A 144179-nucleotide genomic window follows, 5' to 3' on the forward strand; every position below is an offset into this window, starting at 1 on the left:
GCAAATTTGCTTTTTTTTGACATACCAGTGAGGCAAGGATCTCCAAGAAACGGGTCTAAACTCTGGTTCTTTGTTTTGTGTTGCTTCAGCCAAATGATCTGGTGAGTCAGTCATCAAGCTTTTCCCTCTGGATTCAATGTTATTTTCCATTGTGTCCTTAAACCCAACTTCGTGGCCACTTAGTTGGGTCTCTTCACCAGACTCTCTGGGCCCCGTTAATTCCAACCTCAGAAATCGTGTTCCTGCTGAGATACCCTCTACTTACTTCTCTCCCTACGCCTGTTCCTCTACTCAACCCAGTCTTCAAGGTAGCATGGATCTCAGGTCAGTCAAATCATCCTTGACTACTCGTCTAATACCCTAGGATTTCTCCCGTCTCTGAAGTCCCGTTGGGATCATGGTCAATAACAATCTTTGCACTTGATCTCTGATGATGTCCTACAGTTGTTCAGATTTCTCTTGGGGGAAAAGACCATGTCTTATGCTTTTCCTATATTTTCCAATAAGCCTGGCCCATGCCGGGCATTCCTCAAGCAATACTCAAGTGGTTGAGAAGTCCTAATTAGGCCTACAGTTTATGTACAGGCCATACATCTATGAACATGGAGCTTCCCTTTATCTTTGTGGTGTTTGACCAGAGTTTGCCCCCAGCCTTACCCAATTACAGGAAAAATAATGTTCCAAGCAGGAACCTAGTTCTGTGAATCCACATTTCCTTTGTTGGGAAATGATCTAGCTGCATGTGGCATGGCTTTTGCTGACACATAGTGTAGTCATTCTTTTCTTTTTTTTGTGTCAGAAAAAGACTATTTCCATTCAAGTCACAAGTGTTAAAGGGTGGTAGTGGTTTCTCTGTGACCTTAGGCGAGTCATTTCACCACCTTCAGTCGTAGTTTCCTCTTCTATAACTTTTCCAACGCCAATATTCAGTGATTCTATGGTTTTGTGGCTGCTCAGCTCTTCTCGCATCTCATCAAACAGATTTGTTTATATGACAAAGGGAAGGATTCCCTAAGTTCCCTCTTCATTCTCTGCTCTGGATTTGATGTTGATGGATGGAGCTAGTGTGGTTAATAATCAGTCACCTGGCTGTGCCTCCTTTCTACAGTGACTGCAGTTCCTTATACCCCACTAGATGAGGCTCAGACCCCACCTTGAGGCTGTGGCATTAACTTGTCCACCCAGGGACACCTAGACATTCTGGTTTGGGGAAAATGAGTCTACTAATCTTTCTCCCTATCACTGTGTATATCCTTGGTAACGCAGAATCTTCTGCCTGTGGTTTTGCAACATGGGCCAAGTCAATTCTTCTGTTAGAGCCTTTGGAAAATTCAAGACATGTACCAGCGACTAATAAAGCGACTAATAAAGGCTTTATTAGACGCCTTTTCTCTTTCTTTTATGTGGTTGATGGCAACAACAAGACTGTCTACCATTGTTAGCCGTAATTTTATGAGTTGTTGCTTTTGGTGACTTATGTTTCTTCCGTATCATTTTAGGTGTCACATCTTGAGGACAGATGTCTTGGGTAAGACAGGAGTTCATTTTCACTCATCAAAAGTTGGCCCTTATGCTAGAGAGGGAGTAAAGGAAACCACTCTGTTATTAGGCTTTCAAATGAATGTTTACGTCGCTATAAAGCTAGCCTGCTTTCTGCCGGGATTGAAGAGAGATCTAAAGTTAGATCTAATTAAGAAATATCTATTGTCTAATGGCTGCTATGTTTAATAAGCTATTTAAGGCAGATAAATTATTGTGTGGAATTTTTAAAGTCATTTGATTGGATGTGTTTTGGTCTTCTAAAGGATTTGCAGCATTTTCCCTAAGAAGGCACTGTTCAGTGCAAATGACAGCTGGGTTATTCCTCCTGGTTAAGTAAATTCCACGTGTGATTTATGTGCTTATATTTCCATGCACACTCAACGGCGCAATTCTCCTTTGAAACTTACAAAATAATGATGCCAAAAGAAAATAAATAAATAAAGGGAAATCAGAGTTTCAGAAGAAAGAAAGTTTTTTGGATGAGAACTGAAACCATGTGGGGCCCAGAAATCTTGTAATATTCTGCCCCTTAAAAGTTCTTCTTCAAATAAATACGCACATAACAGAAGAAAGGGAGAAAAAAAAGCCATCCGTTTGGATTCAACAGCGTGTCACCCTAATTATATTAGATGATGGTGAGCTCAATAATTCCACTTTTGAGCCATTACTGTGTGAAGTTCATTACTATCTGTTTCGAATTATTGTTCATTTCAAGAGCCATACAGTGAAAAAGCATGTAAAGACTTTGAAAGAACACTTGGTACCTTCCCCGAAAGCTTTGTGAAACAGTTCTTTGGAAACATTTCTGCTGAGGCCGTGTGTTGGTTGTGAGTGGGTGTAGGGGATGGGTGTCTTGTGCTTCCCCTTTTCAAATTTGTTTACCTTAAATACATCTCTATGGAAACAAGCCCTCCTTCTGAGCTCACTTTAGGGTTGTCCATAAAACAAATGAACAGAAAAATATAGATAGCTAAAATTCTCATATAATCCAAAAATGGTCAGTCAAGGCAAGGGAAATTAAGGTTCATGGAGCCCCTCTTTATGACTGATGATTTAAAAAAGGTTTTCTGATTTAGCACTGACAGCTAGATGGTATTATCTCTGTTTTCCAGATGAGGAGCTTGAACTTCTGAACATTTACTCAAAGAGTAAGTAACAAACCCAGATTTGAACCCAGGCCTGTCTGATTCTGATACCCACGCTCTTTCTATAAAACCACATCGCCAATAGTGTCAACCTTTCCTCCCACCTGCCTCAAGTATTTTCCAGAACTATATAAAAATGGGCCATGCTTGATATTACCTTCTTTTGGGTAAATAAAGTGCTTATGAGGAAACATACTGGGAAGAAAGAAAAATAAGTGGCCTGGGTAATCCAAGCATGAAATCAGTAGCAGCACCAGCATCAACAGTGGCCTAAAATATTTCCCGAATCCTAGGCTGGTCCCAGAAAACCTCATTTAACTAACAACATCTCGAGTAGGAAGGCCTCCATTTATGCTCCACTTTGAAGGGAAGACAAGATGATGGATTGGAAAGAGTCCTGCAGATCTGGGTTCAAATCTTTACACCCTACTGTGGGAACCTGTGCAAGACCTTGAGTAACTCCTCTGAGCCTCTGATGTAAACAGAGTGTCTTGATGGGGCAAGATCTGGCCCCAGGTGTTTCGGCCAGTGGCGATAGGCAACATCCTTCCCACATCCGTTTACATCCACGGTCTCTATCTCAGATATACGCAAAACTCAGTTTGTAGGGAGGGTCAGCAAGGGCTAGGGAGGAACTCACACTGAGGGAAGTGGTCTCATGTGGAGACATGAGCCCAGCAACCAGGCCTGAATGTTGGAGAAGAAGTGTGGCCCCAGCACTGTATTGTGGCTGATAGTTGAACTCAGCCCCAGCCAGCAATTAAAAAACCTTGACATAAATGCCACAGCACTAGAACTCGAGCAGGTGATTGTGGGACCCCCTAACAAAAGCAGCATTCTCCTACTTATTTCAGGAGTGACAAGATCTCTGGCCTGGAGGGACAGGTATTTTCAGCTCTAATGGTCCCCAAGCAGTGGAGACAGAGATGGGACAGTGAGGACCTGAGGCCAAAAATCCTAGCTCTGAGAGCTGCTGAGGTAAGTAGACAACCAAGTGGATCCATGAGCCTATCTAAGCAGCCTTGAGTTTTTCCAGACATATGCGAGGAGAGCAACCCATTAGATATTGCACTTCCTGTCGCAGAAGAAGTAGGGCTTTGGAGCCATTGGCATTTAGATGGAGATGATGATAAGACTGGACTACACTCACCGCAGAAGTTACCTTTTAGGTTATTGGGATGAAAAAGTGCAGTTTCTAGCACATAGTAGGCCTTTAATAAGTGTTCATTATCTTGATCTGCCTGGAGCATGAGCAGGCATTGGCAGAGTGAGCAAGTCTAGGATGACGAGCAGAATTCTGCAATTAAGGGGCGTTAAGCCAAAGAGATCAGCTATCGGGGTGCAGTCTGACACAGGAAAAGGAGAGAAGGTGTAAATCCAGAGATTAGCTGGGAGGATCTGGAACCAGAGAGGCCAAGCCATGAGGCCTCCAACTGGAAGGGCTGGAGCAGGCAGGAACAAATCCAGAGGGGACAGAGATCTAAGCAAAGCTGCTCACTCAGGGCCAAGCAGGGACTGGAGCCTAATGGCTCTCTTCTCCTAACTTTTTCATTTGGATATAATTTCAGGCTCACAGAAAAGTTACAGGAATAGTATGAAGAATCCCCATATACCTTTAACCCAGATTTCCCAAATGTTAACATTTTACCACTTTGCTTTATCCTCTGTCTCTATCTCTATATGCTCATCCACACTATATTTTTTCTGAACTGTTTGGAATAAAGTTTCACATACTGCAGTGTGTATTTCCTAAAAATAAGAACACTCTCTTTATTAACTGTAGAATAATGATCAAATTCAGGAAATTAATTGTCACACAATATCATTATCTAATGGACAGACCTTATCCAGATTCCACCAACTGTCCTAATAATATCCTTTAAAGCAAAAGAATATTCCAGATCATATGTTACATTCAGTTGTTATATCTCTTTGGTCTCCTTTAACCTGTGACAGTTTCTTAGTCTTTGTCTTTCATGATACTGATATTTTTGAAGAATACAGGTCAGCTATTTTATAGAATGCTTTCCAATTGTGGTTTGTCTGATGTTTCCTCATGAGTAGATTCAGTTATACATTTTTAGCAGGAATAACACAAATGTGTTGTTGTCTTCTTCCCAGCGCATCACATCAGGAGGCACAGGAGGTCGATTTTTCTCATGGTTCAGAACGTTAACTTTGCCCTCTTAGTTGAGGTGGTGCCTATCGGGTTTCTTCACTGTGGGGTTGCTATTTTTGCTTTGTCGTTAATAAGAATATAGAGGGCAGATACTTTGAGACTATGCAAATATTCTGTTATTTCTCACATTTACCCACCATTCTTTCCATCTGGTGATGTTTTCACCCAAATCAATTATCATTATGTTGATTGCCAAATGATAGAACCCAGTCTCTTGACTTCTCTATTTCAGTTTAATGAGCAAGGACTGCACCTGCACTTCACATACCCTGCATGCCCTCCATGCCTTAGCTTATGTGCTTCCTCTTTCCTGAAATGCCCTCCTACCCCTCGTCCCTCAATATTTGCCAACAATTTCTTTCAAGACCCAACTCAAGGTTCATCTTCAAGGGCTTTTTCCATGATTCACTGCACCCTCCAGTGACCTTGCTTTCATTTGCGCTCCTGTGTTTAGATGTTTCTTAGTTTCTGGGGCCAGCCCAGTGCCCTAGTTGTTAAGATCGTGTGCTCTGCTTCAGCAGCTCAGGGTTCACAGGTTCAGGTCCCAAGTGCGGACCTACACATGGCATCAAGCCATGCTGTGGTAGTGTCTCACATACAAAATAGAGGATGATTGGCAGAGATGTTACAGTGGTAATCTTTCTCAAGCAAAAAGAGGAAGACTGGCTACAGATGTTAGCTCAGGGCCAATATTCTTTAGACACACACAAAAGAAGTAAAAGATGTTTCTTAGTTTCTAGGTATTTCTTGAAGTCTTGGCTTTTCCTCACAACATGACTGGGGCAATGTCATCTTTTCTAACGTTTTACAACCATTTATGGTGAAGGACCAGTTTTTTAAAATTTCCAAAATATTGAGGAAGATTTTGTGGTGCTACTGTATGTGACTCGTCACCTGAGTTCAACAGCACCCAAATGGGTCCCTACTGCCTGGTTCACTGTGACAGGCCCATTGACCATGTACTTGGATGTTGTGGCAAAGGCAAATTGCTCTAAAAGTTTCTAGACTTAAGAGGAGCCAGTAACAATTTGTACTTAACATTTCTGTACTTCACATGAGCTGGTAATATTTTGAGGAGCATCTTTTAGGGCATGTCCTCCCCTTCCCCACACCCACTTCCCGTCCCAGACCAAAGAGAAGTGTTTAATGGTAATCAGGTGAGAGATAGAATCTTGGGCCCCTAATTGCCTTCACTCCGTCTGATTTCACCAAGATTCCTCTTTGTGACATAATTACCATCCAAGAGACCTGAGATTTCGTGGGTGAAGAAATGATGAACAGTGAGTGGCTCCTAAAGAAGAAGGAGCTTGAGGGAGTGTGAAGGGAACATTAAGACTAAAGGAAGTTACTCCCATCCGTGTATTTTAAAGGAATAGGCAAATCTTCCTTTGTCATTGGAATAATTCTGTCTACAACAGTCAAATCAATGAAATAACTAACTCTCCTACTCTATTTCTCTTGGTAAAAACAGAGCTCTGCATCTGAGATCCCCAATGTTAATATAAGAATGCTATTTTGAAAAAGTGTTCATTGATTGTCTACTGGATGTCAATCAGGAACTGGGGTTGGCAGGTGCTGGGAAAAGGGAGGGAGACAAAATACAGTCCCTGCCCTCAGGAAGCTGATATTCCCCACAGGAGGCAGTGACGAGGCTTACAGGGGAGAAAAACAAGGAGCCCTGAGATCACAGGAGCTAGTTGGGGGTCAAAGACAACCTCTCCAGGGAAGCGACACTGGAAGTGAGAGGGAAGGGGAGCAGAGGTGGGAGAGGGGGACAGGAGGACGTGCTCTCCCAGCAGAGACGTCAGCATGTGTACAGGAGGGTGGGGGACTGCCTGAGGAGTGGTGTGACTGGGCACAGAGAGAGGGCAGAAAGAGCCCGATGCGCTGCACGATCAGCAGGAGCCAGATGCACGGTTCTTGTGGGCTGGTAAGGATCCCGGTCTTAGAGCCATGGGAAGCTTTGAGAGTTTTTGACCTGGAGAGTGACAGGCCTGATTGCATTTAGGGGGACATCTCTCTGTTGCAGAGAGACTGTGCTGGAGGGTTGGGCGGGCTCAGTGGGATGAGTTAGAGGGCAATGGCCGCAGTGACGCTGGCTTGGATCAGCCAGTGGAATCTCTCGCTCTTTTCATCTTTGGGGGACCTGCCAACAATTGAACTAATTGAATCCTTGGAGGGATGAGGGAGCAGATTCCCATTTTTCAGATGGGGTGACCATTAGAAGGGGCCCTAATCAAGGTGTTTCTGTTCCCCACGGATAGTGAAGAGAAACAACTTGGAAAGGCAGAGATGACAGGCGACGTGAAGCCCTGGATTGTAGGCTGCTGAAGGATTGTTTCAGCACTGACTACTCCCCTTGGCAATGCCCAAGAAAGCATTTCTAGCTCCTTCTGCTCCACCACTGATGTGGTTTTCACTCAGCAGATCTTGAGAACGACAGGTCTCTAATAGGAAATTAAAACCAAGTTCTGGCGTAGAATCTATGAGCAATCCAGTTCTTAACTGGGAGCAGAGGGGAGGGCTGGTGAATTAGATCAAATTTTGATTTAAAGTATGTTTTAAAAGAAACAGTGTGATGACTTTCAAGGATAAAGGTAGGTCAGTTAGGAATCGTGTGTACAAAATGCTTTTCCTTTCTCTAATATACCAATTTACAACCCAGTGTCATTACACTCTGGCACAGCTATGAGGAATGTTTCTAAAAGAATAAGAACAGATTAATAATAATGTAGTCATCATCTATTGAGGATTTACCACGTACCAGGCACATAGCCAAGCATTAAGTTTGCATAATCGGATCCAATCCTAACAACAAACCCTCCATGGTAGGAGTTCTATTATCATATCCATTCTGCACATAATAAAGCTAAGACTCAGGAGGTTAAGCACCTCACTCAAGGCCACTCAGCCTACAAGAGAGGGAGTTGGCGTGGGACCTGAGATCGTCTGACATTCAAGTTTGTAATCTACTCCTAGCAACGGGGAAGGCATCAAGGGCTCCCTGTGATTTACCTTCTTTCATAAATTAGTGGAGCTCATGGTCCTACTTCTGTGAATGTCACTCTCAAGCACAGGTGCTGGGGCTGGCCCAGTGGTGCAGTGGTTGAGTTTGCACATTCTGCTTCTTGGCGGCCCAGGGTTCACCAGTTTGGATCCTGGGTGCGGACATGACACCGCTTGGCAAAAGCCATGCTGTGGTAGGCATCCCACGTAAAAAGTAGAGGAAGATGGGCACGAATGTTAGCTCAGGGCCAGTCTTCCTCAGCAAAAAGAGGAGGATTGGCAGCAGATATTAGCTCAGGGCTAATCTTCCTCAAAAAAAAAAAAAAAAAGCACAGGTGCTGGCAGCTCCAGGAAATGTGTAGAACCCTGGGTATATCAAGGACATGGGTCTGGCTGGTGAAGGTCAAGCACCTTCTATGTCTCATCAGGAAAAAGGTTTGAGAACTGATGGCCTAATAAAGAGATAACTAAGACTGATCCTGGGGAAGCGATGTCAGGGGCTGTCCTGGCTCACTCTCCTTCTGTTTTCAGCCTTTCTTCTCTTCTATTCTGTGTCCCAGAGGCCTTCTGCGACTGTGTGGCTCTGTGGACTCCCTGTCTCTGGAAATGCCCTGGGGACATAATCTGAATCCTAGGAACAACCGTCTGCTCTGGGATTTCAGGCAATGAGGCTTGTTGGGACCCAGAAGCTTCCTCTTCTAGACCTGAGCAACCCCTAACTCCATCTCCTTTGATCCGGTCTTCCCAAGAGCAGCTGGAGGGAAGTTTCTGGAGGTGAGGCTGACATGGCACTCACCTCGAGATCCTCAGTGCTTCCCCTTATCCTTGGCACATAATGACAATGCCTCTTGGATCTGCCCTCCTCTTAATCTCCAGCCCTGGCTCTGACCAGTGGCCCTCACTCTGCCCTCTGGCTATATTCGGCTACTGGCAGCTCCCAAAATGCCCCTGTGGACCCTCTCACCTCCTCAACTTTACATGAGCTGAACCCACTGCCTGAAATACTCTCTCTTCCCGTTCTTTTCTTTACCTGGCCAACTCTTCCTCATCGTTAGACTCATCTCTGGGATAAGCTTTTAGGGGCACTTTTCCTTACTTCCATCCCCACCTCTGCTGAGTTCCTGCCTTCTTCTCTCTACTGTGGGCATATTTCTATCATAGAACTTCTCACATTGTGTTATGTGTGTGTGGGGTGTGTGTGTGTGTGTGTGTGTGTGTTTTCTGCTGGTCTCCTCAGTCTCAGTGAGGCCCTGGTGAATCACGTCACATCGACATCTGAGAAGCGCTGGTCTAGCTCTTTGCCCCCCAAACAAAGGGACTGGGTTGGGTGATCAGCTTGCCAGTCCCTGCCAGGTTTGTTCAGTGTTGTGCCCAAGGTGAGTGACAGAGCCTGCCCTTGAAGCCGTGTCTTCTGATTGCAAGCCTGCCTTTGTCCCTATCTCAGCTGCCTCAGAGAGGTTAGGTATGTGGACTCTGAATTGAGACAAACCTAAGTCCCCACCCAGTCTACCACCTGCTACCTGTGGGGCTTTGGGCAAGTTGGTTGACCTCTCTGAGCTTCAGTTTCTTATCTGTGGGGTGGAGATAATTAACAGGAAAATTAAACGAGATGATGCAAAGAAAATACTTCATGCACAGTGCATGGCAAGTGCTCAGTAAATGTCAGGTACGGGTGAGGCACAGAAGACAAAGGCTTTGATCGGGCACAGACATTTCATTTCCCCGAAGCAGCTATTCCATTGCATCCGTATTAATCAAGTGCCTTTATTATTCAGGGTGTGTGCCAGATGCTGCAAAGAGAAAAAGACTCAACTCTTCCTAAAGAGTCCACAAAAAATTGGGGGAATAACACATCAGATGACTCAATTTCATAGAATGGAACCCACTCACCCCCGAAAGTAAGGACTTTGAGCTTTGAAAGAAGGAAAAGCTCATATCCTGTTGAGTGATTAGGGAAGGTTTTATGAGGTTGTTGGTATTGGAGAGGGCCTCGAAGTGAGGATAGAATTTCACAGGTCTGGGGGTAGTGAGGGCACTCTTAGCAAAAGAGGGGAAACAGTCTGAGAAAAAGCCTGGAGGTTATTCATAAAATAGCAAGTTTCTGGGTGACTTTTCATATAGGCTAGGTTTGTGGGAATCTTGGGACATTAGCCTGGAAATATAGGTTGACAGTAGAATTTATATTTAATCTAGGAGGTAAATGGGGACCCACTGGACACCAATTCTTACCCTACTAATGGCAATATTTTCTGTGCTTCTAAAATGCATTTATGCTGGCAGGGAAAGGGGCAATGAATCCTATTAGTGCCTTCCTGGTCACTTGTGGTAGCTGCTCTTGGTGCCCCATCCAAATCCCCTTGACTGGGCTGCTGCGCCCATCCCTCAGCTGCTGTGAGCGCTGGATGTTAACAGCTCACAGCTGCCCCCTTCTCCAGCAATTACCCTTGACCAAGCCAACAGGGGCTGCCTAGCCCAGAAGGTTAACTCTCCCCTTCTAGGGGTAGCCCACTGCCAATGACTGATTGCACCGAGGTATAAAAGGCCAGTCGCTCGCCCCAAGGGAGGACTCACTCTCTGTTGGAACTCACACTCCAGAGCTGCCCACAGTACCAGGCTGAACAAGACTCCAGCTGACACCACATCCTTGTTGAGCTCCTCCTTCTGCCCTCTCCAGCCTCCCTCACGCCCCTTCTCTCCTGAGAGTGCTCCCTCAGTTAATCATGTGCACCTGAATCCTCATCTCAGCTGTGCTCCTAGGGAATCTGCCCAAAGACATCGACTCTCTGATGAGAGCTTTCCCTCTTTTTCCCTCAATACCCTCTTTTGTTGACCTGTGACTCTGGGCCCATGATAACAACTTCTTTCCACTTTTCTGGGATTTAACCAGCAAGTGATTGCTGAAAATGTCAGTGACATGGTCCTGGCATGTGGATGATGGACTTCAAAGCGGTTGGAGTGGTTTGGGGAAAAGGGGGTTAATAAGAGCATGGCTTAGTCATAGCACTTGGGCCTGCTGAGGATAAAACCAGGAGAACTTATGGTTTCTTATTTACTCGTGAATCTTTCCATTGCAGGCATCTAATACTCAGCCAGTTCCAACAGAACAATGGTAACATGGTGGTCAGTAGGGCTGTCCCTTCTGGGAACATGGCAGGACTGCCCTTCCCTCTCCTTTGAAGCTAGGTGTGGCCATGTGACTTGGTTTGGCCAATGAAATGTGAGTGGAAGTGACATGTACCCCTCCTGGGAAGAAGCTTTAAGAGGTAGTGTATTCTTTTTTGTGTTCTGTTTTCCTTTGTCACCATGAGCAGCAATGTCAGAGATGGCAGCTGCTCTGTCTGCTCGGATTCCTGAGTAACTTTGATAAGCACAGTGCCTGCTGGTCCACAGTGGACCTGTAGTATGTGCAAAAAAAAAAAAAAAATTTTTAAGACACTAAGACTTTGGGGATGTTTGTTATCTCAGCATACTAACTGATACAAATTATTTTTTAAAATAGCAACTAATATGCTACCTGTATGCCAGGCACTGTTCTAACTTCTTCTCATATGTTAACTTATTTAATCTTCTTGTCAATCCTATGAGATAGGTGCCATTATTATCCCATTTTATAGATGAGAATATTGGGCCCAGAAAGGTTATGTTTTTGCCCAAGGTTATACAATAAGTTAGTGGCAGAGCCAAGATTCAAACCTAGGCAGCCTGGTTCTCAATCACTAAATGTGTATCACACACAGAGAAAAGATCATTTAATGCCTCCATTTAATCCAGGTGTAAACTGCTTCAGGCACAGCTGGTTCCAGATGCTCAAAAGGTGTCTTTCTTTGTGTTCTGCTTTCATTCTTGGATGCTCTTCCAATGAAGAGGCCTCCTCATCTCCAGGCTTACATTCCGATGCAAGGCAACTACGGAGGAAAGAAAAATCCCTCTCCCAAAATTCTAGCAAAAGGTCTTTAGAGAACCATCCCTCCCCAACCTTCAGTCCATATCATTTAGTGTGACTTTCCCTGAAAAGGAGCAAATGGTGCTGGGCAGGCAATGGCAACATGTCCCTGCACATGTGGAATGACAGAGGCCGTGGATAACTGAGAACTTCTGTGAAGCTGACAAAGAGCCTGAGAACTCTAAAATCTGCAGTTGCCAGAGTGGTAAAAATAAACAACAACCCCCAAAATGAATACCAGATCTGTTGTCAAACATCATCATGGAATCGAAGGTGGCAAAGTTCCAGATGGAAATCCTTGGGCTTGCACGAGTGTTGGAAGGATTTCTTAGTTGTATTTCCTTTTTGTCCTCGCTCTTCCTTGCCTGAGTTCCTCTTACTGTCCATTCCTCAGCTGTGCTGCATGCTGAGTTTCATGCGCAGATGCATTTTCCCCAGACCCGCAGACACCAGACACACACACACTCTTTGCTTTTGTCTTCCGAGTGGTGGTAAAGGGAGCTCTGGCTTAGGGGTCAGGAGCCCTGGCCTCTCATTCAGCTCTGCTCCCCGTGAACTTCAGAGCACCACCACATTGCTTTGGATCTGTGTCCCCATCTGAAAAACGTGGCCTTGGACCAGATAATTCCAGACACTCTTCCTACTTTCACACTGTTCTTGGTTCCAGCTCCCCTCTCCCACAAGGCTCCAGCTTCCTCTCTTAACTCCACCCTCTGGCCCAGAACCCTGGACCCTTCCCTGAGCTCAGCACGGCCCCAGCCCCAGCCCCACAGTGTACCCCCTCCCCGTGGCTCCCCGGTGCTCCGAGCAGCTGCTCCCCTGCATTCCACCAGCAGCACCTGCAAATTCTCAGGCCTGTCCTTAAAACAGGCAATATCTTCCAGCCATTCATTCATGCCTCATGCCTCAAATGGGATCCTTTAAAGGCAAAAATGCAGAAACTTATATAAATACTCACTCAAATAAAACAAGAGCACACAAGACACCGTGGCATGTTGCCAAGAAAATACCCAAGTCGGCCTTGAGGCCTTATTTCGCACAGCTCGCTGCCTTCATGGCAGAGTGGTTCAGTGGGTGAGAGACACATCTGGAGTCTGACAGGGCCAGGCTCGCCACCAGGGTTGGTCTGCCACTTGGCTGCCAGGTCACCTTGCACGAGGTTCTTAATCTCGCAATGCGCCTCAGTTCCTTATAGTAAAACGGTGGTGGTAACCACAGCCGCTGGTTTCCCTCCTGGGGCTGTGAGGGTGAGAGGAGATCATGCGTGTAAGGCACGTGCATGGGGCTGGCCCCCAGCAGGCTCGTTGATCACTGGACATTATTATCTTCTGCAACAAGAAGCTCTATGGAATATTACAGAGCTTTTAAAGAAAGCGAGCTCAGGCCGTGCTCAACAATAAAAGCAAGGTGAAGAACAGCCTGCATTGTTGGATATCTTTTGTTTTTAAAAAAAGAGGGAAAATAAGAACTCAGTTTGCGTAAATGTAAATAAATATAAATACACAACACATACATACACACACTCAAGTTACACAGGGAACGAACAGGTATGGCGATCTGAAGGAAACTGAGCAACTGGGGCCCAGGAGGGTTTCATGGACACCTCTTCATAGATTTCAGAAGTTTGCCCCACGCAAATATATAACCTATTCAAAAAGTTGAATTTAAAAATGTTAGAAATAAACTAACAGACATGTCTGTTTATTTGCTGAAAGTTGTGAGATCTGGGCCTGGAGGGAGAGGGAACTCTGAAGAGGGTTTCATTTTTCACTCTGAAAGAAAGTTCACCCAACTGAGGAAACGTCACTTCCAGCCACCTTGGAAAGTTACCAGGTAAAGACTTAAAATCTATGGGGGAACCCAGTCTCCGCTCAGAGATTCCTATGAGGGAGGTGGAGCAAGTAAATTAGCTTATGAGTCATTGTTTTCATCATCACCACCAGCAAGGGGATCAAATGGAACATTTGTATGATGCTTTTAAATTTACACAGTGGTTTCACACATATTACCTCATTGAGTTTTCCAGCCCTACGCTGAAGTTAGCATTCAAGTTTTTATTATTCCTCTTATCTCCTTTTATAGTCTGTAGCAGACACTGTCATTGCCCCTCCTTTATGCCCTGAGCACTCACCATCCTGCTGCCTTCTTACTATAAGCACCCGGGGTCCCTTCCTGAGGGCTTTCTCTGGGCACAGGCACTAGCTCAGCCTGTGCTCAGGGCAGGCCAGAAGTGTCCAGAATTATGACCTCCCAGAGCAGCTCTTGACCAGTGTCTGATGGAAGCTGATGGTTAAACACCCCTTGGGGAGGACGTCTCCGAGGCGAGTGCTACACAGTCTCCCCAGGGTCCCAGCTGGGATTAATCCTCTGTTCCCCCTCCTCCTTAGAGCATCCTGGGGTGGTTTCCTTCCCTCACTTCCTCACATCTCTCTTCCCTTCCTGGTGTTTCCTGCTGCCCCCAAGCAGGTGAATTATGTGCTTTCACACCTTTGTCTCAAGTTCACCCTCTTGGGGAATGCCGCCCAAGTCAAGGCACGTCCCTAGTGAGCAAAGGAGCAGGGCCCTGACTGGGAGCTGGCTGTGAAACCCATGCTTTCTCCACTCCTCTGCTCTGCCTCCCTCAAAATCACTCATGAAAGACAAAAGACCAAGAGGGCAAACTTTCCCTTCAAACTATGGCCGAAGAAAGCTACCAAATCAAGCAGAATGACCTCAGAGCATCCCAGTATTCAAAATAAAGGGAAGGGCCAGCCCCAGAGGCCTAGTGGTTAAGTTTGTTGCACTCTGCTTCAGCAGCCTCCGTCTGGTTCCCAGGCGTGGACCTATACCACTGGTCTGTCAGTGGCCATGCTGTGGCAGCGGCTCACATACCAAAAAAAGGAGAAGATTGGAGGTGGATGTTAGCTCAGGGAGAATCTTCCTCAGCAAAAAAAGAAAACAAAGAGAAACATGACACCTGTTAATGAGGACAAGGATTTAAACTTGTCTTTCAGAGCAACATTTAAAAAATTGCCATGATTTTTTTCTTCTTTACCCATTCATTCCATGTTTCGAAAAAAACTAAATATTCAAGAAGACTTTTCCACAAACGTGCCACTTTGATTTTTTTAATGCCTTACTTTGATGTCCAAATTGTCTGTCATTTTCTTATCAAAGCTGACCATGTCTTGAAGGGAGTTCTGTGTCAAGAACAGCCCGGATGCAATAGCGGGAGCTTTTGACCGGAGCCAGTATGTGGGCTGAGAGCCTGCAGGACTAGTGGGGGCGTCCAGCAGGCAGGAAGTTGACAGAGGGTTTTCCAGGCTCAAGCACTGGCCTGTGTGTGTGCACGGAGGCCAGGAACATGTTTCCTGAGGACAGGGCTTCAGCCCAACAGGATCGGGTAGAATAAATTGTGAGTGAACAGGTGTGCATACCACACTCTCCCTCCCAGAAGCGGTAAAGGAAAAAAAAAAGAAGCGGCGGATGGCGAAACTTGCCTGGTTTCCTCCAGACCAAGACTGGGGCCCTAAGGGCCAGCCTGTCCTGGCACAGCACTGAGTAAGGCTTTGTGTCACATGCTGGAGTCATGAGGAGTGCCCAGGATGGTGACCGTCCATAACGTCATGGCATTAGAAGTGTTGTTCAAGACCCAGCCTCCTTCCCTAAGACACAACCTAGTGAGGTGGAGGCCCAGGGAGGCCCTTTACCAGGTCAGGGGGTCCATCCAGGGAACAGGAAGGCTGGCCAGGAGGGTGTGCGGTGTTTGTGGCTGGCTTGTGTGCTCACACATTTCAAATGATAGAGATGCACAGTTGAACAGCTTCAAGCCTGCTGCTCTGGTGCAGCTCTAACCACTTGTGTTACAACTGGGCGGGGGGGGGGCGGGGGTGGTCTCCAGGGACACGGGTTCCTGCAAGTTGGGCGGTGTCTCCAGGGACACGGGTTCCTGCAAGCCAGAGAGAGTGTTCCACGCATTTTATAAGGTCTATTACCCACCAGTGTGCCAGGCATGCAGTAGGAGCTCAACCAACGGGTGTTAAACAGACTGTATATGGGAGCATTCTGAGTTTCAGCATCTTCCCCGAGAGTTGCTTAGGATCAGGGAAAGGGAAAAGATGGTTTCCTACTTCAGTCGTCGCAGACGAGTTGGACCGACTGGTGACCCTGTGATGACTCTCTGAGGGAGCTCCTGCAGCTCTCTGTCTCGTGCTGATGCCTTGACACATGGACAGCGCCCGCAGTGGTTCATATCGACTGTGACTGCACAGGATCCGCCTTGCTCAGCTCAGATGCTACAGCTGCGAGCTGATCACTGAGTGTCTGAAGGGTCCTCGCTCAGTGATGGATTTTCCTCAACATTGTCATCATCCCTGAGACACAGGGAAGCTGCCTTAGTGCCCTTCCCTGTGGTGTGGGCTTCTGACTGGGTATCCTAGCATGGCCAGGATTAGTCTAGAATTTTGAGTAAGAGGGAGTGAAAATACTGGAGCATAACTTTGGGGTGGAAAATGTGCTCATGGAGTGATAAGAACGCGAACACGATGAACAAGGCTTTCCCTCTCACTCTCCTGCCCTGAGCCCCTCTCCCTGCCTGTCCCCTTCCTCGTCTAAGCTCGCTTTATCCTTCCTCTGACAAGTCTGCTTTTCTTCCCTGTAAGTCTCCAAAGTGATGTCGCATTTCAGGAGCACAGTCTGCTATCTGGGTTCGAATCCTTGCTCTTGCAAGCTGAGCAATTGTGGGCCAGTTGCTTAACCTCCTCGTGCCTCAGTTTCTTCATCTGAGCTGTGGGGGATGATAATGATAGCATCTGCCCCACAGGGCCTTTTAAGGATTAAATAAATTAATCACTGTAAAAGGCTTAGGAAACTGTCTAGCACGTGTTAAGAGCTATGTAAGGGTTAGTTAATGCTATTCCCTGGCAGAGTTAGTTCAGGCAGAAGATAGGAAGAAAAAATACATTTTGTGATGATCAAATGCTGCCCTTGAAAGGATACCGAAGCTCCTGGGGGTTTCCAGAGAGAAGGAAGGTCATCTGGGAAACAAGATGGTCTCGTGTTGGGAGATGGCCTCGGAGCCGCTAACTTCATGTTCTGACTTAGACAGAGCTTGGCCTTGCTGTCTGACCTTGAGCAAACTGATTAATCTCCCTGGGCCTTAATTATTTTATCAGCTAAAAAAGAGGAAGAGAGAGGAGAAAAAAAAGTAAAAGAAAATAATACAGTCTTATTTCACAGAACGTCTTGGTTTCTAAGAAGGACTGGAGAGTCTAAACAATATTGGGTGATGTTTTAAGTTGACACTGGATGACAGCGGCTTATCTGTTATCTTTCAAGCTCCTGAGTGCCGGGAGTGAGCTCGTTGCTAGAGATAGAAGTGAGCTTTCTCAGGTTATGCTGCCAATTAATGTGAATTAATTTCAGTTAAAAATAGAAAAGTATTTCCTGGAAATCATGGTTGATCAACGTTTTCCTTATCACTTCTCTGACCACAGAGGAAGAGACGACTGATCTGAGGCTCAGAACTCGCCGGGCTGTGTCTCGCTCACAGCTCTGAGGAGCACCACTTTTTACCTAGAGTGGGGCACAGGGTTGACCAAAGGGTTACTTCTCATTTGTGAAGATATTTGAAAAAGGAATAAAAATCAAGTTACATTTGGATATTTATATTTTTTATTTTATTTATGTTACGGACTATTTATGTTAAAGACTATTTTTTTCAGAGCAATTTTAGGTTCCCAACAAATTTGAGGAGAAGATAGAGATTTCCCACAGACCCCTCGTCCCAGCATATGCATGGTCGCCCTCATCATCAACATCTCCCACTAGAGTGGTAATCTGTCACAATTGATGAACCTACATCGATGCATAATCACCCCAAGTCCATAGCTCACCTTAGGGTTCACTCTTGGCGTTATACATTCTATGGATTTGGACAAATGTATAATGACATATATCCATCATTCTAACATCACACAGAGTATTTTCTGGCTCTAAAAATCCTCTGTGTTCTACCTATTCATGCCTCCCTCCCCTCTCATGCCTAACAACCACTGATCTTTTTACGTTTTCCCATAGTTTTGCCCTTTTTAGAATGTCATATAGTTGGGATCATAGAGTCTGAAGCCTTTTCAGATTGGCTTCTTCATTTAGTAACATGCGTTCAGAGTTCCTCCATGTCTTTTTGTGGCTTGTTAGCTCGTTTCTTTTTAGGGCTAAATAATATTCCATTGTCTGGATGCAACACAGTTTAACCATTCATCTACTGAAGAATGCCTTGGTCACTTCTAAGTTTTGGCAATTACGAGAAACGCTGCTATAAACACCTGTGTGCAGTTTTTTGCGTGGACATAAGTTTTCAACTCCTTTGAGTAAATACCAGGAAGCATAATTGCTGGATTGTATGATAAGAGTACGTTTAGTTTTCTAAGAACTGCCAAATTATCTTCCAAAGTTGCCAGCCCATTTTGCATTCCCACCAGCAGTGAACGTGAGTTCCTGCTGCTCTGCATCCTCACCAGCACTTGGTGGTGTTAGTGCTCTGGAGGTTGGCCATTCTAATAGGTGTGTAGTGGTATCTCATTATTGTTTTAATTTGCATTTCCCTGGTGACATATGGTGTGGAGCATCTTTGCAGATGCTTATTTGCCATCTGTATATCTTCTTTGGTGGAGTGTCTGTTAAGGTTTTCAGTCCATTTTTTTAATTGAGTTGTTTGTTTTCTTATTGTTGTGTTTTAAGAGTTCTTTGTAAATGTTGGATAACAATCCTTTTCAGATGTGGCCTTTGAAAATATTTTCTCCCAGTCTATGGCTTCTCTTCTCACTCTCTTCCCAGTGTCTTTCATAGAGCAGAAGTTTTAAGTGTAAGAAGTTCAGCTTACCAATTATTTCTTTCATGAAGTGTCCCTTTGGTGTTGTAGCTAAAAACTCATCCTCATGCATTTGGTAATAGTTCTAGAAAAACAACAACAGAAATATGCAATTGGGGCTGCCCTGGACAATCTGAGATGAAGTGCAGGAGACAATTTTTGGCCTCATCAGCATGTCTGTCACTTTCCAGGAAGCCCTGGTGTCCATTTGTGGGCCCCGCGGCTCTACAGTCCTGCTGCCTTCAGAGGGAGCGTGTGATCCAGCCGAAGCTGATCAATGGGCCCGGGCTTTGGCCACAGTGAACGGTTCAGTGTTGAGCAAATAGCCAAAATCAGTGCCAGCAAGGGGAAGTTTGGGGCTTTTATTCAGAAACTTGGGACAAGGCATGCTCTCCCTTCTTCAGAGGCAGTGTGTTTTGTGGATGTGAGGAGTGGAGTTGTTGAAGCCGTTTTTGCTACCTGAAAGGTAGTCATTCTGAAAACAATCCACATACGGAAGAGATCAGTACCTAGGAAATGTTGGAAAACAGCACGGGCCCTAATAAGATTCAGACCCTCTGGAACAAATTGTGCCTGAAGACAGCTCTCGATCTGGACTTTTGGGTTACATGATCTAAGGAATTTACTCTACTAGTTGGGGTCTGGTCAGGAAAAGAGAAACCACACGAGCTATTTCAAAACACAGTGACTTAATAAGAGAGTTTGTTACACAAGTGAGAGATCAGAAAGAGGATGCTGAGGTAACCCAGAGATTAATAACTCCTGAGGCCAGCAGAAAAAGGAGGAGAGGGTGCTTACCAGAGCTTAGGACCTTGGAGGGGGATCTCATGAGATGGGTGCTGGGCTCCTGGGGGAAGCTGCATCACTTGTGTGTAGTCCCCCTTGAAGCCCTCAGACTACTGAGGACGGGGGTAAGATTTGATGGGTGCTCACACCCCAAGGAGATCGCCCGGATGTCTCAGAGCACATGCCCAGTGGATGAGGAAGCATGTGCGGCTGGTCCTCCACCTCCCAAGGGGCCATGGCTGATGGCAGGCTCTAGTCCCTCTGCAGGGGCATAGGGGGAGGGTGATGGCAGCGCTGAAAGGAGCTGAGAAGTGGAGCCACTGTTCACCCCCGCTGGAGAGACACCACCAGGAACTGAAAGACAGAAAAGAAGTCCTTTTCCTCTTCTCCGGCTTCTCAAGCTCCCTTTAGTGCCTCCTATTGGCAGAACCTCACAGAGAGCCAGCTGGCATGAGAGTGTGTGAAATGGGGCTTGCAGAGTACCATTCTCGCATCAAAGAGCAAAAGGATGAGCTGAGAGCTGAGACATGGGAGGTAAAGAGCAGGCATGATGGTATAGCCAATCTGAACTAGGCCTTTCTGTTACCTGCATCTTATTGATAGACCTGGTTATCATAACTACCATAATTATAGCCTCATCCCATTTTCCCTTGGGCTATACTCGGGAAACCATCTTGGTCATCCTAAATTCTATTATTTACTTTTAAATCCTTTGTTCGTTGCTGAGGTGTTCATCTTCCACTCTTTTTGATGAGGAGAACAAGACGGAGGGCCAGATACCAGGTTCACTCCAAGCTGACCACTTTTCTTTTGGAAGAGCTCCTACAGGGTTGAAACTTTGGGATCCATTGCAAGAAGAAAACCTGAGGTATCTTGTTTGGGGTGGGAATTGGACTAGGATGTTTTTGGCCACAAGAAACAGAAACCCTGCCTCAACTGGAGCAATGAGAAAATATATTATTTCACACAAGTGGAACTTCAGGGGTAGGCAGCTTTGAGGAAGGGTAATTTATCAGCTTAACTGTACTATCAAGGACACAGGTTCTTTCCATCTTTTTTCTTGGTCTTGGTCTTCAGGTTGTTTCTTCAGATAACACCCCAGTGCGGTTACAATGGCTGACTCAGTTCCAACCGTGATATCCACATACAATGCCCAGTAGGAGAAGAGCACCGTCTTTGTTTCCTTTTCAGATAAAGAGCATCTTTGCCAGAAGCCCCCTACTGGAGTTCTCATCACTGGCTAGAACCGGGTCACATGCCCACACCTAAACCCTTTACCAGCAAGGGGACTGGGAGCACCAGGATAGGCTCAGACCAACCAGAAGTCACTCCTAAGCTGGGGATATGGTATCTGCATCAGTCAGGATTCAATCAGAGCTGTGGAACCCTTAGAATGTGGTTCTCCATAGAAATATGCAACGAATTTGTTTCAGGGATTTGACCTTCTGCCATGTGCGAGCTGGTGAAACCATCTCTACAGGGCTCTTGTCTTTGCTTCTGATGCTGTGGCTTCAAAGTGAGCAGGAAACTGGGCAGGAAATGGGGAAGGGGAGATAGTTGTTCAAGGGGAGAGAGAAAGGACAAGCTGGACCCCACAAGGATGGACTGGCAACTGGGTCAGTACTCATGCCCCCTGACCTCAATATCCTGCAGGTGACGCTGGTGACCTTTGCTGCTGAGATCCGGCCAAGGCGTTGGAGAAGCCAAAGGAGGATCCAAAGGTGAAGCTGTTGCAGGCCGGGCCACACTCACTGACAGTGAGGTGGGCCTGGGGCACCCCCCCCCCCCAATACCAGCCTTCCGAGCTCGACGTCTGCCCTCCAAATCTCAGGCAAAGATGACTCTCATGGCCCAACTGGAAACATGCAGGAAGGGGGATTCTGGGAAACAAACTTCAGGCTAGCCCCCTGATATACTACGAAGCCGCCGTAGTAACAGTCCCTGAGGAAGGGATTTTGAACAAAATCAGGGTGCTATAAGCAGGGAAGGAGGAGGAAAAAGCCCTGCAGGAGTCAGCCAGAAGTGTCTGTGCTCCCAGGCGAGCAGTTTTTCAGCTGCCTCGTGCTGGGATCCAATGTCAGGAGCGGTCTGTGTGTGTAAACGTGGGAAGGTGGCACTGCATAAACAGAAGGCTGCCTCTCTCTCTCTCACTCTCTCTCTCCTTCTCTGGGCTTATCAGGGGCCAAGCCCTGGCAGAAAACACTGCAGAAAAATAAACTCACGCCTTCAGCACTTAGTGGAGCGCCTGCCCTCCCTCTGAGTCACCACCGCACTGTTTGTTCACTTCCCCTGCCTGGAGCTCCTCTCTCCACTTCCTGTTCTCATTCAGCAAGCACGCATTGAGCACCTACTGTGTGCTGGGAGGAGGGAATACAAGAGAAGAAGGAAGTGAACCTGAGCTCCCATTCTAGGGGGGACCTTCCTTCCCCTCCCCTAAATCTCCCCCTTCCAGAAACTTCCCAGATGTCCTCCCAAGCGCTCCAGTGAAATCCCGCAGCCCCTGCCTGAGTCCGCGCGGCTGTAAGTGATTATCTGCAAGTATGTGTGTATATGGACATGTCGTATTTGTTTTTAATGAATGCTTTATTTTTGTTGGTCCCATCTTCCCCCTGGAGCACATAAGAACTTTGAAGATCGGGTTTCTGTTTCCTTCCTTGCTCATAACTATGTGCAATGTGCGGGGCGGCTGTGCTCAAAAGGGAGAACTCCAATCAGACTTTCCAAAGACAACAAGTAGCATTTCCATGGGCCTTGGAAGATGCAAAACGGGCTCCTCACGCACAGTCTGAGTGGTCCTTGACACCCCTATTGTTATCAGTCCTGCTATTGTCCTATTCTACTGTGAGGACGCTAAGGCTCTGGGTGGCTGTGTGACTTACCTAAGGGCCCACAGTTGGAAAGTCCCAGAAGCAAAGCACCAGCCTCCTGGGGTCTACACTCAGATTAAAGGTGCCACTGACCTCAGAGGTGTGCGTGTGGGTGTGGCTGCATTGTTACACATTCAGTGGGGGCCTGTTCTGGGGTGGCCCCTGGGCTAAGGCTTGCCACATCCCGCTGGTAGATGTTACTCCTATCCCCACTTTTAGTGGGAAATCTGAGGCTTAAGGAGTTGATGTAACTTGTAGGTGGCAGAGCTGGAGGTCGTATCTGGGTCTTTCTAATACCATCACGCATGTTTTCAACTGCTATGCCCTCCTGCCACTACTGCGATCTAAAATGATGTAAGTGGACTTCTAGAATTCACTTTTCCACACCTATGTAACTGGGCTCTGGAAATAGACCACCAGGGTGTAAACCCCAGCTCTGCGGCCCTGGGCAAGACGCTTCACCTCTCTGGACCCATTCCTTTCTCTGTACATACAGCGAAGGTTAAGCAAAGAAACAAAAAAATAGTACCAACCTCATAGGCTTGTTTGAGGATTAAATGAAAGAAAAAAATATCCGTGTATGCTTTCCACAACGCCTGGCAGGAGAGAAGCAAACATAAATGTTAGGTTTTATTCTTATAACAGCAATAATTTTTATTATTGGCCTCGTTCAATGAGTCTGGCCAACAGCTCCCACAGCAAAGCCATCTTTTTCAGGGCATTGTTAGCACAGAAAGGCCTGAATTCCAGGGTTCCTCGAGTTCCCCCAGAAGCTGGTACCAGAACCATCCCTGCAGCTGCCCAGGAAAACCGGTGTGTGCAGCCGGGCTGCAAAACCCAGGCCTTATTGATGTCCTGTCTTAGCCGGCCCCACTCAGCTGCTCCACACATGTTCCATAAATGGGAGTCATTAGCGGCGAGCCCCATAAACACTCCCGCCTAACCAGGCTGTGCCACGTGTGCTGGCTGTGTGGTAACCGCTCCATCAAGCCCATCAGCCCAAATATGAAACAGCTATCAGCACGCGTACAAAACAGCATGCCCCGAAAAGAGCCTTCCCGGGGCCAAGCGGGCTCTCTGCTTTCACTCATCTCCCCGTAAAGGGCCGGTGAGTTCCGATGAATAATCCCGGGAGTCTGGCTCAGACCTCTCCACCAGGACGTTTGAAAGTGATGATCTTCTTTGCATTTAATAAAACTTCTTTATTAGGTTCCCCATACCCCGAGTTAATCGAAGGAGCAGATTTGTTGCAAAGGGGGCCGACGGTCTTGGGTTTGCAAAGCTGAAACAAGACCACGGCCGGCACATACGAGGAAAGCTCGAGGAGCTGGGACCTGGGTCATAACACAATCTTGCTCCCTCTCAATGGGTTCTGCTGGAGACTGGGACATGGAAAGAGCCACGGCATGCACGTAACTTATGCTAAATTGGGGTGAGGGAGGGGCGGTGGAAGCATAAGGAAGTTGGGTGTCTCAATGAGAGGATGCGGAGGTGGGTGGATCAGAGAACTAACGGTAAATAACCCTGATGCAGCCGTGTGGACCAGTTCTCTCCTAAGAGAAGGAGTTAGCTGCATTTAGCAAGCGATTCCTTATTAGGTCCACCTATGGCAGCAGAAGCTCCAGAGAGCAGGTAAATTCATCTCTGAGTCTCAGTTTCTCCACTTGCAAAATGGAAATAAATACAGATCAGGTGTCAGGGGAAGCAGTGTGTCTGGGCTGAGGTTGTCCTTGAGGCTGGCACAAAGAAAGACACAGTTATTGTCCCGCCCACCCCTGAGTGCCTGTGAGGGAGTTTTGGGGGAAAAGCCCCAGGTGCGGAGTGTGGTGAGGGGCCTTTGGGGAAACTACTTAGGAAGCCAGTCTCCAGCTTGAGGCCACCGAGGCCAACTCCCAATGACTCCCCGGCCCTCTGCCAAAGGGAGTGGGAAGGAGAGGGGGAATCTGAAGTTCAGAGGGGCAGAAAGAGGAAGAGAAAGAGAGGGGGCGAGGAGAAGGCGGAACAGAGAGGAGGCAACGGGCCAGCTGGGGAGGGGAGGCGGCCAGCGGCCAGGCCGGCAGGAGAGTCCACAGGGCAGCTTCCTCAGCAGCAGGAGCCATGGGGCCCTTGGGTCCAGCCCAGCCCCTCAGGGAGGGGATGGGTGGGCACTCCTGGTTCTCCTGAGGCTCATGGGAGATTTAAGGCTCTTTCTGCCTGTCACTTACATGGCTGGTGCAGGGTAATTGAGCACCAGCCCCATCAGAACATCCCAGAACCTCAGGCAGACACACTAATTAAGGCTGGGTTGCCGTCCCCCAAGAGCTGGTTATCAGATTAGGCAGAACTGGGGACATGGCAGCCTTCGGAGGATAGCATATGTCTCAGGATTTCAGTGACTGCAGAAGGCGTTCTATTCCTCCCTTTTCCTGCCCATCCTCCACATCTTCAATCCCCCAGCGAAACAACCGCTGTTTTTCCTCTCAGGCCTGTGTCAAAATGCAGCTTCCTGCCTCTTCTCAATCCCTTCCCGGGAGTCCTGGTGGGTGAGAGAGGGAAATAAGGTAAAGGGCCTTGAGGAGGAAAGTGGATGCTACAGAGAAAAAACAGGAGTGGGGTGTGGGGCACCACCATCATTATTTTGCCAACTCTGGAGCCAAGAAGGCTAATGACAGACACCTCAGACAAGCAGTCCAAGATGGACTTATACTGGGGACAGGTGGGTCCCAGTAACAGGGGTTAGAGCAGTAGCCGACTAAGGCACAGGTCCGGGTCCCTGAGTACTACCCCTGAGCCCCCCACAGTGCTTCCCCTGGCTGCCCGTGGAGCTGCCACCAGGGCCAGCACTGAGGATCCAGAACACCCACCCCTCTGCTCCTTCCGCCTCCTGCCCGTATTCAGAAAGCTTCCTAGTCTGACAATGACCCAAACCAGAATGATGTCTCTCTTCGCAGAGGGAACCCCTTGTATGACCTCCATCCCCTTTAAGAACTGTGTGTATTTCTCCGCCCAGAGGACACCTCGCTCTAGCTTTCAGGTGGAAAACTTTTTTGCAAATTCCTGACAACGCCGTTTCCTATTTTCCCATCTTCTGCTCCCTTAATATTTCAGGCTGCCGAAATGTATCTAAAAGGATTTGTCGCTCTTCCTGAGCCTTTTATTATTTTGCTCTTTCTGTCTGCCCTGCTGCCCTCGTCCTGTGTTAAATGTTAATAACTTCAGAAACAAATCTAAGAGGTCATGGGGAAGTGCTGGGCTGTCACCTCCTGAGGATGCATTTGCGGTTTCCCCTCCCTGCTCCTCCAACCTGCACCCCCCTGACATTTCTAAAGTTTGTTTCACTCCCTTCATCACACCACTCACTCCTCTGGCTTTAAGTTTTGTTTATGATCCCTCTAAATTACACACCCTCTCAACAGAGAAAAAGAGAGTTAGACAAGGAGAACAAAGAAACTTAAGGCCTTTTAAAGTACTTTTATGGAGGCTGTTCATGAACTTTACAAACGGAGTAAAAAACAAGTGTGAAAGGATTTTTCAAGGAAGGAACATGCTTTTGCAATTTGCTGGAAGTTTTCCCTTGTGTTCCAGAAAAGCAGCCTCCCCATTACTCACCAGGGAGGCACGCAGGCCAGGGAGGAAGGGGGCTCAGCGAATAAAAACAGGCCTTCCCCCTGTCCATGTGCAAACAGCACTTAATAATCAAATTGAAAAAACACACAAATGAAATTAAAACGTTTTCCAAATGGGCTGCAGCCCTGAGGCCAGACTTCATGGGGCCATGGCCGGGCGAATTTGTATCTTTGCCTTAATTGGGCTCCAGGCAAAGCAGCTGTTGGGAAGCCAGATTTTGGTGTCAACAGGAGGGTAGTGCACAGCCACTGGAGGCAGGGAGGCTGGGGGGGAAACAGCACCCCAGCCTCTCTGCTGTCTCCTTTCCCTGGGGTATAATCCATCTCCTGGGACCTAGTTGATTAACCTGTCCACATGTCTCCCCTGTGGCAAGAACCTTCTCTTGACCCCTAGGTTACTAACTCTCTTGTTCACTCACTCAGTCCATCAGCATATGGACTGACTATCTTTTCTCCAATCTTAAAGCAAAAACAGAAAAAAACCCAAAAAGCCCAAACTTCTTTTGACTCCACTTCCCCTTTGGCGGTGACACCATCTCTGCTCCCATTTTGGTTGTCTGTACTCACGGTGTCCAGTTACTCCTACCTAATCTCTCCTGCACCCCTTCTGCGCTCGCATTTGCCCATCTCACTCCAGGGAAACTGCCCTGCCAAGGTCAAGGTCGACAGTGCCTCTGTGAGGATAAACTCAGGTCCCCAGCCTCGCCTTTGACCCACCAGCAGCAGGAAACCAGCACGTCCTCCAGGAGACATTGTTTCACTTGGCTTCACCCCACCACTTTCTCTGGGTTCTCCTCCTCTGCACTGGCCAGCCCTTCAGAATCACCTTGGCTGGGCCCTCCTTTTCTCCTGACCTCTTACCTTGGAGTGTCCCAGGGTGTACTCCTTGGACCTGCTTTTTATACTCTGTCCCTTGGTGATCTCATTCAGTCTCATGGCTTTGGAATCATCTAATATGCTGATGACTCTCAAATTTTTATCTCCTCTCCTAGCTTCTCCCCCGAATTTCAGACTTGTGTACCCAACCACCTAGTCAACATCTCCACTTGGATATCAAATAGACAATTCAAACTTAACATGTTGAAAATTGAGTCGAGTCTAAAGTCTTTATAATGACTTTATAGATTCTACCCTCCTTGCAACTTTCTCGCCTCCTCCAGCCATACTGGACTCCTTGCTGTTCCTCGAAAAGGCCAGGCAGGGTCCCTGCCTGGGGCCTTTGCACTGTTGATTCTCTCTCCTTGGAAAGCTCTTCTTCCAGAAACCCATACAGCTAACTTTAGAGTTTTGGGAAATTTTTTCCTGAACCAGAATCCAATCAAATGCATTGTTGGGGTTGAGTCTCTTTAGCCTCTTTTAATCTAGAACTTCCTCACTACTTTCGAAAAAAATAGTATTTTCTTTTTCAAGAAATCATCCTGATTGTTTTGTAGAGTGTCCCATCCTCTGCCATGGCCTGACCATCTCCACTTTGTGTCATTTAATTTGTTCCTCTATCCCCCATATGGTCTCTAAACATGGCCCTTTTTATACAATGTCTCTTAGTAGCGTTGACATTCCTTCCTGTCGTCTTAAGCTCTCTGCTGGCTCCTTGCCTGTGCCATTGGCAGCTGCTTCCCAGCCAGCCTCCTTTAGGGTTCTTATCCTTCCTCACTCATGTGGTCACCTGAAATGTCATTGTTCCCCAAGGTTTCACCCCTGGCCACCATTTCTTCTCACTATATACAAACTCGTTTACTTCCATTTCTTCATCTACCTTCTTTATGCTAATGGCCCCAAATTTATAGCTCAAACTCTCTGCTAGCATTTCCAGTTGGATGATATTCATTCTTCTATGCCTCTCTTTCTCTTAACCACTCTCTCTAGAACAAATTATATGACAGGCATTGTAGATGAAGTCAAGAACAAGACAGACATGTTCCCTGCCCTCATGTAGCTCACTATCTATCAGGAAAACTAGACTGCAAACAAATAGACTGGAGAGTGAGCAGGGGTAGCGCATGCAAAGAATCGTAGGTCTCATTGAGGACTTTCGACTATAGCTAAGAGGACAGAGAAAACCCTGGTCAGACCTGATCAGTCTGCCCTCAAAGCAATCACTCAGAATACAATGCAGAAAACAGACCTAAGAGAACAAAAGCAGAGGGGCCCACCCAGGTAAGGAACAGGTAAGAGTCGTTGGTGCCATTCCAAACTCAATATAGCCCAAAATGGTCAGTATCTTTTCCTACAACCTGCTCTAGTTTTCTCACCCAACCACCCAATTATCTAGGCCTGAAGCCAAGAGCCACTGCCTTATTCAGGGCCTCATAGCGGCAGCCGTGGTCGCCTACGTGACTGGTCTCCCTCTGCTCCCTCCACCGGTCTCCTTTTCTCTTCGTTGTAGAGGATGTGGGCTTTTCTTCTCCTCTCACTTCTCCTCTCCTGACTTTCTGGAGTGGTTGCCTCCAAGGCTGAGGGAATTGAACACTGTTGTAATATAACTCAAGAAGACCCTCTCTGCCATGCTTAGGTGCTGAAACTCTGCCAGCCAATTTACTTACATACCTGGAATGTTTTAAAGACATTCCAATATCAGAACAGATGCCCATCTTAAATTTTTATTCCTCCTCCTCCGCCTGTAAGACCTCAAGTCTCTTCTGTCCCCCCTCTGGCAGTTGGACTGATAAAGTAGACAGTCACTGACACCTAAGGAGGGACACATTGTGGAGTGGGAAGGGCAGGAAGAGGAAACTAAAAGCTTATAGGGCTAGGAAGGAGTTGAGATAGTGCCCAAGGAACTGCTTCTCAGATACTCTTTTCTGGCTGAAGGGTGGCTGTGGGTTAGCCCCAATATTTAAGAGGTTAATATGACATGGGGAGGAGTTGTTATTCAAGGAGCCCACTCAAAACTCCTCAACCCACTCCAGACTTGAGTGGGCTGGATTATAGCACTTGAACTTTATTAGGAAGTGAAGGAACTTTCTCCAAAGGTGTATACACACATGTGCATGTGCTTCCCTGGTAAAGGGAGGGAGCACACCCGTACCATTCTCTCCTCTCAAATGTGAGCCAATACCTGAATTCCTCCAGTGTGGAGGACAGAATGCTAAGGAAGTGAATGAATGGATGGACACATGAATGCCACGCATTGTGATGTGTTGGACACATCATCATCCAAGACGCATGAGGTGATTTCTCCCTTCTGAGAGTCAAGATCATAGGCAAGGACAAAGGCCAAGTGTGCCTACTAGAACATTTGGGAAGGAAAGGTAGAGTTGGTGGGGAGGGAGCAGAGCCAGGAAGAGGGGGAAGTGGAGGAGGTGGGGTGCTGAGACCCATCTTCAAGTTTCCCACGCCTCCCCCACGATCACTAAATTCTTTGCCTGTGGAAAAGCGGTCCTTCAAAGAACTGCCAAAAATGCTTTTTAATTCTGAAATTGAGAGTTCATTCCAGCTCTAAAACTCTCTATTCCCCAAGTCCTCAACCTTGGGCACAAGTAAGAAGATATGAGTTGGCCGGGTTGCAGTGTAAAGGAAAATTCAGCTGGCGAACCTTCCTATTAGGGCTATGTAGGCGGATGAGTAACAGGTCAAAAGCGGTTATATTTCAGAGTGTTTAACCACGGGGAGTCACCTCCTCAGAGACCCCAAGGACATAAGGACCCTGTGGCAGCCAGAAAGTACTTTTAAAATCAGATTGGCATTTGTTTTTTTTTGTTTTTTTTTTTGAGGAAGATTAGCCCTGAGCTAACATCTGCTGCCAATCCTCCTCTTTTTGCTGAGGAAGACTGGCCCTGAGCTAACATCTGTGCCTGTCTTCCTCTACTTTATATGTGGGATGCCTACCACAGCATGGCTTGACAATCGGTGTGTGGGTCCACACCTGGGATCCGAACTGGCAAACCCGGGCTGCCAAAGTGGAATGTGTGAACTTAACTGCTGTGCCACCAGGCCGGCCCCCAAATTGGTGTGTTTTTAAAGTCATATTTTTGTACGTTTAAAATCACATCTTTCCCTGAAGCAAATGGACAATAAAAGTCAACACTAATAATCTTTGAGTTCCCCCAGAGGGTGGGCCTGAAGAAGCCAGAGGCAGTCCTTAAAATATTTGTTCTCAAATATTTACATAGCTCTGACAGTGGGCTAGGCATATCTGGAGGAGAAAGATGACCAAGGTAAGCTCTCTTTTTACTAAATTACTATTCAATAAGGCAAGAAGACAATGACACAAATGTTGTGTGATTCTGTGAAGGAAGAACTATAAGAGCATAGCATGTGGGGCTGAGGGAGCGCGGCAGAGGGTATGGCCACCTCTCCTTGATTAAGTCAGGAGAGGAACTTTTGAAATGGGTCTTGATGGATGAATAGGAGTTCTTCAGAAAGAGGGGTGGAAGATGCCTCTGGGCTGACTCTCCAGCTGGAAGGAACATGTAATATAAAAAGATATGGGGAGAAAAAGGACTGAAAGCAGAAACTTGAGCAGATATTTGTACCCCAATGTTCCTAGCAGCATTGTTCACAATAGCTAGAAGATGGACACAACTCAATGTCCATTGATGAATGGGTAAAAAAAAGGTGGTATATGTATACAATAGAATGTTATTCAACCTTAAAAAGGAATGAAATTCTAACACATGTTATGACATGGATGAAACTTGAAGACATTATGCTAAGTGAAAAAAGCCAGACACAAAAAGACAAATGCTGTATGGGTCCATTTATATAAGGTATGTAGGGTAGTGAAATTCACAGAGACGGAAAGTAGAATGGAGGTTACCAGAGGCTGGGGAAGGTGGGGGTGGGGAGATACTGTTTAATGGGTTCAGAGTTTCAGTTTGGAATGATGAAAAAGTTCTGAAGTTGGATGGTGGTGATGATTGTACAACAATGTGAATGTACTTAATGTTACTAAACTGTACACCTAAAAATGGCAAAAGTGGTAAATTTTATGTTATGTCTATTTTACCACAATTTTAAAATGTTAACAAGAAAAAAAGATGTGGGGAGATGAATGATTGTGGTGTATTTGGAGAAAGGTGAATGCATACGTGTGGCTAAAACTTCAGGTGTGGGTGAAAAACGGGCTAAACTTAGTCCAGGTAATGAAAAGTTTTGTACCCAAGGAAGTGGGACTTCACGTTAGGGGAATGGAAAGTTAGCAGAGGTTTGAAGCAGGGAAATACCATGGTGTTTTAGGAAAGTTTTAGCCTTCAGAGAAGAAAGACAGAGGTGAAAAGTTAACGAAGAGGCAGCTGCAGGGGTCTGTGTAAGAGCTGATGAGAGCTGGAACTTGCCACGGAGAGGAAGAGGAGGTAAGAGCATGAAGAGATGAAGTCGAATTGACAAGAATGTACATCTACGGAACTGAGTGTGAAGCTGAGGGAGCATGGGAAGCTGAGGATGTGTCTGAGGCTTCTGGTTTGGGTCACTAAGAGGAGAGTGGGATCAGCCGCTAACAAGGATTTCAGGCAGAAGAGTATGCTTTGTGGGGAAGAATACAAATTTGATTTGAGGCATGTGTAAGCTTAAAATGCACTTGTATTTAGTGCCATGGGATTATGTAAAGTCTTTAACTTGTCTCCATTTCTTTCACTATGTTGTTCTTGTTTCTAAAGCTAGTTTTCTTTTAAGCACACAGATATGGCACATTCATTCATTCATTCATTCATTCGACAAGCCTTTATTGAATACATTCGCATTGTTGGTGACACGTATTTAATCTTCAACTTTATCCCACCCCTATACCAAGAAGAAGCAGTATATCGGGGCATAGAATACAGGCTTTCTGCTATCAGGTCTTTTCACTCTGCGACAGCTTCCTTTCATCTAAAGCAAGCAAGCAAGGTGTCTAGCAAGCCTCTCTCTGTACTTGAATAGCACTTAAATTTTCATAACAACCCTACGAGACAATACTGTTATTATTTTTCAGGGAGGGAAAGATTATAAAGGGACAACAGGACACTTTTGAGGATGATGGGTATTTGCATTATGATTCTGAGAATTGTTCGACAGCTAAATACGTAAGTCAAAAGTTATCAAATTACACATTTTAGATTTGTGCAGTTTGTTGCATGATAATTAAACATCAATAGAACTGTTTCATAAAATTTTTGGTCAATAACAGCAAAGTGACTTCTGATAAGGTGTCCTTTGCCAAAGAGAAACCAGTAATTTAGTTAGGAAAAACAAACAAAAATCTGTCTTTCTGTATTTCCCTTCATTTCTTTTCTTACCTCTTCAACCTCTGCTTCCCATTTTTTTGGTGACTACATTTTTTCCCCTACCTTCTCCAGAATTGCTTTGGTTCAAATAGAGGTGAGTTTTTGCCTGTTTGTTTCAGGAATAATTTACATAGGTCGAATTTATCCCTTTTAGTGCACAGTCTTGTGTGTTTTGACAAACACAGACATACGTGTAACCACTGCCACAATCAAGATAGAGAACATTTCCATTCTCCTCCAAATTCCCTTGTGCCCCTCGGAAGTCAATCCCCTCCCCTCGGCCCCAGCTGCTGGCAACCACCCATGTATTTTCTTTCCCTATGGCTTTGCCTTTTCCAGAATGTCGTATAAATGGAATTAGACGGTATGTAGCCTTTGGAGTCTGCTTCTTTCACTTGGCATGGGGTTTCTCAATCTCAACACTGTTGACATTGGGGGCAGATCATTGTTTGTTGTGGGGGCTGTCCTGCGCATGGTAGGATGTTTAGTAACATCCCTGGCCCCCACCCGCTAGATTCCAGGAGCGTCTCCCTCCCCAGTTGTCACAACCAAAACTGTCTTCAGACATTGCCAAATGCCTCCTGAAGGGCAAAATCGCCCCTGGTTGAGGCCCACTGCCCTACAGAAATGCATTTGAGATCCCGCATGTTGGTGTCTGTATCAGCTTGGTCCTTTTCACTTACACAATTGTATCTACTACTGCATGCAGTCTGGGCAAAACATGGCAATGCAGAATAAACCCCAAAGAACCGAATGGACATAGACCCAAAACACTGTTGGACTAGGTCTCTCTGGGATGAGAGATGAGCTGGTATGAAGATGGCAGGTTCATTTTCCTCTGAAAGCGTTTCTTCCTCTAGACAGAGACTTGAATTATGGAGTAAACTGCCCTCAATCCGAATAAGAGATGTGGGCCCAAATATCTACTGCTACTGAACCTCCCACAAACTAGTTACACTCAGGTGTCAACAACCGAGAAGGTGGCAGGATGTCAGTGACCGTGAAGGGCAGTGCGCCTCACTCATGGGCGGGGTGAGCTGCTCAGTCTATCTCTTGTTGTCTCCTGTGTAAAACCTGGATTATAACACCCGCCAGCAGGGCAGTTAGTGCTGCTGTGAGGAAGTGCTAGGAAATGAAGAAAGAAAGCGAGGTCACCCTTCTGTGAGCGGCTGGGGCAGGCACAGCCATCTCACTGCTCCGGTTTCTACTGTTTGCTTGTTGGCTCATTTGTGCATATTTCATGCCGTCTGTCCACTAATGGCTTGCACTCACTTAATTGCGTGTGACCACACATCTGCTGTGTGGTGAACAGCCGTCGACACACTTAAGGGGTGGGGGAGGGCGCATGGCAGGGAAATGCTCTCCAAAATTCTGGAGCAGGGAATGGGGAGCTAAAAATGCCCTGCACTTGGCCAGACACAGCACATTTGTGATTTGTGCCGATTGGATGAGGGCATTGAAGGTTCTCTTTGGAACAAAAACACTTCTAGGGACAGCATTACAGGAACCAGCCTTTGCATTTTTTTTTTTTTTTGGAGAAACACTGTTTATAATCATAACAATCACATGAGTTTGCAAAGCAGGATTTGTTGACTGATTAAGTAAATAAGTGAATAAATTTAGTATACAGCTGGCTCAAGGCAAAACTGGGAAAAAGATAAAGATTGGTCATGGGTGCTTCCAGACTCTATTTTCAGGAACCCTTTTCTTGCTTTGTAACAAATTCAACAGATATTTAATGAGCAACTCCTGTGTTGCAGGCCCTGTGCTGGGTGGTGAGAGAGCAGGAATGGGGTAAGCATATCAGATCATCATATGATACAATTTAAATATATTACAATTTTATTTGTCAATTACACTTCGATGAAGTTGGAAAAAAGTAAGGTACAGAAATGATAAAACACAGACTTTACCCTCAAGTAGCTCATAGTTGTGTCATGTGGACTGATGAAGACAGCTGGATTTCCTTGTGATGAATGAACAGCAGAGGCACAGAAGCAGCCCACGCTCTTCGTCGTCAGGCTCTGCTTTCTCATGTAACACGGGCAAGACTTTTAACTCTCAGATGCTGGGTCTCAGATTAATTCATTCAACAAACATTATGTGTCCAAGACTGTTCTACGCCCTGGGTGGAACAGTGGACAAAGATAAAAATCTCTGTCCTCAGGGGTCTTATGGCTAGTGGGGAGAAACCACAATACGAAAATGACTAAGTAAATTACATGGTGGATCCTACGGAGAGACGTAAGGAAGCAAGAGAAGCAGGCAGTACAAGGCGTGGGGCTGACTTTTCACTGGGGTAGTCAGGGAAGGCCTCGTGTTCGAACAAATACCCGAAAGAGTTGGCAGGTCAGATATCTCTCAAGTTGGAAGGTCAGATGTCAAGGTCCAGGTGTCGGGTGCAGGTGTGGCGGGCCTTGCAGGCTGTAGTGAGGACGCTGGTTTCATTCTGTGTGTGATGGCGTGTGTTATAGTCTGAATGTTTGTGTCCCCCCAAAATTCATCTGTTGAAACCCTAATGCCCAATATGATGGTATTAGGAGGTGGGCCTTTGGGAGGTAATTAGGACACGAGGGTGGAGCCCTCATGAATGGGATTAGTGCCCTCATAAAAGAGACCCCAGAGAGCTCCCTTGCCCCTTCTACTGTGTGAAGATACAACAAGAAATTTGTGACCCAGAAAAAGGCCCTCACTTGACCATGCTGGCACCCTGATCTTCAACTTCCAGCCTTCAGAGCTGTGAGAGAGAAATTTCTGGCATTTATAAGCCACCTAGTCTGTAGTGTTCTTACAGCAGCTTGAACCGACTAGGACAGTATGCTATTGGAACATTTGGAGAGGAGAAGTGACGTGCTATGACTTATGTTAACAGGAGCTCACTCTGGCTGCTGCACTGAGAGTAAACTGTAGGGGGCAAAGCTAGATGAAATTAGGATGCTCTTAAAGTGATTCAGGTGCGATAAAATGGTAGCTTTGACCAGTGAAGGAGACTAGAAGTGACTGGGTTTATTTTTAGGTAGTGCTGTTGAATTTGTTGACAGATTGAATGTAGAGTGGAAAAGAAAGAGAAGAATCAAAGATGATGCCAAGATCTTTGGTCGGAGCAACTGGAAAGATAGAATTTTCATTTGCTGAGACAGGGAAGACTATGGGAGGTTAGAGGGGAGTGTCAGGAGTTTCATTTTTGGACACACTAAGGTTGTTGTCCTTATTAGTGATCCAAGGGTGATGTCGAGTGGGCACTTGGTTATGAGTCTGCAGTTCAGATGAAAGGTCTGCACTGTAGACGTAGAATTGAGAGTCCTTGGGGCACATGGATAGCAGGTTCGTGGAGGAGACTGCAAGGGAATAAGGACAGAGGAAGGACAAGCTCTGTGGACTTGGCTCCAGAGCATGCCAACATCTGGAGTTTGAGGAAACTGAGCAGGAGCGCTTGGGGATGTAAGAGGAATTCTCCTGGAACTCAAGAGAAGAAAGGGATTCAAGAAAGAGGGAGTGAACAACGATGTCAAATGCTGTTGGTAGGTCAAGAAAGAGGAGTTCTGGAAACTGATTACTGGATTTAGCATCATTAAGGTCATTGCTGCCTTGAGAAGAGCCATTTGTGGAGTGATGGGGACAAAAGCCTGAGTGGAGTGGGTTCAAGGAGAAGAATGTGAGACGCCGAGTGGGGGACAGACGACAATTAAGGGAAGTTCTGCTGTGAGAGGAAGGAGAGACATGGGGTGCAGGGCAGAAGGAGATGGATGGAAAGAGAGAGTTTTGTTTAAAATACGGAAAAATTCCTGCATGTGTGTATGCTTGTAAGATAGCCCACGGAGGAGGAACATTGATAATGCAGGAAGAGAATTTGTGAAGCCCTGACTTCAAGACTATGCAATGAGGTAATGCAAAATGATTATGTAGATTGGCTAGCAACACAGAAATACAAATGGTATAATGTGGCAAAAACAACAACAGAATAGATGAAATGGAATGGACATATAAATGCAAATGAGTAAAATTTTATAAGCATTTGAGCAAAGAGGTGAGAGAAACATGCAGCATGATCACAGTTGCTTTGAAAGTAACAATTATGGGTAATTTTTTCCTCCTTTAATTTGTAATGATTCTGTAATATTGTTTTCTTAATATTATAAAAATATTTTTTAAATGAAATTAATCAACGTTTGTAACCTTGTACTGTACAAACACGGTAGTGGAAAGTAAGACTGTGCAGATGGAATTTATAATGGATTTTTAAGTTGATCTGTTTGATTTGTTCATTCATCCAAAACAGTGAGTGTTTATTGAGCACCTACTACGTGTAAGCACCGGGATAAAGTGGTGAATGAGGCAGCTTGAGGTCCCAGTCCTCAGGACCAAACTCCAGTTATCAGAGCACAGTGGGCAACCCAGTCAGACTTGAAAGATAGAGACTGGGAGAGCCAGATGACATTCATTCTCTGGAAAAAGCATTCCTTATTTCCAACAGCTGTGCTGCTCACACCTGCCCTTTATGTACGTGAAACCTTGATCCAGGCCTGGGTGGTCACCACCTATTACCTTCACCGGGACCTTTGCAATCTCTGGTCTGCCTGCCTTCCCGGCCCCTCCCTACTCTCCAGATCCATATTGCTGCTAAGATTCTACAAGGTTGGCCTGCCTTGGCTATGAGTCTTGTGTTGGCATCACCCACACTCCCAGCTACAATGCAGCCTTGTGTGCACATGGAAAATTCCTTTCCCAAGGCTGTGTCCAGTGCCAAAGTTTGTGTTCTCAACCACACTAAATCACCTCCAGATCCCTGAGCTCTATCATCTCCAGGGGCTGCCAGTATGCCCATCTTACACCAACGACAACAGTCCTTGGAAAACAACATGGGAGCATGAAATAGCACAGTGGTTGTGATGATTTTTAGATACTCCCTAAACTCAATCTTGGGACCACTCAACAGGAGATGGCAGTCTTTGGTACTCAAAGGTACCAGAAACTTCAGAAATAATCACTTGTTCAAGTCTCTTAGGGAAAATAAGAAATAGTGCCAAGACATGAATAAAATGCCATTCATATATGTTGAGAGGCAACATAGTAGGAGAAGGGCAAGGATTTTGATGTTAGATAGACTTAACTTCTTGACTTAATTGCTGATTTGCTGTGCATGCTAGGGCCAGAAACAAAACCTCTGTGCTCCTCAGTTTTCTCACTTGTAAATGAGAGTAATGCCATTGTCATCAGGAGAAGAGGAATTAAGCATAAAGTACATAACACAGTGGAGGTGCTTAATCAAGGATAATTTTATTATTTCTTCTGCGCTCTTACAGAAGATGTGGTAGTAACAGTGTGAGCACATGCTTGTGCATATGTGCGTGAGCATGTGGTCCCAGCTTGAACCCATCTGAGAATCATCCACGTCTGGTAAAGGGTGAACCTCCAGGAGCGAGCTTGCAGGAAGGTGTTCTAGTGGAAGGAGGATGCATGGACAGTTTGGTCAGATGCTCCTAGATGGGGAAAGAGGGAGTCAGCCTTGGACACTGGTCCCTGACCTGCTCCCATCCCTGGTCCCAGAGATGTGAGTTGGAGGAGGGACTGCAGGAAGACACCAAAAAAGTTATTTTTATGAAGTGCTGTGTGGTAGAGAGAAGTGCAGAATGGAGAAGGCATCTCCTACTTCTGAGAGGCTATCAAGGTGCTAGTTCAGGGGGCATTGGGAGTGTGCAACGCCACATTACACATCAAGTCTTCGTAGCCTTGCGGTGGCAGAAGGCAGCAGCTTGGGCAAGGCAGCGTTCTCAGGAAGGGAGGTGCCATTCTCAATGGCTTTTGAACATCAAAGAAGAGGGTTGGACAGTTTTTCTTGAGCTCACCTGGGATATCCCCAGGGATGCAGAGACATTACTGATGGGACTTTGAGGGGAACAGGAGTCTTGCTTTACCAAGTAGGGATGATCTGTAGCTTATTGCTGTAAATGTGCTCCATGAGCTGGTCCTGGGCCTCTTTGCACTGGATTCATTCCTTGCCTTTCCGCCACTCTGCTCTGTGTTACAGGGGGCTGCCCTTGCAGGCTGTGTTTCAGAGGTCCCTTTTTAAGGACTGAAAGTTTGTGTCTCCCTCAAATTGAGATCCTAACCCCCAATATAATGGTATTTGGAGGTGGGGTCTTTGGGAGGTGATTAGGTCATAACAGTGGAGCCCACATGAATGGAAGTAGTGCCCTTGTAAAAGAGACCCAGAGAGCTCCCTTACCCCTTCCACCGTGTGAGGATACAGAGAAAAGAGGACCATCTCTGAACCAGGAAGTGGGCTCTCACCAGACACTGAATCTGCTGGCGCCTTGATCTTGGATTTCCCAGGCTCCAGAACTGTGAGAAATAAACGGTTGCTGTTCAAGCCTCCTGGTCTATGGTATTTTTGTTATAGCAGCCTGAACTGACTAAGAACCCCTGTAGCACTGGGCTTCTGGCCAAGTTCAGCCAATGAGAGGCTCTAGCAGGAGATGGGGGGTTGAGAGGAAGGAAGAAGCCGGTGTCTGGATAGCTCTTCCCGCATTGACTCTGTCTTTTCCCTGGCTCCAGCTCACCAACAAACAATCCCATCACATGTCTGGCTTGTTACAGGTCACCCTGGTCCTTGGCTCTGTGACTTGGCCTCTCCTCTTGCTCTCCAGCCTCAAGACAGTAGTGACCCCTGGCTGATGCTCATCCCCGGATTGCCTCACTGTCTCCCATTTGGCTTTCTGCTCCTCCATCACCAGTATGACCAGTTTCCTGTGTCATAGAAACTGGAAATGGCATCTGCTTTCCTAGTTAGACTCTATGGCTACAGCATCTTCTTTCCCATGGGCCTGAGGAATCTCAGGTTCTCTCTATTTTGATATACAGATAAATATGGAAGAAGAGAATGATATAAATTTTATGAGATGCTAAAAATGACTCCCACTTGAGTTATTCAAGTCTTACTAATCCAAGCATCTCCCTACCTCCAACATCCCCAGGAAATAGCAGGCTTGTTCCAAAAACCCAAAAAGTTGATTCTCTGGTCTCTCTTCCCTCAGCTTGAGTTCATATGGACTCTGACTCGCACCATTCGCATCCCACTGAGGTTAGGGCATTTGATTCCATTTCAAATTTACTTCCTTCTTGTGGGTAGACAGTTACAGTAATGGCTCCCAATGGAACCAGGGCTCCCTCTCCATACCCTGGGACGGTCCCCTCCCACATTGACTCGGAGCTCAGCTATGCAACTTGCTTTTGCTAATGGGACAGCAAATATAACACAAGCAGAGACTGGAAAAATAATTGTGAGTTGAGCCTTTCCTTCTGTCTTGTTGCTTTTGGATCCCAGCCACGATGTGAAGAAGCTGAGGCCAGTCTCTGGAGAGGCACGGCCCAGCTAATGGCCAGCATCAATTGCTAGAAAAGTGAGTAAGGTCATCTCAGATGACCCAACTACATTTTGAGGTGTTGACTCAATGCAGTCAGATGACCCAGGTGAGATGAGCAGAAGAACCACCCAGCTGAGCTCAGACCGAACTGCTGACCCTCAGAAGCATGAGGAAATAAAATGGTGGTTGTTTTCAGCCACTGAGTTTTGGGGTGGTATGTTATGCAGCAAAGGATAACTCACACAATTCTCTTTCTACTTTTTTGCCTTTTTTTTTTTTTTTTTTACCAATGACTAGCACTATCATCCTGTTAACCGCCTCTGGAGGACAGAGCCCTCTGCCCCTCACAGCCACCTCAGCTGACCTTTTACTACAGGGAACCTCATCCTCCACCCAGAAGCATGGGTTCCATCGGCAAAGACGCAATGGCTATCCCTGTACTGCTTCCCCTCAAGAGTTAAGCCCTGACTTCATTGTATCCTAAGTTTCCTTTAAAAATTTTTTTTGGAAAAAAATGTGGTTTTGCTTCCAAATGATGTTCCAAAGCTCTCTGGCTCACCAAGGAGTAATCCCTCAGCTGGAAAACGCAGCAACGCTGCTATTTTAGTATGGCACCGGGCCTCCGGCTTCTTGGTTCTGCCAGGGCTGCCGATGCTTCCTTATGGAAAACTAAATCAACTGCCTAAGATATAGAGACTCATCCCAAAGGGATAGTTCAGAAACGAGAGGCCCTCTGCCTTCTTTCCATTCTGCCTCTTTCTGCCCAACCCCTCGCTCCTGCAGCCAAAGATGGGTTTTCTTCCTCTGGAGCCATGAACTTCTAACCTGTCTAAGTGGAGGCCCATCTGTTGTCCCTGACCCTTTAGCCTCTCCCCACACTCGTCCTAATTGTTCTCTGATGAAGGCTGAACGTAAGCCTATGTAACACTCCAAAAATGCACGGCTGGCCGACCAAACATTAACAAGAGAGACAGCTATGAGAAAACAATATGCCTGTTTGCTCAACCTCCCTTTCTGCCGGCAGACTAATGCTGGAAACCTTCCCACTCTCCGAGGGAAGAGGTGCTTTGCAAATCCTGCCAAGTGTCAAAATGGATGGTGTTTGAACAGCTTCCTCCGGCTTGTGCTGTTTTTCAGACTGTCCCTTGGTAGAAACTCCCGTGGATTCTGTGTATAAAACATCTCCCCTGGACCCAGTAAAGGGAGTGGTTTGAGGATGGATAGCTTGCTCAAGCACTGCCCTTCCCTGACAGAAGATCAGTGGGCAAAGGTCACCAAGCAGAAGAGGCCGTCTCAGGTCCTGGAGACAACTCGTCACCACAGGGAAAGGCACTGGGGCTGGAGGGAGACCAACAGGTTCGGGGCCCGGGCCAGTGGTCTAAATGTCAGCTGTGACCACCTCTCAGGAAATGCATTCGGGATCCAAGATTCCTAGGCCTCCCCAAAGTGGGTCAAAGAATGCTCATGCTGGCAGTAATGGACCTGGCACCACTTGCCTCTCTCCCTCCACCCAAAGTTCCAGGAGCATTCCCTTCGGGTCTCGTGTCTTCAGGGAAGCCTTCCTTGTCCCACTACCAGTCAGCTCATCCCTGGAATCTGTTCATCTCTGTCTCCCTCTTTTGCGGCCCCCGCTATATCCTGGACATTCTCCCATGAGGAAGTCTACACTTGATTACACTTACTGGTTTGCAGGTTCGTCTCCTTTGAGTGGACTGTGCCTCCGACAGAGAGGGGACATATTGTATTTACTCCATATCCCTGGCTACCCACTCAATGCATGTCCTTGGTAGGTACTCAGTAATGTTTCCCGAGTAGATGAATGATCCACCACATTTTCCATTTAACTCAGAGAAGATAGCGTGCCCAAGGTCACCCAGCAGGTGAGAGCCCGAGCCTGGATTCGGATCCAGGTTTGTCCAAATCTAAAACCTGAGCCATTCCAATACTCCACCTGGCCTCCCCAGTTAGCGACCCCTGCCTACCACACACATGCACATGCGCACACACGCCTGTACGCACACTTACAAACCACAGGAGAGCATGGGTCGAATTAGAGAACATCAGAGATGGAAAAGATCTAAGACACCACAGAAACCAATTCAGTTATTTAACAAATTAGGAAACTGAGGCCAAAGGGATTAATCATTTGTGTGAGTCAACGTGCTTTGGACCTACTTTAAAATTTGGTCTAGGGCTCTTCCTGTTGATAATCCTATTCAATTTGATTTAACCCGTAGCCCCGTGGAAGACACACATCTGAGTGAGAGGCAGTTCCTGCCTTCAGAGAGATTGCAGTGTAGTTGGGAGAGAAACACAAACACAGCTATAAATCCAGGGCAGGATGGGAGGGATCCAAAGTGGTTCAGGCCCTCAGAGGAGACAGAGATCGCATTCCACTTAGAAGAGCCAGGAAAGGCTTCACACAGGAGATGACACTGAGATGAGCCTTAGAAAAGGGCTCTATGAGGAAAGTTCAGGCGGAGGGCACAGCACAAGCAATGGTGGGGAGGTGGGGAAGAGCGTCCTGAGTACCAGAGGAATGGAACATGGAAGTCTGCCCAAGGCAAGCGCTTTACCTGAAGGGGCAGGACTGGAGGTGAGGCTGACGGTGGTGGGGGGGGGGGGGGGGGGGGGGGGGGGGGGGTACTGGGGCGTGCTTCAGGATGATGAGAGTGGGTAGGACACCGACACGTCTCCACCTGGTATCTCAGAGGAGAGATGCTGCTGACAAGCCCCTTTGGGGAAGTGAGCAAAAGGGACGGAGACCTGGGGTTACAGAGCAGTAAGAGAAAAAGAAAAGCTAAGGGATTTGGATGGATGTGAACAGAGTTCTTTAGGCTGCAAGAGAGGGCAAGGGGGATCCCATAAGGCACTAATATGCTTTCTCGTCTGTTTCCCACTCTCCAGGATTCACCCTAGATGTCCACCTGCCTGTAGGAGGAGGGATGACTGTGTGCCCTGAGGAGGGGCAGGAGAAAGGGGGGGAGGGGAAGCTGTGTGTGCTGATTCGTATTAGGTACGGAAGGGATTCTGTGAGAAGGACCCAGGCAACGGCAGCTTCAAAATAGGATTATACAGAAAGTTCCAGCCTTAGGAGCCAGAGCATTGTCTTGAGAAGGGATTTTCCAAATTCTTCTTCCTCCTCCCACAGTGCATCAAGACCAAGCCTAAAGCTTGGAGTTCTTCCATAAACAGAGGAAGACACCAAAGCCAGTCATTTAGGGGTCACGTGGGTCAGAAAGGAGGAAATGAGAAGCGCAGGACAAGCCCACCCTCTTTCTGTACCTGAGAATCTTAAAAAAAGAGGAGGAAGTGGACACATCGAGAATAGCCAGGCAATCAGCAGAACTGCCCTTTGGTCCCCAACTCCGGGCCTGCAGAGGGAGGGTGTTAGACAAGTGAATGTCACCCTTGGGACACTGGGAGGAAGTCACATCACCAGCCACCCTGTTAGAACCCAGGGCACAGCCACAGAAAAGCAACTCCGAGGGGTCAGCCTGGGGGAGGCCTGGAGGTCAGCTTCCCTGGGCACCCTCCGTCCCATGGGGTGCAGGTGAAGAGTTGGGAGCCAGTGGGCTCACCAAGGGGCCTGCTATTTTGAGACAAGCTGCCCTTCCAGCTTACAGACTGGAGAGCCAACGGGAAGGGCTTTAGGGCTGCGGGCCTGCTGAGGCCGAGACACCAAACCGTCACCAGGAGCATTGTCTGGGCTGGAAGAATGGGCCACACTTTCATTACTGGAGGCTGGGAGCTCAAGTACGACCCAGGCAAAAAAAGCGCATCTCCCCAAGACCAGTGGACAGCACACATCACTGCCCCAGGGCCGTGAGGGGAGAAAGTCCCGCTCGCTCCACACCACTGGGCCTCTAGGGTGGGGACAGAGGAAGCAGAGTCCCTCAGAGACAGTGTTTTTTCCTGAAGCATGAACATTATCTGAAGGGTTTTAAATACCACACAAAGTTAAACTGGGTTGGACGGTTAGTCTATCCTCCCCATCCCACTAACTAGTGGGTGGGGCTCAGAGCAGAAAGACCGGATTCGTTCTAAGCAAAATGATGATACTCTATTTTCCCTCCACATCCGATATGCGATGTGAGTTATATCTGTGCAACTGGCTACTCTGAGTTCCTGGGACATCAGAGCCAGCTGTAAGCTAGACTCCTACAGCCTCGAGAGGGACCCCAGCGGGCCTGTGAGGAAGGGTTCCCAGCTGCCCTTACAGGGTGGGTTCCATGTGGGAGCCTTCCTGGCGGAGCTGCGGGACTCACGTCCTACAGAGTGGCCTTGTGCAGAGGGGCCTGAGCAAGAGGTGGGGTCTCTCTCTGCTCCATGGGTGGGAGCCAGGAGTCGGGCTGGCCAGGGGTGCGGAAGGAGGGAGTTCTGCCGTAGTGGGAGCTAAGAAGAAGAAGAAGAAAAAGGAAGGCATGTAAGATGTCAGAAAGGGACTTAAGAAGATGAGAGGTGCAGGCTTGATGTCCAGGAGAGGACCCCAGCCTGGGCAAGGGTCTTTGTCCAGAGTGTGGAAAACAGCGCACAGTGGTGAAGGGAAGCAGAATGCCCAGTGGGGATACGCTGAAAACTTGTGGGGGAAAAATTTGTGGATAGAAGAGGGCAAAGAGAAAGAAAGGGGGAGATGGAGGGGAAAGTGAACAATAATGACGCCATGTATTTATTGCTAATGACTCCTGCAGCGCTCGCCCAGCGCAGACATTTAGGCGTTTGGCTGGGGGAGTTTGTTTGCAAGGGTGTGAGGCCACGAGGAACGCCCCCCGGGCCTCACGGGGCAACAGCGAATGCAGCAGGCCTGCTCGGATGGTTGGGAGGGGACACTCACCGCGGCAGGGCTTCCCCAGCCTGTCCCCTGGTCCCCACCGTCCCCGGGCAGCAGCAGGGCCCCTCGGCAGCCGGCGTTCCGCGGGGCGCTGCTGCCCCCTCCCGGGAGAGACTCGCAGCCCTTCTTGTTTCCGCGCCGCTGTGCCGGCCCCCTCGCCCTCCCGGCTGCGGCGCGGGCTGCCAGCCAGCTGTAGGGCCACCCCCTCAGGTGTCCGACCCTGCCCCTCCCACCCAGCCCCTCTTCTGCACCTGCCTTTCAAATCGCTTCAGTCCATCCTCTCTCTCCGAGCCGCATCCCCGTGTCGTCTCCGGTAGTTCCACTCTCTCGTCCCCCACACTGTGGAGCTTGGTGATTAAGGGTGCCACCGTGGGCTCAGACGGCGGGTTAGGGCCCCCGCTCTGCCAGATTCTGGCCGGGTTTCTAAGCTCCCTGGGTCTCAGGCTCACTGGCGGAATAGGGTTGCAGTAAAGATGCTTGTCAAGCCGCGGCTCCATGCGTGGCACAGGATGAGCACTCAGGAAACGGGGTCATTATTGTTCACCGTCCTCTCCAACTCCCTCCCTCTTTCTGCCCTCTTCTGTCCATAGAAGCTCAGACTGGGATTTTCCCCACAATTTTTCAGCCTATCCCCACTAGGCATTCGGCTTCCCTACACCACTGTGGATCATTTTCTAAGCTCTGGACACGTGGCAGAAACTGAGGCTCAGCTTTGGGGCCTCTCATGGGCATCAAGCCCGCACCTCTCATCTTCCTACGTCCCCTTCTAGCATCTTACTTGCCTTGCGTTTTCTTCTCCTTGTTAGCTCCCACTGCTGCAGAACTCCCTTCTCTCCGTCACACAGACCTTCTCTCCTGATCCTTAATTCTCCTTTACTTCTGTACTGACCTCTCTGTCTTCCTGCCCCATCAGCCCCCTGAGCCTGCTCTGGCCACGTCCCCAGTAACCTCTTTGCCCTTCAACCCAATACCCGCTTCTCGGACCTTATTTGATGGCTCTGCAGCATCCATGCTACTGACGGTTCTTTCTGTAAATCCTCTCTTGAATTTTCTGGGACACTCCCTGTGCTTTCCCTGTGACCTTGAACCCAGTCCTCATCGGTTTCCTCGCTGGCTCCCTTTTGTCCACCAGCACCAGCCACAGGACTCCCTCCTAGCCTTCTCTTTTCATTCTACACACCCACCTGAGGGGTGTGATTCCAGCCCCCGACACACACACACACACCTGGGGCTCCATCTGCTCACCAGTCTGTCTCCAGCTCAGATCCTCGCCAGCCTCCATACCCATCCATGCAGGCGAACACTGGTCATCTCCATGTGGATGGCAAGAGATGCCACCAACTCTACAGGTCCCAAACTGTATTTCTCCCCCAAATGGTTCAAATTGGCTCCAAATCTGGGAGATATTTTTAACTACATTCCTCTCTCTTACTCATCCCTCTTACCATCCAACCCAACTCCACATTCTTTTTTTTTAGGAAGATTAGCCCTGAGCTAACATCTGCCACCAATCCTCCTCTTTTTGCTGAGGAAGATTGGCCCTGAGCTAACATCTGTGCCCATCTTCCTCCACTTTATATGTGGGATGCCTGCCACAGCCTGGCTTGATAAGCGGTGTGTAGGTCTGCCCCCGGGATCCAAACTGGCAAACTCCGGGCCACCAAAGCAGAGCATGTGAACTTAACCGCTGTGCCATTGGGCCGGCCCGAGCTCCACATTCTATTGATTCCATCTTATTCTACCTTATTGCCTAGAATCCGCCTTTCACTGCTGTGGACTCAACAACAATTTCGTGGGTGCTTGTTATGTGCCAGGTACAGCTCTGACCATTCTGCACGCACGGCCTCATTGACTTCTCGTACTAATCTCGTGGAGATGGGAAGGAATCAAGGCATGGAGAAGTCATTTGCTCAGGGTCATATAGATAATAAGTGGCAAAGCCCAGATGGGGCCCAGGTCTTGCAGACAGCAAAGCCCTTGTTTTTTAGCACGGTTATGCAGATTACATCAGCATCTTATCATTCCTTGCATAGATTGTCCCATCTCTTTCTTACTAGTTTTCCTGACTTCAGTCTTCCCATCCCTTCAGTGTAGCTGTCAACAAGGTGACTTCCACTCTGTTGCTTCCTAAAACTAAACCTCAATCCTGAGACTCTCCTCAAAGCCCTTCAGTGGGCTCTGCTGCTCTTAAGCTAAAATCCACACTCTGGAATTTCTTCCTACCCTTGTACCCAACTTATTTCCTACTTATCTTTCATAATCTGCAGAGAATTGTCTCTGGATTCCCAAGATGGATCAGGTGATTTATCAGTTAGCACTAGATTCAACTACATGGCACAGAAACTCCAATTAACAGTGGCTTAAATAAGATAGTTAATGCCTCCCTCTTAAAGAGTTTGTAGCAGGCAATTCAGGATTGGTATGGTGGCTCCACTTTATCACCAATGACCCAGGATCCTTTTGTCTTTCTGCTCCACCATTCCTAACATGGGTTCTGTCTTTAATGTCTCCTCTTGGCTGCAAGATGACTGCTGCAGCTCTAGCTATCACAACGACATTCCTAGGAGCAGGAAGAAGGAAGGGTCAAGGGCCAAAGTGTGTGCCTCCCAGCTGGTTCGGCTGCTTTAATAAGCTTTCCCAGAAGTTCCAACTTCTGCTTATATATCTTTGGTCTCTCAAAGAGAGAAATTTCCCAAAAGAGAAGTTGGAGAAAATTTTTGAGTTGGGTCCATTGGAAACCCCAATGGATATGGGATAGACAACTAGATGTCTCTGCCCAATTTCCTTCCTTTACATCCCCTTGGCACTCCTGCTTACATCTGCCATTGCTCTTTCCAGACATGTCAATGTAAATACCTGCCTATCGAGTTCTCTCTCATACCAGTCTGAAGACAGTGCACAGGACAGCACCTTGCACACAGTAGGTGCTCAGTATAGCTTTGCTGCTGAAGGTCCTCTGCATTTAAAGAGGTCACAGAACTCTGGATCGCAGACCTGGTCCTGAATCTGATCATTGTGCCACGGTCACGTAAGAGAATGTCCTCGTTCTTAGGAGATATATGCTCTAGTGGCTGAGGATGGAGGTCGTGATGTCTGTAACTTACTCTTAAAGGTTCAGCAATAATAAGATGTATTATATTTAGATATAGATGCTTTATATGTATATATAGGATATTGATTAATAGGTAGGTAGATAGATGATAGAGAAAGCAAATATGGCAAAATTTTAACAATTGGAGAATCTTAGTGGAGATTTATGGAAGTTCATTATTCTATTCTTGCAACTTTTCTGGAGAATTCTTTTTACAAAAGTGAGAAGTTAAAAGTGTCACAAAGACTGCACTTTCGGGCCTCATTTCTATATTTTGTTACTAGAGAAGTTTCTCTGAACTTGTAGAGAACCACCCAGTGTTATCTTGCAAAGAAAAAAAGAGGATTACAGACTCCAGAAATTGAGACTTAAAAAGAGGGCCTTGTAAATTGGCTATTCTGTTCTCTCTGGGAGGCGGCAGGTCTTTCCCAAGGCACGGCTGCCCTGGTCTTCTTCAGCCATAATAACAGTTTAGCTTCTTACAGACGCCCACAATCCGTTCTCCACAATCCCCGTTCCCTCAGCTTGGAATGTTCATCCTTCCCCCTGTCGCCTAATTCTTCCTGTTCATCCTTCAGATCAAGGGCCGCTTCCTCAGGGAAGCCCTCTCTGACTCTCCTGATTGGACAACATAACATCGAGTATTTCTCTTCATTGCCTCAGCACAGCTGCTTTTCCACATTGGTTTACATGATTGATGCTGTCTCCACCACTGCAGTGACCATGAGTGACAGCTCACCCTTATGCAGGGCTTCCTAGGTACCAGGCTCCATTCTCCATACATGAGGTTAACACCCACGGCAAGTCCCAAGTCCACATGTCCGGGTGGTCACATCTCTCCTGACCTGGGCGTCATACCGTAAGTCAGTGCTGTCCACTTGGATGCCATACAGGCATCTAAAGCTCAGCACATTCAACCTGAGCTCCTCATCTTTCCTCAGGGGACTTCTCCTCCTCCTCCTCCTCTTCTGCTTCCTGTTGCAAGAAATGGCAGCACCATCCACCCACTGCCCCCACCCCACCCTGGGCACATCTTAAACCCTCCCCTTCCCTCTGCCATCAAAGCCACTCTCTCACCAAGTTCTGTTCCTTCCACCTCTAAAGTGTCTCAGTCCATCCACTTCTCTCCTTCTCCACTCCTATTCCTCTCATTCAGGCTGCCATTGATGATCTCTGCAGTTGAATTCCATCAGATCTTCCTGCCTCTGTTTTACCCCACACCTTAAATGCATTCTCCACACTGCAGCCAGAGTTACCTTCTTAATCGGCACGTTCTCCAGGCTGCTCCCCTGCTGAGAACCGGCCCAGCACCTTGGTGGGCTAAACTAACTTGGAAACCCCCACAGTATAAGGCCCTAGAAATTTAAATACATAGCTGAGTTTGGAAGAAACAAAGATAAATGCTCTCACGTCAAAAACAAAGAAAACACTGAAAGCGAGAGTGGTTAGCACATGAGTGGATGCAGTGGCAGTCCTGGGAGTGGTCATCAGACCTTGAATGGGCTGTAATGGTGGGGGGTTGGACTCTATCAAGGGATGGAACAAAGTAACTTGGCCTCCATATTTGGCCAATATCTGCTCTTCAGCTCCAGCTATACCCTTTGGAAATGCAAATATTCAAATGCCTGCTTCAACAGCATCCTGGTATCCTTGAATGTGTGCGTCATCAATAATCATGTGATTATATCCTCCAATTTATTCACTGATTTCTGCAGTTTTTCCATGTACATCCTTTCTCTTTCCCAAGGTCCAATCCTGGATACCATATTGCATTGGACTTATTCCACTTTTAGCTACGTATTCTTTAATCACCTCTTCATATGCTGATTTTGCAATATCATTTTCTACAGACAGAATAGAAAGATAATACAGTTTCACTCTAACATAGTTATTCAAACTTCTTTTCTATTATTGACAACTTAATTTCTTTCTTTTAGCTTTGTTTTTCGGTAATGGCACATAAATGTTTAGAATTGTTGTCAACTTTGGGAATACCTCTGTGAAATTTCTTTCACATATGAACTGCAAATTCATAGCGTGTTTATAATTGTATGCACCACATACTCAAATATATTCTTGATGGAAAAAGATTTCTGTTTGGACCAGGCATTGAATAAGAAGCACCCTCCCCTGGTGGTTTGACGTTTCTGATATTAGAGGAATTTTCCACAGACCAGAAAGTTATGGATGGCTCTATACATCTTAAACTTTGTTTCTCTCCCATCCACATATTTTTGGTGCTGGACATTGCAGAATTTTTTGCATCTCCATCCAACCTCTGACGCTGTGTGCCAGGCAAGGCAGCATGTGGATAGTAGGAGTATTTCTGGAAGCCATTCCAAAATTTGTACTCCAGTAATGACTAACTATACATAGAAATGACTAAAACCCACCTAACATATCCCGTGAAACCCAAAGTAAGCGTAGGCCAACTCATCTTCCTCCTCAGCAAATCCCCACAAGGCCCACGGTCATTCCAATGCCACCAAGATGAGGAGAAGTTGGAAAAAATTATAGTTAATTAATAAAAACTGTTATTTTTCTGGATTTTATAATGTTTGTTTTGTCAGCCTTCTAAAATTTGTTGAGATTTTTTTCATTGTCAATATTTACTTTCATTCTTAATTTTGTGTTCATAGTTCGTATTGTCTTTCCTAATGATGGTCCAAAATTGCATAAGCTTTGGGGCCCAAGAAAACGGGACCCGCCCTTGACTGAGAGAGTTGGCCTCTCACAGACATCAGTGCAAAGCTACTGAAAGATGACCTTCAGGAAGAAGAAAGTTGAACTCAGAAGGAAGAGGTGGGATTCAAGAGGCAATGAAACAAATAAATAAATGTCAATTAGATAATAGTGATAATGATAATAAGCCGTTCCTCATTGCCCTGGGATACTACGTAAACACTGCAATGTGTCTGAAGAGGTCCTCTGTGGTCTAGTCTCTGTTGACCTCCAGCTTTATCAGGCACCACTCCGACACCACCTACGACTCTGTACATCTGCACTGAGGCCTCCAGGCATTCTCACATTCTGTTCCTTCTCTCTGGAACACTCTTCCCTCCTTTCTTAAGGACAGGGCACCCGACCCTATCTGCCTAGATGAGGGGCCCCTCCTGCCTGCTCTGAGGTGGCCCGTGCTGTCACTCTCCCTTGTTACCTCTTTACTGATCTACCTCCCCTGCTAGACTGTGGTGTCGTGAGGCACCGACAGAGCCTGGTTCCTTCCCGGCTGGACCCCAGCACCCAGTGCAGAGCCTGAAGCAGGTAGGCAATCTGTAAATATTTGCTAAATAAATGGATAAACAGCAAACTGAGAGTTGAACTGAAACCTTTTGCTTTTCAGCCCTTGTTTCACCGAGTACTAAGAGGTATTAATCTTAGTCACGTCTCTGCCTTAGTAAACACAGTCGAGTGAAGCCAGTCCAGTCTCTTTCTGATGACTGTGCCCTTCCTTATGTCATCTTCGGATACAGCAGACACTGTAGACCTGGTTGATGCCCCTCCCCAACAGGACTGAGCTCCAGGTTCCCAGAGCCACTTCCCCTCTCCCTCATGCATCCCCTGGGCTCACCTCCCAACTAAACTACTTGCACCCAGTCCTCGTCTCAGGGTCTACGACACAGGACCGTTGTTCCAACGCCACCCGTCACAGCCGAGCCGTGTAGCTGTTGCAGGTGCAGGGGGCTGGGCAGGATTTTGTTTGACTCCAGGATATAGTTCTGGAAGACAGTGAAATTCCTGAAATGTGTAAATTTTGATAGAATAAATCTTTCTCCTAAAAGCTTCAGGAGGCTTGAAACTTCAAAATGAAAGAGGAGAGTCTTAAAAGTGGGACAGTTTAGAGACCCATTCAGAGGGAGAGGAGCGTTGAGAAACAGAGGCTCAGTCAACAGACGTTTCAGTGGAGTGGCTCATGTGTGAAGGTTCTTCTCCGGTCAGCGCGCCGGCCATCCCCCTTCATGGAACACAGCAACTGAGCAGGGGAGACTGTCCGACTCAGGCCGGAACTCGCATCTTAGGAAACCTGCTCCTGCTGCCTACATAAATCCTTGGTATTTGAAAAGAACAGGACCATTCCGGGCTCTCTCCATCCTCTGACTCTTCGAGAAGAGGCAGGGCTACTGGAGAGATGCCTCCAGGAAGGGAGGCTGAAGTGGTCTTTGCGTTGCCTGGTTTGCATCTTGCTTGCCTAGGAGGGGAAAGGCGACTGCCCAGCCCCTCCCAAGGCCCTTCTGAATACCCTAGATGTGGGGTCAACTGGCCGAGAGCAAACTGTCCCCGTGGGGGTTGCTCCCCTTCGGCAGAGGAGCTGAGCCAGTGGCCTGGCAGGCTCCCTGCTTGTAAATATCTCTGCGTTTCACAGGAGGCTTCCCACTCCAAACCACGGCAATGAGAGAGGAGTCTCGAAAGCTGAAGAGTTTATAGACAGATACAGAGAGACTGGAAGGGAGACGCCATCTCTGGACTCGGTTGTCTGGAGAGAGGGAGGCCGACTCATGGGGAGGTTTCCAGAGAGGACCGAAGTGCGCAGATGGTAAAGCCATCAAGGGGTGCCAGGGCCTGAGATCCGCACAATGGGTGCCCTTGTGTGCCGTTGGAGGACCTTCATGTTTGTGTGTTTGTGATCTCTGTCCCCCCTGCAACCCCAAGCTGGGGTCTGCTAAGAAAAATAACCTGGCTCGCAAAAAGGCATTCTTCCAGCTCCACTTGAAAGTTTGAAAAACGCTTGGATAGGAAAATAAGCTCAGGGAGCCAAGGCTTTCTGTGCTTGGCGATGCCCTAGACCCAAAATACACATAAGAACACTTTGCTTTGAAAGGCCTGCAGTATTCCTATCTGAGTCATCTGAAAACAAATAAAAAGAGACCTAAACAAACAAACCTAATTGTGCACGGAAACACGGCCAGGTTTCCAGCCTGGCTTCCCCTCTGTTTTCATTAGTCAGAAGCCAATACATGCAGCTTTCATGGTATCCAGAACAAGCGAAATATTAAAAACAAATTGCCGAGGTTTCTCCTCCTTCCCGCCTTCCTTCATGGTGCGCTGCACAGGCCAAGCTGCTGACTTCTCTCTGCCTTGGTTTCAAACCTCTTTCCTTCAGTCTTGATGGACAGCCGCCTGCTTGCCAGACTGCCCAGAGTCAGCCAGCTACTCGTTGACAGTGTCATTCGTGAACATCAGCGATTACTGGGCCCTCAGATGAAATTTAAAAAGACATGTCTAGGGTCTTGAGATGTTATAGTTTTTACCAATTGTCAATGCAACTGGTTTGAAAGTCAGGCCTGGCAACCCAAATTCAGTTAGTCTAGACCTGTCCATTGCTCTTTGCCAGCACCCTACCAGCTGCCTCTCTTTTTCGCTCGTATTTATTTCACCATTAAGTAGGCATTCCATTGTAATAGACGTCTCTTGATTTTGCCCAATCATTTTCCTGTCTGTTAATACTGTCTAATTTTTCTTCGGAGAATCAATCTTCCTCCCAAATTTTAGTCCCTGCAGTTTGGTTGGAGTTTGCCTCACCCACCATGCTTCAGGAGTGTGTGATCAAGGCCTGGCCAGTTAGAGACATCAAAATCGGTGCAGGGATGGACACAAAATCCAGTTTAGGCCATTGAGACACAAGCCTGAGACTTTTGCAAAGACTCTTGGGAAAAAAGCACACTTATTTCTCCAGGGTGGTTAAGCTGGCAGAATTAAGTCTGAAGTTGCTGGTGGTCACAATGACACCATGTGGGGAGAGCTTGTCTGACAAGAAGAAGAGCAGAGCTGAGTGACAGAGAGGGATAAGAACTTACACAACATCATCTGAGCACCTGGATCCATCCATGACTGAAGATTACTCTACCCTGGACTTTTCTGTTATATGAACAACTAAAACCCCCATTTTGTTTAAGCCATTTTTAGTTGGGTTGTTATATCTTGCAACTGAAAGAGTCCTAAAACACACAGGTGTACACACGCACCTCCCAAAAGGCCATGTGAAATTAAATTTTTGCGTCTTCCAAGTGGACTATTACTCATTTTTTTTGTTTCTGGGCATGATCTTCTCAAGAAGTTTTTATGGGTGAATTTCAGTTTCTGTGAAATGTCACAGGGAAGGCCAGAAGACAACCTACTTTAGCCTTGAATCCTGAGAGAAGTTGCCTCTGGCCCTCGTGGCGTGGTAAGAGATTAATGATTTCTCTCACCTAACCCATTTGACACAAAGAGCAAAATAATGTAGTAATTACTGAGGGGTTTCTTTGCACTCCGGCTGGTTCTGGTGACCAGTTCCAGGCATGCTGTTCTGTGAGACCAGGGGGACATCTAAGTGCCAAGATTAGTCGTGATCCAAACCATGTGAAAAACAACAACAAACCCTTGCTAAAAACAAACCACGGTGACCAACGACACATGGACACTATTTGGGGAACAATTGAAACTCCAGGGCCGATTTTTTTTCCCCTGTTCTCTATGTCATGAAGAGGTGGAGCCTTGGCCTCTTGTACCCTCCTGATAACTAACTAGTAAAGGAACTCCTGTTATCTCCTTTGCTCCAATTCTCTAGTTCAGAGTGACTATCGGGGCAGGGTGGGGCATGGCATGCAGGAATGGAACAGGAGCCTGAGGAATTGGGCTGAGTGATCAGAAGGGTGAACACATTTTTAAATCATTAGTTTGGAAATTAATAGCTATCCTTCTCAAGGGAGTTCTATCAGAGCTTGGTCCAAATGTCACCTCCTCCTGGAAGCCTTCCTTCATGCTTCTATTAGAAAATATCACTCCTTGTTGTTCTTGCACAAAATTCAAAATGCTTGATATTAGAAGGAGTTGTAAGAAGATGGAGAAAAATATTATGCACAAAAGTCTTCATAGGGAGACCAAAGGAATAAATAATTCGATAAGTCCTTTGGGATGAGGTAAGAAATAAGATCTCAACGTTCGTGGAGGAGTAGCCCAAGACATTTCCTACCCTGACTTCTAAGCTGGGTGGGTCTAGTTTTGCAAAGAGAAGAAGAAATATCTTGATGTGGGGGGGGGGGTGCGGACCGGGAGCGGGTGAGAGAGCAGTGTGCTGCTTTGCATGACAAAGAAGAGAGGCATTTCTGCAAGAGAATCTTGAAAAGGAGGAAGGGAGCTAGTGAGGCTAGGGGCTGCTTCAAGGAAGTTGGAGGGCAGATTGGGGGGGAATTAGAACGTTCCTAGAGGTGAGCAAAGGAGGAGGAACTTTGAAGAACAGAAGTATCCAGACAGGTTTTTTAAGCTGGGGACTGTGGTGGGTACCATGTGCCCCTTTTTCTGTCTCCTCTGAGAAGCTTCCAGTAAAATTTCCATTGCTCACAAACACATTTGTGTGATGTGGAACTCTGAAGGGAAAGGATTTCTGTGTGCAGGCGGACACAAGCAAAAGCAGGGGAAACGCACGCAGACACAAACCCCAAGTTCAAGTGGCTTCTGGGTTCCATTTACCTGCATGCCTCTCCCAGTGGATGATAAATTCCTGGGAGGAAGGGGCCATTTCCACTGGTTTTAAAATCTTCACTTAGATGAATTAATGACCAAACCTGCAGGAAAACATCTACAAGAAAAATTACGTCCTGAGAGTCAGAGAAACCTTTGTCAGTGACTCAATTCCTGGGCTTAACATATATTGTGACCATTATTATCATTATCAGTGGGCTCGTGAATACTAAGGAAAAGATCAGGTAGGTCCTAGCTGCTGAAGCTGGAGTGCCAATGTGGCTTTTAGTTTCTTTTTGAATTATATGTGTTTATAGTAAACTGAGCTGTGTCCTTTGGTAATCTGCTCCCGCACTGACTCTGGACTGGCCTTGACTAACTTTGGCCAGTGGGACATTGGCAACCAGCCCCAAGAAAAGTACATTGTGGCTTAGTCCCTTGAAGCTCCTCAGAACCGCGTGACCGCCCCCCTGTGAACCAGCCTGGGCTAGGCTGCTGGATGATGGGAGGGGAGACACGGACAACTGCCAAGCAACTGCCGTCACCCTAGTAGACATCAAGCCAACTGCTAGACATCAGGGGAAGGCCATCCAGCCCTCTGGAGGCAGTCCAGACCAGAAGAATTGCCCTGCCATCCCAGAGAATTGCAAGAAAGATTGAATGTTTGTGCTTTCAGCCACTAAGTTTTGGGGTGGTTTATTACCCAGTAGAAACTGACTAATACACCGTCATCCCATTTTATTGATTAGGAAACCAAGGTTCAGAGAAGTGGAGAAAATTGCCCAAAGTCGAACTTCTAGTTAAATGGTGGAGCTGGGGTTTGAACCCGGTCTGTCTGATGCCAGCCTCTAGTCCTTATCCACATGGTCCTATGGCCTCCCTCCATCCAAAGGAGCTGAGCTTCAAGCCCAAGGCGAGAGCCGACCCATGGTGCTGGGGCCCCATGGTTAGAACAGGCTGGTGGCAGTGCCGACTTGAGGTGGAAGTGCGGGGTGGTTACCTAAAATCCCCGACCCCCAGGGGTTTTCAAACTTGTCTGCACCGTGAGAATCATCGGGGAGTTGAAAAAAATCCTGATGCCCAGGCCACACTCCAGACCAAATAAGTCAGAATCTCTGAGGGTTAGAGTCAGTATTTTTTAAAACTCCCCCCTCAATTCTAATGCACAGCCAGCCTTAAGAATTGGTGTTTTCAACTCCCCTAATCAGGGAGGGTGGAGGTTGGAGAAACTGGAGCGATTGAATCCAGACATGTCTCCAAGGAAGTGAGGGAGGGGCCTCCTGAGGAAGCGGGATCAGGATAACAGCACTGTTGATTCAACAAATGTACAATACGCGCCAGGCACTGCCGTATTACTCCCTGCCCTCGAAGATCACAGAAGTGACAGTTGCATAGATGCATAATTGCAATCACATTGCAACAAATACCATGCTTATATGTTCCAAGTCACAGCAGCAGCCTAGAAGAAGCAGCTACTCTTTTCAGTTGGATCCTAGAAAAGGTGACACTGGTGCTGAGTCTCGAAGGAGTGGTGAGGATGTCTCTGTGCATTAGTGCTGCCGTGAGTGGACCGGGCACTCCAGGAGGTAAGTGAAGCAGGGAGACTGGGCAGCCCTGGAAGCTGGGAGGATGCAGAGGGGACTTTAACTCTGAGAGAATGAAAGCAGGGTGGGTAGAGGGGAAATAACGACCCCTAAGACTCCATCCAAGCTCTGATCTTATGTATCTCTCAAGAGAGTGGGTACCCAAACTTCAAGCAGGGCTGGGCCCGCCTGTGGGGGCTAAATGGCCCCAGCAGAGAGTCAGCTGGTCATTATAATGAGGATGCTATTTGGACCTCTGTTCCTGGAAATTCCAAGTCCTGACCCCATAGCAATAGCTCCTGGACCTTCTGGCACTTTCCTTCTCAATGTGCAGTCACAGACCAACAACATCGGCATCAGCTGGGGGCTTCCTAGAAGTGCAGAATCTTGGGATCCACCCAAACTTATTGAATCAGAACCTGCAGTTTTACAAGAGCCCTGGATAATTTCTAGGCACCTTAAAGTTTAAGAAGCACTGTTCTAGCACCTTCTAGCCCCCAGCGGGATGAGTGTGTTCCAGGTCAGTACATGCTCTAGAACCTAGGGTGCCCCTTGTATGTTAAGCCACGTCAGCCCCGGTTTGGGGGATAGCAGCCCGCAGAAGTGGTCAGCCAGGCCACACAGGGGCATATTAGAGGACAGAAAAATGTATATGGAGTAGGACACAAGGTCAAGAGCAGGGAGCTTGAATCAGGAACAAAGGGGATTTGAGGTCAAGAGTAGAACTCCTGACCCCTCCTCTATTCCATCTTTGCACCTCTTTACCAAATAGTGTTTGCAATTCATAAATGTGGGCACAGTCAGCAAAAATGCAACTACGATCTGCCTTCAGCCACCTTTTCCTCTCCCTCATTCATGAGATTCAAGGATTTATGGATTTAAAGGCAAGCTTGGGTCGCTGGAGCCTTGCTCTGCCAGGTCTCAGGTGGTCAAGGGGTCCCGGCAGACCCACATCCTCCCCTCCATGAGCCCTGGAGCGCTCAGCCGAGAGCCGGCCAAGGGCAGAGCCATCACACACTGAGGCAGACAGAGGTCCCTGGGTACACGCTGATCATCCTGCTTGCTAATGACTTTTCCCCTTCTCGATGACCTCTTTGCTTCAGAATCCCCAGCAAGCTGCATTCCTGACTGGAGATGTCAGGGGGACCTCATGTGAACTGCCAGCCACCGACTCGCTTATGAGGTTGGAGGAAATAGCTGGGAGGCTGCCCTCACCTTCCAGCCTGGAACTGGGCTGAGGGAAGTTCCATTGCTCGCTCACAGGCCACCCGCCTGGCTCTGGGATGGCTTTGGCAAACCTTGCTCCTGGCAGGCTGGACCCACAGGAACCCTGTCATTTCTGAGCTTGTGTCAGAGCGTGTGGTGGAAAAAGGCTCTGTGGCCACAGGGCAAGCCAAGGCCAATGAGATGGCCCTGCATGATGAAAGGAAAGGGACCCAGTCCACAGTGGACCTCAGGGGCTTGGGAGTCAGAATTTCTGGGCCCTGAAATTATCCTTGTCAGGCATTGGGAGGTGTCAATTCTGAGGATCACGAGAGGGACTGTGGGGTCAATGGTGACCTCCAAACCCAACCACAAGAATTTGGCTCAGTGACATGAGTTGAACTGACAATCCGGCTCAGCACCACCTCCTCCAGGAAGGCCTCTCTGGTTTACCCCACTAGCTTCTCTACTGGGGGCTGCTGCTGAGACTCCTAGTCTAAGAAAGGACAATTCTCTGCTAAATTCTTCCCACTGCTAAATTCTTCCTGCAAGGTTTTATTGAAGTTTAGGGCAACAGCAGCACAAGCCAGAGAGAGCTTTATGACAATGGCTTGAGCTTAGAGTCCGCACCTCCCTGGCAGAACTCCAGGTAACATGGGACCATGGCACTCCTGTTCCCAAAGTGGTGCCAGCGACCATGAACCTCCTCCAGAATGGCACTTCCCAGGCATCTTCTCCCATCACAGTACCGTCCACAGTACTGCCCTTTGGTCCCTGAGGGGAGAGCAAAGTTTCCTGCTGCTTGGACGAAGACCCTGGCCTTTTCCTGCCCAAAACGATTGGCAATGGGAGTATCGATTGCCTGTAGGAGAAATCCCATTGATCAACTGACCCATCGATCCATTGCGCAATTGACCTATTGCTCACAAGAGAAACCCCATCCCACCCGCTGCGGTCTTGTCCCCCTACCTCCTAGAAGACACAGCCTGGGCTTCCAAAGCCCGCGTTTGTCTGTCTTAAATTATCCCCCATGGAGGCCTCACCATTGTGGCCCTGGCCAGGTGCTGGTGGGGGTTTCCGTCTGGCGTTAGGGGCAGAGAAAATCAGACTCTCTGCCCTCCAGCCACAGCTGCCTCCCAATTGCCTGTGACCAAACGTAGGACAAGGGATATGCAGGTCCCCAAACAAGCAACCATTTTCAGTTGTGATGCTCCATAAATATGGACTGAGGAAGAAAAGTGTTCTCTAACTCAGCAAGGATACCGTGCTGGGAGCATGACATTACTACCACATAGGTTATCATTGCATAATAAATAGGACGTACTTCTCAGTCTGTGCTTCAGTGACATCATGCTGTTGGGGCCCCCCAGGGGTGGTGAGCACTCTCATGAGGACTCAGAGGTCCCCCCAGTCCTCCTTCTCAGTAGGAATGGAGAATGTGCCCCACCAACAAAATGTTTCCTCTAGCCTACAACTTCCTACGCCCTGGCAGGTGTCCCAGCTTCAGTAATTTAACAGCCACCAGTACTTGTTACAAACACGTAACAAATATGCACTCTGCCCCAGGACAAAGCTGGGCGCTTTGCATAAAGGTATCATTTGATTCTCACAGCAATCCTGGGAAGTGGCTCCTATTAGAGGAGGAAACTGAGGTTCAGAGAGGTTAAGTGTATTGTCCAAAGTCCCACAGTGAGTGGCTGAGGCAGGACTCAAACCCTTGTCAGAATCCGTGCCCATTCTCTCAGCCATCAGGCGGTACAACCTCCAAAATGGGGCGACATCACCACGCGCAGAACTCTGGCCGTGGAATATCCAGGCTCACATACATCCAAAATATACTGTGCTTTGTTCTCATAAAAACACTAGTGCTTGTCAGATCTCAGTATCTTACCCCAAACCTATTAAGTCAGAATCTCCAGGAGACAAGTCAGGGAATCTGTTTCTAAAACAAATTGCCAAAGTGATGCTTATGATCAACTAAGTGTGAGAAACTGTCTCCAACTATACGCCGAGTCCTACCAGATGCTGAGCTGGAAGGGAGGGGAATAAAAGATGGGTCCGTAATGGTCCTTACCTTCAAGAAGCCCACATTCCAATTAGGAGGCAAGATGGATTCAAACCCCACAATGTGCCACAATGAGATGATAAGCTGTGTAGTCCTGATTATCAGAAAAGGGATAAATCGTAAATTAAAAGACTCAGGGAAGAATCAGGGAGGGCTGCGTGAAGGAGGTGCAACTTAAAGTGGACTGTGTGGGGTTGAGAGTGGGAGGAAGAAGAAAGAAGAGTATTCTAGACAGGAAGAGCATCAAGAACAAAACCCTTGAGAGGAGAATGAGCTTGGTATTTTTATGAGTCAGGGAGTCAGTCCGCCAGCCAGTCTAGGGGTGTGGAGAGAGAACGTGCAGGAAGGAAGTTAGCCTAAGCAGGGCACTGTCGAGGCAAAAGGTTGATTTGGATATGGGTAGCACTGGGGAGCCATTGTGGGTTCTGGAGTGAGTGCTCATGTGATAAAAGGAGTGAGTAAGTAAGATGGGGATCCCTGCTCCCCAGCTTCTTGAATTATGATCGTAGTTGAGAGGTAACCCCTCCAGCTACAGATTGGAGACTGCCCCAGAGAGCACTCAGGGTGCCTTAAATCTGGGGGCCCCTGAGGCCTTACACGGGGCTTTCTCAGCAGGGCTCCAGAACCTGTGAGAGCTGTCTGCAAGTGAGAGGGGTCAGGCTGAGAAGAGGCATTTGGGGAATGGGGTGGTTCAGTTATGCATACCTGCTCCCTAGATGGAGAGGTGAGGAGGAGAGAGCGCTGACATGTGCATATTAATATAGAGATATTGTATATATATGTGTGTGTGTGTGTGTGTGTGTGTGTGTGTGTGTATGCTCACATATACATCTCCCAGGGGACAACGCTTCAGCTAAGCCAGCAAGCAGTGGAAACTGTGCATAAGCTACCTGAAGCACTTTGATGTGCCTCTAAACTATTTTGGCATCAAAGCCTGATGGACCATATGGAAAGAAAAAAGTGCCAAAAAAGAGAGGCTTATACTGAAAGAAACCAGGAGCCTGGCCTGATGGGCCTGACGTGGAGCAGACATGAGCCGGACTTTCTGTAGAGAAAGTGGGACGTCGCAGGGAAGCAGCTTCACTGGGTTGCAACAAAGTTATGTGCCTAATGAGTCGTCCTAAAAATTACAGGCTGAGGTGGTCAAGACCCTTGGCTTAAGTGACAGGAATCCAAATTCAAAGCAGTTCAAGCAAAAGGGAAATACCCTGGCTCAAGTATTAGAGTCATTTGGTTTCAGGCACAGCTGAATCCAGGGTACTCTTGCGATATAAGCAGGACTCTCTCTGGTCAGCTCTCAGCTTTGCTTTCGCCTGTGTGGCCTCATTTTCTGGCACTATTTTTCCATGTTGTAGCAAAGGGGATGCCCGCCAGCTCCAGCCAAGGTCCTTCGGAAGGAGGGAGATTCTCCCTCTTCCATGGCTCGTTTTGGTCTTCTGCCCATCCCTGGACCGATCACTGTGTCCCGTGAATGGCACACTCTGGTTGGCCAGCCCAAGTTTCATGACCATTATGTGGTGGGGGAGGCCTGGACCTTGATTGACAGCTCATCAGAATCCCAAAGTGCTGGGAAGAAAGAAAGTCCCCAAAAGGGAAAGTGCGGGGCAGAAAAAAAGAATCAGATATTCATGACAGTGCAATGGAAGTTGCGAGTCCAGAGACAGTGGTCCTGGAAGGGGTCCCCAGAAAGCACGAGCGTTGGAAGAAGACAGTGAGGTGTCAAGCAGAGGGATGGCTTGGGCAAAGACATTAGAGGGAGTCCTGTTCCAAAAAGATTTCCACCAATCTGGCTATATTCAAACGTTAATTTTTCTCTCTTTTTCCTTTTTTATGCTGATAAGTAAATGAAAAGGAATAGGATATATTGGAGGATATGAGGAAGCCATTTGGTATAAAACTAATTCAGCCTGACCTTGTTATTCCAAGAGGGCCCAACAGCGCCTGTTGAGCTTGCACTGTACATCTGCTTTAAACATTTAATATGTCCCAAAGACAAGAATGATGCCCTTAAAGGTAAGGATGTAGCTTCCCCCAATATGGGCATTTCTTTGGGGATAAGCATCTCTCTCCGGAAACTAAGGATTAATTACCAATCTTCTGTGCTCACCTTGTGACCACTGACCTGCTGACCACTGACCTGCTGTGCCAGCTAAGCATCTCCTGACAGTAGTAAAAAAGATAGTCCTGTCATATGTGATGTACGCTCTGCATTCCAAGACAGTGTCCACTCTGTACACCCCACTTCTTTGGTGCCCTTCTTTCCTTCCGGAAGGCTCCAGGCTCCAGTCCTCAAACTTGGCTCATAATGAACTCACCCCAGTTTTGATTTATAGATTGACTATGGATTATTTGTGTCAACAGTGCCTACTATTGATGCTGAAGAGAGCAGGATTGGGGCGCATTTAAAAGGTTGGATTGCTTATTTCTCTTAGGCAATAAAATGAAAGAGAAGCAGTTCTTCCCCCCCCCCATAAATTGCTGGGCAGAATGAAAGGCTGTCCTCATTTCCCAGGAGCAGAGGGCCCTATGCTCCCAGAAACCACTAGCCTTAGCAGAGGCAGCCAAGCTCAATGGGAGCAGATTTCTGAGCACTGCCCCCCAGGGGTCCAGCAGCAGTGCCCTGGACGATGGTCACATTGGTCCCCCAAGCAGTCACATCAATCTCAGTCACAGCTACTTCTCTCATTCCCTACTCACTTGGTGGGGGCCTGGTGAAGAGCTTCTGTCCCAAGCTGTGGGGTCCCAGGTAGCCTTGGGAAGAGGAGAGGATGCTCCAGGCTGGCTGGACCTGGGTTGCACGCACGCACTCATTCGTTGATCGTTGGTTGAGCTCTATCACGTGTAAGGCACGGCACTAAGCCCAGGAGCTGTAGGGACAATTAGACATCGCCTTTGCCCTTAACGAGCTCACTGTGTGCCGGGGGAGCAGACATGTGTGCTAGATAAAAAATGCTTTTGCTGCTGAACCTCCCCACCCATTTTGAGAGAATCGTTCCTTCCTTGCCTCAACCCCGTGTGACACTGTAGACTTCAGTACAGAGCTCCTCTCTCCCCACTGCCGTCGTTGGCTCAGGCATGGCACACGAAGCAACCTGATACAAAAGCTTTATTGGGATTTTTCCAGCTGGAGCCTGCAGGCGCCATATTCTTTTCTCCTTGTGTTTCATGATGATCAGAGAATGTGACCCATGGTGCTATGAATGGGATTTTTTTTCCAGTTAAAATTTTGAGTTGGTTATTGGTGTATATAAAAACAATCATTTTATTAAATGTTGCCTGCATCTTGCAACCTTGTTAAACTTATTTATTCATTCTAATGATTTGACAGTAGATTTTCTTGGGGTTTTTCTTGGCATTTCTGTACAGATGGTTGCTCTGTCTGCGGATGAGGAGTTTCGTCTCTTCTCTTCCAATTATTTTATTGCTTATTTATTTTCCTGGTCATTTCTTTGGCTAGGAGGCCCAGTAAACATTGAAGAGTTAGTTGGTTGGGAGTGGGCATCCTTGTCTTATTTCTGATATTAATGCAAATGCTTCTAAAGTTTCACAATTAATACTATGCAATCATTAAAAAAAATGAAAATCTTCAACATGTATTATTAATTGAAATTTGTGTATATTCCTTATAACTGTTTTATACCAGTGGTAGCATACTAATACACACTGTTCTGCACCTTCCTAAGCCTATATGTATATGCTTGTATATGTTTTGAATATCTATGGAAAGATCTGTAAAAAACTGGGAACATCGGCAGCTTGCAGGGGAGGCAACTGAGTAGCTAATGAGATGTTCAGCTCTAAGTACCACTTTAGCTGTATACTGAAGTTTTGATATGTAGTGTTGTTAATGTTCTTCAGTTCAAAATATTTTCTGTTCCATTATGATTTCATTTCTCGTTTAGAGTGTTTTGTTTTTTTTTTTCATAAGGAAGATTGGCAACAATCTTTTTGCTTGAGGAAGATTGCCGCTGTGCTAACATCTGTGCCATACTTTCCTCTATTTTATGTGGGACGCTGCCACAGCTGCCTTGACAAGCAGTGCTAGGTCTGCGCCTGGGATGCGAACCTGTGAACCGTGAGCCACTGAAGTGGAGCAGGTGAACTTAACCACTATGCCATCGGGCCAGCCCCTAGAGTGTATTTTTTAGTTTCCAAACTTTTGGACGTTTGACATTCAGTTTAATTGCATTGTGGACAGGGGACGTGGACCTTATTATTTTAATCATTTGAAAATATTGTGACCTAATACACGATCACTTTCTAAGTGTTCCACATATACTTGAAAATAATGTTTTCTTTATTTAACAGATACAGCATTCTATATATCTTTACCTTTCATAGTTAAGTGTACCAATACGGAGGATCAATTCATCATTGTTTCTTGACCCCCATGCCTTCCCTCCTAGTTAATTTTTCTTCTTGTTGAAGTATATACATGAATAACTATTTTAATGAATGTCTATGAGTAATACATGTTTTTAATCTTTGTATTCCAAAGCGTTTCTTAATTTACCTGGGGCTAAAATTAGAGGTTGTTATTTATTTTCCGTCATTACCTTGAACATATTTCTCTACAGCGAGAAGCTGTATAAACAGTGGTCATAAACGTCTGGAACTAGATCACTTAGTTTGAGCAGCAGTGCCTCCTCTTATTAATTGTAAGAACTTGGGCAAGAACTACTGAACTTCTCTGTGCCTCGGTTTCCTCAGCTGTAAGGGGACGATGAGAATCCTATCTTACAGAATTCTTGTTGGGACTCAGTTAGTTCAGACACATAAAATACTTGGTGTGGAGTCCGGCACGTGGTACCACTCAAGTTGTAATTGCCATCTCTGACCTCTTCTGTTGCTGATGAGAAAATTACTCAGTCCTTTCCAGGCAATCATATTCTTCTCCCTGAAAATCTCTTTAATATTTTCTTTCTATCTGGGTTGTTCTTCAGCTTCTCTCAGGATGTACTTTCAATCTGGAGGGCTCAGTCTTTCTACCATTCTGGAAAATTCTGAGTCGTTATTCCTATATTAGTTTTTCTCTACTATCTCTCTGCAACTTCTATATTCTGTCTGTTGTAGCCTCTCAAACTGTCCTCCATATTTCTTAATTGTTCTGACATACTTTTAAACTTTTGTCTCCCTTTGTCATGTTTTGAGTAAACTCCCTGGTGTTATCTTTCAACTCACTTCTTTTCATGACTGCACCAAGTTTAGATTTTAGCCAGCATATTAGATTTTTTATTTTAGGACTGCATTTTATATTTCCAAGATTACTAATTGGTTCTTTTTCATATCCATCTTTTTTTTAAAAAAAGTTCATTTCTGCCTATTTTTTGTTTCACAGTTTTTAATTCTTATTTATTTCATATTATTCCTTTGCCTTCTTATTTAAATGCCTTAAATATATTTATTTTAAATTCTTTTTCAGACTGTTCTATTATTTTAGCTTCACCTGACGCAAACAACATCTCAATAGTTGGTTATCATCTGTGAAAGTTGGATTTCCTCGTGTCTGTTGGATTTTTGGTTTGGTTTGTAGAGTCCTTATAAGTTTGATCCATGTCTCTCTTCTCTCTTTTCTTCTCTTTCTCTCCACTCTTTCCCTTTCCTTGTCTGGGAATTTGTAGCTTCCTCTCTCAGCACTACCTCTCATTAAGTCTTACGTTGATGATTGTAGCTCGTGCTTACTGGCAACGTGGGGGGCTCACTCAGCCAGCAGGTGGCTCAGTTCAGGTCTTGGTTCCTGTGTTGTCCCGACCTCTGTCTACCAAACATTCAGCTTCACGTAAAGTATAGCCTTGGGCAGTGCTTAGAAGAAGATTTATCAGTCTCTTGTCCTACCTAAGTGGAGAAACCACCAGTCCTACTCCCAGCCTTGAGTGGGACCCTGGCCCCTGCCTCCCCTGGAATGTGTTTAGTCCTTGTTTCTAGGAGCCAGACTAACTTAGTTCCACAGGGAGCCAGAGCCCACCCATCTCATCCTGCCTCAGGAGCCAGCAGGCCCAGGGCTCAGCCTCGCTCACTGCTGGGCGTTTCTTTTCTGTTTCTGGTCTACAAAGACGATTCTTGTTTGTGAGCTCAGTTATGCCTTTTTATGTCTTCAGTTTTTAAAAGTTTTATCCATTACTGCCATTTGTTTCTAGCAGAATGGGTGCCACAAACAGTTATTTACACCAACACCATCTTGACCAGAAGTGCTTTTTCTAACTTTTTTTGTTAACAATGAACAATTGCTACTGTGTGATAACAAATACATAGAGGAAAGGGCCACATCCACTGGCTTTCATAGTATGGACATCATCAGTGACCTTGGTCAACATTGTTTTCTCGTCTTGGTAGAGGCTGATGCCCGGATGCTGTGGGTTGAGGCAGGATAAGAACCGGAGACATGAACAGCGGGCAACTTTTTCAAAGACTTTTCCCTGGGAAAGAGAGGAGAGAGATAATGGGAAGTTTTTGTTTTGTTTAATCAGAGAGATTTCAATGTGTACAATCATAGAATAAAAATAGGGAATAGAGAGAACACTTGGGATGTGGCATAGATTAGAGGTTGAGAGCATAATCTTCTGAATTAGTCAGACTCGGATTTGAATCAGAGCTCTGCCACTCACAAAGTAACTTAATATCCTCATTCCGTAAAATGAGGACAACAGTAGGGCCTACCTCATGGGGTTATTGGGAGGGTTAAATAAGATATTGTATGTGGTGAACTCAGTGCAGTGACTGGCACTTGGTAAACACACATTAACTGTTGACCATGGTTATGGCTGATGGTGTGATGGTGCACGTTTGGCGTGTCAACTTGGCCAGGCCACGTTATCCAGATATTTGGTCAAACACCAGTCTAGATGGCACTTTTTAGATGAGATTGATATTTGAAACAGTAGATTTTGAGTAAAGATTACTCTCCATAATATCAGTGGGCCTTATCTAATCAGTCGAAGGCCTTCAGAAAAAAAGACTGAGGTCTCCCAAGGAAGAGGGAATTCTGCCTCCAGATTGCCTTCAGGTGTGAGCTGCAACATCAAGTCTTCCTTAGGTTTCCGGCCTGCCAGCTGCCCTGCAGACTTTAGACTTGCCAGCCCCCACAATGATGTGAGCCAGTTTCTTAAATTTCTCTCTTTCTATACACACACACACACACACACACACACACACATCCTATTCGTGGTTCTGTTTCTCTGGAGAACTCTAATATAGATGGTTTAGGAGAGAAAAGAGGGAGGATCATAAATAATAGCTGTCTTTCCTGCAGAGTCAGAGCATTAGTGCCCTAGACAGGAAGAGGAGCTCCGCAGACAGAGCTCTGGGATGGAGGGGAGGCAAGGAGGGGTGGGGCCAGCAAGAGTAGGGATGGCCCTTCTGATGGCTATTCTCTCTGGGAAGTATGGGAGGGGTCACATCCTGGGCCCATAGAGAGGCGGCTTGTGAAGGACTGTGGGAAATCAGGGGGCACTGGTGCTCAGAAGGCTCCCTGGAAGCACCGAGGACCCACCGAGGTTACGGATCATGATCTGTGATGTCCCCATGCATAAACCCAGCCCTGGCGTGTGAGGAGTGAACAGCCGGCTAAATCGAGGGTTGGGCTCCACAGCAGAGGGAACTGCAAGCCTGTTAGCAGGCGAGGAGAGAGCCCTGGTGGGATAGAGTGGAGGCAGGAGTACGACCCTTCTTGTCAGAGCTTTCCTCAGTGCCTGCCCACTGTCCTTGGGATGAAAGGAGAACTAGAAAGAGGATTCCCACTGGGACGGTAACTGTGGTTATCCTTGGCATACGCAAGATTTTTCTCAGATGCTTCTCTCACACACCGGAAAGGTGTCAATAGGTTTCTTTTAATAACACACAACTGAAGTGTGAAAAGCCAGAGTAACTGCCCCTGAGGTTTACATCCAAGGAATCATACAAACCCAGAGTGCTTGAGCTGGAAGTATCTAGAAAAGTCCAGAGAGTTGTCACAGGCAAACCAAGGCCTGTCGAAATCAGAAATCAAGTTCCAATCACCAGATTGGAATCTGGAGGGTCATGAGTGACCTAGAAAATTACCCAGAGACGACTACTCCTGGGAGGGGTCTGGTGGCACAGGGCGGGGTTCTGGCCTACATGAGCAACTCAAGGACCATCGCCTCCCAACTCCTGGGCCCTTTCACCACTGAGGCAGACCCCAGCCAGGCAGCAGCTGTCTGAGAGAGCCCCTTTTCTCTGGTTGTGGCCATGTCCCCACACCCTGCACACTCTGGGCGGGTTTATCTCCTCACACAGAACCTATGTCCCCTCACCTCAGGGTTGGCTTCCATTATCCTTGTGCCTGGAGACCTTTGGAGCTGAGCTGGTGAGTGCCCGAGTCCCTGTGCTCCACTGTCTGCTCTGAGTGTCCACTGATGCTCCAACTGTGAAGGGGGAATGGTGGGGGCACCTGGTCCCCTCCTGCTGATAAAACCAGAGAAGTGCTGGCCGGGCGAACTGAGGAGGCCCTGCTCAGCTCCTTACCGCCAGGACTACAACCGTTTCACAGATTACTTCTTTGAGATAAATCTCTGAAAGGCTGGTTGATATGCAAATATAGAAAATATATAGAAGGGTTAAATCCCTTCCTATATAGAGGGACATAGGTTTGCATACTGGCTCTTCTATTTCCTCCATATCTGACAATGTGAAGCAAGTTAGCATTAGTGGTTGTTACTATATTTAGACCTAATGTAGAAGGAATTGTGAGTTCTAGGTTGTGTTTGAAGGGATTTCATTGGCTGGCTATGCTGCCAGGCTTGGGGCCGGCGGCCTAGGGATTGGTTTGCTAGTGTTGGTTTCCTTGGGGGCATTGTTTCCGGGTGACTAAGGGAGAGGGGAGGAGTTTTGTGCACAGGTATCTGAAGAAGAAAGGAGAATAGTGCATGGATTAGTTAGGACCCTTTAGGTGGCCAAAAAGCAAAGACCAATTAAAGTGAGCTTCAGCAAAAATTGGGAGTTGATTGTGTAGATTCCAGGGTGTCTACTGCAGCCCGAGGTCAGTGATGCAGCAGAACCTCAGGAAAGATCTAGAATCAGGAGCTAGATGGGAGGCTGCCAAGACTGTCTCTCCTGTCTGCTACTCTGCACATCTGCTTCCTCCCTATTCTCTGTGAACCAGCTTTCTCCGTGCCTCCCTCCGCAAGGTAAAACACAGGCCATCCAACAGCTCCTGGGTTTTCTTATTACAGTTTTAGCTCCATGAGCTCCAGCTTAGAAACCACAATGAAAAGGGAGAGTATGGAGCTTCCAGGTTGGGTAGAGCATGGAGATTCAGGGAGACAGTGGCGAGCTCGGAGAGGGCCTGGAAGCTCTGTGCCTTCTCCCCACATCTGGCCCTACGCATCTCTTCTACCTGGTTCTTCCTGAGTTCTGTCCTTTTATAATAAACTAGTAATCTGGTAAGTAGACACATTCAGAGAGAGAGAGTACCTTTCTGCCTGGGTCCCGGAGATCAATTCCAGAGATGCATCTTAATTTGTCCTGCTTGGGTCCCATGTCACTTCTTCACCACTCACTGTTGTCAGGGGGAGAGGGAGCTCTGACTAATCAGGTCTGGGTCATGGGTCTATTCCTGTGGCCTGGGTCATGGAATCTATTAGCAGAAAAAAGGAAATGAGGAAGCTTGTTGAACAGAGAAAAAAGAAACATAAATACCATAGCCCACTCCAGGGAGATTCCCAGCTTCTCCCACCCCCACAGACCTAGCCCGGCTCTGATGCCCCAAAGCAGCAACCCCAGAGGACAGCCTCACACATAGGAACAGTCTTTTCCCAGAGAGCCCAGGCAGTGGCAGCCTCCTTCCTCAAAGGAGGGAGACAGAGCTGAAAAATACAAGTGAGCCTGTGCTTGAGCTTATGTGGGACACCACCATGGGCACCCCGAGACATAACCAGGGGAAATTCTGGGTGGAGCTGAACCTCTGCGTGAATATCATATTTGGGGCATTAATATCACTGGATGTCACTTTCTACCCTCAAACTCATTAGACCTGGGAGCGCTAGTTTATCGTACAGGGGAACAATCCCTTGTAACAGGTCCTCTAAGTTTTTTCCATAATAAATAATTCTGCAGTCAGTCTCCTTGTAGTTAGATCTTCAAGCACATTCTTGACTTATTACTATTTGTGAAAGTTAAAAGTGAGAAAAGCCAGAAGGACAAGCTGTGAATAAGAAAGCCTCTGGGTGATGAAGCAAGTCTTAGCCAGAACTCTTAGGGTTGCAAGCAACAGAAACTCAGGCCAAGCCAATTTCAGTGAAAAGAATATTTATTGACTCCAGAAACTGGGAGTTCCTGGAATGGAGTTGATTTCAGGCGTGACTGGATGCAGAGACTCAATATTATTCTCTCTCTGTGTCCATTTCTCAGCTATGTTTTTCTTGGGATATCAGGCTCATTACTATTACAGAAGATGCGCTTCCTCCACATGGCTTTGTGGTGTGGAGGGGAGAGGGCGAGTATCATCACAGACAGGTTCAGGTTTACATCCTCCAATCTCAGTAAAAAGTAAGCTCTTCTCTCCCAGAGCCAGACAGAAAGTCCCAGAAGAGTCTGATCTTACTAGAGTAACATTCCCACTCCATGAACCCATCACTGCAGCCCAGGAAAACCTACCCTCTGGCCAGAGAAGGTGAGTCCTATGATCAGCAGCCCCAACACACCCATGTAGAATGGAGGAGGGTCAATTGCCAAAGGAAAGAGGAGAGCTGTTACCGGAATAGGTAGGTAAGGGATGTTGGCAGTTTGAAAGAAGATGTGCAAAGTTGAGTCCTGTAGGCTGGCCAACATTGTGTCCTGCTGCAAGGGGCTGGGACACACAGGAAGCTCTCTCCTTAAAAGCAGAAATGAAACCCACTTCTGTGTGTCATGGCACACAGTGTACGCCACGCTAAGGTGTGGCCCTGGGGAGCTGTTTATAGGGATACTTGTCGTCAGTGTAAATACAGTGAAGGACTCAGGCCTTCTTTGAAAGATGGTCTGATCTTGAGGAGAACATAATTTCCCCCCGAAATCACTCCAGGGCTCCTGACTTCCTGTAAAACCCAAATCTAATTCCACTCTAATGTGCAATCGTACTATGAGGCCAAGGAAAGAGTGTGAGCTTTAGGGTCAGGCAGACAGTCTGGACTGCATTGTGTGACCTGAGGGCAAGTTATCTTGAACATCTTGAAGGGAAAGTTGGCAGCATGGTGTCACGTTACGGTCCTGGCTCCTGAAGTCACCCCATCTCCATCCTTAGCCACATGCCCTTGAATACATTACCTGACTTCTCTGTGCCTCCAGTTCCTCATCCATAAAATAGGCATGATGATAAAACTTAGTTTACAAATTTGGTCAGCAGATTAAGTGAGACAAGTCATGTCAAGTACTTAGAACAGTGCCTGGCATACAGTAAGCACTCAATAAATGTTAGCTATTGCTATTATTATTGCTGATATCTTTGAATTCTCAATACCCATCAGAGTACCTGGCCCAGAAGGAACCAATTGACTTAACCCTTGGTAACCTCATTTTCCTAATCTATAAAATGAGAACATTACTCATCTAATAGGTTGTCATAATGATGAAATGAGGTAATGTACGTAAAGCTTCTGGCACAATGCCTACCTTATGATAGGTTCCTTTCATTCTCTCCCTTCCCCTGCCCCTGGCTTTCGAGGTCCTCCATGATTTTAGGGACCAAGTCTCCTTGAGTAGCAAAGTGCAGAGACCCAGCTCAAATTTGCTTGTACTAATAAAGAAAAAGTATTGGCTGAATCCAGGGACTCAAATCCAGGGACTCAAATGATGTCATCAGGACTTCATCTCCTTCTTGCATTTATTTTTTTCCTGTAGTGCTGACCTCACTTCAGGGAGATTCTCTTCATCTGGTGGCCTCCAGCAGCTCCACATCTTCACCAGGTCTCTTAACCTCTCTGCACCTCAATGATCTCAGTAAAAGGGGGATAATTAATAATAGTAATAATTAAGTAACATAATGGTTAACATGTGTAAAGTGCCTAAAACAAGCTTTCAATATATATTATTCTCGTTGCTGCCATTATTCTTTAGCAATTCCAAAGGAACAAGAGCTTCTCCTTCTGGAAAACTCCAAGGATTGAGTCTTGTTGGATCAACTCAGATCTCCTGCCTTCTTTGAGCCAACCACTATGAGAGAAGGGTAGAATAATCTGACAGTTCGAGGCTGGGTTATTTACCCAGCCCTGGAGCTGGAGCCAGACACGGACGAAGAATTAGGGAATTTGGTCCCCCAAGAAAATTCAAGACACTATTAAGAGAAGAAAAACGTGAACTGTGGACAGGTGAGAACAGAAGGTGGCCCAGTGGTGAACTCGCCATCTCCTGAGTTGGAACTGATGACTGTCTTCCATTTCTGCCCCCAAATAACCGTGGAGCCTTGGGCATATTACTTAACCTCTCAGAGTCTCTGTTTCCCCACTTGTGGAAATGGGATAATTTTTCATCACAAATGTTTGCTTTTAAGCTTTTTATTGTAGAAATTTTCAAGCACATTCAAAAGTAGACACAATAGTAAAATGAACCCCTGGGTACCTATCACTCAGCTTCAATAATTATCAACACATGGCTGACCTTTTTTCATCTATATCCCACTTATTCTCCCCACACCCTGCTCCTGGAATATTTTGAAGCAAATCCCAGATATCATCATTTCATCCATAAATGTTTCAGTATGTATCTCTAAAAAATAGGGACTATTTTTTTCTCAAACATAATCACTAGACAGTCATCACACCTAAAATTATTAACAATATTTCCTTACCATCATTCAAAACTTCAGAGTTCAAATTTCTCTTAATGTCTCCTGATTGTCTTTCACTCTTGATTTATTTGAATTAGGATCAAATAGCTATGCCTTGTTCTCAGGAGCTCTAGAGTCAATGCTAACGAGAGAAGATTCATTTTCCTAAAGCACCATTTATATCATGTTGCTCGGGATTAAAACCCCTCAGTGATGGCCCGTTATCTTGGCCAACTCGTGTATATTAGTTTGCCAGGGCCGCACAACAGAGAACAGCCTGGGGGCCTTAAACAACAGAAATTTACTTTCTCACAATTCTGGAGGCTACAAGTCTGAGATCAAGGTGTCGGCAGAGTCGGTTCCTTCTGAGGCCTCCCTCCCTGGCTTGCACATGGCTGTCTTCCTCTGGTTTCTCCACCTCGCCTTCCCCCGTCTGTGTCTGTGTCCTAATTTCTCCGTTTCATAAGGACACCTGTCATATTGGATTAGGGCCCACCCATATGACCTCATTTTACTTTAATTACCTTTTTAAAGACCCTATCTCTGAAAACAGTCACATTCTGAGGTCCTAGGGCTTCAACACAAGAATGGGACAGGGGCACATTCAGCCCATAACATCATGGAAAGCTCTGGAGTTAGAATGATCCTTCCCAAAATTGTCCCAGTTGGGCCCAAATGGCCAGGTCTATATGGATCTGTCATTGGATGTGGGACTCTCTGGGAAAGATGTGACTTTGGGCGAGGCCACTCTTTGCAGCTGAGTCAGTCCCCAAGGAGTCTGACAGCTGAAGGTGGTCTGCTGACAGCACCCCAGTAGCTGGGCAGCAGGTCCTTCATTGAAGGGGGCTCTGGGCAGTGCATTGCAGGGTCCACCACCAGTGGATTCTATTTCTTGCAGCCAAACAAACCTCAAGACAAGGATGTCATGAGAGTTAAATGAGACAATAATTCTCAGCTCCCTGAGGACAGGGAGTGTGTGTTGGTCACTGGGTCCCCCATCAATGATAGACACGGCTGGCTGGCCAACCCATCACTCATGCCCAACTGCTGCTGCCTTGTCCTCCTCTACCTCGGAAGCAGGAAAAGCTCAAGTCTCATGTTCTTGGCCTTTCTTCTGGATAAGGAGAGGTCTGCTGGGTGGGGTTCTAAGGAAGCTGTGACAACAGGGACAGATGGAACAGATGCTGCCACCCCCAATGCAGACACAACATATGAACTGAGGCAGCTATCTTGCACAGCCAGGGGAAGTTCAACAGAACTGCAGGCCGGTGAGAGAATAATCGAGAGCTGGTAGCTGCAGACCTCCAAATTTTTTGTTAAATGAGAAGAATTGAATGGTGTCCCCATAAAAGATATATTCTCACCCCGGGACCTTTGCAGATAGAAAAAGAATCTTTGTGGATGTAGTTAAGTAAAGGATCTCTAGATGAGATCATCCTGGCTTATCCAGGTGTGCCCTAAGTGCAATGGCAAGTGTCTCTATAAGAGAAGAGAAAGAGAGAAGAAGACACAGAGGAGAAGGTGACAGAAGACACTGGGGGCGAAGACTGGAGTGATCCATCTATAGGCCAAAGAATGCCAGGGTTGTGGGCAGCCCCCAGAAGCTGGGTGAGAACATGATATGCATTCTCCCTCACAGCGTCCAGAAGGAACCAACTCTGCTGACACCGGTTTTCAGACTTCTGGCCTCCAGAATTGTGAGAGAATAAATTTCTGTGGTTTTAGACCACCAAGTTTGTGGTACTTTGTCATGGCAGCCACAGGAAGCTAATACACTCTGTGTTCTCGATTATTTTATTATTTGTAGCCTGTCTTAGTCTATTCAGGCTGCTAAACACCAATACAGAGATCAGGTAGCTTAAAAACAACAGAAATTTATTTCTTACCGCTCTGGAGGCTGGCAGTCCAAAATCAAGGAGCCGGCATGTTGGATGATAAGGGTCCTCCTCTGGGCTGCAGACTGCCAGCTTCTCATTATAACTGCACATGGTGGGAGGAGTGAGGGAGCTCTGTGGGGTCCCATCCATGAGGGATCCACTTGTGTGACTTAGCACTTCCCAAAGGCCCCACCTCCTAATATCATCACTTTGGGGATTCGAATTCCTTCATATGAATCTGGTGGAGGACCCAGGGGTGGGGGGGCGAGACACCCAAATATTCAAACCATAGCTTAGCCCAAATCTTAATTGCCATAACCTAGCAGTGCCCAGTATACAGTAGGCACTCAATAAATGTTAAATGAATGAACCAATGTACTTAGAGCACATGGGGGAGGTGGAGGAAGGCCAGGCTGGAAAGGCAGGCCGAGGGCTGACTGCAGAGAACGCTGATATCTTTCCAAATGTGGCATTCGGCCTCTTCTGTGGAGGTAATGGGCTGTCATCGTTGGGTTCTAATCCAGGCACAGCACGATAGAAATGGTGCTTTAGGAAAATGAATCTGCTCACGTTAGCATTGACTCCAGACCTGCGGAGACAATAAGGCACAGATAAATGTTCCACACATCCACGCTTGGAAGCGCAGAGCAACTGTCCAAATGAACCATGCTGTCCACTGGCTGAGCCACGAATTAGTTCAAATCTTCCAGTTGGGGAAGTCTCAGAGCTTTCCACTACAACATGCGAACATTTACAATGGCACAATGGGGCATTATGGTAACCACTCAATGAAATCATATGAAGGTGCCAACTATCTGGCCTCCCACCAGGACCCAGACCTTTAAGCCTGATTCTCCACCCACGAGCCCTGCCCTCAGGCAAAGATTCCCAGCATTCCCCTCAATGGTTCCAGACCTGGAGTCACTTCTCACACACTCTTGGCTCTGACCCCATCTTGACTCCGCCTGTGGCCCTTTGGCTGTCTGCAACAGATCCTGGCATTCCTCACTCAAGTTCCAGGCCCATGGCATCAACCCACGCTCCCAGGCACAAACAAAAGGTGACTTGCCACTCCACAGGCCGGGCTCCCTGCTACCCTCTTAACAGTCCAGGGAGTGTGGTGGGACGACCAAGCCCAGGCTTGGGTCCAACCCTGGCTCAGCCACCAGATGTTTCTTAACTCCTCTGAACCTCAGTTTCCCCAGCTGATAACAATGCCTAACTCAAGGGGGAACTCTGAGGATGGGGGGAAGGATTCAATCAATGAAACGAGACATGGACTCTACCCTCATGGGACTTACACTGTAATGGAAGAACACAGACAAGTTATTTTCATTTATGAAAGGTTAAAATTCAGTCAAGGGAATTTTGCCAAGTGCTTTTAGTCCAAATCTCATGGACAAAGGCTTCAGAGTCCCTGCTTTGAAGCTGACCCTCAGGTGCCGTCCTGGGTTGCAGAACACTCTCACGCAGCAGTTACGTGCAGCATCTAATGCTGTTCCTGAAAGACAGTCTTGCCTTAATTCAATACATCTCTACCCCTCTAGTCATCCAAAATGAAAGTGGACAGAGGACCAGAGGTGCCTCATGCTTCCTTGGATAGACTGTGGTGGGCACACACCAGGGGAACGTGTGCAGCAATTAGAAGCCACACACTGATGCACGTACACAGAACACAGACGGATCATTAAAAAACATGGTAGATGAGGCTGAATGCTCTCTCTGTGCCAGGCACCTTCTAAGTACGTGACACAGACTAACTCATTTAGACCTCACCAATCCCAGGAGGTATATACACATCCTTAATATCACCAACGTACAGAGGAAGAAACAGAGGCACAGAGAAGTTCGGTAACTTGCCCATGTTATACAGCTGGCAAATGGAGGAGCTGAGATTTGAACCAGGCAGCCTACACACTTCACCTCAATGCTATACTAAATACACACACACACACACACACACACACACATTTTTCACCACCCGCCATTCTGCCCATGAACTGCCAGTTTGTTCTCAATCCATCTTGGTCCTTCTCCTGCTCTCCTCCATATCACAGGGAATGAAATTCCTAGTTCTCTTGCCTCCAGCTTCAGGGCTGGTTGTGGCAATGGGAAGCTCTGGTAGGAGGAAGGGAGAGCCAGGGTGTTCCTCCCTTTCTGTTTCCTGTGGTATCTCCCACAGCCCCTGTGCCTTTTCTGTGGCTCTGGCTCCCTCCAGATGGTTCCTTCCCCATTTGTTTCACATCCTACCAGGAGTCCCCACTTTAGGGCCCCAGATGTAAGCCCCAGCTCTGGATTCTGGTAACAGCACTCTTCCCATTGTCCCGTCAGCCCCAGGGGTGGTGGTGGTGGTGGTTTCCTGTGGTGGATAACCTCTGGGTCCCTTTATCATCATGTTTATCTTCTCAGTTCTCCTATCACTTGTTTAACCAATGCCCTATATTAAATTCCCTCTGTTTGAAAGACCTAGAGTGGTTTCTGATTTTCTTGAGAGATCTTGACTAATAAATCATTTACGTGAATTAAAAATATATGCACACTCTGGTGGAAGGAGTCTAGATGCCTGGGATGTCTAGATGCCTGGGATGGAGGCCAAATTCTGCCTCCAACCCATATGAAACCTTGATCTCTTTGTCTATCTTCCTCGGGCTTTGGACTTCTAATTTGCAACGTTGATGTTAGACTAAAGAGGTGTGGATGTGTTTTAAGTACATGTCTACTCAAATGCATATATATACACATATGTATGTCAAGAATACAATTTTTTTCCCAAAGGTAACATGAATTCAAGGATACCTATGAATCACATACATAGTTGCCCATGGAGCAAAGAATGAGGATTAGAAACGAGTAAACAGACAAACAAAAAGTTCTGGGACTGACCAAGAATGATATGACATAACTACTACCTCAACTTGAGGTCTTATACAAGTAATTCTCATGTCCCTTTGTACATGGAGACACCACCCAAGTTTGGGGAATAATGTCTGACTTCAGACACAGCATTCACACCACAGATATGAGGCAAAAAACTGGGAGATGGGCAAGCTCCTCCAGACTCCCCCAAGAGCCTCTCAGTGCTTCTCCCCATCCTGTGGGTGGTGACTCCCACGTGTGGTGTGAGTCTTGGCTGCTCAGAGCCTTCACATTATGTAGGGGAAGAAGAAGGAGAAAACGAGTATTTGGGGACAACAAGCAGCTTCTGCCACAACAGAAGAGTAACATCTTTAGGGAAGATCTCCAATAGCTGGAAGAGAGAAAGGCAAGATAAGAATCTCCATGAGGAAACCAGCCCTCCCTCCCTGCAAGAAGCAACTGGAAAGCAGAGCACGACAGAGCAAAGCAGTGGGTCTTAACTTTGGACCAGCCGCATGCTGCCATCCAGGACTGGACACATCACTGATCTCACGCATACACCCTGCGTGCTCACGAGGCGAAGGAAAGCCGTCTCGGACTTGGGTTCACAATCACTTCTTTCCCTCGCGATGAGAAAGCAGAGCCTGCTTTTCAGACGTGGCCGTGCTGGAGGAGGCAGCTCAGCCCAGAAAGGCTGCTGGCGCCATCTAGTGCTCAGCTGGAGAACCGGCTCAGCGCGCACCCCTGAATGGGGGCGGGGGGGGGGGGGGGGGCGGGAGGCGGTTCAAGCCAGCGCTGCTCCGGGCTCTCCAACACCCCATCTGCCTGTTCAAAAACTTCACAGCATGCCAATTTGCAAATATTGGGAAATCGCTTTGCCTTGCAATCTTCAAGGAGTAAACCTCCTGAACCCATTGCCAGGAGAGCCCTCAGAATCTGCCAGATGATTACCTAACCCCCAAAGGGCTCCTCGCAGATTGGACATTCCGGGCCTGTAAAACCCACCGTCGGCACGCACAGAATTATAGGAAACTTGGCGTCCGAATTTCATCTGCAGCATCTCTCAGGGGCTACCTGAGCTTTTCCTAAGAGAAAAATCTCTCTCCTTCGGTGTGAAGACATCTGCTTTCCAGAGTTACCCACGGCCACCCTCTCTGAATAACAATTTCCAAACCAGTTGTTAGTTCACATTTAAAATTGAGAGTCACGTTTTTTTCTCCTTCTAGGGGAGAAAAGAGTAGCTGTTTCAGGGATCGTTAAGCCCCAATTTCTTTACCAGGATTCTGGGCGTAAATGGCTTAACTGTTCCACCCTCTGTTAGTGAAGACACACTGCAATCCGGCTTGATCCTGAAAAATGAATTTTCAGCTGCAACTGCTGGAAAGGGGCCTTGATTTATTTATAATCAGCTAATGTTGTCATTCAACAGGAAAGAGTAATAATAACACGAGAAACAAAACTTGAGCCCTGAGTTAGGGTGCAAGATTTGGGAACATGGCTGTTTTTTGGTTCTGAAATAGACAAGAAATAAAGATGAGACAATGCCAGAGTGTGCGCACTAATGACTTCATAAATAGCGAAACAATTTATTTTGACATGCTGCTTCCAGGGAAAGAAAGATTTTTTTTGTCTTTTCCATCAAAGACTGTATTGCTATTTTGGCCATCCAGAATTTGTCAGGAACATGTTTCCCTAATCACACGGCCAGTGATTTCGTTTTCTCCTGAGGCCGTGGTCCCCTGTCAGCTGCTGTGACTCTCCCCCTCCCCCCTCCCCCAGAGGCAGAGGGAGGTGTAGGTAGGATGGGAAGTGGGAGAGTGCCCTCTCTCTTTACCAGCATCAGAAACATGCTGAAGGTGCTAGAAGGAATTGCCTTTTGTCTTCCAATTTAGGTTGGGTTTTGACAGACCGCTTTTACTTTCCCGGCAGCTTCTCAATTCAGGCAATTTCATGGCTTCTCTTCTGCCACTGAGCTATGTCTGCAGCAGCGGGGTTATTAGCTCAATTGCTAAGCAGCTGCGTTTTGACTGCAGCCCAGACCCACTCTGGAGGCTGTGCTGGCAAGCCAGGAAAAGCCCAGAGTTAACTGGGTGATCAGGGCAGCCCAAAGGGGGACAGCGTGTCCTGGTTAATTATTCAGCACAATTGGATGGCTGAGAGCTGTCTGTATACTTCCTTTCAGTGAATTGGAATATAATGAAGTAGAGCTCATTCATTCATTTAACAAGTGTTTATTAAGAGCCATACTAGAGCTCTTCTGAATGTAATTAGCCTATTAAGCAGAGCTACGCTGAAGGGGAAGAGAGTTCCAGGTGGAGGGAGTGGCAAGTCCAATGTCTAGGTCATTAGCTTGGCCTGTTTGGGGCCAAGCAAGAAGGCAGGAAGAGCTGGATGCAGACAGGGAGGGAGAGAAGGATGGGGGATGAGGCTAGAAGTCAGGAGCCTGGGCTGGGAGGCCACGTCATGTCCAGCTTTCTAGCCACAGTGGAGACGTGGGATCTCAGTCTAAGTAGGAGGGGAAGCTACTACTGAGCTGGTAGACCATGTTGCTTCAAATCCCAGAAGTGCCTTCAAAAGCCATAGCCTCTAGGATGAAACCTCCTCCCAAGCATGGCACCCAGCCAGCTTCATCTCCGGGCTCTCCTCCTACCCACCCAGCCCCTATCTCCATACACATCAGCCATTGCTCTTGTGGCAATATCCCTTTCTCTGCCCAACAAACTCCCACCTACCCTTAAAGACCCAGCATATCCATTCTTGCCCTATAGAGCCCCAGAGCATCTTGGACACACTCCTATTATCCAGGATTCAGCTGCCTCTTTAAGGGGCCTCTTGACCTCCGAGACTGGAGGCCTTACAGGGAGGAAGCTGGTGCTGGCCTGGGTCAGAGCAGGTAGAACAGATGCAGTAAGTTCTCAGTGGATGAATGAGCAGATGAAGGAGTGGAGGAGCAGATGGGGAGAGTTAACCCTCTAACTCCCTGTCAGCCCTCTACCCCATGGTGTGGCGTGGACTAGAGCTTAGGCTGGGAGCCAGCTGCCTGGGGTTACATCCAGCCTCCACCAACTACTCCCTGGGGGACCCTGGGCAAATGGCTGTGCCTTGACTTCCTTATATACAAAATAGGGATGATAACAATGCCACCCCATACCCCACAGAGTTGCTGAGCAGATTAAATGAATTAATGCATTAAAGTACTTGGGATGGTGCCTAGCACACGGTAATCATTCAGAAAGTGCTAGGATGATTATGGCAGCTATTGCTGTTGCAAGGGAAGGAGGCTGCAGGAAGTGGGGAGAGGGCATCTTGGAGGAAGGCGAACTCTGCTGCCTTCTTCTCAGCCTTGCCTGGGGCAGTTCTGAACCATAACAAGGGCCATTCATAAAAGGCATGTGTCAGAGGCGCTAGAGGAAATCGTATTTTCATTAGTCTCCCTATAATGCCAAAGTCAAATTTGCTTTTTATTCCCAAACTCTTCCTCACCTTCTTGGGACCCATTACCATCTCCTCTCCCTACAGAAGGGACGGATTTAGAGACTCAGAGGTGGGGTTGTGGAAGGAAGTTAGGCTCGGAGCCAGAACACCTGCGTTAGAGTTCTCACTCTGCCACCTGTCAGCTAAGTGGCCTTGGGCAAGAAGTGTCACTCTGAGTCTTGATTTCTTTGGCTGTAGAGAGAAGCTGATGGCCTGGGACCTGCCTCTGCAGGCTGTGGTGGGGACAGGCAGTGGTTCCATGCGCAGGCTGTGACGTCAGGCTATTATGGCTCAAATTCTGCCCTCTGTTAGCTGTGGACCTGGGTGAGCTACCCAGTCTCTCAGTGCCTCAGTTTCTTCCACTGAAAAATGGATAGTAATAGCTTGCACCCTATTATGGGCTGAATTGTGTCGCCCCCAAATTCATATCTTTAAGTCCTAAACCCCAGGACCTCAAAATGTGACTGTATCTGGAGGTGAGTAATTAAAGTAAAATGAGGTCGTTGGGGTGGGCCCTAATCCAATATGACAGGTGTCCCTATAAGAAGAGGAAATTAGGACACACACACAGAGGGAAGACCATATGAAGATGCCGGAGGTCATCCACAAGCTAAGGAGAGAGGCCTCAGGAGAAATCAACCTGCCAACACCTTGATCTTGGACTTCTAGCCTCCAGAATTGTGAAAAAATCAATTTCCGTTGTCTAAGCTCCCCAGTCCATGGTACTTTGTTACGGCAGCCTGAGCAGATTAGGATACACTCCATTAGGTGGCTGTGAGGTTAAATGAGATGATGCACGTCAGTGCTTTCAGTAGGGCCCGGCATGCAGCAAGGGCTCCACATTTGCCAGCTCTGCTCAGCACAGGGGAGGGGCTGATGCATGCAGGGGCACACGGCTGTGGGGGATCCCTTCTCTCAGTTCTACCCAGACCTGGTGACACCTGCAATATTGATTGCATGCCTACTGCACGCCAAGCATTGCATGGGGAGATGGTCTCCCTGCCTCCATGGAGCTTACAGTCTAATCTGCGGAGAGAGAAAGAGAGAAGATAAGTGAACCTTGGAATAAATAAATCCTTACCAAAGCGAAAATAGAAGCAGGGAGCTATGTGATAGAGAAACAGGTGTCCGGCCAGGGCTGAGAAGGTGTCCCGGAGCCAGCTGAGGTGGATGGCAGGAACGAGGCAGGCCGAGGCGGGCAGGAGCCAGGTGTGCTGGGGAAACAGGAGGCCAGCATCAGGAAGGAGTCAGGATACCCTTCTTCTTCCTTTTTCAAGGGCACTGACAGTGGAGCAGCTGCTTAGGGTTGGGCCCCAAATGTGCCTCAGTTTTCTTATCAATAAAATGGGGGTGGGAGTAATATTAGTAATCCTCCTAGAGTTGTGAGGACCAAAAGAGTTTATATACATGGAGTACTTACTACAGTGCCTGGCACATGGTAAGACTCTGAGGGTTACCTTGTATTATTATTACTTCATAGCAATAATAACAAGCAACATTTATTGAGTGCTTATTGTGTGCCAGGCATCTAAAAGCTGTGCTTGGAATATATCATTCAGTCTTCATAACAGCTTTTGGAGACAGGAACTGTCATAACCTCCATTTTACTGGCGGGGAACTGAGCACATGAACATTGTATCCCAGATCACATAGCCAAGGATGTGGCCAGGCCAGGACATTCCCCAAGGCAGCCAGACTCCAGGAGTGGGCACCTGGCAGCTGAGGCCAACGCAGTCCTGCCAGAGAACAACACCTCTGTCGGCGGCTTCATTCAAGGACTCTCAAAGCTCCCCTCCCTGCCAATAATGCCACCCCCAGGCCCCCCAAGCCTGCTCTACATCTGCAGGAGAATGAAATGTTCCCTTCCTCCAGAGGCCTAGGAGGAGGCAAAGCTGAATTTTAAATCTCTAGCGAGTTGAGAGGCTCTGCACCATGCCTTGTCGGTCCCTGTGGAAGAGATTGACATGCTTTATTCTTGCACTGCAAGCCCAGAGGAGCAGAACAGAAGGTACTTTCTCCTCACACTCACTGAGAAGAGAACCCAGTGCCTTAAGGGAGTTCCTCATTACAGTTTTAGTGACACGCCATTTCTTCCCACTAAGAAGACAAGAGACTGTGGGTGCCTATGTGGGACCATCATGTCTTTGCAGGCAGCTCCTAAAGGTGCCATAAAATCATGGGCAGGGCAGGCCTGGCAGAGGGGGAAGTGACACAAGTCAGGGCGAGTCATGTTGGCAGAACCCATTCAACTGTTTCCCTGATGGCTCCAATTGCTGGGCTCTCCAGGGCCCTTCTGGTGGGCTCTCCAGGGCCTTCTTAGAATCAGGACCAGCTCCTGGCTCTTCTGTGAAGAAGGCCAACTTTGCCTCTGAGGTGCCCTCTCCACTTTCTTTGTGCTGCATCAGTTAGGATTACTTTGGTTGCAAGCAATAGAGATCTGAAAGAACAGTGGCTTACATAAGACAGTTGTTTATTTCTCCTTCACACGAAAGCCAGGAAGTCAGAGTCTAGGCCTGGCGCTTGGCCAATGCCCTGGGGATCCAGGCTCTTCCAGTCCATTCCTCTAACGTCTCCAGGGCCAGGATCATCCCCATGGTATGAGATCACAGCCAGAGCTCCAGACGTCACACCCATGTTATTGGTAGGTGCGTGGAGGAAGGTATAGAGAAAAGGGTGCTCATCAATCATCTTTTGGGATGGTTCCTAAAAGAGCACGTGACAATTTCATTTACTTCCTATTTAATCATATGGCCACATGCAGCTGCAAAGCAGACTGGGAAATGTAATCTTTATTTGGGATGGTCAGGGCCCAGCTAAAATTTGTCAGATCTATTATTATGGAAGAAGGGAAAAATGGATACAATATCATGGAGTCATCTACTGATGTCAACCATACCGCTTTACCACCAAACTTCCCAACAGAAGAGAAATGAACATTTTCTGTAGTATGCTCAGCATCATGGGCTTTCCCATAGGCTAAGTCACTTGGTCATTGAAGAAAAAATGTGGAATAATAGGTAAGTGCTGGATTTCTAATCATGGCTTAGCCAATTACAGATGGTGATACCTTGGGCAAACAGCCAAACCTCAGTTTTCTCATAGACAAAACAGGGATTATGACACCTGTGACACAAGCTTGTCACGAGGATTAATCAATAGGGTAGGTAAAGTTCTTGGCACACAGTGTGTGTCCCTGGCTTTGCCACGCCACTGAGTCCTTCTGAGTTTTAGATTCCTCACCAATAAAATGAAGATCTTCTTTATAAGGACGTGCTTTATAAGATCTGCTTTATAAAGTGATGAGGATTAAATGAGATGGTGGATATGAAGTGTTAGCACAAGGCTTAGCTCTGAAGAAAACACAACAGTTAGGGGCTGCTTTATTTAGGCCACTCAAAATGCCTGCAAGATGTCAGACATGATTTTCAAAAAGTTAAAAACATGGCTCTTAAAAAATGGGTCTTATAAAACATGGAATGAATGCAAGTCAACGTCTTATTCAACTCATTAAAAACGGAGGGAACCAGTATGATGGCAAAGCTGATTATTTATAGACTATTTGAGATATTTATAGGCAAGGGAAGAGAAAGGAAAAAGAAAGGAAAGAAAAAGAATGTTAGAATAAGATCACTAGATTAGGTACAAAACTGGTTAACGTTCTACATGGCAGTAAAGTCATAGGTTATCTTTTCTCTCTGGAAGAACTCATCTCCATCTCTACAGGCAAACATCTGCAAGTTAACATGTAACGTGAGCGTCTGGGCTCTATTCAGTTGTAAACAGCAAAGGCAAACACAGGTAAGTTTTCCTAGAGAATTAAATAATCCTTGGTGAGCCTGGATCCTTCAGAAGCATGACATTGAAAGGGCATGCAGTCACTTGCTTGCTTTATTTCCACATTTTGGAAAATTTTTCTTAACAGAAGTGGTTCTCAATTACTGAAGAGGCAATTGGTGATTCCATAATGGTGACCTGGAGGAGAACAAGAAATGGCCCCTGCCTTCTAGGTTCTCCCGGTCTGGTGTGTGTGGTGGGGTAAACAGTTGACTCTCCAATGTAGACACAGAGTTGGCCATCCAACCCCTGGAGAACCTCAGGGAAACAGAAAGATGAGAAGGACTCAGCTGGAAAAAGGGGAGAGGAACTTTCCAGACCAAGAGGTCCCTAAGAAATGGCACAGAGATGGGGGTGGGGACAGGCACATGGAGGGAGCTGCAGGCAGCTCAGTCTGGCCAAAGTAGAGCTCTTGGGTTGTTACTAATGAGAGGTTAATTAACTTGTTCAAAGTCCCACTGGTAGCAGGTGGAAGAACCGGGCTCGTAGGAAGTCCATTTTCTTTCACCACACCACCTCTCCTCTCACTGAAAGCCGCCCCTCCAGGGGCCAAAGGTCTGTGCTTAGTCATTTCACTTAGTGCTCCTTTAACCCAGCATGTGGCTTCTCCTGGGCGGTTTACATTGTAGGCCACCTCATTCTGAAATGAAATGAAGGGTGTTGACCTGCATTAAAGGAATCCCTGGCATCCCGGTGGTGCTGGAGGGGCAGGAGCTTCCACCGTCCCTGAAATCCCAGCGCCCCCAGAGAGTGGGGCTGAAGCTGTCAGCATCCAGTGATCAGAAAGAGACCGAGGCGAGGAGACAACATGTCTGCTTTATCACCCAGATGGCGGCTTCTCTTACAAGCCCGTTAGGTTTAATGAGAAAATGTTGGCCTCCAGGCCTAGAGATGGAGGTAATAGGATCCTCTGACATATTCAGACTTATAAAATTGGATGTGGTTTAATTGCCTGAGAAGAAGTTATTTCAAGACATACCCTGGCCTTTGTGGAGGCTGAGATCATTGGTTATGCTGGAGGGTGTGGGGAGAACAATCTAAACTCAATAGGTCTTGTCATTCCACACTTTAAAACGTTTACTAGTGGTTTATTGGTGAAGTCCCTAATGCGTATGGCTGGGAAGAAAATATGTGTTTCACTTCACCAGGCATTTAAGTAATTCATAATCAGATGCAACCAATTTGCCTCTCTATATTTGATGCCAACCTTGTTCAAATCAGGCAGGTCTCCTACTTTGCAAACAAGACTTGCTCCTGACTACCCCACCTGCTCGCAGAGCCTATCCTCTCTGCCCCTCTGAGCTAGCAGACTCCTCTTCCTTTCCCCCACCTTCCAAAATCCTTGAAGGTCCAGCTCAGGTCCAACCACAGCCTTCCTTGGCTTCTCACTTCCCAGAACAGGGGACAGCATGGTTTCTGTCTGTCCAGCAGCCTTCTCCATTCATTTACAGATATTTGTCAAGTACTTTGTTTTGTGCCAGGCACTGGGAATATAGCAATGAATCAAATGTCCCATGATTTCCTGCTTTCACAGAGCTTAGGTTTTAGTGGAAAAGCTGTTCTGCCTCCACTCCAGTCATGAGGAGGAACCATCACTTCACGTTAAGCTATTCATTTATTCAGTTGACAGATATTATTGAGTGCTTGCTCTGTGCCAGGCACTGCTGTAGGTACTGGGGATACAACGGGGAAGAAAATAGACAGAGCCCTGCTCCCTTGGGGTTTACATTCTAAAGCAGGGAAGATAGACCATCAACAAATAAATATAACATGTCAAGTGGTCATAAATTCAGGTAAAGAGACGAAGGGGATGGTAGGGTGGACGGCACTAGTTTAGATCAGGGAAGCTCTCTCTAATTCGGTGGCATTTGAGCAAAGTCCTGAAGGAACTGAGGGCCAGGTGGATGGGCCATCACAGCCCGTGCATATGGGGCTTCCGAGGGGCCAGCACCTGCCTTGGTATTGGTCCAGCCATTCTCTGAGATGGGCGGGGCAGCTTCCGCGATCTTGGCTTATGGATGAAGTAACTGAGTTTCAGTGAAATGATCTGACGTGAAGGAAAGGAGTCTGAAGCCAGGGCGCCCAGCGCGGAGTCAGCGTGTCCCTTTGTAGAAGTGCCGAGGTGTTTCAGAGCCTTCGTCTCGACAGGTCCACAGCTCTTGACACGAGGGCTCCCACTCCTGTCGCCGCTCACTGCATGCTGGGAACAGTGCTGCTTAGTGTCAAGGGCGTGGGTCTCAGGTCTGCTCTCGGTAGCTGTGTGTGACTTTGGGCAAGCTGCTTAACCTCTGTGGCCCTCTGTTTTCTCATGTGTAAAGTGGGGATATTAACAGAACCCGCTTCACATGGTCGAGGTGAGGTCAAGTGCTAACTTCCGGTACCTGTAGATGCGACCTTATTTGGAAATAGCGTCTTTGCAAATGTAATCAAGTTAAGATGAGGTCATATTCAATTAGGATGGACCCTAATGTGGGTGGATGAACCCCATGTGACCACAAGGCAGAGATTGAAGTGATGTGTCTACAAGGCAAAGAACACCAAGAATTGCTGGCAAGCAGCGGCTATGAGAAAGGCATGGAACAGATTCTCTCTAGAGCCTTCAGAGAGAGCACGGCCCTGCAGACACCTTCATTTCAGACTTTCGGCCTCCAAAACTGTGAGAGAATAAATTTCTGTTGTTTAAAGCCACCCCCCAGCCGGCGGTACTTTGTTGTGACAACCACAGGACACTAACACAGGTGCCATGGTCAGTGTTGGAAGAGCTGAGCATCTAGATGGGAACCAAAGATGTGTGTCCTGTCTCGTGTTTTTTAGGATCAGATCCCCAGGAATCTGTTGGTGCCTGCAGCTCTGGGGCCAGATGATAGAATCCTTGGGGGCTGGTTTGGAAGTGGAGAGAGAAAACTGGAATTTAATCCTATACCAGAGCCCCTTCAACCTATGGCTTCAGCCCTATGACTTCAAAGGGGTCTCTTGGGGTTCAGCCTGAGTGCAGGGGCTGCCACAGACTTCCTGGCTCAGAGAAAGCGAGAGTTCATGAGCTTTTCTGGACATCAAGCTGTCTGTTTAAATAAGGGTGAAATCGGAAGCACAGGCCTTCACCGGCACTTATTTGAAATCCAGATTGTAAAATACGAGGGAGAAAAAATCAGAATGATCTGGCCAGGGTTTGGGCCAACATTCCGGAGGACTGATTCAAGACAGGGAACAGATTCCAGGGGCCCCCTAGCAGTCCCCAAGCTCTTGGCAAAAATATCAACACAGGCTAAAATGAAATCGCCTGGGCGGGTGCTGTATCATTTCCTCATGGGGATGTAGAATTATAGCATCTTGGAGGTGGGAGGGACCCAAAAGGCCCACACTGTATGGCTGTTGAAAGCAAAAGCTTTGGAGGCAGACAGATCTGGCTTCGAGTTCCACCTCCTTGACTCTGGGGAGTGCCAGCTCCAAGCTCTGTGACCTTCGGCTTCTCTCCTTCTCTGTATAATGGGAACCAGGTACTAACATCCTGGGGCTCTAAAGATCCTTGTAAAGAACTTAGCATAGAGCCTGATTCATCACGACTACTGAGAGCGTGTAACTCTTGTTATTAGGATTGCTGTCATTTAATCCAACTCCCCAGCCATGCAGGGTTTCCCTCTATGCGGGGGCCTCCTGCCTATTTTCAGATGTCTCCAGACCATGCCTCTCCAAATGCCTGCCAGAACATTCTTGACCACAGTGAGATGGTTCCTCATAAGGAAGCTTCCGTTTGCTGAGATGTGCTCTACGTTTAGACAGGCAGGGCCCTGGGTCTGCATTCAAATCCCACCTCTTGCATTTAGGAGCTTTATGCCCTGGAGCAAATTACCCAATCTGTCAGTTAACCAATGGTCACAATGGTTACACTACTTAACCTTTCAGTGCCTCAGTTTCCTCATCTGGGAGATGATGATGATGATAGTACCTACCCCCTACTGTTGTCCTATTGAGTTGGATAACATACATAAGGCACTTAAAAGAGAGCCTGATACAGCCAGTGCTCAACAATTAGGTATCATTGATGTAACTTCCATCCCTTGGTTTAATCCTGTCATGTCCGTCCCCAAATTTGTTTCAGTTTTGGGTTTTAGTTTTTGTTTTGGGGTTTTTTTTTTTTTTTTTTTTTGTGAGGAAGATTAGCCCTGAGCTAACATCTGTGCCAGTCTTCCTCTATTTTGGATGTGGGATGCCTCCACAGCATGTCTGATGAGTGGAGTGGGTCTGTGCCCCGGATCTGGGCCCGCAAACCCAGGCCACCAAAGCAGAGCACATGGAACTTTAACCACTCAGCCACAAGGCTGGCCCCTCCACAAACTTGTTTTTAATCTCAGTAAACTGCATCTGGATCAGCCCAGTGACCCATCAATACACCAGGCCCAGCCCTGGAATCAAGGCCGGCTCACGGGCTGGCGAACCGTGCACTCGCCCAGGACCCCACACTGGGTTTAACGTTCTGCAGTCTCTGTCTTGAAGTTCTTAATAATTTTTGAAGAAGGGGCTCCACAATTTCATTTTGTACTGGGTCCCGCAAATTATGTGGACAGTCCTGCCTGGAAAATTGGCACCGCTGGCCTCGTGCATTCATGCATAACTAGGGCCAGGCAGGGATCTTCTCCCTCTGTCCCTGTCTGCCTCTGCCTGCAGCAAGACTGGTGAATTTGGGGCTTGGTTTCCACTGTACCCTGTCTCTTCTCTCCTCTACAGCCTTCCTCTCCTTCCAACTCTCCCTGCTTCTGCTTGGCAGCCAAGCTCAAACTGTTTGCCCCGACCCCTGATCATGTGCTCCAGGCCCATCAGGAGGCACAGCCCCTCCTTAAGAGGCGTCTGTCTCTTTTCCCCATGGTGATATAGAAGCACTCAGCTTGCAGGGGTGACAATGGATACTGTCTTTGAGGGGTGGGAACCACAGCGGCCTTTATAACCCCTCGAAGATTGTAGAGTAAAGATTCCCATTTCCTGGCCCGGAGGTGGGGCGTGAGGGTTAGCGAAGGGCTCCTGACAGAGAGGGGCCCTGAGTGAAGGACCAGAGGGCTTCAGTCTTTGCTCCCAATCATCAGGGAAACCAGGAATGATCTATCACTGTGCATTAATCTGGAGAGTTTGCCCACCTGCCCCGTCCTCAGGGTCGGTGGTTGTCTTGCTTCTCTCGTCTCTAAGAAGGTGAGAAAACTGGGTTAGTTCTCAGCAAACACAGTGGCCACCAGGAATTGTCTGGTCCCGCCTGCCTCATAGGAAAATCTGCAGGAGAAGCAAGAGGGTGGAGGAAGAAATGAGGCAGCGTGTGCTTTAAGGCGCAGAAAAAGAGCTAAGGGGTCTACGCTCGGAGAAGGCGCATATCTCACCAAATGGTTCCCCCTGGAAGAGAGACACCAGTGAGGCATGGGGTAAAAGTGGCCCGTGTGTCCAAAGCAAATGCCTCACGGCTGTCGGAAGAAGAAGAGCGGTGGGCCCATCTCTGCCTTAGGCCTGGGCCCTGGGGATCCCTGAGGCTGGGGGTCAGGCTGAGTAAAGGGGGGAAATAAGGCCTAGGAATTCCATTCATGCTGCTTAAATGCAAGGCCCCCCGGCTCCTGCAATCAGGCAGGGAGCTCAAGACTCCTGAGAATGGCAGATGGGGCCTGGGATATGCCTTCTCCCATTTCACACTGAGTGAACTGGCTTTCAACTGGAAGAACTGCTCCCCAAAGCACATTCTGGGCTGCGACTCCTCTGATCACACAGGGACAAGGCCTCCTGCAGGTTCCCTCAGGAACCAGAGACTCCTGACAGGGCTGGGGGTCAGGCCCTGAGGGCACTGCAAACGGCAGTGCAGCTGGAAGGGCAGGAGCGTCCGGGACTCCTGGGTCAGCTCCAACCTCTCCAATCTGCTCATGACTCAGACTCAGTGCCTGGGGGCCTGGAGGAGGTCTTTGTGGCTTAGTGACAGTCTGCAAAGCTGCTGGGTTGCTTCTCAGGAGCCCAGACATTTCACCAGCACAGGCCCTAGAGACAGGAAGGCCTGTTGCTGCTGGAATGTTTATTCAGCCCAAAGGCATGGGCACTGCAGAGAGCCAGAAAGGCAGCTGTTCGAACCACACCACACCCAGGGATGTGAAACCAGGACTCGATCCAGAAGGAGGCTGGGGGGGCAGCCCCATTCCCCAAGGGGGATGCTTGGGCTGGGGCTTTCGGTTGGCAAGCTCCTACTGGAGCTCGTGAATGCCACAAAGACCTCACCCTGCAGGATGGGTGGGCCTAGGAGGAAAACCCTTTACTCCCCAAAGACCTTGGAGTGGCAGCAAGAAGAGGCTGGGCCTGGCCACAGAGACACCAGCTTGAGTCCTCACCTTGCCACCCACTCCCTGGCCCAGTGTGGGCAAGTCACTTCCCCTCTCTTGGCCTGGTTCCTCATTTCTAACTCAGAGGGGCTGGACAGGAAGCTCCTAAGGGAGCTTCCAGCTCTAGTTTTTTGATGATTTGAGTTGACAGTGTCCTGAGCTGGCTTTGCAGATAGCCTGTGGGGAACGAGGAAGCTGTAGAGAGCTGACTGGTGATTTCCCCAGAGGGTCGGGAAGCTCTGCACGGTAGACAGGCCAAGCCCCACGTGGCAGCTGTCGGCATGGGATTAGCTGGAGTTTTGTAGTGAAGCAAGATGAGCTCATTAGATTTACCTGTATAATTGGTGCCTTTCACAGCTGAATGTCCTGGGGAGGGAGGGTTGAGAAGGCAGCTCAGCAGGGCAGGAAACCCTGTGTTTGAAAGGCCGGGCTGGTACTAAAATGAGGCTCTAGAAGCATATTTAATGGCATGGAAAAATGTTCACTGATAAGGTGAAAAAAGCAGGTTATAAAAAGCAGCATATGTAGGATTATCCTCTTATTATGAGGAAGAAATACTTCCTGTAAATGCAGACATACACACTCCAAAGGAAAGGCCCTAATATGCAAGGAGTAAGGATCTCGGAGTGTTGGGATTTCCTGTGGGTTTTGTTTTCTTCCTCTGTGCTTTTCTATATTTTCCAAGCTTTTTGGTAATCATTAAAAAAAATTTTTTTACAGAAACCTTGGGGTATTAATCCTGTCAAATACATTGGCCTCATATACACTGCCTTTTCCCAGGGAGGGTCCTGCCCGCAGCCTGGCTGTGGGGCCAGTTTCTGGGCAGCCATGTCCTAATTTACAGAAACCCATGGTGGCTTCAGAATTTTAGCATGGGAGAGACTTAGAGGGACAATATGACAGGCAAGGAGAATTTGAAGTTATATTTAAAATAAAATTGAGAAAACATCAGTGTTCCATATAAAAGAATGGGGGAGGGGCTAAAACTTCCACACCACTCTCAAGGAGATCAGCCATAGAACCTTCTGGTACCCTCCTGTCTCATCACCCTACACCAGCACAGCTGATTGGACCCTAGCACAGCCAATCCATGGGCTGGTCAGTGCCCTATGCAAAAAAGATGAACTGGGCAGTCAAATTCTCTCTTCAGGGATTTGAACTGAGAAATTAGGAAAGAGTGAGACAGCTAGCTATGGGACTAGTCAAAGAAAGGATGTAAAGAGACATAGCACACCGTAGACTGAGGCCATGAGAAGTTACAGATGGTGCAAGTGATGAGAAGGTAGAGAGAATTATTAAAGTGAATGAGCAAAAGACCTGAAAAGCAGAGCTATAAGTTTTTAAAAGTTTGCAGAGATTAGAAGAAAGTTTAAGCCAAATGGTAACAAAAAGAGAACATAGCAAAAGTTTAAGAGAATGAAGTTGCCATGTTTCTTAGTTTGAGCTCCCTCAGAAGTAGACGCTGAGACAAGGATTTGAGTGCAAATTTGCACTCAAAGTATTTGGGCAGTGATCCCGGAAATTCTAGAAGAGGAAGAGGAAGGGATTTGGGCAAGGAAAGGCAGCCAACAAATGGCGCATTATCGAGCCGGCCACGGAAGTAGGCGACTAGAGGTTAATTCAGGGAGAACTTTGGAATATGCACACCTCAGAGTCATCCCCAGCCGGGAGGTGAGTGGTTGGAGCATCTCATACAGCAGCTTCTGGGAGCCATTGGTTGAGGGCTGCGCCCAAGGAGTTTAATTCCCCAACACTCCAAGCTGCTGCTTATGGAAAGAGCTGCCTTCCAGGGCACGAGAAAAAAATTCCCTCTGTGCAGAAATGCAGATCCTGGTGGTTGGAATGATGGGAAGCACACTGCAAGGTCTGAGGGCTGCAGGCGAGGCACTGGGGGAGTCTGCCTCACGAAGAGAGGGGAGTGACAGACAGACAGATGGACCCTACAGCCCACACAAGGGAGATAGTGAGAGAATGGTCCACCCCTTGGGCTCTCCGTTTCTATAGCTGCCTAGCTCTTGAGCATCATTACAATAAGACCCTGAGATCTGAGCTAACTGGAGTGAGTCCGACTAACACATGGACAGGGATACAGGTGGGTCCCTCCTATTCTCCAGGACCCCACGCCCTCCCTGGCCTCCTTCAAGCAAAGGGCTGTCCTGTATCACCTAGGGTTTAGAAGCCATGGAAGATTAAGTCACCTGGGACTGATTCTTAAGTAATCGAGTTTGGATTATTTACATAACGGCTCGTTCCCTCATTTGATTCCCAATGACCAGGCTAAGGAATTACGCAGCAGTTCCCCAGGTCCGGGTAGAGAAACCCTAAAAGGCTGCTAAGCCTGTCAGCCATCAATGCCACCATTATGGCTGCGCTGGACAAACATAGTCAAGTTTATTCTAGGCCGGACACTGTGCCCAGCAGACACAACAGGACCTCACAATCTAGTAGGAGGTGGACACAGACACTGCAACTTCGCTCACAATGTGGCAAGTGTTAAAATGAAGCTATGTTCACAATGGTAGGGAGCGTCAAGGCAGAAGAAATGAATTCTGCTCATGGGAGTTACAAAAGGCTTCACAGAGGAAGCTGCTCTTGGACTGGGTCTTGAGGGATGAGTAGAAGTTCACCAGGGGAAGAAGGCTGGGGAACAGAGGAAGGGAGACCAGTTCAGGTGGGGTGTATGGCTAAGCAAAACCACGAAGCTAGGAAAGAGTGCAGTTGGTTTGGAGAATGGAGACAGCAAAAGCTAAATGGGAGAAAAAACGAGAAAATCACCTATACTGATTACGAAGGGCTTTACATGTCAGGCTGAGTTTTGATTTTGTTCACTAATCACTGGGGACCCGTAGAAGGTTGCCCATGGGAACTATGGAAATGCAGACGCTCTGGGAGGGCAGGAATCATCAGTTCTCAGAGACAAAGAGTGCATCAGATCACTTTCCCACCAGAGAACCAGATAGACCGGGGCACTGGGAAAACACGAGAGCCAAGTTTGTTTTCTAAGGTTTACTAATGTTCAAAGATAAACTGAGGCATGTTAAAAACATTAAGAGTTTGAGCAAAAATCAATTTGAATTGGGCGGCATCCAATCTAGCAGATAGAAAGGAGCTCCAAGGAACGTACAAGATGAAAGACTTTTATAGGCAGAAAGGAGCAGGAACACCCACAACATGACTAACAAAAATGTACAACTGAAATCTCAAAAAAAAAAAAAGAAAGGAGCAGGAACAAGGAAGTTACACCAGGCAAACAATCAGGTTAGTTACTGCAAGGTCCCTTTCCTTTAGCGGATGGCAGGGGTCTGTCAGGCATATGATCTACCTAGTGCCGATCCGGCGAGTCCCTATTGACTGGTTTAAGATCCCATTTCTGGGAGAGCTGAAGCTGTAATTAAGTTAAGTCTCAGTTTGGTGATGCGAGACTTAGCATAAGTGACTCCATTTGGGGCCTGTTTTTAACACTAAGCACCCACTATGTGCCTGGCACTGAGACAGGCAGTGTAGAGTTATCACCCACAATCCCGGGCTCAGGGTCACTTCAGAATAATCAGAGAAACAAAAGTGACAGGCCTAAGAAATTAAAGGATTACTGTAGTGAGGAGAAAAGATGTATTATTTTAACAGCTAAAAGAAGAGTTTCCCTTTGGGAGAGAGCTAGTCTTTGCTGAGCAAAACATCCTGTACATCATTTGTACTGGGTCGAATGGCGTCTCCTGAAAATTCATGTCCACTAATCAAGTGAGGATGAAATCATACTGGATGAGGGCAGGTCCTAAATCCAATATGACGAGTGTCCTTATAAGGAGAGGGAGATTTGGAAAGATGCAGACACCGACAGAGGGAAGAAGACCATGTGACATCAGAACATAGCTGCAAGCTGAGGAATGACAAGGATGGCCAGAAATCACCAGAAGCTAGCAATAGGCCAGGAAAGATTCTTCCCTATCCTTCAGAGAGAGCACGGCCCTGCTGACACCTTGATTTCAGACTTCTGGTCTCCAGAACTGTGAGAGAATAAATTTCTGTTGTTTGAAGCCACCCAGTTCACGGTAATGTGTTACAGCGTCTCTAGGAATCTCATACACCATCTGAGTGAAGAAAGACTTCCACAAAACAGGAAAGAAGAGAGCTGAGCAGAGAGAGGCCTGAGCTGATCTGCGTGAGAAAAGGAGAAGCAAAAGTGGAGAGGGGGCTGTGAGGGATCCAGGGGGAGAGGGGCCCACATGGCAGCAGGAAACGGCACGTGAAGGGAGCACTGCCAATATGGGATTCCCACTGGCAGAGGTTGCCGAGGGGCTGTAAGAAAAGTGTGTTTAATGTTTGCTGAATTTGAAGATAGCAGAGTAAAGGCCAGTTCCACTCCCTTCTTGTATCAAAAATCACTCTCCAACAAGGAAGACAAAAACGAGTACATCTTTGCTGTACCTGGTAACGCTGAACTACAGTATTTGAAAATGGAAAACAGATGAAAGAAACAGGAGGTGAACCAAGGAGGAGAAAACCGAGTGCCTGAGAGGAGGTTACTAAGAGAATCAAGTCCATTTGCCCACCCTGGCCTGGGAGTCACTGGGAGTGCAGGAAGGGAAGATGTAGCTATGGGTTAAAACGGGAGACCTCTTTGAAAGACAGAATAAGGAGAAGTTAGAACTTGCAGTTCCCCACTTCTGCTTTACTAATTAGGCAACCACCCCTGGCCCCAACTCCAGTGGAGACATGAGCTATAAATTCTAGAAAAAATTAATCAGAGAGGCCCTGGACTCAAGGACGCCAGGAACAGAGGAGGGTGGGGCTGAGATGCTGAACTAAAAAGCCAGGGGAAAGTGAAAACGTGTTGAATGGTGATATCCTCAGCCACCTTCTGTTGCCCATCTCCAGAACAGGCCTACAGATACTGACATTAGGGATTCCCCAAAGAAAGAATCACTAGCCCCTTAATCACTCATAAATAAAGCTCACCAATTGACAAGTGCTCTGCCTCACTCTGCAAACAGAGATTCGAATCATCTTTCAGCTTCCAGTCAGCTTTTGAGATCCTCAACCTTAAGTGAAAAACAGGCTGTCAAGGATCATCAGAACATTCAGAGAAAAAAATTTTAATTAATTAAAAGGATTATAAGATAAAGTCAAGTATATTTATCAGAAAGTACAAAAAAGACAAGATGAAAAATAGAAGAAAAAAGTTGTAATAATCAGGAAAGTCAACCCAGAAGGATTACCTTCCAATAAATAGAAATTTCAGAGAACGAGGAAATAGTGAATACAGTTGTACCTCAGTATCCAGGGGCGATTGGTTCCAGCACCCCTGCGGATACCAAAATCCATGGATGCTCAAGTCCCTATATAAAATGGCATAGTTTTTGCCTATAACCTACACATATCCTCCCATATACTTTAAATCATCTCTAGATTTCTTATAATACTTAATACAATGTCAATGCTATGTAAATAGTTGTTATATGGTATTGTCTAGGGAATAATGACAAGAAAAAAAGTCTGGACATGTTCAGTACAGATTCAACCCTTGCAGGCCTTTCGATTAGAAGTTTATTAAATCTGCTGAAGCAGAACACGTGGATATGGAGGGAGGACCCGTGCAGGATAGCGAAAATTCTTAAAGAAATAATACAAGAAAATTTCCCCAAACTGAAGTGCATTCCCTGAACTAATAAGCTTCCTGATTAAACAGACCCACCGAATGCCCAGCACAATGAATGAAAATAATACATCTTTGTGAAATGGCAAAACACCGAAACACTAAAAGCTTCTTGAGAGAGAGATAGAGAGGGGAAAGGTTCATACGCAAAGAATGAGGACTAAGGATGGCATTCATTTGACAGCAACACTAAAAACTTTAAAGACAATAGGGCAATATCTTCAGAACTGTGAGAAAAAAGTAATTTTCAACCTACAATTCTATACTCAGCCAATATCAAGTGTGAACACGCATGCATAAAGGCATTTTCAGAGATTCACAGTCTCAAAAAAGTTATTTCCATGTAGCTTGTATCAGGAAACTCCTGGAAGATATTTCTTAGTCAAAATGAGGAAGTCAACAAAAAAGAGGAAAATCAGGAAATGAGATCCACAGGAGAGAGGCAAAGGGAACCCCCGAAAGGATGGTGAAGAAAGATTCCAGGTCTACAAGTGCGCAGTAGCTTTAGGGAATAGGAAGATAGAAAGATGTCTGAGGGGAGAGGGGTCATGTCATGCACTGAATGTTTGTGTTCCCCCCCACCACAAATTCATTTATTGAAATCTTGGCCCCCAATGTGATGATATTTGGAGGTGAGGCCTTTGGGAGTTAATTAGATCATGAGGATAGAGCCTTCATGACTGGGATTGGTGCCCTTACAAGAAGATATGAGAGCTCGCTGTCTGTCTCTCACTGCTTTCTGCCATGTGAGGATGCAATGAGAAGACAGTTCCCTGCAAACGAGGAAGCAGGCTCTCCCCAGACCCAGATCTGCTGGTGTCCTGATTATGGACTTCCCCGCCTCCAGAACTGTGAGAAATAAGTATTTGTTGTTTAGGCCATCAGTCTATGGTAATTTGCTATAGCAGCCCAAATTGACTGACGAGTGAGAAATGACAACAATAAATTATCTGACAGCTATAACCAAGTAGAAAATTGTGTGGAAAGACATCGTACAGAGCTGTGACAAGATGTGAGAAAGTTAGTCATAGGTTCAAAGAAAAGTGATCAAATGATGCAATTATTAAGTATAGAAAAATAAAAAGTTGCACAAAAGTGAATGTGTTATCTGGAACACTAGCTATCTCTACAGTGGGTCAGATTAATATGATATGATATGTTGAATGAATAAGCATTCCAGAGACGGAGGACATAGAGAATTCAGTGCAGAGGAGGAAATTATTAAAGAAATAATACAAGAAAATTTGCCCAAACTGAAAGGCATGCATTTCTTGATTGTAGGGACACACTGAGTTTTGAAAACACCAAATATTGGTTTAACAAAAAATTATGATGAAACTGTATTTGGAAAATGGACAAAGGGACAGGAAGGATTTTTAAGGAGCTAAATCCTCATGTGCCAAAGTAGAAAGCCAAGCGATAAAGCTTAAAATTGAATTAAGAAATGGCAGTAAATGGAGGTTTATATTAGAAAAAAATCCTAAAAAAATGGTTGCCTTTCTGGAGGGAAGTAGTGATGGAGGTGAACAAGGCATTGCTGTTTTATATATATATTATATATATATAATATATATATATTTAGTCTTTATTGACCTTTTAAACTCTAATGTGATACTTCGATTAAAAAATTTTTATTTTTTTAAAGATTGGCACCTGAGCTAACATCTGTTGCCAATTTTTTTCCTTCTTTTTCCCGACAGACCCCCAGTACATAGTTGTATATTCTAGTTGTAGTTTCTTCTAGTTGTGGCATGTGGGACACTGCCTCAGCATGGCTTGATGAGCAGTGCCAGTCTGTGCCCAGGGTCCAAACTGGTGAAACCCTGGGCCGTGTGAACCCAACCACTTGGCCATGGGGCTGGACCCTGATTTTAAAAACTTTTTACTATAATTTAATTTTTTTTTTTTTGGCTGTGCTGCAATGTAACGGCCCAAGGCTTCAGTAAAAATTATACGTGCTGCCATGGGAACTTCAAGGGAAAGGACGCATGTCCTCAAGACTGGTAGAGCAGAAAGTGGACAGCTGCTGGCAAGGCTGAAGATGTGCGATGTGAACTCCAACCCCCAAACCCAATAGGGCCGTAATACGAGGGCCATTCTCTGGGCCCAGCTGATGAAGCCAGTTTTTGGAAGGTCGCCAAAGGCCTTGGGAGAACAGTCAGAAGGGAAATCAATCTTGAAGGTTTAGGTCAGTGCCTCTCAAACAGTAACATGCAAACAAGTTGTGGGATCTTATTAAATGCAGATTCCATTCAAGAGGATTCTGCATTTCCAGCAAGCTGACGTCAAGGCTCCTGAGTAGCAAGGCTGTAGGCGGGACTTGGTCTTGGGCCTTAGTGGGCCAGGAGAGGGAGGAACAGGTCCGAGGCAGCCACTGCTGAGTTCATGGGACAAAGACCCTAGGCTTGTGGGGCTGAAACCAGATGGAAAAGAAAGCAGGACATGAGAGGGAACATGAAAGATAAACCTACCTCCCATGGGGTTACCTCCAGCCAGCCCTGACAAAGCTCTCAAGGTTTTGTTCTGGGCAAAGCTGCCCTGGCTATGGACCAAATGAAGATATGCTGTGAGCACCCTGGCCGTCTGCCCTCACTAGTCCCTTACTGCCTGCACCAAGGAATGACCTGGACTAGATGATCTGTACTGGAGCCCTGATCCAGGGGGTGGCATGGGGGTGGGCTCTCAGTCTAAAGTTCCATACCCCACCCCCAGCTCACCTCCTCCAACCCCCGACTCTCAAACTCCAGCTCAGCTCTGGCTACTACATCTTCCTTACCCCATCAGCCCTTCAACGGCGGCTCCTTTCTGCCTTTCCCTCAGAGTCTGAAATGGTGCTGTAGGGGAGGAAGAACCATTTCTCTACCCTCTAGGTCCTTGTGGCTTGTCTAAGAATTAAATTGACATGAGACAGAATAACAGGAGAAAATCAAACCAAGTTTAATAACATGTGTACATGAGAGAAACCCAGGAAAACTGAGTAACCCACTAAAACGGTGGAAGCCACTACCTTAAATACCACCTTCAGCTAAGGACAAAGGAGGATGTTGGGAGTAGTGGTTTAGGACTTCAAAGGGGTGAAAGGCAAATCATATGGAGATGGAATAGCAAATGTTTGGTAAACAAACGTTGACCACGCCTTGCAAAGACCATTGCAAAGAGATGGAGAGGACTTTGATTAAAATCTTCCTCCCTGTCTATCACATCCTTTTATTTTATACTATAATTATCTTATGGTATAGCTCCTTCCTGGAACAGACCTTCTATCTTAAATTCTTTTAGGCAGTTAGGGGGAAGGTCAAAGTTTCTTTCAGAGTCTTTTGTTCTTAAAAATAATCAGGCCAAAGAGATACATTTTGAGGTGAGAAATTCTGATCCCCCACAGTGCTAAGACTGGTGCTCTAAGTCTATTTAAAATAACAGACCAATAAAAACAATGACAGTGACTCTTATTTAAAAGAGTGCTTTCTATGTGCCAATCACTGGCATAAGCCCTTTATGTATGTCCACTCATTTATTTCTCCTAACAGTATTATTATCCCTATTTCACAGATGAGGAGACTGAGGCAAAGAGGACACACAGTTAGAAAGCGGAGCTGGGATTCAAACCAGGAATTCTGGTTCCAGCACACATTTTTTTCATATCTACATAATCAGAAAGAGAAGAACAATTTTAAAAGTGTAGACAGCTGTCTGCCATTCTTCTCAATTAGCTATGCCCTAGAGAGAGTGCATTATCTGGGAGGTGCAAATCTGGGATTTCCTTGGTCCTTCTCAATTCCTTCTAGCTTCTCAGACTCTCAGGATGTGACATCTTGGTGCATCGAATTTCATTCTAGTTTAAAAACATCGTATTTTTTCATGCAGCACAAATCCTTAGATGCAAGCCAACTGCATCATCTCATGTTCAACTGAAGAAATAGCTATCTGTTCCAGTGCTGGGAGAAAAGCTGGTGTGTGGGACTTAGTGAAAGATGGAGTGGATGCAATTCCACTATGGTATTATTTCTACTGTTGTTCTTTGAAAATGTAGAGTATGGCAGGTCCATATTGGATGGCATGGGCTAGCCTGGGTACCGAATCATCATTTAGAGCATCGTAGTGCATTTCCTCACTTCTCTGCCTTTTGCTGGTTGGTCTCTCCTCTTGGCTTGCCCTGACTTCTTCTTTGAATGGCTGATACCTACTCATCCTTCCAAATTCAGCTCAGGCAGGCATCACTCCTCCAGGAAGTCTTTCTTTACCCACTCTGGCTGAATTGAACGTTCTGCTCTGTACTCTATGGAATGCATTGCTCTGCATAGTCAAGGTCTCTCAACTTGTCTGGCTCCTTCACTGTGAGGGTCAATTCCTTGAAGGTAGGATGGTGATTTTTTTTTTCCAGTTCATAATAGTTTACATCATTGTGAAATTTCAGCTGTACATTCTTTCTTTTTTTTTCTTCTGCTTTTTCTCCCCAAATACCCCCAGTATATAGTTGTATATTTTAGTTGTGGTCCTTCTAGTTGTGGCACATGGGACGCCGCCTCAGCACAGCCTGATGGAGGGGTGCCATGTCCACGCCCAGGATCCGAACCCTGGGCCGCCAAAGTGGAGCACGCGAACCTAACCACTCGGCCACGGGACCAGCCCCGAGTACATTATTTCTTGTCCGTCCCTGTGTAAGTGTTCCCCTTTGTCCCCTGTGACCACCCCCCACTCCCCTTCCCCTAGTAACCACTGAACTGTTTTCTTTGTTCATGTGTTTGTTTATCTTCCACATATGAGTGAAACCTTATGGTGTTTGTCTTTCTCTATCTGGCTTATATCGCTGAACATAATACCCTCCAGGTCCACCCATGTTGTTGCAAATGGGATGATTTTGTCTTTTTTTATGGCTGAGTAGTATTCCATTGTATACATATATACACCACATCTTCTTTAGGTAGGATGGTGAGTTTTATCTCTATAATTCCCGAAGGCTAACCCACACCTGGTTCCTAATAGGTTCGAACAACTGTTTATTGAGTGGATATGGAGCGTGTTTGAGTGTGTGCTGCCCCTCTATCTGGGATGACTTTCCCTTCTCCAGTGTGTGCACACGCATGCACACACCCACGCCCCGCAATCCAAATCGTATTCACCCTCAGTCTTCAGCTAGATCCTCCTGCCACACATGCCCACTGCACACTATACTTCCTCTCCTCCAAGACACATCGCTCAAGTTATTATTTTCTCAACGTTTGTCTTCCTGGCCAGGCTGTCAGCCCCTTAGTGACAGAAACCTCATCTGCTGCCCCTTCCAGCATCTACCATGGTGTTGGGCACCCAGGAGGCACTCATCAAAGCTTGTTTAATAAATGAGTAAGCAAATAAGTCTGTGGATAATTACATTTTTGAGTTCCCCAAGGTCAAGACTTCCATTTATAGCCAAATATTGGGGTCACCACCCAGGAAGAGTGAGGCAAGACAAGTGCCAAGGGCCCAGAATTTAAGAAGGCACTCACTTCAGGTGCCAGCTGTGCACTTGCACAAGCTTAGCCTGGGAACAAGGCCTCCTTCTGTTTGGGGCTTGGGGACCTCTCTTGCCTCCATCTAGTCCCGGCCCTGTTCCCACTCTCTCTTTATATACCTCAGGCTTCTTTTGATGCAGGCAACAGAAGTCTAACACGTACCTCTTAATCAAAAGGCTGGAATTGCTTGGCTCGTATAATAAAACCACAAGGAGGGCTGGGTTTAGGGGTTCCTGGGACCAGGAATTCCAATATTATTGCAACTCTCTCTGTTTCTCTTTCTTCTCTATTTCCCTTCACTCCTCTCTCAGACCAGCTCAGCTTATAGAATCTCCTATTGGTTCTGTTTCTCTGAAGAATCCTGATGAACACCATGCTGATCAAAGCTTCTTAAGAAAATGGATTCCTACTTCCTCCTCCTCAGAACCCTTATCCTGCCTCACTGTGCATTTGGTGTGTGGAGACAGTGGCAGGCAACTTTCCCAGGTGTCCTCTACACTCTGAGGCTCCATCTTTCATCTCGATCTCTCCGCTCGTGGTGCTAAGACCACCCAGAGGGCATGGGGCTCCTGAATCCTTCAAGGGGCTGCAGATTCCACAACTCCTGGAACACCTGCTCCAAATAATGCAGGGGAGCCACCGAGGCTGGGAGGGAAATGGTGGCTGAGATGAAAAGGAATAGCCGGCGCTCTTTCAAAGGCACAGCCCATCGGGGAGAAGCAGAGGAGTTTAGTCACTCTCAGCAACCCACCCAGAGCCTCCAGGAGTGTTACTTCTCTTTAAAGACAAGAGGGGCTCGAGAAGAAGGGAGAACCTGAGAACACACAGCAACCCACTGTTTCCTCCTCTCCTCTCTTGGCACCCTCACTTGTCCAGGGTGTTTTCAGATTGTCAGAGAAAAATCAAGTAGCCAGGACCGTGGACTGCTCTGGAGTCAGAACTCCAGCTCCCTCCTGACCAGCTGGGTGTGCCCTTGGTCAGGTGGTTCAGCCTCTTGAAAACGGTTCCTTCCTCTGTAAAAAGAGGATCATGACACCTGCCTCACAGACACCTTGTGAGGTTTATGAAATAGGGTAAGGCATGTAAAGCTCTCAGGAGAGTGCTTTACACAGGAGCTGCCCAACAAATCTCAGCCATCATGGTGGCGGCCACTGCGATGATCACTACAGAGGGAGGGCCAGTCTGTGCAGGGGACAGGCACACCAGCTGGCGTTCCTTTCTTCCTCCCAACTGCTGTGGTTCTTAAACTTCAGTGTGCATGAGACTCACCTGGAGGACTGGTTAAAACAGGTTGCCAGGCCCCACCCTCAGAGTTTCTGAGGGGAAGGGCAGGGCAGGGCCTGAGAATCTGCATTCCCAACAGGGTCCCAGGTGCTGCTGCTGCTCTAGGGGCCACACTCTGAGAACCACTGTTCTCAGGTAGCAGTACTCGGGCCTGGGCGCACATGAAAATCACCAGGGAGTTTATAAATGCCCCGAGATTCTGACTGAAGTGGTTTGGGTGAGGCCTAGGCATCAGCATTTTTAATGCTTCCCTTATTTTTCCCCACATGCAGCCAGTGAAGAATCGTGGTTCTAATGGCTGTGTGGGGACTATGGCAGTGCTCGTGTGTCTGAGTTAGGAGACTGGGGGCCCTGCCAGCTCAGCTGCATATCCTTCCGGAGAGGATCTAGTCCGGCTCCCACAGTCAGTTGAAAATTTCCCTCTCCTGGGTTCCTTCTCTCAGCCTTGCCCCACTTTTTCCACCTTGGCCATCTCCTGCTGTCCATTCGGGGTTCTGTGAGGTCCCCACCCAAGCCCTCAGCCCCAAGATCCAGGCTAAGGCTGACTGGGGTTGCAGGCCCTCTGCTCACTGGCTTCCAACACTGGGTCCGAATCTTTCTCTGTGTTGGGCTTCTGGGGCTGGGAGCCCAGCCACTGACCACTGGATCCCTGCAGCCTCCGGGATCTGACCTGAGCCGGTCCACTGTCCTCATGCCTACCTCTGGGCAGAGGGTGGGAGCTTCCCCTCAGACTTGCCCCGGTGCCCGCTCCCTCTGCGCCCAGCTCACGCATCTGGGCTTCTGCTTCCTTTGTGAATCCTGTGATGTTCTAGGCATTAATTTAAAACACCAGCAAGATGTTGAGAAGGAAAGCCTTACATTTAAATTTCAGAAAGGGACACTCCTTACCCTTTGATGTTCATAACACAAACAGATCTTCAAAGGGTGTAATACTTACCTCGGCACCTCAGCTCCTTGAAAGAAAAAATGCTCCATTGCTGAAATGCCTCATTTCTAATTAGAGCCTTTGCCAGGCTGAGGATGCTGTGGAAATGCCCCCTCATCTCCTCCCTCAACCCTCCCCAGCCCTGCTGCCTCAGAGCCTGGTTTGCCACCCCCATTGCACCTTGAGTCAAGTCTCCCCACTCCCTACCCCCATCTTTCCTTCCATGCGACCCACTCAGATGACAGGCCCCTCAGGAAACAGAGTCAACTTCCAACCGCCCCCGGGGATAGAGGTGGGTGGGGTGATATTTTTCTTTTAAATTATTTCCAGCATATTTCCAAGGCTCAGGAGGGACATTTTCTCTACTGCCGAGGGCCACTCCAGGCCCAGGTTATCTCCTTCCGCAGTAGTCAGGACATGATGGGCTGTGCTGCTGTAACAGGTGCATCCCCACATCTCAGAGGCTTACCCCATAAAGGGTTTCTTCTCACTGAGGTTAAATCTGATGCAGGCTGGGCATTCCTCCTCTATCCTGAAGCTGCCCTATCTTGAAACTGTGGACCCCAATGTCCCCATGTCACTGTGTGAGAAGAAGAGAGGGATGGAAGAGGCACACTGGCTCTTAGCCACTGGAGCCAGTGACACATGTCGTCTTTGCTCCCAGTCCATTGTAGTCTGAAGTAGTCGTGTGGCCCCAAGCGGATCGTAGGAAGCACATGGAATTTGGGGTGAGCACTAACTGCTACATCTTCTCTTCTGGTTGGCGTGGTTCAGGGAACATAGACTGCTTTCATGGTGTCACCCTGCATTCCTAAGACGAGTCTTGGTGGGACGGTGTGCTGTCAATTCTCCACTTACCCCTCCAGATCCATACTCTGTCCTTCTGGGACCTGGGCTCTGCTTGATTCTTCTGCCCTTTGACTTCCAGTTGGGTTTGGTCCATGGAAAACAAGCACTGGGAAATCACCAGCAGGAATGGGAAGTCACCAGCAGGAAACCAGGAGGCTGGAGGAGAGGGGAGGGAGAAGGCTCGGTGTCCCACTCTCCCTGCTGAGCCTCGGCAGGGCTGCTTCCTCTCTCTCCAGCTACAGCGCCTGGGAGGCACCTTCATTCCCTACACGCTCATCAGATTCCACCAACTCCACTTCCTCCCCTTGGCCCTTCTGCCATCCTGCTGTTGCTGGTCCCTAGGTGCTTCATCATCCTTTATTGGTTCCCTAAACTCCGCCCAAGCCTCTGAAAGTAGCATCTTCATCTTCATTAACCTCTTTTCAACTCCCATTTGAATGAACCATCTTTCAGCTTGGAAAGATCATTGGAGCAGGACTGTCTCCCAGCCCAGCCCCAATAACGATAACCTCTAATGGGTGTGGGGCAGTGACTGGTGCCAGGCACCATTCTAAGCTCTTTTTCTGTACTGACAAATATAATCCTGATGATAATCCTTTGAGATAGATTGTATAATTTTCTTCAGTTTTCAAAGAAACCAAGAAACAGAGAGGACAAACAACTTGCCTAAGATAACACAGCTCTGAATGGTAGCACTTGGATTTGAATCCAGGATGTCTAGCTTAAGAGTCCTTGCTCCTAACATCTATCATACTATGCTCATTCCAACCCTTAGATTCAAGAATAGGTTCTCATACATGTTGAGACAATGAACCCCGGCCGCATAGGTCTATGGACTTGCCAAGTGTTCCTCTGTCCTTCATCTCCTTGTTTCATTGATGGCTCTGGCTCCTGGACCCTTTAACTCCTAGGCTCCAGGGAGGCTGTAGTTATATGATCTGTCTCTTCTGTCCTATGGTTATATCATACATTCTTTTTTTTCCCAGCTCCTCAGTTCAGCAAAGTATTGCTCTTTGTTTTGGGTTAAATTGTGTTCCTCGAAAAGGTGTGTTGAAGTCCCAACCCCCAGTACCTCAGAATGTGCCCTTATTTGGAAATAGGGTGGCTACTGATGTAATTAGTTAAGATGAGGTCATACTGGAGTAGGGAGGGCCCTTAACCCAAGATGACTGGTGTCTTTATAAGAAGAGGGAAATTTGGACACAGACATGCACAGAAGAACACCACGTAAAGACAGAGGCAGACACTGGAGTGATGAATCTACAAGCCAAGGAGTGCCAAGCATTACCTGCAGCCACCAGAAGTTAGGCTACTCCCTCTCAGCCTCCAGAAGGAACCAACCCTACAGACGCCTTGATTTTGGACATGTAACCTCCAGAACTATGAGACAACAAATTTTTGTTGTTTTAAGCCACCCAGTTTGTGGCACTTTGCTATGGCAGCCCTAGTAAAGGAATGTACTCTGCGTCGCCATGGTTACTGCCCCTTAAGAGACAGACAGACTTATTAAGAGCTATAGCAAGAGAACAGGATTGAAGATAAGGGATCAAGTCAAGAAAAAGAAAGTGACATGGGAGAAATGCAAATCAAACCCACCTCGCACCCACGAGGATGGCTGCCATCAAAAAAACAGCAAATAACAAGTGTTGGTGAGGTTGTGGAGAAACTGGAACCCTTGTGCACTGTTGGTGGGAATGTAAAATGGTGCAGCCACAATGGAAAACAGTATGGAGGTTCCTCAAAAAATTAAACATAGAATTACCGTATGATCCAGCAATCCCACTTCTGGGTGTACACCAAAAAGAACTGAAAGCAGGGTTTTGAAGAGATATTTGTACATCCATGTTCATAGCAGCATTTTTCACAATAGCTAAAAGCAACCCAAGTGTCCATCAACACATAAATGAATAAGCAAAATGTGGCATATATATACAATGGAATATTACTGAGCTTTAAAAAGGAAGGACATTCTGACACATGCTACAACATGGATGAAGATTGAGGACATCATGCTAAGTGAAATGAGCTAGTCATGAAAAGGCAAATACTGAATGATTTCACCTATCTGACGTACTCAGAGGAGTCAAATTCATGGAAACAGAAAGTAGAATGGTGACTGCCAGGGGCTGAGGAGCGGAGGGAATGGAAGCTATTGTTTAATGGGTATCCAGTTTCAGTTTTGCAAGATGGAAAGAGTTCTGGAGGTCAGTTGAACAACAATATGGATGTATTTAACTACTGAACTCCACACTTAAAAATGGTTAGGACAGTAAATTTTATGTTATGTTTATTTTACCACAGCTAAATTTTTTTAATTAAAAAAAAGAAGAAACAGTAGACTTATGAGAGAGATAGAGAATGAAAATCTAGGTCCTTCGTTCAGCCCTGGTCAGTGAGCTGTGGCTGAAGCATAGAATGGCGCCACCCAGGCCCATTCTTTCACCGCGTTCTGTGAGAGGTGGTTCCTGAAGAAGAGAGGGTAAATGAGGTGGACATCCCCCCAAACCTAAAATCCTTCAGAGCTTAAGACTGGCTCTAGACTAGTAATGCCCTGCTTAAAATAGAGGAATAAAAGCATGGCTCTTTTTTGGTTGTTTTTCTTTAAAATTGTATTTTTTGAATAGGTAATACATGCATACTGTCAAAATTCCAAAAGTATAAAGGGCTATATGGTGTGTAAGTAAAATTTCCTTGTACCCTGGCCCAGCCACCAGTTTCTCGCCTCTGAGGCAACCAATGATTTCTTTTGCGTCCTTCCAGAGGAAAGTAGATTTGTTCCCCACCCCCAGCCTCTTTTCTCTACCCAAATTGTAGCTTTCTAAGCCCATTATTCTGTCATTTGCTTTATCACTAAAAATATATCCTGGAGATCATTACATACGTGTGCATGTAGATATCCTTCCTTCTTCTCCTGTTCTTCTCCTCTTTCCCTTGTAGAGAAATATATGTATTAACTGACATGAAAGGGGCCACAGAGAGCTGGTGGTCTGACACCCTGCTTCAGAATGACCAGCTTTTGAAAGTCACCACTACTTCCCCCTCTCACTGTTTATTTTTTTAAATTTCAAACAAAAATAGAGAGACTAGTACAATGAAGCTCCTATACCCATCACCCAGATGTAATCATTATCAAGATTTTATGACATTTACTTTATCCATTTAAATGTTCTCTTTTTTTGTTTGTTCTTGGCTGATGTATTCCACAACAAACCCTAGGCACCAGGTCACTTCCCCCCTACATTCTTCACTCTGCAGCTGTAAAACCAGTCAACACTGTTTCCACATAACTACACAGTTAGGATTGCGCCTAACAGAATTAACAGCAATTCTCTGACACCATCTGATGCCCAGTCCATAAACAAATTTCCCCAATTGTCGCAAAAGTGTCCCTTTTATAGCTGGTTTGTTCAAAAAGATCCCTATGTTCCATATGGTTGTTATGTCTCTTCACTCTCTTTAATCTTTTTTTTTAATTCTCTTTTAATCTTGACTATTCCCTCTGCCATCTTTATTTCACACGGCTAACTTGTAGAAATTGGATCAGCTGTGCTGTAAAAGGGCCCACATTCTGGATTTGTCTCTTTGACCCCTTGTGATACCATTTAAGTCATTTTACTTGTTCCCCTATTCCTCCATAATTCCTGTAAAGGGAAGTCAGCCCCAGGGGCACTATTGGCATGCATGGCAGGAACACCTCCTGGTGGCACTTCCTGCTGCGTATTGCATCATGTCAGGAAACACACAATGTCCTACCTTCGGTGATGCTAAGATTGATCATTGGTTCAGGTGGTGACAGCCTCATCCCTCTGTGTTCAAGTTCCCCATCAATCTTTCATCTAACGAGTTCATCCATTGATGATCATTGTCTGAATCAATTCTTCCCCTAGGAGTTACAAACTGATGACTTTTTCATTCTCTCATTCCTTCCACATTTATTAGGCAGAATTCTTCTGCCTGTTTTTAAAGAGCCGGAGAACCCACCTTATCCACAAGTCTCGCTCTGAATGACTTAAGGCTATTCTAAAACTCAAATTCTTTCCTAAAAGACCTTGGTCCTCTACCATTGAGGACATTCCAAAGACTGTGCCTTGACTCAGAAGGCAAGTCTGAGAGGGGAATTCTAAAAATTATTTCCCCAGGGTGGCATCACTGGTGTCAAAGTGCAAAGTGCCTGATCATTTGGGCATATAACGTCTAATAGTTCTGCTTAAAACAGAAATCAACCACATTACTTTACTACAATACCCTCATATATATATGTATATATACACACAGAGAAATGTTGCAAACCAGATCAAGAATTAAATCCTCATGCAGATCTTACTATATGTAGCATTCTTTCAAAAGCCTATACTCCCAGTTCCTGCCACTGGAGCACCCATCTTGAGAGAGGCCAGCTAGGGGTGGTGACATGACGTCCTGCTAAGAGTTCTGGGAAGCTATTGGTCAGGAACAAGACACCCCTGAAGCAATCTTCTCTCTTCAAAAAGGAATCTAAGAACAGGGCTTTGAAGAAATCCACATTTTAACAACCCTCTTGCTCATCAGCTTTCCTGGGTTTGTCAGAGCAAGCCCTCTGGTCTTCCTTTCCCACCTGCTTTCGCACAGATGAGAGTAATTGCCCGGGGATCACCTTTGGCTGAAAGGAGAGGTTTTAGAATGCCCCTGACATGGATGCCCTCACTTATATTTGTCTACTTGACACTTCTTTGCTCATCTCTGAGCTGCTCGCTTGGGATTAGCCTGACTGAAGGGAAGGTGTCATTTTATTTTTACTTAGGTTGAAAAAAAATCAATCTCAGAAACAAATCAATTCCAAACCCAATAAGATCAGAGACTGTGAGAGGTGGAAAGGGATGTGTGGGAATATCCAGGCCATCAGACTCAGAATTTTTAAGCTAAAAGTCATCTTAGAGAGCTTATAACCGATTCTCTATTTAGAGATGTAGAAACCGAGGCTCCGCGGGATGGAGGAACTTACCCAGGACCCCATGGCAAAGTTAAGACTTGGGACCAGGTCTCCCCATGAGATCATGAACTTCTCCTCCCCACATTTTACACATTAGAAGAGGTCCAGAGGGGGTCATGTCACTTGTCCAAGTTCAAAGAGTTAGGCACTACCAGCCTACTATGTGCCAGGTACCATGCCGGCGTGTAATTACACCACGCTGCTTCCGAAATGAGTAAATGTGTCCTTAGTACTATTCTTCATATGCCGTGCAGCTGTTTCCCGCAGAGAAGCTCATCTGATGTTGTAAATATTCAGCATTTTGTCACTGCAGCTAATTTATCTCCGAATGGGTAAAATTCGCTCACTGTGCTTTTTAAGGAAATTTTTGGCTCTATCAAAATATTCTCCAGATGAAACAATCATCACAGATTCTCCAAAGTATGCCATTCCCTTCCTGTGAGAAGAGCATGGAACGGAGAGTCTAGAGGCCCAAGTTCTAGCCCTGACCCTTCGCCCCCAGGTGAGTGACCTGGGCCAAGCCCCTTGGCCTTCTCCGGCCTCAGATGCCTCCTGTGTACAAGGGGGTTAGATTAGTTTAGTGGTTTCCAGCTGGGCTTACAGCAAAAGCTTCTGCTTAGAAAGATTCCTTCAGATATCGATGTCCTTGATGAATTAATGTTATCTCCCCTCTTTGTAAAAGTTAATTGTACATCCATAACTGTAATAGCTTTTGATCCGAATAATATGCCATAAGGAGAGACGCCTCCAGCCCCCAATAGTGAACATTAACATTTAGCACACATAGTTTTGTCCTTGGTAAATGGCAACTTTTCGCAGGCTATCAGAACACCGAGAGCAGTTCTTAGACCTCTATTCCTACCTGATGGAACTCCGCTTCTAAAATTCTTAAGGGACTGAATCCTGTGATCTTCCTGAGAGGGAAATGTTTGAAGTTTCACCTACTGGTCAGTCCCAAAGCTTGTTTTTAAAATGTGGCTTGCAGCCTTAATACTTCAAACCAGGGAACTGGCTTAGTCTAGGTTCCTTTAGGCTAAAGACTGACCCTGAAACAAGCATTGAGGGACATGTCATTTATTTGGGAGGTGATGCGAGAGGGAGGAAGTGAGACAGAGAAAAGAAGAAAGCCAGTTAAGAGGTGTTAGTGAGTGGACTGCTGCTGTGCACAACTGGGGCTGAGTCTCATGGAGCAAGAAATCTGGGGTCTTTCCCCACCAACTCCCATGCCCTACTGGCTGGGGGATGCTCGTTGGGGTTAGCTCCCTGGCAATTCTGACTTGCCCCATGAGTGCAAGGTCAGAGACCCCGGATGCATCTGCTTCTTGGGAACTGCCTGTAGGGTGGGAACTGACCTCTAGGGTAGGCGGTGGGGATGTCAGTGGGACATTCCAGAGAGACTAAACAGAAAGCATCTCACTGTTAAAAGTCACGACAAATATCCATTCATTGATTCAACAAGTATTGGTTGCCAGGTGCTACCCTAGGTGCTTGGACACATCAGTGAACAAAAGGGACACAGACCCCTGCTTTTGTGCAGTGTATATTCCAACAGGAGAAGAAAGAAACCCATAATATGCATGATAAATAAGTGAATGATACATAGTGTTACAGAATAGTATTCACAATAAATATGTAAACTATAGAGTGCTGGAGGAGCGTAAAAGGGATTGGGAGTGCTAGGCTTGATGTAGAGAGGTTGCAGTTTTAAATGTGGAGATTAGGGGAGGCTCTTTAAGAAAAGATTTGAAGGAGGCAATGGAAGAAGCATGAGGAAATCTGGTGGAAGAGAGTTTGAGGCGGAGAGAACAAACTCTTAAAGTGGAACCATGAGGAGGCCCAATGCATTCCTGGAGCAGTGAGGAGGCCATTGTGCCTGGAGCAGAGAGAACAGGAGAGAAAGCAAAAGGTCGTGAGGTCAGAGATGGTAGAGGTCAGATCATGGAAGATGTTCTGGGTCTTTGGCTTTTATTCCAAGGCCAACAGAAGACACGGGAGACTTCTGAGAGAAAGAAGGACACAATCTGCCTTGTGTTCTAACAGGATCACTCTGACTAGTGTGCGGAGAATAGACTGAAGTGGGGTGTATCAGTTATCCATGCTGCGTAACTAATTACCAGAAACTTAGCTTAAAACAACACAAATTTATTCCCTCAGTTTCCTGGGTCAGTTGACCACATATGGGTTAGCAAGATCCTCTGCTTGGGGTCCCACCAGGCTGAAATCAAGGTGTTGGCTGGGCCTACAGTCTCATGTGAGGCTCAGGGTCCTCTCCCAGGCTCACTGGTTGTTGGCAGAATTCATATCCTTGTGGTTGTAGAACTGAGATCCCACTTTCTTGCCAACTGTTCCCTGGGGATGGCTCTTAGATCCTAGAGGCCACACTCAAGTACTTGCCATGTGGTCCCCTCAACAGACAGTTAACAACATGGCTGTTTTCTTTTTCAAGGCCACAAGGAGAAGCTCTCTCACACTTCAAATTTCTTCCTTCTGGAAGGACCCAGTCCCTTTGAAGGGCTCACCTGATTAGGCAAGGACCGACTAAGATACCTCTCAAAGTCAACTGATTAATAAACTAATCGCAGGTGTGACACCCATTTTACAAGTCCTGCCCACACTCAGGGGAGGGGAGGATACAGGGCCATCTTAGAATTCTGCCTACCACAGGGGACAAAAGTAGAAGCCAAGAATTCTCTTAGGAGGCTGTCGTCATAATCCGGGCAAGAGCAGAGAGTGGCTTAGACATTGGTGATAACAGTGGAAGGTGTGAGAGGGGTTCAAAGTCTGGAGATATTTGGAGGGTAGGGTCCATTGGTTTACTGCCAGCTTGACTGTTAGGTGTGAGAGAAAGAGAGGAGGCAAGGATGATGCCAAGGATTTTAGCCTGAGCTGAAGGTAGGAGGGAGTTGTCACCTGCTGGTAATAAAATCACAACCCAAGGTAGCCATGCCACTTTGTGCCAGGTGAGTGGTATGAACGAAGAAGAAGCCAAAGGGGAAAGTAATCCACCCAAACTGGCAAGGTCAGGGAAGCACTGAAGGGTGGGGGCAAACTCAAAATAGGTCTAGAAATAACGGTAGTGTTTAGATAGGTGAAGAGAAGCGAAGAGGGTGTTCCACAAGGGTTGAAGGTGGGCAGAGGGACGGAGAGGGGCAGGAAGGCACTAATGGTATTTTGAGGGGCATGAGTAGATGAGTTGGGCTGAAATGGAGGGTCATGTGGGTGAGCAATAGGGGAAGGAAGCCAGGGATAAACCTTAGAGGAAATTCAGCCTCAAGCTAAGGCCATGATCCTCTAGGACAAACAGATTTTATTTTAGGGAAATATTCACAAGAGATGATATAACAACATCCAGCAGATACTCACTACACAACTACTGTATTAATTTGCTAGGGCTGCCTTGACAAAGGACTGCAGACTGGGCGGCTTAAGCAACAGAAATGTATTTTTTCACAGTTCTGGGGGCTGGAAGTCCAAGATCAAGGTTATTCACAGGGTTAGTTTCTTCTGAGGGCTCTTCCCTTGGCTTATAGATGGCCATCTTCTTCCTGCATCCCCACACAGTCTTCCCTCTGTGTAGGTCTGTTTCTTAATTTCTTCTTATAAGGACACCAGTGATGTTGGATTAGGGCCTCCCATATATCCTCATTTTATCTTAATCATCTCTCTAAAGACCCCATCTCCAAATACAGTCACATTCTGAGGGGTTGAGGGTTAGCACTTCAGCATATGACTTTTGAGGGCACACAATTCAGCCCACAACACCTACTATGTTTGTGTAATCACGTCAGGCATTCTAGAGACTAGACAAGCAACTGCCCTCACTCGTCTTCCCATTCCTTTGCTGGAAACACATTGGGAACTGGCTGTACCAAGTTCTCTGACGCTCACTCACTGCAATTACTCTCATCATCATTGAAAACAACTGTGTTTGGCAAGAGCTGGTACAAAGTTAATGGGGAGCCCAAACAGACCGAGGAGTCACATGTTTAGGCAGTGGAGAAACAGGAGTGACCCTTCTGAGGTTCTCAGTCCACTGCCTAACTTGTTCCCCAAAGCCACAGACCTAACTTGCATAAGGCACAGATTGGCAGAAACCAAGTCCTGCCCTCTTGATTACAAAAGCCAAATGATGGTTTTGTGCTTGGGTATTTTATGTCTGTAATGTGAGTCCACACCAAGTGGGAGCACAAATAAAAATAAAAAATAACCATTTTAGAAAGCAGATTTTGCTTATTCTGCAAGATAAATCACCAGAGCTGCCATTTTCCTAGTAATTTCAAAACCAGATATTGGTTATATTTTTTCTAAACACAATTGTCTTCATTTGAGCTTCTCAAAGGGAGTGTGCCTATACAGGTTTTCACTTAACCCAGCAAGGGCAGCAAGCTGCGTGCCCCTTACCCCTGTTTACCAATATTCCAGCATCACATTGACGGGCTTAAGTGGCTCGATGTTCTCCAGGGCGCATACGCTAGCCAGAAAGTTCAGAAGCTGGCAGCTCACATTTGCCCAAATTGATTCCACATCTGCCTTAAGTAAACCACTCCCTCTGATACAGCAGACTTGCTTTTTTTTCCTCCCCTTGCAAGTCAGTGTAAGCTATTAGAGGTTGAAAATAAAGAGGCTATTTTAGAAAAGAAGAAAAACAAGTTAAAGGTCAGTCTGGGGTTCAGAATACTGCTGTGGGTTACTGTTCCTTCTTTGAAGACAACTGAATAGCTTTGCTAAGTTATAAGACATTTCAACCTGGCTCATTTGCTCACACTGCACTACCCTTTAGCGTGAAAATCTTGTTACAGTAAAAGTCTCAACCAACAGAAACATCAGGAAACCTCATCTGTCCAGAATAATGCAGCAGAAGAAAGCAAATACCAAAAACCCCCCGGGGCAGCCAAAATATCACAAAGCCCTTGCAATTTATCCAGACCAGAGCCTCTAAGTCCACAATTAAAGACGTTTACTTTCATTCGATGCCAGATTCCAGAATTTTGGCTAACTGCTTTCCAATCTCACTGCAGACTAGAAGCAGCAATCTGGAGATGAAGCCGGAGACTGCCCCTTACAGCTGTGAGGCAGGGCAGAGATAAGAAAAACAGAAAAGCCAGAAATCTCACAAGCACAGCAGGTAAACTGCCCCAACAACCCCTTAGGCACAACTGTACAATAACAAGAACCCCTCACAAAGAGGGGTGGAATTATGTTTAACATCCTTTATTTAAGGTGGAAATGAGAAGTGGAATACATTTCAGAACAGTGATTAAAATATAAAGTTGAGATGCCTTGTCAAGACTCTTTTGGTGCACGTGATGAAAACCCAATCTAAACTGGGGCAAAAAAGGGAATTTATTAACATTATTTATTAATTCAGAGATATCCTTGCTTCAGACACAAGTGAATCCAGGAGATGTGAACAGCATCACGAGGACCTGGTGTCTGTCTCCTGCTGTTTCTTTCTATGATGGTGTTAGTCTCAGACCAGCTCTGCCCTCATGGTAACAAGATGACTACCAATTGCTCCAAATCCGGTGAAAAAGAGAGCCCTCCTCTAGTCTGATCACACAAGTCAACAGGCAGGATTAACTCCAGTTAGACCTGATTAGCTTGGTTTGGGTCACATGCCCATCTTGGATCCAATCGCTGTGGCCAGGAGTTTGCACAGTGTTCTGACTGACCCAACGAACTTGGACCACATGCCTACTCCTGGGGCATCTCCACCCAAAGCAAGGAGACAGAATGGGAGAGGAATGAGCAAAACTGGGGGTAGGAGGTGGGAGTAAATGTTCCCATGAGCGAGCAAGAAAGGTGTTGGGCAAAGCAAGCAGCTAATGTCTACCAGGAGAGGTTAAAAACTGTAACTATCCAGGATGTCCAGTGTGACTCCTTCTTGAGGGCTCTGGGTTTAATTACTTTTTCCATTCACAAATGATTGTGACCTATGATTTTTATATTTTAAAAAATCATTGTGATAATACAAAATGATTGTGACTCTGGAGGTTTCCACTACAGGACTGAATGCCCTTCTTGCACCATTTGGGGTTTGGTGTTCTGTCACTTGCAGCGAAAAGGGTCTGGAAAAAACATCTGAATTTTTGCATTTTTAAAATTAATTAATTTTTGGTGAGGAAGACTGGCCTTTTGCTAATATCTGTTGCCAATCTTTTTGCTTGAGGAAGATTGGCCCTGAGCTAACATCTGTTCCAATCTTCCTCTACTTTATATGTGGGACACCGCGGCAGCATGCCTTGATGAGCAGTGTGTAGGTTTGAGTCCAGGATCTGAAACCGTGAACCCCAGGCTGCGAAAAGGAGCCCAGGAACTTAGCCACTATGCCACTGGCCAGCTCCTTTTGCATTTCATTTTAAGCATGTACGGTCACAGAGAGAACCCCAGGGAGAGGAGACGGCCTCAGACTGTTCCCCAACTCTTGTGAGGAGCCGGGACTCGTTGTTTCTTCCCAGTGTGTTCAGATGGTCAGAGTTTGGGAAACCCCACTTAGAGTCCGAGTGGAGGAATGGAAGGGCCCCGTGCTGCTTCCAATCAGCTGGGGGACCCTGGAGGAGGGCGACCCAGCTGCCCCTGCCTGGCTGAGAGCCCCCGCTCCAGGGAAGAGAGCCGAGGAATTAACACCCATCCCCAGGCGGAACAGCACAAGCATGGAGACTCCCTACTTGCTGCCCCTACCTTCCCATACACAGGGGTTGCCGAGCTACGTATTTTGTTAGCAACAGGCAGAAGAAACTGCAGAAGGCCTCCCCCACTCAGCAGGTGCCAGTGCAGCCTGGGAGAGTGAAATGGCCTGTCCGTGGAGTCCTGCCCAGGGCTGAGGAACCAGGTGTTTTCACCTGCCGCCGCATCAGCACCCGGAGCCCCAGGCAGCCAGGCAGCTCTGCGCCGGCCGAGCACACGGGACTCCCGAGCAGGGACTGGCGCGGGCTGAGCACGCCCTCTTCCACTCGTCCTCGGGTCAGCGCTCGTCAAACTCCCCGGGCGAACCCCAGTTTTTTTGTTTCTAATCCATCGAGGGCCTGTAAACTACAATCCAATTAATTTTATCAGAAATTTTTAAAAAGCAAAAACACAAAACGCAAGCCTGATTTTTTTATCAGATTCAAAAGTTAAAAACTACTCTGTCACACTGCTATTAACTTTCTAAATGCTTACTCTTTGTTTCTGCACTTCCGTCACACGGACAGGTAACACAGTCCCACACTATGCCAGGAGAGCACTCTGGCTGTGTTTTAAAGTTTTCAGGCCACTTCCTGCTTACGATACTTCATGTCTATAAGTTAACTAAAACTTATCGGCTTGACATTTAAGGGTGTCCACCACCATATGGCCCTAAACTACCATTCCCTTCATCTGTTCCCTCACTGGTTCTTTCAATTGATTGTTTGCTCCGTGTAAGTACTGACGAGTGCCCACTATGTGCCATGCCCAGGGCAGTGGTGCACAGGACAGGCAAAGCCCATGGTTCAGAGGGTCTCCCCCCACACACCTACTTCTGAGCCAAACCGTCTCTCAAATACTGCTTAGCTCTGCTGACTCCACACCTTTGTCACTCGCCACCTGTCTGAATCCCAGCCATTTTCATAGCTTTATTCCAATGCCAGCCACTCCATCAATGACAGCAGTTGCCATTATCCTGGCGTCTGCCGTGGTCCAGGTGTTTCCTAGGCACCCTGCAGACAGTATTCCTAAGTTCCTAGCAACCCTGCAGGGTAACTTCTACCATCCGTCCTGAACCTGGACCCTTCCATCGAACAACACGGTTCTCTGGAAAGTTTCCTGACTCCACAATCAGTTGCAACTTCTTTTTATTCTAAAGCCAATCTTTGCACCTCTTTTTAAAAACTTTATTGAAGTATGACGTTTAGAAAAGTATGCGAATTTGTACAGCACAGTGAAGTATTAAAAACTCAATACAGATCTTCCTCAACTTACAATGGGGTTATACCCTGATAAACTCATGTAAGTTGAAAATATCTTAAGTCGAAAGTGCATTTAATGCACCTAACCTACTAAACGTCACAGCTTAGCCTCACGGACCTTAAACCTGCTCAGAACACTTACATTAGCCTACAGTTGGGCAAAATCATCTAACATAGAGCCTATTCGAACTAAAGTGTTGACTTTCTCATATAATTTATTGAATCTTGTACTGAAAGTGAAAAACAATGGTTGTATGGGTGCAGGATGGTTCTATCAGTTGTTTCCTCGAGTGATCACGTGGCTGACTGGCAGCTGTGGGGGCTGCCGCTGCGCAGCATCATGAGAGAGTATCGTACTGCATATGGCTAGCCTGGGAGAGATTAAAATTTGAAGTACAGTTTCCACTGAATACATATCACTTTCACAACATTTTAAAGTCGAGAAATTGTAAGTCAAACCATCATAAGTGGGAGACTGTCTGTACACCCATGTAACCTGCACCCAGATCAAAAAATGGAACGTATCAGCACCTTGAAGACCCCCTGTATCCCTTCCCAGTCACTGCCCCTCCCCCTTCCCAAGAGTAGCCACTCTCCTGACTGTTAACTGTAAGGCTTAGTTTACCCTGTTTATCCTTTATCTAAATGGGATCTGAAAGTACTCTTGCAGTTGGCTTCATTCATTCAGCATTTTTGTGAGGGTCCTCGTATTGTGGTTCATTCTCATTGCTGTATCGTAGTCCATTGTGTGACTATATCACAGTTCGTTTATTCATTGTATTGTTGATGGGCATTTGGGTGGTTTCCAGTGCTGCTGTGAACATTCTAGTGCATGTCTCTTGGTGAAATTATGGATGCGTTTCTGCTGCATAAATAACTAGGAGTAGAACTAGGGACACAGGGTTTGCATATGCCCATTGTCGACAGAGACCCTGAACCTCTTTAAAGGCACTTTTAATATGCACATTATTTTAATCTTATTTGTGAATCTGCTTCACTTACCTAACTAGATTATAAGTGGTTTTTCAATTCAATAAATACTGTTTATGCCCTGCCTCATTTTTCAGTGAGGGGTCTAACATACAAGGTAAGACAGAAAACTAAAGTGAGAAAGCAGACAGAAAGAAACATAAGGTTGGGAGAGGGGAAAAGGATGAAGTGAATGTAAAGGCCCAAATACAATGCACAAGGTCTTAGGTACTTTCTAAAAAGCTGGACCATAAATATGGTTGAGCTTCCTATTGTAACCGTGGGCCCTCCAAGACGGGTTCAGCTGACCCCATCTTATCAACAGATTGAGTGGTTTGTCAGAAACTGTGACCCCTTGTCCAGTTCAGGCTGGATGAGACCACCAACCTATCAACTGGGCCTGCACAAATGCTCAACAAACGACCTTTCTGATGTCAAGGAGATAAAAACTCCACCCTCAGATCATGGTAATGCTACCGTTTTGTGAACATGCGTCCTATGAAGAGGCACAAAGCTTGACTAGGCTTGTGGAGATCATCACATCAGTCACCTCACTCCTCCTTTCCTCCAATTGTCTATCTCCACACTTCAGGCCACCATGTCCTTCATCCCATAAATTGTGCCCCAAGCCCTAGATCGGGGAGACAGATTTAAGGGCACACGCCTGTCTCCTTGCAGATTGATCTAGCAATAAAGTTGTTTTCTTTCCCGAAAAGCTGATGCTATAATTAATTGGCTTTTTTATGTGCATCTGGTCAGAGAACCCCATTTTTGTGCAGTAACACTAACAGCCAATATAAAGAGGGAAACAAGTTACACAAATCAATGTTCACATAATAAACATACCAACTGTTCAGCAGTGTGACTATTTCTGGTTCTGAGATTTCGAAAATATCAGGGGGCTGGCCCAGTGGCATAGGTGTTAAGTTCGCACTCTCCACTTTGGCAGCCCAGGGTTCGCAGGTTCGGATCCCTGGCACAGATCTAGCACCACTCGTCCAGCCATGCTGTGGCAGCATCCCACACAAAATAGAGGAAGATTGGCACAGATGTTAATTCAGCGACAATCTTCCTCAAGCAAAAAGAGGAAGACGGGCAACAGATGTTAGCTCAGGGCCAATCTTCCTCAAAAATTGAAAATAAAATAAGTCAGTCAACCAGTGTCTTCTTAAAGAGGATATTGTTTGACATTGAAAATGAAGGATCCAACAATTTCATTTTGATAATAACAATAAGAAATTTTGTCAGTTTCTCCCCTCTCCTTATATTCTCCTTCAATATGGATAGGCCAAAGCACAGTTCACTACAAGCAACTCTGTGAGGGAACTAACACAACCAGATACACAATTCTCAAAAGGGCTGACTAAATCCAAGGAAAAACAATTAGACTCCAAGTGTGGTCCAGGGATCTCTAGGGCTCTCTGACCTGTAAAGCTTTTTTGCCTTTTTCACTCTCATCTTCTTAGAAATGTGTACAGTGGAGTTTTCCAGAGGCCACATAACATGTGATATAGCAATAATGAAATAAATGCTGATACAAGAATCTAGCTTTTATTAGGCCAGACATTAAAGAAATTCAAATTACTTTTTTTGTTTTGGAAAATAAACGTCACACAAAAATAGGTCATATTAACCTCTATGGGTTTGTTATTCTTAAATGAATTAATAAATATTTTAAAACTTTGTTTTAATTTCTAATACAGTATTTATACAAGTAACCCACATAGAGAGAAACACTTTGGCATTCTCAAAAACTTTTACGAGTTTTAAAGGGTCCTGAGACCAAAAAGTTGGGGAACCACTGGTCTAGAGGAGGACTTCCCTCAAAGGATGTTGCTGGTGCTGTCACTAGTCCCAGAAGATAAGCCATAAAACATGTTCTGTGATCAAATGCATGTGGGAAATGCTATGCCTCTCTTGAAAAATCATCAAATTAGAAGCAAATAAACCTAATTAACTTTAACTCTATGTTTCCTAAAGGTATGCGACTAAGATCTCCTCTCTCGAGTGCTTTCATTATTATCCTGGAGGCACACCTGGGAACTGAGTGGATGACTGGCAAGGCCCTCAGTGAATCCTCATGAGCAGCACCTCTTACAACCCAGCTTTCGTGGAGTGTGGGCACAGAGAGTCTGACGTTACACCTCTGACAACATGAAGAGCGACCCTTTTATGAACATCAAGGCAGTTGAGCAGGACGGAGAACCTCTTTATCTCTGCAAAGAGGTGGACCAAGGGCAGGGTCAAGGCCAGGACAGAGGTCCCACTCAGGAGACTAAACTGAATCTGTTCCACAGGCAGTGGAGACCCCTAAATTCTCTTCTATGACACTCAGACACAGCCATTTTAGCCTGGATGTCTTCCAAAGCAGATGGTACACACACTTGCTCAGTCATAAAGAAATCTCAATGAAGCACCACAGAATGCTAGACTTGAAGTTACACAACTTCCTGCTGCCCCCTCCAAGGAAAATAGTGGTCAAATGTACCCTGAATGAGTCAACTTTTTATTGGGCTGTTAACTGTAAGTCAATTAAATGTTGACTTTGGTTTTAGATGACTTTGGTTTTAGAGCTATCAATCTTATTTCTTTTGACAGTAATTACCTAATTGTGCCAGTTGACAACAAAAAAGTTATGTTGTCAAGCAGCTCATCTAAAGAGAGCCTACAGTAATGTGCAAGGCACTCTGGGAGATGTAGAAATGAAAAAGATGTGTCTCTTCGAAAGCATATAATCTAGTAAGGGAAAGAAGTGTTCTTACGCTCATCTTTCAGCACCTGGGGAGGCACCTGTAGAGAATCGCATTCAATCAATATTTGTCTCAACAAATTTGCTATTTACCTTTAAAATGTTTACTTGTGTCCAAACTGACAAACACCACACAGTCAAATATCTAGTCAAATATAGTCAGGGCAAATAATACTTCTTGGTATAATTTGAGGAATTTATAAAAAAGGATTTACAAAAAAACTTACACCATTGTGAGGTAAAAATAAGTCATTTTAATTTACACATTTTCACTTCTGTTAATTCAACATTGATTTCTATTATGCATGCAGACCCTTAATTTGACTTGCTTCATATTTATTTTCCAATATGCAGCAACCTTCAATGAGATTGTTAGGCTGAAATGTTTATTCTTAAAGAGTACAGTGTGCCTTGTCCTCAACGAGATTTATCAACTTTAACATTTTCAAAGAGCCCTGTGACGCTGCTCCGCATGGTGGTTTTTCCCTGAAATTTCCTAGCTGGAAGATGGCGAAACAGACTAGGGTCTTCCCAAGTCTACTGGTCGCTTGTATTCATATTGCAGCGTGGCTGGGTGAGTGGTAGAGACTGAATAACAAGTAGATCGCTTCCAAACACAGCTGGCTGACAGCTTCATTTTTAGAAAGTAAACTGAATCATGAAAACCTTCCTAATGGTGTGATTTGTTCCAGGGTTCTTTTGATCCTTGAGAAGGGCAATGTTAATCCTGTGCACAGCACTCTTATTTGTGGCATTACAGAGTTTTCTTCTGCAGCCACTGTTCTATAGGGAGGTGACTGACTGTGCTAGCTGCAGGATGGAAAGCATGAAGATGTCCACTTTCACCATCAGAGTGGGCACAGCCTCCTCATTTCCTGCCGAATGGATCGGACCACACTTTTAACCCTACAGAAAGAAACATGAATAGAAAGAGGATTCGTTTTGAAACTTCCAACCACTCCCCTCAACCCCCCAAAAACAAAATGACGTCAGAATTGAGTTGGGCAATTTGCACCCCGTTTGAGACAGTGTGAGCAAGCTGCCGGAACCCTGGGATGGAGCAGCTGGGAAGCCACAGCAGCCGTGAGAGACTTTTAAGTGGCTCAGAAACTACCCCACAACAGGAAGATATGTATCCGGCCTAGTTAATAAAGAAAGAAAGAAAGAAGAATGTTGCCACAGATTACAAGAGTTTTGGTTAATAAGCTGGAAACCTCTCATTCTCAGCCAACTTGGATCATCTTAAAGTAACTAACCATTCAGCCATAAACGGAACTTTTGAGCTTTTGTATAAAGCAGAATCCTACATCAATTAAAATAGCTCACAAGTAAACAGTATTTTCCCATGAGGGTAGTGTTTAAACAGGTGCTTGGTAAATAAGTCTGCAAAACAGCTATTCACACTTCATATTTAATTGCACACTTGTTATGTTTTTATGCCCACTTATCAAATGCAAAAGAGGAACGTGCAAACTTGCAAAAACTATTCTGGGGTGAAATATTAAAATGAAGTCTTGGGGTGGCACCTATAAAATGGCAACTGCTATGAAATAAATAGCACAATCACAATCCAGCCTCTAAGCTAAAAAGATTTCTCCCACTGCAAAGCACATACACAAGCCTCATACAACGCAACAGGACAAACGAGATTTTGTTTTGCTTTTTAAATTTACCTGGTGGCTGCACGTCTTCTTGAACAATACCAGCTCGATTTATGGCTTGTTCCTTCTCTGAGAAACACAATGGGGAAAATTACTCTTTAGAAAGGAGGAAGGGGTAGTTGTGGTGGAAATCTCTGTATTTACATGGGTCAATCAGAAAACAATATATACAAGTGCTGTTATATTCAGAGACGCCATTACTCAAAGCTTTTAGGTTATGGAAGTTGGATCCTATAAAGCAAAAAGATCTGGTATTCTCAATAAAAGCAAGCAAGCCATACTTCAAAAGAAAAGCTCCCAACTAGCATCTTTTCTCGGTGATCTCAGCATTTTGGAAAGGCAACAAAACAAGAGAAAAAGAACAATTCTGAAAGAACTGGTGGGCGTGATATTATGAGGGGAAGGCTGCTGAAATGAAGGAACAAGTACAATTAACAAGAAAACGATGTAGTTTACACGTCTCAAATGCACTCCATTGAAGGACCAGACCTAGAGCTAAATATGCTATGTTTTTGATAGGAAATAGAGCAGAAAATTAATCTTTGGGTGGGTGGCTTTGCTTTGGATAATTGAAGCTTCCCTAATTGATTGCAGGTGCTGTGCCAATTAGTAAGTGCATTTTAGCTACAGCAGCTTGGCCGATCTCTTTGGAGATGTCCAACAGGCAGGGGCCAAGAGAAATTGGGCATTTTATGTCTGTGGGCTTCAAGCACCCTGACACATCTTTCTAAGTGGTTTAGAATAAACCCAAGGTCTGTGAAAACAAAGACTTATTATTTTAAGTATCTTGACAAACAAATGGTAGCTTTTCAGGAGAAAGACTTGGAGCCAAAGGATGTTTACTACTAAATTATAGTAATTAAATGTTGCAATCAGAACTTTGTTTTAATCAGGTTGACACCGTTTCTTTAAATCTACATTTAGCTCTTATTTAATATTAGGCCGTTTTCTTTATTCTGGCCTCTGGATTCCCATAAAGTTACACAAACATAAAGGTACAAGAAACAGGGTTTTGCCAAATCAAATATTCATTGAACTTGCTTCTCCAGCGATGTGACAGAGTCAATCCTAAGTGATTTACCTGATAGTTCTATCAATGCTAAGTTTTGCTTTGGCAAATAAAACCCTGGGCAATAGGGATTATGTGAATCTTGATATCCAATTCTAAGAAAGACGGAGAGAAGGCATAGCATAATGACACCCATTATAGACAACGGTGTGATGGTTTTATCAGGCCTCTCTGAAAATTAGCAGGTGAACGGCAACCAAGACCCTCTGGGCCGAGATCTGCCAAAAGACTTCTTCCATCCAGAGGGGATGATAATGGAGCCTTTAAGGTGTCAGACTTTCTAAAATAACTCAACACAAAAGGTGAGCTCATTTCCTGAAACATTAAACTCTTGTAGGATTGAGCCCTACCACACCGTCAACATGTAAGTCTCAAAGTAAGGATGTGTTTCAAACATGCTCTTAGAAAATGCCAACTAGCAAAAGACTACACTGTCATCGATCGTGTCAGGGACAAAAATAGATACAATTTTCTACACCTAAAATGTCCACTCTCCAGTACTATGGAAGACGGAAGAAATGAGCTTTTAAGAAATAATTGATTGCCAGAAAGGATTCTCAACCTACAGATTTAAGAAAACCAGACATCCTGGTGTACAGAACACGTTCTCCACGAGGCAGGTACTGCAAAGCCAAAGAAGCTGGGAGATCGCCAAGCATCAAAGGAAGTGGACTTCTGGTGGCAAGGACAGACTGCCTAATTGTGCTCTAACCTCCTACAATGCAATGGAGAACCAAGGGAAGAGAAAGGAATCCCTGTCTCCACACTTTCTTGCTAATTGCTAATGAGGTTGGAGACAGGCTGAGGATTTATTTTAAATAGACCACAATCTCTTTATAATTCTTGTCCTTATGCAACCACCTTTTTTTTTTTTTTGGCTCGGAGAGGCAATTTAAACCAGTTTGCTGAACCAGTTCCTACCAAGTGATAACCTGTATTAGCATCCTATCTACATCCCCTGGTTCTTTAATCCATTAATGTTTTATAAATACTCTAAGGCCAAAGCAGTCTTATCTAAATTCATGATATGACACAAAGACACTTGATTTGTGAATTCGGAATATGCTAAAAGGAAAACAAACTGGTCCCTCAGGATTTAGCAAGTACATCTTGATGAGGTTGACAGTAGGTTTCTATTTTGCCATCATCAGAGAAACAGCTAATGTCTATAAACCTCAGGAAAAGGGCAACACAGAAGTCAGGGTTTTAACTAAGTGAACAAATCAGGATAAGCTAATTGCTGACTTTTCAGTAGCGAGCATGTTTCTATCGGGAGAGAAATGATTAAAATGCAAATCTGCAACACTGGGCCTGGAGCTTTGCGATTCAGGTTAGAAAAGTCCGTACTCCCGAGTCTCAGCAAGCCCGACTCTGCCCCCTGGTGCTAAGGCAGTGTCTGATTTGCAGTTTTAATTGAGGATCATAATCTCTAGTCAAAGGGCCGAGGTATATCATTAAAACTGGGAATGCATGCAGACGGCTGATTCTTGCATGGTAGGTAAAGAATCCACCTAATAATTGTTAAGTCTTTGAAAATGAAAATAGATCTTTATGTTAAATGTACGGTGAACTAAATCTACTGTGTGACTTGTTACTTTAACATTCACAACAAAGGAACAGAGTAAACCCAAGCGCCAGACCCCTCAGCAGTCTCTTAAGTGACTAGTGGAGGGCGCTCTAGCAGAGGACTAGCACATAGAAACCGAAAAGCAGGTGCAGAACAGAGCCCTACCCAGTGCCAGTACAACCTCAGGACCCCAGCCCCATCTCCTCTTGCCAAGGAACAGGGAAAATGAAAGCAACTCACAACCTGAATTGGACAAATGGCAACATTTGAATTGAGACTGTATAGTGGATAATAGCATCGTATCAACATGAAATTTCCTGGACTGGGTAACTGTATTGCAATTATGTAAGACAATGTCCTTGTTCTTAGGAAATACACGCTGAAGTGTTTAGGAATGAAAGCTCACAATGTCTTCAACTTACTCTCGAATGGTTTAGCAAAACAACAGTCATAATTATACACACATATAATTTTCTATGTGTATATGTGTGTCTATATATGTATATATAGATAGATATATAATATATACTATATAGGGGGGAAGCAAACGTGGCAAAATGTTAGCAACTGGTAAATCTAGGTGAAGGATAAACAGGGATTTATTGTACTATTCTCAGGTCTTCTGTTGGGTTTTGTTTGTTTTTTTTGATAAGAAAAATGCACAACTGCAAAACAAGTATGACGTCCAACAACACTGTGATTCTTCCATGATGATTACTTCAAAGTATCTTTTTTAAAATAGCAGACATAAAATTTAAAAAATACTTTTCCAGTGCTCCGATTTGCTGCTGTTGCCAAGACACGTGCATCATCTAGATGTGAGCTGGCTGACCCAGAACTAGCTATGCCCTCGTGGCGAGTGTGAACCAGCGGCTGAGGGGGACCAAGCAGCCACTGCAAGCACTGGATCCTCCCAACACTGTAAACACTTTTGTTTCCTCACCAGAGAGTCTGGGTGAATCCAGGGAGCTTTGTGACGCTGGCTTTAGTCTGTCTGTGCAGGTCATTCGACTCCACAGTGAAAGGAATAAAAAGCATATTCTAAGCCCCTGGCATGTAATAGGGAAAATGCCCTTCCAAGGTAAGAATTATTTCCGCATCAAGTGATTCCTTATAACCCTGTTCTGACTTCAAGAACTGTGCTCTCCTCACAGCTCATCCATGTAGCCTTTCACTTTGCTCGTAAATACTCCTCCCTGTGTAAACGGCATGTGAGACAGGGCATCAGTAAGCAGCAGACAAGGTTGGGGAGTCAGGGTCTAGTGTCCATGTAGCAATTAATGTGCTAAGTGACCTTGGACAAGTCACCTAAATGAGGAAACTGAATGAGCACAGGGTTTCGGGCAAGACTCTATGATTTTATGCTTCTGCACACCTAATTAAAGTTACAAACGAACAGGATCACAGAAAACGGTCTTATTCCATCTCATTTCACAGGTTGGTGTAAAATGCACATTATCTTTACAAGGCACATTCAGGATCACAGTCTAGTTGCAGGAAACGGAGACAGATCAGGCTTTGAGTTACAGCATCTGTACTCTCCCCTCAACGTGGGCTCTTCAAAGCACACTGTGCCAACAGGATGAAAGCTAAAAAGCAACGTCTGGGATTCCCTCCAGAAGCACAGCAGAACTGTCCCCATATTTCTGGTCTGGGACTGCTGAGGGCCAAAGCCAACTGCCATGTCCCCAGGGCTCATTTCTGTACTTGAGGTATCACGGGTAGAATGACCTTGTGCTCCATGGAACACTTAGTAAGGTCTGCATGAGTCAGTGAAGAAACTGGAGATAACACTGAATGTCAACAGGAAATCCAATAGGCAGTCTTGTGATAGTGGCTTGCCTGCTATTAAATCAGGGAAGATCTCCTCGGTTTTACTTCACCTCAGCAGGCTTCCTCCTCTTTTCTGCTGCCTCAAGGCTGATTCCAGCAGAGACCCTGGATCATACCTGTCCCCACACTCCCCACAGCCAGGCTGGCCAGCATCGGTCAGGCTGATGGTCCCACCCTGACTTGATGTGTAGGCCCTACATGGCCTGGGCTCCTCCCCTGCCAGCCACTGGCTCCACTTCTCACTGGGCATCTGCCCTGCCCTTCCGAGAACTATGGGCTTCTCTTCAATATGCCCAGAATCCTGGGGAATACATATGTATGAGGGATGGTCAGAGGAGGACGACCCAACAAGAGGCTAAGGAGTGGCTGAAAGGCAGGAGCCAAAGAGCGAAGCCAGGAGGACTGAGCGGGGGCGGTCACAGAAACCCAGGGAAGGGAGTGTTTCAAGGAGGGAGAGAATGGCGGGGGGTTGTGCCTCGCACTTACAGATAACCTGCCCTCCTGCACCACAAACAGAACAAGAGGCATCACTTGGAAACGCACACAACTTCCCAACATCAAACCCACGTTTGGCTGCATCCACACCTGCCCTTCCTCCTGGGCTGGAGGTGGAGATGTCCTTACTTGGTTCCAAGGCCCCCTCCTCCATCTGATCTCAAGACCCCAGGCCACCTCCCACTCTAGGGATGGTCTTCCCTCTCCAGCCTCTCTCTCTGTGCAGAGACTCCCTTGGCTCCCCCATCTCTCCCAGCCAAAACTAAAACAAAACTCTCCGTAGACCCCAAGACCTGGTGCAAATATACTTTGTCATTCTCCTCTCCATACAGCCACACATCTTTAAATAGTCAATTTAATACACTATTTACTCTTCAATCCAGTGTAATCTGCTTTCTGCTTATTACCAAACCTGTGAAAGCATTCTTAACAAAATAACCAATGAGTTTTACCTTCGTTTTGCTAAATCCAATGGACATTTTCAGATCCCATCTTTCTTACTGCCTCCACGCGGCCTAACCCTGCTGACCACACCCCTTTTCACGAAGATGTATCTTCACAGGCTTGTGACTGCAGCCTCTCCTCAGGATTTACCCCTTAAACGTGGCTCAAACTCAGTACTCCTCCCCAGTCCCAGAATCACCACTCTGGTTCAGGCCACAGTCACCTCTCCCTGCTCTCCTGTGACCACAGGAAGTACAGCCTTCCTGTACCTCGCTGCCTTGCCTCCAGCCTTGGTCCCTCCAGCCCCTCCTTCACATACCGTCAGAGTGACGCCTGTAAAGAGTGAATCTGCTCACCCGGCTGTCCTGATCAAAATGTTTCAATGATCCCCCACCGGCTGGACTGTGAGCTCAGCAGAGGGTACTGAAGTATTTTAATCAAGCAAGTGAGGGAACCCAACCTGAAGACAAATGACAGCAGACTTTTCAATAGCCACAGCAGAAGACCTGGAGTACTATACACTTTCTGACAAACAAGCATGGAGTTTCCCAGTTACAAATTCTCCTCAAATATATATCAACAGATGTATTTTAGAAGGAAGAAAATTGTAACTAGAAAGGAAAGAGACACAAGAAGGATTGGTAATTAAAGAATGTGGGTAAAGAGAAATAATCAGTGACTGCAGGAAACACTGATGGCACTAACTGGGGAGAAAAAACACAAGGTAGGACTGAAATAACACATGTGTGGGACTGGGCTGAGGCACTCTAAGGTCCTTGTATTGTTCCTAGGAGGATAAAGATATTGGCTAACTAAACAGGAATCACAAAAGAATAAAAATAGAACATAAAACTTTCAACCTAGCAGAAGGAAAAGGAGAAAGAAAAGGAAGCACAGAAATAGAAGGAAGAATAAATTAAAAACACAAAATGAGATGGGGAGAAATAAATGCAAATATACCAGTAAACATAATAAATGAAAATAAACTCAATCCAACAGATCAAAGACATTATCAGGTTGGATTTAAGAATCCAGTTGAGGCTGGCAATGAGACTATCACATAAGTCCAAATAAAAGCTGAATATAAGAGGACAGATATACCAGGAAAATACTAACCAAAAGAAAGCTGGTAACTATAATATCAGATAAAATAGAGTTGGGGAGGAATATTAAGGATAAAGAGGACCCCTGTATAATGATAATTGGAAAAAATTCTCCAGAATATTCTAGATTGTGTGCACCTAATAACATGGCCTCAAGATACCTAAGTAATAGAATTAAGAAGCTTGATGTGGAACATATACAGAACTCTGAACCCAACAAGGAGAAAATATACACATTCCAAGAACACAGGGAATATTTGCAAAAACTGATCTGTGTATTAAGCCACAAAACAAATCTTGACCAATACAAAAGAATCAAAACCACATTTTTTTTTTTTACCACAAATGCAAATAAGGTAGAGATCAGCAAAAAAAAGTAACCAGAAAGACCACTGTGGCTGCTGGGTGGAGAATGGGTGCAGCTGGGGTCTGGTGGAAACAGGGAGACCAGCCCGGAGTCCACGCAGTCGGGGGAGGGGGGAGGGGGGGGGGGGGGGGGGGGGGGGCGATATTTGGACGAGCGTGTAGAGACATGGAGAGAAGTGCTGTCTTGTTCAGTCATGGACACCTGACACCTAACACAGTGCCAGGTACCTAGTAACTGCTAAAATCCAGGTTTTAAAAGCATGAGAAAAGAAACTAAATAAATGCTAGTTGAAAGCGCTGAAATGAATTGAAGCTCCGCCCTCACAGCAGGTTCCCACGGCCAGGTCACAAACGCCTCACCTGCCTAGACCCCTTTCCTGCCAGCCAGCCAGCCCCGGGTCTGTCCACCTGCTTAAATCTCCTAGTCTCACTCCCCTGCACTCGTGGCTCCTTGTTTTTATGGGAAGCTCATATCAGACCATATACTAGGTGTTTCCACACTGGTTATCTTATTTAAGACCCCAAAAACCTGTAAGTTCAGTCCTATAAACTTCACTGTTACAGATGAGGAACCAGGCCAGGCTCAGAGAGGTTAAGTAACTTATCTAAAGGCCCTCACCTGGTACGGCATTTAGACTCTCATCTGCCTTACTCCCTTTCCTCAGGCCCTTAGAGAGGCAGTACAAGTGCCGTGGTGTAGCGATCGAGGGCACTGGTTCAAATCCGGATCTCTGACTCACTGGCTGTGAGCTTTGTACAAATCACTTAACTGTTGTATACCTCGGTTTGTCCCCTATAAAATGAGAGTGACGATCACATGGCAGCGACCACAAGGGATGTTATGAGAACTAAGTGGGTTAATATGTAAGAAGTGTTTAGAAGAGTGCCAGACACATAATAAACTTTCAATAAATATTAGCTGTCTAGTATTATTTACCTGTTTAAAGAATCAGCTATGACTCTCAGATATGAGTGGCCAAATTAATCAAAATCGAATGCAAAAAGTGGGCAGGCACAGACAGGCTTCTAGCTAAAAATGCAGATATTGTAGCCACACTCACTAAATGTTCACCTGAAAGGCCCGATTTGTCCGTCTCAAGCAACTCAGACCACCGCAGATGCTAGACTATCCCTATAAGATTCCTGGGATACACGGCACAAACCCACGCCTTGACCACCTGACCTAGAACAGGGTTTCTGAACCTTGGCACCATTCTCATTTGGGGCTGGGTAATTCTGTCATAGGGGGGCTGTCCCGTGCGTTGCAGAAAGTTGAGTAGCATCCCTGGCCTCTATCCACTACATGCCAGCAGCACATTCACACCACCCTACCCCTCCAGTGTGACCACCAAGAATGTCCCCAGATAGAACCAAATATCCCCTAGGAGACAAAACCATGCCCAGTTGACAGCTGCTCTAGTCTTCATAACTGAAACTATTCTGGTGGGATCCAAAGCAGACCCCCTTGTCCCAAGTTCAACTCTGGAATCTGTAATAAAATAGCCTGGGGCAGGGAAAGACGGTGGAAATAGATTAGGCAGGGCTTCACAGAGCCCCACATCTGCGACGACGCTCGGTGCACCGGGACAGGCTGGAAGGCAGAACGCACAGAGGCCATTTCAATCCCAGCTGCTAAAAAGAAGCCACAAGGCAATTTGAGTATTTAAATTGTCCTGCCTCCAGAAACCACAGGTTGTAGCGTTTGTAATGGGCAGAGCATTTACACGGGGCTTTTGCCTTCAAACCGCCAAGCTCTCAGCCTCCACTGATATTCTCAAGGGGCAGGGTTGGCCCTCCTCCAGCTTCAAGATGATTCAGGTTTCCTGGAGAACAAAATGAGCCTCTAATGCCTAATATTTTCTCTCTGACAGATGGTTTCAGATGTATCAAAGTGCTAATCCTCGCTGAGGTATAGGTCTCAAGGAACGAGAGTTTGGCTTTTAGAATGATAGGACTTGAATGATTAAGGAGGAAAATTGCTCCCAGGATATTTGCCATTGTCATGTGAGCAACCAGCTAAAATGAAGGAAGACAGCAGAATCTGAAAAAAGGCGTGACAAGAAAGGAGAGGAAAAACTCAAAAATCCAGGTTAACAGTTTAGGTTTGAAACATTTCCGCTGGAAGGCATCTCTGGGACTGGAAATGAAGTGCAATAAAACACCTTCAAGCTCAGGATGATTAGGGTTCCATCTGCCTCCCTGCAAGACCACCATTCACAGCACCAGCGTGTGGCATAAGCTCTGGAAGGAGGCCTGGGTTGGAATATCTGCCTTGCCACTTACTAGCTGTGTGACCTTGAGCATGTCATACAACCTCTCTGAGCCTCAGTTTCCCCAACTGTAAAACAGGTAATAAAACCTACCTCAAAGAGAGAGGATGTGCAAATGAAACCACCCAATGTATCCTAACCTGACACATAATAACGTTCAGTGAACGGGAACTATGAGTATGAATTAGTATTTAATGTCGACCTATTATGTGAAGACTGCTTTCATTACCACCTTTGCGTGTCACAGGAGGCCTGGCAGTTTTATTTCAGGTATTGTAGAAATAAATATTATAGATAGGGATGTTGAGGATCCGAGAGGTTGAGTCACTCGTCCAGGGTCACAATGCTGCACAGAGCAGGATTTGAACTCGGGTCTGCCCGGGGAACCAAGCTCTTTCCACCGCCCGCCGTGGAGATGACCCGGGAGGGGGAAAAGTTACTGGGGTCAGGCCACCGCGCAGGGTCAGAGGTCACTCACGGTACTCCTCCAGCCGCATTAGGGGCCGGAAGTAGATGGGGTAGAAGGCGGCGCCGATTAAGGAGATGAAACCGCCGAAAATGAGCGCGGTGCGCAGGTTCCCGGACATGGCGCCGGGCCGGGGTCTGCGTTGAGCCGCCGCGCGCCCCACGCTCTCACAAGCCCGGCCCAAGCCGCCCCGGCCGTGACCCGGCTCGGAAGAGGCGGAGCGCCTTTCGCTTCCGGGTCGTGGGGGCGGGGCTAAGAGGCTGGGCGGGGACCCAGGCTGGGCGGGGTTAGGGAAGGGGTGGAGCCAGAGGCGGGGCCGCGGGAGTGGGTGTGGCTGGGGCGGGGAGGGGCGGAGCCTCTGGGCCACCGCGCCCCGCCTTCCCCGCCCTCTCGTTGAGCGCGCTGCAATGGCCCAGCTTAAGCGGCGGGTTGGCAGCGGAGCTTTTCTTGCGCTGGCTTCCGCGCGCCCTATTCTGTGCCCTGCCCTGACCTCAGCCTGGTTCCTTCCTCAGCCGCTCTGCCCACCACCCTCCAGAACTCCTTTACCACTCCCTCCTTTACCAGCTACACTTTCTCGTTCTTCCCCCATTGATCTGATTTTAGCGACTTGGGGCTCTGCCTTATTGCCGTGAGCCGATGCTCTCTGGGACTCGCTGAGTTAATCCTCCTATCAGTCGGTCCACTTGACAGGTGAGGGAGCCCCGGCCTGGCTGCGTGGCTTTGAACAAGTCACTTGACCTCTTTGGGGGCAGTCTGAGGGTGTTAGAGAAAAAGGGACAAATCGCCTGACCCAGGATGGCCTGCAGGGGGATTTTGAAACCGGAGCCACAGGGCCTGCTTCTGGTCCAAGACTGGCCTGAGAGGAATGTTGTTGCAACATCCAAGCTACAAGTAATCTTTTCTGACCCTATTTTTCCATCCCTTCCTCTCTCCCTGTTGCTTTTACTGGATGTCAGGTTTACGAATGAGGTGCGGAGTAAATAGGGATCAGCCCAGGGCAGAGAGCCAGTGGCCAGGCCCACTGATGGGACCTTGGGGCTCTGACTTCTGCCTGGGCTGGGGGCCACTGAGAGCAGACATCTGCTTTCTCTCCCTGTGATTGCCATCCTCCATCCTCCCAGGTGGGCTGTGCCCACATATGACCTGCCTAGGGATACTGGGCAGCTGAGACTAAGATTCCTTGGGCCTTCACTCAATCCTTTATAAATAAGAATGATACCAGCAGCTAGGGGCTAGGGAGCAAAGAGGATATTTATCTTCACCCTAGCAGCATTATTTAGCCCAGAAAAGATCTATGATCTTTCAGAAATGGTGTGGAGAGCACAGGTTTCCTCTTTCTTTGTAGTTTTGTAGTTGAACCAAGTTCTGTGGTTCCACAAGAATATAAATCAGGTGTTCAATTTGTCGGCAGATTTATAGACTATCTGCTGTTCCCCAAACACCAGGAAAAGTACTACTGGGGACACAAAGATAAATAAGACGTGACCCTTGCTCTCCAGGATCCTGCCACGTGGCTGAAGAGACAGGACATGTACATAAAAAGATAACTAATGGCCTGACTGCAGCCTGTTGCGGATGAGTGATACGGTCCTGCGGGCTGCGGCAGTTCAGAGACGAAGACAGACGACTGCAGGGTGAGGCAGCTGCTCCTCAGGTGCCTACAGGAGCTTGTTAGGGTAAGGACAGAAGACTTCAGAGCAAAGAGGGAAGCTGTGATGCACGCTTTATATCACGTGATAGAAAATTCCCAGGTGTCGTGCACATTTGCCATTTTTTGCAACCCAATGACCACTTCTCCTTCTGTTAATAGTACTCCGAATATCTTTTGGCACACCACTGCTCTCCCATTCTCAGTCCATGAGGTAAGCTGGGGCTTGTCCCCCAACCCCAATCCTTACTTTTTTCCCAGCTCTGAGAGTTAAGCATATAACCAAGTCTGACCAAGCTCCCTCGCCACAGGGACTGATCGGCATAGGACCCAGCCCTGATCATCCTCCTGGCCACATGATCCACGTCGAGCCAAGCTTAGTGTGTGCCAGCTGTGAAATGCTGGATTTGAACCCGATGAGACTCTGGAGCTGCTGGGGACCAGCATTTAGAGACTGAGGGTGAGGACAGTATAGCAGAAGGAGAGCTCAGAGATGGAGAGAAATCACATGCTGACATTACACTTGAGCCCCTGAAACCAGCTATATCTGAAACAGCACCTACCCTTGGACTTCTCAGGAACATGAGCCAATAAAGTCCCCTCTTCATGGAAGCCAGTTTGAGTTGGGTTTTGTCTTTTACAACAGGTTGAATTCCAGGTGGAATCACCATGGGTGTAATTTCATTTGGTTAACACCTCTGTGAGCTGCAAGTCAAGGATGGCCCCATTTTATAGACCTGGTCACTGAGAGCCAGAGACCTGAACTTTCTTAGGGTCACACACCATTGGCTGAACCAGGACCGGGGTTTAGCTCTCATGATTCCTAATCTGACACACTCCTCTGTGACACCTTGCCGTCTCCATGAGCAAACTTGGCAGAATGGCTGGCTGAGCCCTACCCACATACTACCCAGTATGGAGTGTGCCGGGACATCCTAGTGAGGTGCCAGCAGTGCCTCCAAGGCAGGGACAGGAACAGTGTGGGACAGATGAGCCACCCCCCTCTCCAAGGTCATGTGGCAAGTAACTGGTGGTTTCTCTGTCTCCTCATGCTGATCTAAAGGTTTTAGTCTCACCAGCAGCCAGGCTACAAGCTATACAAATAACAATAATCTACACAAATGGCATAATCCATCTATGACATTTATATAGCTTATTAGCATCATCACGCCAAAAACTAGTTACTTATCACTTGCTTGCCACCAAGTCCTACCAAATGTAAGTTCATCTCTTTGATCCCAGTATTCTCCCCATTTCTGAGAATCCCGCTGACCTATAAATTCAATCAGAAAATACTTCCTGTGTGCCTGCTCCAGGCGAAGCACTGTACTGGTTGATTGGGAACACAAAGAGGAAGCAGGCAACATTTGTGTATTCAGAGGTTCACAGGTGCTGGTGGATGCAGCAGTAAATTAACAGCACAGTCTGTTGTCCTCATGGCATCTACAGTCTGCTGGAGGGATAAGATTTGGGGGTGGATAGTAATTGCTTTTTGGCTACTCAGCCTCCCCTAATAATAGCTCCTATTTCCTTTCGGAGAATGACCTCTCGTCTTGGCGTTCTTGGTTGACTGTAAATCCCGGGGCCCTGTGCATGCCTATCAATGCTAATACCAAGGTTGCAGAACACTCCCCCTGTGCCCGTCACCATCACAGGTTTACCCATTAGCCCTCACCAACCCCCATGGATAGGTGTCCCCGTTTGCAGATGGGGAAGCTGGGGCATAGCAAGAATGACTAGCTCAAGGTCACATGGCTAGTAAGTGGCAGAGCCTGGATTCAAATCCAGGCAAGACCTGCTCTTCCCACCTATCTAGACTGCTTTGAAAAGTCACTGAGCTCATGTTGTCTGACTGTGAGCACAACTCTAACCTGGTCCAATTGTTCTCTTGCTTTCCGAAATGAGAATCGTGAGGATGGTGCACGAGGACAGACAGCACTGTTGCAGTGGATTTTTTCCACTGCCAACATTCTGATGAGATTATTGCAGATCTCCCATTTGCCTGTAATCCTGGAGCTGTCCTCATTGTTCCCCCTTACAGTCTGATTCTCGATTGTTCATTGGATTCTTCAGGCCACCCCACATGCTTCCAGTAAACTCCCTTGGGACTTTAGAGTTCATTTTCGTTGCATACCACCAGGAGCCCCAATAGAATCAGAAATTTCAAAAATTACCTTCAACACGTGGCATAGACAAAGGGCTTGGGGCTTCATAGCTGTGCCAATGTTTGTGAAAGCCGAAGGAGGTTTGGGTCTGGGGGAAGAAGGTATTTGTGCAAAGAGAGAGAGAGCTCAAGGGAGGTAGGGAGACAGCATGCAAATCAAATGTGTCAGGAGTCCTAGGGTACATATTTTCATCTCAATCACTATGAAAAAAAATTGGTTCGGGCTGCTATCCGTTCCTTTCTCCTTCTTCCCTTGGATGTGAAGATTGAACTCTTGCAGGGAGCAGACCACCAGTGGTGTCTCGCACGGGGTTCAGACAGACATCAAAGTTAATCCGCTCTCTGATCTAAGCAAAATGGTGACGAGGGTTTCCTGGGACAGCAGCTCCACTAATTATGGCAGTGCAGCCCAGCTGATGTATTTTTAGACTGTTGTGGATTCCCAAGAAGTATCATTACTTTCTGCGGGAAAACAGTCAGACTGGAAGCTTGGGGCTTGGAAGAGAGTGGGACCTAATGCAGGATCCTCTGGACCTGTGCTTTTGAGACTATGAGAGTGAGTAGGGGATATGCTTCCCTGTTTTTATCGGGCACTGTGACTCTGAGTGCCTACTCATCTGTGTAAATATTTCCTATTTAGATCATTTGTCAGGTTTTTCTTTATTGATCAGCTCTTTACACCTAGGAGAGTTCCCCAAATGTCTGTGTTGCCTTATCTGTTACTACACTGTGCACCGCCCAGTTTGAAATAATATCTTTATGACTTCCAGAGCTGGGTGTCTAGACCCAGCCTTTCTGCTGAACTCCACATGTGCCTGGTCCAGCCTGGATGTCTTCAGGTTCGAGACTCACTTGCTCTTGCTTCCTCCTCTTCACTCTCACTGCCACTGGCTTGGTTTGGGTCTTCATCAGCTCTCTCTGGCCATGGCTTTCTAACCAGTCTTACACATGCCATCACCTTCCGTCACTAAACTGCCTCATTCATGGGGAAGCCAAAGTTATCTTCTGAAAACATAGATCTGGTCAATCACTGCTCTTTTCAGAAGGCTTCAATGTCTCCCTGAAGTACGAATTACTCACCCTGGACATTTTGTCAACAGGTCATTAATGGTCACTGCTGCATCCATGCGCCTCCGCTGAGTGAAATAATAGTACTCTGCTGCTAGGTTGCCATGCTCTGTGCCTGTGGCCATAGCTGATTGAATCAGCATGGACATAGGACCCAGAACACAGTCAGAGGTCCAAAATCTCTGTCTAAATGGGGAACGGGCTGACCCAATGAGATTCTCTGCCTCTCGAATTTCAGCTAGAAATCCAGGGAGAGTCGGGAGGTTGGCAGAAGGAGCAGAAGTTGGACAGATGCACAGGACAGGCAGTGGCAGCACGAGGGGAGCTGTGAGTAAGCCGTGGAGATGCGTCAGCAGAAGCCGTGAGAGAAAAGCTCGGCCAAGCAGAGGGGGAGGGAATTGCCTGGGAATAGCAGGAGGCAGAGAATGATGGAGGAGAATTAAAATGAATATCTACAAATCCCTGCTGCTGAGAAGTAACGAGACACCATGAGCGCTGGGACTGCCTGGGGTTCGTTTCTGCATTCGTTGTTTTCCACCATTTTGGGCACTATTCTAAGCGTTAGACAAGATCTCTCCTTCATGAAACTTACGTTCTAGTCAGGGAAGTAAATATAAATAGGTAAAAAAGTAAACCAGGCTCATAGGTATAGAGAACAGATTGGTGGTTGCCAGAGGTAGGGGTGGGGAGTGGGCAAAATGGGTGAAAGGAGTCAAAAGGTGCAAACTTCCAGTTATCCAAAATAAATGTCATGAGGATGTCATGTACTGCATGGCAACTAGTTAATAATACTGTATCACATATTTGAAAGTTGCTAAGAGAGTAAATCTTAAAGTCCTCATCTTGGGGCTGGCTCAGTGGCATAGTGGTTAAGTTCACACACTCTGCTTAGGTGGCTAGGGGTTCATGGGTTTGGATCCCAGGTGTGGACCTATATACCACTCATCAAGCCATGTTGTGGTGGCATCCCACATACAAAATAGAGTAAGATTGGCACAGATGTTAAGCTCAAGGCCAATATACCTCAAGCAAAAAGAGGAATATTGGCAACAGATGTTAGCTCAGGGCCAAACTTCCTCACCATAAAAAATTTCTCATCTCAAGAAAAAAAAAATTCTATAACTATATATGATGATAGATGTTAACTAGACTTATAGTGATGATCATTTCACAATATATACAAATATTGAATCATTATGTTGGACACCTAAAACTAAGATAATGTTGTATGTAAATTATACCTCAATAAAAAAAATGGGTGTGGGGGCCAGCCCAGTGGCGTAGTGGTTAAGTTCACATGCCCTGCTTTGGTGGCCTGGGCTTTGCAGGTTCAGATCCCAGGTGCAGACCTACACACCACTCATCAAGCCATGATGTGGTGGCATCCCACATACAAAATAGAGGAAGACTGGCACAGATGTTAGCTCAGGGACAATCTTCCTCAAGCAAAAAGAGAAAGATTGGCAAAGATGTTAGCTCAGGGTCAATCTTCCTCATCCAAAAAAACCCATTTTTTTTTCATTACATAGGAACAGTTGGCAATTTCTTACAAAACTAAACAGACTCTTACCATATGCTCCAGCAATCACACTCCTTGGTACTTACTGAAAGGAGTTGAAAACTTGTGTCCACTCAAAGACCTGCACATGGATGTTTATAGCAGCTTTATTCATAGCTAACAAAACTTGGAAGCAACCAAGACGTCCTTCAGTAGGTGAACAGATAAGCTGTGGTACATCCAGACAATGCAATATCATTCAGTGCTAAAAATAAACGATCTGTCAAGCCATGAAAAGACATAGAGAAACCTTAAGTGCATATTACTAAGTGAAAGAAGCCAACGTGAAAAGGCTACATACTCTATGATTCCAGCTATATGGCACTCTGGAAACGGCACAACTATGGAGACAGTAAAAAGATCAGTGGTTGCCAGGGGTGGGGCAGAGGGAGGCATGAATAGGTGGAGCACACGGGATTCTTGGGGCAGTGAAAACACTCTGTGTGATACCATAATGATGGATATCTGTCCTTATACATTTGTCCAAATCCACAGAATGTATGACACCAAGAGTGAGCCCTAATGTAAACTCTGGACTTTGGATGGTAATGACGTGTCAATGTAGGTTCATGGTTTGTGACCAATGTACCACACTGGTGGGGGATGGGATGTTGATACTGGGGGAGGCTGTGAAGGTATGGGGGCAGGGGTATATGGGAACTCTCTGTACTTGCTACTCAACTTTGCCGGGAACCTAAAACTTCAAGTATATTTAAAAAAAAAATCCATTATAACAAAAAGCTGGAGGATGGAATACCCTAGATTAAAAAAAACTAAAGAGGGCTTCCATAAATGAATGAATAGAGTAATAAGTGCTGGAAAGAAAAGTAGAGCTGGCAAGAGGACTGTGTATGGGAGCAACTATTTTTACTTAGGCATCAAAGAAGGCGTCTCTGAGAAGGTGATAGAGACCTGAATGAAGAGAAAGGGGGAGCCATGTGAATATTTGCAAGATAAACAGTCCAGATGGAGAGTGGAGGGACCTATGGGCAAATTGCTGAGACCATAATGTGCTTGTTCTTCAAAGAATGGCAAAGAGGTTGATGTGGCTGGAGAGGAGTGAGCGAAAGAGACAGTGAAAGGAAATTAGGTCAGCGAGGTAGCTGGGCAAGAGCACCATGCAGTGGGCCTCACAGGCCACAAGGACTTAGGGTGTTACTGTGCATGTGATGGGGAGCCATTGGGGGAATCCCGAGCAACCTTCCAATTCCAGTGTCTTCTGGGAAGTCTAGCTGCTCTATGATTTCCATTCTTCCCATAAATTCCTGTCCTCTTACCCATAGAGCCCCATTGTTTCCCATAAAGTCCCTTTGGTCAGATGAGCAGGAATGAGTTTTCCTTCCTGCCAACAAAGTGAGCCTGTTCCCAAAACCACCGTGATTTGGCCGTAAAAAATCCCTCAGCTTCCCCTTCTTCCTCCTGCCCCTTTCTCCCAGCGCTCCACTCCAGCAGCCTCATATTTGCCAGGTGCTAAGTGCAGCCTGCCTTTGCTGCCTCTGGGTCTTTGCTCTAACTCTTCCCTCTCTCTAGAAAGACTTTCTCCAGAGAACTTCTTGTCACAGTCCACCTCTCCAAGGACATTCGCAAATCCCACTTCTTCTAGGAAACTTTCCATGATCACTTGACTTGAAATGGACTCTTCTCTCCTTAACTCCTGTTTGGATTATTTTCAGTTGCATAAGTAACTACCCAAAACTTAGTGCTTACAAATTAAAACAATAATTTACTATCTCTTGAAATGCTGTGGGCTTACTAGGCATTCTTCTGCATCACAAGGTGTGGCTGGGTGCTGGCACAGCTGAAGTCAACCGGGGCCTTAACTGGACTGGACCGTCTAAGACGGCTCACTCCCATGGCTGACAGTTGATGCTCAGCTGGGGCTGTCGATGGGGCACCTGTAGCTGACAGGTCACAGCGTGGCAGCTAGGTTCCTAGAGGGAGCATCCTGAGAAAATCAGGAGGAAGCCACAAGGCTTCTGATGGTTTAGCCTCGGAAGGCACCCAAAGTCATTTCAGCTGCATTCTGTCGTCATGGGCCAGCCCAGTTTTGAGGAGGTAAAAAGGACAGCTAGATCCTGGCTCTTAATGGAGGCAGTGTCAAGGAATTTGCAGTTATCTTCAACCCACCACAGCTCTCATGGTGTTGTTTCCACACACTGATTAGAGCGTTTGTCACCTTTTGCCTATATAACAATTATTTAAGTGTCTTTTATCTCACATACTAGATTTTATGCCCCTGATGAGAGACTACATCTTATTTAACTCAATTCTTTCAAAGTAATAATAACCACAATAATAACAAACATTTATTAAGTGCCTACTATGTGCTTGATCTCATCTATTCAAACACATGATCTCCTCTAGTCTCTACTCTGACAGGGTAGACATTATCCCCATTTTACTGATTGGGAAACCGAGGCACAGAGAGATTCAGCCTTGCCCAAAGCCATATACAGTCATGAGCTGAATAACGACATTTCAGTCAACAACAGACTGTGTATACAACGGTGGTCCCATAAGATTAGCACCGTATAGCCTAGGTGTGTAGTAGGCTTTACCATCTAGGTTTGTGTAAGTACTGTAGGGGAGGAAGAAATTCTCCTCTACCCTCTAGGTTCTTGTGGCTGGTTTAAGAATGAAATTGACCTGAGACAGTTAGAGGGAGAAAAGCAAACAAAAGTTTAATAGCATGTATATAGGGGAGAAGTCCAGGAAAACCAAGTAACTTACCAAAATGGCTGAAGCCCTCACCTTAAGTACCATCCTCAGCTAAAGAGAAAAGATGTTGGGGTGGGGAGAGTCAAGGACTTCAAAGGGAAGGAAGGCAATTCACAGGTAGGTGGAAAGGAGCAAATGTTTGGAAAACAAGTGTGTATTTGGCCACACAGAAACAGAAGAACACAGAGGGGAGCCCAACAAACTGTCTACCGTCTAGTTCATGTTACACGAAGGTGATAGCTCACTTCCTGAGACAGGCTTTTTTTTTAAATCTGATTTCTTTTAGGCAGCTAAGCGGGAGGTAACAGGAAAAACTTTCTGAGTCTTTTGTTTCTTAAAAATAATCAGCCTAAAATAGTCCTCATGTTAAAGAGACACATTTGGGGTGGCAAATTTTGTTCCCCTGCAGTACACTCTCTGATGTTCACACGACAAAATTGCCTAACAATGTATTTCTCAGGACGTGTCCCCGTCATTAAGTGATGCATGGCTGTAATTGGTAGGTGGCAGAGCCAGAATTTTGAACCCATTGAAGAGTCTGTCTTCTCATTCTCTTTTCCATTGCCATCTCACAATCTTGGCACCAAAGAAATGTGCTCAAGTCAACCTGTGTTGGTGTTACTGAAGTGTCGCTGGGCACAAGAACAAAAGGGAAAGAAGAAGAAAGAATGCAGAACGGAAAGTGAGGGGTGGCACCGAGTTGTCATCAAGTGAGCCAGGTGGCTCCAGTTGACACATGGTCCAGAGGTCCAGTGCTGAGCATCCTCTGTAGCCTGCTGGATGGAGGGCAGAGTGTTTGGGAGCTCAGCAAGGAACGGGAGTATTTATTGGGTCTGAGTGCCTGATTCGAAACTCTTCTCCAAAATTCCTATTTTCTGTCTGCCAAAATAAGTGATGGACTTTACAGATCATATTCTAGCTCATCTGCCCAGGTCAGGGACCTACCACTCTGAATTTCTCGTCTGCTTCTTCCCAGCTAGAAGTAAGTCTCAATTTACTTCCCATCAAGAACAAGCACCATCTCCCTGCTCAGTGAGATCCTAGTTTTAGAAGATTCTGCCTTTATCCTGGGAATATCTATGTATGTGCACAAAGCCCCTCTCTGTGGAGGAGACACTTAAACCTAAAATAAGTGGAAACTTCATATTCAGGGAGATGGCAAATAAAATGTCAATATTTTTTACGTTAAACAACCTCTTATATATCTGTTCTTCTGTGAACGTAACGGCACCGATGGGCCAAAAGTCCAAAAAAACTGCTTCAGTTCCTGTGTTAGTCCGTTCAGGCTGCGGTAACAAAAGCCCACAGCCTGGGTGGGGGGTGGTAGTTTATAAACAACAGACATTTATTTCTCACAGTTCTGGAGTCTGGGAAGTTCAAGATCATGGTGTCAGCATGGTTGGACATGGGCCCTCTTTCTGGTTCACCGCCTGCACCCTCTCGCTGTGTCCTCACATCGTGGAAGGGGCAAAGGATCATTTGAAGCCTCTTTTTTTCAAGGCACTAATCCCTTGGTGAGGGCTGCACCCTCATGACTTAAGCACATCCCAAAGGTCCCATCTCCTAATACCATCACCACTGAGGGTTAGGATTTCAACATTTGAATCTGCGGGGGACACAAACATTCAAACCATAGCAGTTCCTCAATGTGAATGTCAACAATTGGTGCAAAAAATGGAGGCACAGATTGTTTTAGCCTCTTTCCCCTGTGGCCCCCACACTCATAGGGCTGATCATCCCCTGCTCACGCGTGCACCATTCCCAAAGGACATCACCGTGAAATGGTGGCTATGTTCTTGGACATGACAGAGCAAGTGTCTTCAGTACTTCAAGGACACAATTATACAGCTCTATGCACCTTGGGAATTACAAAGACATTCACTGATCAGCCTGGTCAGCTGACATTCTTAATTGTTTACAGTCAATTCTCCTTGCTCCAGGTCCACCCATGAGTCCCTAGAAGGATAAAAGGGTAGATCAGCTTATAAAAACACTGCCTTAAGAACCTAAAAAGTCTGAAATGACAAAACTCTGCCAAACAATGGAGAAATCCATTGAAAATACCAACTACTTGTGTAGTAAGGTCAAGCAAGCA

Source organism: Equus quagga, chromosome 3 (genome assembly GCF_021613505.1).
Source record: "Equus quagga isolate Etosha38 chromosome 3, UCLA_HA_Equagga_1.0, whole genome shotgun sequence".
Classification (NCBI taxonomy): Eukaryota; Metazoa; Chordata; class Mammalia; order Perissodactyla; family Equidae; genus Equus; species Equus quagga.